This window comes from Tenrec ecaudatus, chromosome 4 (assembly GCF_050624435.1).
Source record: "Tenrec ecaudatus isolate mTenEca1 chromosome 4, mTenEca1.hap1, whole genome shotgun sequence".
NCBI lineage: Eukaryota > Metazoa > Chordata > Mammalia > Afrosoricida > Tenrecidae > Tenrec > Tenrec ecaudatus.
Genome location: NC_134533.1, coordinates 72,228,825 through 72,369,889, shown reverse-complemented (window position 1 = coordinate 72,369,889; position 141,065 = coordinate 72,228,825). Strand labels below are relative to the sequence as shown.

Genomic DNA, 141,065 nt, shown 5'->3' with positions numbered 1-141,065 from the left:
GCCCCCAGCCTCGATCTTACTGCCATCCCGGCGGGTATCACACGGCATGGTCATGTGCTGGGAGAAGATCCTGCTCCTCATCCCAAGACCCAGGACCAGGCTGCGGTGCCCTGCACGCTCACGCCTGGCTCCCGGCTCTGCCTGTGTCTGCCTGCCTGGAAGGGCCGGCCTCGTGGACTGGGTCTCAGAGATGGCATGCATATTGAGGCAATAGGTGGAAAGTTTTGGACACAGAGTAGTTGCTCTTAAAAGATGCTTCTATTGGCAGAGGCAATGACTGCTATTTTTAATTTTCTCTGCATAATGTATTTTTTAAAGAAGCTTGTTAACATCTGACCTCCTATGACATAGTAAATGAACACAGCAGGCCTTTGGGCAATAACCTAAAACATTTCAAAAGCATTTGCCCTCTGACCCAGCAATTCTGCTTCCAGGAAACTACCCTACAAATATATATTCCCCCATGTGAATACTTACATCTGTGTGGGACGTCCATTACGGCAAAAGGTTTGGAAATCACCGGCATTCCGGCGGTAGGGAACAACGTCTGTGATTTGTAATCCTTTTATCTGATGGGACACTGTGGAATTATTAAAGAGAGTGAGATGGCTCTATATGTCCTGATAGAAAACAATTCTGAAGCTACAGTTAGGGTTGAGTTAAGGTGGATGGGGGAGGTGCAGGGCGCCTTGTGTAAAAGATGGACGTACATCCGCACACTGACTCTCAGGAGGGAAAGCCCCGAACTGCCATTTAGCCGCGGTCCCTGGGCAGGGGGCTGCAGGGGTGGGGGGCTTGGAGGCTGGAAAGAGACTCGCTTTTCACTGACTGCCCAGCTTGAAGATGAGGTGAGTCCAGAAGTATTGCTACAAGGTCCCAGTCACCTTCATTAAGCAGAGATATCGCACGGGAAGCTGCTGGGTCTCCACATGGCCTCCATCGAGGTCTGAACAGATCCCGTCCCTTAACGCTTCTCCGAAGAGCTCCGTGCCCTGTCATCTGTGAGGGGCAGTCAGAAGGCCCTGCCCCTCTGGTCCGATGGCAATCGGCACACGTTTATCCCGTCCTCAGCATGTTCGAACACGTGTGTGCAATCCGTGGGCGATGGCACACCAGTTCGCCCTGTCACACACTCGCCTCAGCCTCCTGCCGGTGCCTTCGTAAAAAGGTTCAGTCCAAACCATGGCTTTCTAGAAGACCTGCTGAGAGGTCAGTTCACTGCTCTGTGAGAGCCCAGTGGGGCATCCGGATCGATTTCTCTTTCAGAGGATACAGGATAACGACCTAGGCTTGTGAGGAGGAAATTTCAAGGAAATGGAAAATTGTGCTGGCAAGGAGAAAGCCAGAAAAGGGGGCCCCCGTGTTTCCTTCTTCCTCCTGAAGACGATGCACTTGCTCGTTCTTCTGAGACCTCAGGGCTGTCCTACAACCCGGTCTTTGGGAAGCCTCACCCCCTCTACCCGAACCCCTGATCTGGCCCCTCAGGCTTCTTTCGCTTCCCCAAACACAAAGGACAGCCGAAAGGGCTATAATTGGAGTCTCTGGAGAATGCCAGCACCCTCCTTTTCCACTGGTCTAAATCAAAGAGCGCAGAATTCTCCTGGGAAGGGGGGGTGGGGACCCCGCTCTCCGACTAGAGGACATGCCCAGAGCAGTAGCTTCACATGTTGATGCTTCTGTTTAAGAAAAGGGCCATGGTTTGGCAGCAGTACTTTCGGACTCCCCCCCCCCAACCCTCACCCCTCTCACATCGTGGACCACAGCGGGAGCCCAGAGGCACTCCGGTGAAGTGCCCAGCTTTCCCCCCAATGCTGGAGGTTTGAGCCCCTGTCTCGCTGCAGGAGAGAGAAGTGGTGGCCTGCTTCCATGAAGGTGACAGCCTGGGACACCCTGTGGGGCAGTTCTCCCGTGTCCAGCAGGGTGGCTCTGAGCCCGTGTGGGGTGCATTTCTGCTTTGCTGTTGGCAGCGGCTGCTGCGGCCACAAGGACTCATGGAGACCCAAGGGTGCAAGGCCAGCCGCGGCCCTTCCAGGTTCTAAGGCGACATCTTTTTGGAAGCAGGTCTTCAGGCCTGTCTTCTGAGGTGTCCTTGTGGGGACTCAAACCACCCTGCTTCCAGGCCGATAGTGGGGAGCTGAAACAATTGAGCCAGCCAGGGGCTCCTGGTGGCACGAGTCTTCATTTAGCTAATTCGTTTACACATAAAGATGGTCGCCTTGCTTATCTTAAGGGAAACACAGATTAGGATGAGATTCCACTCTTCGCCCAGCAGCCGGGCCAGTACTTGTGGTCTGATATCAAGCATTGCTCATGCTGGTCTTGTGACCCCTTGCTGGTGGCAGGATAAGATGCCCCAGGTCGTTTAAGAACGAGCTGGCAGTATGGAGGGGAGAGCACTGGTCCGAGGTGGAACTATCCCTTCGTTCAGTGTCAGTTCAAAGCCAGAGTGGGCACCACGCCCACACCCATCCCTCCACAGCTTCCTGCAACTGCATCTCTTGGTGGGGATGGGGCCAGAGGGGAGGACGGGAGTGTAATTGAAGGAGACCCACTTTTGTGTGCTCTTTCCAAAATCAAGCAAGAAAGAACTTAATGTGCATTGTTTGCATAATTACAAGTTAGTTGTGAAGTACTCTACACACATCCTCACCCGTTACCAGTCAATTCCTGCTCTTAATGGCCCCAGGGGACATAGTAGAAACCCATAAGGTTTCCCAGGCCATAGTCTCTCAGAGCCCCATGGTTGGCAGTTCAAAACCAGCCGCAGCAGCAGCAGCTTGGGAGAAAGACTGGGCTTTCTGAGTCCGTAAACAACTGCCATCGTGGAAGGCCGCAGGGGTCACTCTGAATCAGCACTAACGTGATGGCAGTGGGTTTGGTCCTTTGGTTGCAATCTTCATGGGAGCAGCGGCCTCATCTTTCTCCGGAAGAGTGGCTGCTGGCTTTGAACCACTGATCTTGAACCTGTCTAACCTCAAGCCCTAGCTACGAGGAACCTTGGCCAAGTTGGAGTCACGCTTAAGCCTTCTGCCCAAGACCCCTTGTGCAAGGTAAAAGGCTAAAGACTCGGGTTCTAATCGCGAAGCCAACTTTTCAGCTGTAACTTTGAGCCTGGGGATTACAGATGGACGCTGTGAGATCTTATTTGTGTGCCTTGCCGTGGCCACCTTGTCAATACACTAAACGAGTTTCTACAGGTCAACACCTCAGTAGCTCTCTCTTCATTTTCTGAGATAAAATCCTACACAACGTCTAGATAGAAAAAAATGGTATTGTTTGGCTATCCTTAATCCCTTCTGGAATTCAAGTATCTATACAGCATATATAACAAGGGGCGCTTTCAATAAACTTGGGGAAACAGAAAAGTTCAGTAGATTGCTCGTCATCTGGTGGAGTAGTGGTTACGCATTGGGCTGCGATCTGCAAGGTCAGCAGTTTGGAACCACCAGCCCGCTCTGAGGGAGGAAGATGGGCTTTCCTCTCCTGTAAATAGTTTCCATCTCGGAAACTCACAGGGGGCATCTCTGTGCTGTCCTGAAGGGTCCTTGTGAGTTGTCATCCTCTTGATGGCAGTGAGGGACACCTGCCTCCGAGTCTGGGGATCCCAGATGTCTACACTGTCTGGAGCCATGAAAAGGTTCTTTGAGACCTGAAGAAACTGAGCATGTATCTGGCTATTAAAGAAGGGGGAATTTGAGAAAGCCATCAAGTCAATGCCGACACGCAGCAGCGCTGTGACTTTGCTGGCGTTTCTCTGCCCTCCTCTTCTTTCCTAAGGAAAGCTCATGTGCCTTGCTTACCTCGTGAGTAAGAGGTTCGACTCTTCATTGTAATGTATTCTGACTGGAATGAATTTTATTCTGTAAATAAAGTTTTCATTGTGAATGAGATGGGGCTGACATTTCAGATGATGATTTTTGTATTAAACAGCTTACTGATTTTCTCAAGAGCTTGCCCTGCCCCCACGTCTCCCCTCTTCTGGCCGTTGTAGGAGAGTCTTTTCCCTTCTTCCAAGTTAGCAGCGGTCTGTGCTCTAGGCCTGCGGGCGGAGCTGCACATTGTGCTGCTCCCCCCAAGATCAGCAGTTCGAACCCACTTGCTGCTCCAGAGAGGAGAGTGGCGGGGTGGGTGTCTTTCAGTTCTCCTAAAGATGTACGGCCTCAGAAACCCAACGGGGCAGTTCTACTCGGTCCGTCAGCTCACTGGGAGGCAGAATCCTCTGGACAGCAGTGGGTTTGCGTTTCTGAAGCCTTGAGCCTATTGCTTCCCCTTCCTGCCCTTCCCCTACCCCCTTCGAACTATTCTTGACAATGTTTTTAAAGCGAGGATATCAGCCCCTTCTGTTTTCCTGAAATCAAACACCTCCAGGGAAGCAGTCACCACCCTGGGGGGTTCTCCCCTGCATGGCTGTCCCTCCTATTGCTTCCGGGTACCCTGTGCTTTCAATCAGGTTCTCTAGGAGGAGGGCTGAGACTGGGATTCTTGGGAGAGTAATTACCAGAGGGTGGGAGAGGTGAGGGGAGCTAAGCCAGGAGGTATTCTTGGCTGGCAGCTAGCTCAACCTGGTCCCTGAGACAAGAGGGAATTGCTGTTCAGCCAGAGCTCAGAGCAGATGGACCATGGGCTCACCAGGCTAGCAAGAGGAATTTGAGTCTGCCACCAGCCACTCCTGTAAGAAGCTCTGGTGGCAGAGTGGGTTACGAATTGAACTGCCAACCACAAGGCCAGAAGTTCAAAATCACCAGCCACCCAGTGGGAGAAACGTGAGGCTTTTGAGGGGGCAGGCCGATGCTGGGAGTTGGAATCCAGTGAGTGAGCGAAACCCGGGCACTGCTCTCACCATCATGGAGCAGATGCCGACTCGCCTTGCAGCAGCCCTGTAGGACAGGGTGGAACTACCCACCCAGTGGGTTCTGAGACTAAGAGTCTGGACAGCAATAGAAAGCCCCGTCTTGCTCCCTCAGATCTGGCTGGTGGTCTGGAACTGCCGACCTTGCGATCAGCGGTCTAATGTATCATCACTATGCCACCTGGGCCCCTAGACTGCCTACTTCAGTGGCTCTCAAACTTGAACTCAAACCAGCTTTACCTAGAGGGGTTAGTAAAGCACAGATTGCCGATCCCCACCTTGAACCTGGCCCCAGAGCCGGAACGCTTGAAGCCGCAGAGCGAACAGTGTGGGGCCGGGTTGTAAACCCCGGCATACGATGAACACACAGGCCGCATGACCACGTGGACAGAGACACGGGAAAGGATGGTTGGAATCAAAGCATTGGTGTCCTCCTTTTTGGTTGTTCTACAGTACAATGTCAAGCAATTTTTTTCCAAGTAAAAATGTAGGAGAAGTAAACTTTATTAGTCTTTAGAACTCCTTATTTTATTTTTATACTTGTTTGATAAGTTTAGCTCTTCCAAAGTTTAGCTCAGAACTTTGTAAAAGGGCCTTACCTCCCAGGTTCTAGTTTCAGAGAGGTCCGATGCCAGTTTGTCCTTCATCCCTCGCTCTCTTGTTAGTCCTTATACAGTTCTTATCACCATCCAGCCACCCATTGTGTCCTGCACATCTGAACCTATGTCGCCATCATCATTCTCAAAGATTGTCTTTCTCCTTGAGCCCTTGGTATCAGCTCATTTTCCCCCCTCCCCCACTCTCCCTCCCTGATGAACCCTTGATAATTTATAAATTATTTTTCTCATGTGTTCTTTATCTCTTTGTAGAGACCTGTTTGGTGTGTGTATGTGGTGTGTGTGTGTGTATGCGAGGGGTGTGTGTATGTGTGTGTGTGCTGTATGTGTGAGTGGTGTGTATCTGGTGAGTGTGTGTGGTGTGTATATGTGCGTGGTGTGTGTGTGGTGTGTGTATGTGTGTGCTGTGTGTGTGGCATGTATGTGTGTGGTGTGTGTGTGGTGTGTGTATGTGTGTGATGTGTGTATGCTTGTGGTATGTGTGTGTGGTGTGTGTGGTGTGTGTATGTTTGTGGTGTGTATGTGTGTGGTGTGTGTATGAGTGGGTGTAGCTTTCAGCTTATACAATAGTTTAGGTTCTCATACAACAATTTCTGCACAGATTATTTGGTGACTGGTTACATTTTTCATAACCCGTGAGCATTCACACTATTTCCGTTCTGATGGTTCCGGTTTCCTGAGCCCAGTTTCCCTGCCCCTCATATTGGTGTGTGACTGTGAGAGGTCCAAAACGGAGGGGCTTGACTCCGACCCGAGAGACAGGCCCAGGTCTTCAGTCAAACTCCATCTCAGCTTTCCCCTATTTCTCTTCTTGAAACCTCACCACCCTTAGACAGAGTCAAGTACATGACAAAGGATCTCCCCTTCAACAGTCAAACCCTTGGGCAGACTTACCCACCCCGCCTTCTGGAACAGATGGGAACTCTAGCTGCTCCAGGGCCAGAGTAGACTGCCCTGTAGCTCTTTGTACTAAGGGGCACTTAACACGTTAACAAAGAAAACTAGAGAAAGTCCTTGAGGAAGGGTTTTGACACAAGTCTTTTTAAAAATTTTATTAAAAGATCATTTTGTTGGGGCTCTTACAGTTCTTATCCACACATCAATTGTATCAAGTATATTTGTACATACATTGCCATCCTTATTTTCTAAATATTTACTTTCTATTGAGTCCTTGGTATCAGTTGCTCTCCCCACCACCCTCATGACCCGTTGATAAATTATACATTATTGTTATTTTCATATCTTACACTGACCACTGTCTCCCTTCTCTCACAGTTTCTGTTGTTCGTTCCCCTGTGTGTGTGTGTGTGTGTGTGTGTGTGTGGTTATCTGTTGATTATTTCGACTGGTTCCCCCTAACTCCCCTTCTCTCCCCACCTTCCCCATACCCTCCTGGTATCGATACTCCCATTCCTATTGCTGGATTCCATGTGTTAGCTGTACCTGTGTACATGCTCCAGTCTCATGATAGTTATGGGGTGAGGAAGCCTCAAGGAACCAGAGGAATATTGTGTGTTTCATCAATGCTATACTGCATCCTGGTTGACTCATCCCTTCCCTGTGACCCTTCTGTGAGGGGATGTCCTATTGTCTACAGATGGGTTTTGGGTCTCTGCTCCGACCCAACAATATGGTTTTTCAACAATATGTTTTTTTGTTTTGTTTTGTGTCTTCTGATGCCTGTTATCCGATTCCGTCAACACCTCATGATCACATGGGCTGGTGTGCTTCGTCAGTGTGGGCTTATTGCTTCTCTGCTAGATGGCCACTTGTTTAACTTCAAGCCTTTAAGATCCCAGATGCTGTATCTTTTGATAGCCCAGGCACCATCCGCTTTCTTTGCCACATTTGCTTGTGTACCCATCTTGTCTTCAGCGAAGTGACACAAGTCTTAATCAGGAAATGTTTATGAAATCCCCTCCTTAGTCATAGTATTTAAGCTAACCAATCCAAATAGCCCATCTTCTTGTTCCAGTCAATCATTGTAAAGCCCCACACCCCCAATTGCCCTGCCTCTGGAATGCTGTACCTTTATTTCTTAATTTCACCTCATGAATATGTTTCTGTTACTCCATCTTGATGCTGTGGACTAGGCATTTTGGCTGCTAACCTCAAGGTCGGTGGTTCAAACTCACCAGCTGCTTCTTGGGAGACATATGAGGTCATTTTCTCTTGGAAAGATTTACTGTCTGAAATCTCCTAGAAGCAGCTCTGCTCTGTCTGACAGGTGTCATCTGACACAGGATGGGTTTAGTGGCCATGAGGTTGGTTTTGATTACTCCAGCATTTGGAATGGTTGATTTCCCTTGGTGAGATTGGACACATCCCAAATTTGAACTTGAAGGTTTTGGACCTTCAATAAATCTCTTTGTTGGGGGATGGAGGGGAGAAAGGGGAGCATATATTCAATAGTTGAAGAAGTAAGAAAATATTTGGAAATGGATGGTGGCAGCAGTGGCACAATTTTGCTTGATCAAGTTGAATTATGGATTGTTATAATGTCTGTAAGAGCTTCCAATAAAGTGATTAATAAAAATAAAATAAATTAAAAACAGAAATCTCTGTCTTCATTTGAACAGTGTGCCTTGATAACGCTTCACCATTTGCTTTAAAGCCGCTGTTGATGAGAGATTGTTATAATATCTGTAAGAGCTCCCCAATAAAATTAATTTTTAAAAAAGAAAAGAGATAAAGTTGCCGTTGACTGTGTCTGTTTACTATTTCTAATTTCCACAGTAACCTCTGGGGAATTCTGAAACCTCAGGCATGGCCCTCCCTTTTCTGGCAGGGTGCCCAGCAGTTCATGGACACGGGCAGGCAGGCTTCTTTGGCGGCTCTGGGACGTTTCCCCTGTGATTGCTGCTCATGTCCTACGTTTGCTCTCTGGAATTCTCATTAGACAGACACCGGGCCTTTTCAACTTGTCTTTTATGACTGATTTTTCCCCCTTTATAATTAAAAAAAATCTGTCTGTTTCTAGATTCTTAGTGAATTCTGTGACTTTTTGGCTTCTGTACTTGACGTTGCCTTTGCAATTTTAGAATAATGTTGGATTTATAGAGAAGTTGCAAATAGTAAGAGCGTTCCCATAGACCCTTTGCCCAGTTTCTCTAACGCAGACTTCTTACATAACCATGGTACAGCAAAACCTAGACATTGATACAGCAAAACCTAGACATTGCATGGGGTCTACACGAGACAGAATTGACTTCACAGGAACTAGCAACATGATCACATTGTCATGAACAAAACTCCAGACCTTATCAGCATCTGGGCAGCTTTCTCACTAAGCATGTTTCACTGTTGCCGAGGGCAATCTAGGACTCCACATTGCACTTAGTAGGTGTGCCTGCCCCCTGGGTTTTCGCTGGTTGGTCACAGTTCCTTGACCGTTCCTTAATTTTGAGCATCTTGCCAGCTTTGAAGAATTCCAGGTGGCAGAGGAGGTTACGTGTTGAGCTGCTATCGACAAGGTAAGCAGTTCGAACCCACCACCTGCTGCACGGGAGAAAGATGAAGCTTTCTGCTCGAGTGAAGAGTGACAGTCTCAGAAACCCAGAGGGGCAGGTCTACCCTGCCCGACAGGCTCGCTATGAGTCGGAACTGACTCAGTAGCAGTGGGTTTGGTTCTGATGGGCTGAGTGGATGCATTCATCAGCTGAGGAGCACTTGGGTCCTTCCAACCTTGAAGCGATTCCAGGTCCCTGGTCAGCTTGAGTCTCTCCCCTAGGGTCGTTGGTGTCTACACTTCGGAGTGGGCTTGCTGGGCGAGATGGGAGTTCTAGGTGGAACTTTTTGCGGAACAACCAAGCTGTTTCCCACAGCGACCACGTTTCCTCATGCCTACCCTAAATGGAGGAAGATTCCGATTTCTGCACAACCTCACCAACGTGTTATTTTCTGGTTTTGATAACAGCCATCCGCCGTTGGGAGGGTGAAGAGGTATCTCCTTGTGGTTTTGACTTGCATGTCCCTGGTGACTCATGGAACGGAAGCCCAGCCGACTCTGTGGGGGAGGGGGGGCAGTTGACTGCTAACTACAAGGTTGGGAGTTTACATCCCTCGGCCCGCGGCAGCTCCATAAAGATTTGCTATGAGTCAGGACTGACTCGAGGGCAGTGGGTTTGGCTGTCGGTTTGGTGAATGACAATGATGTTGAGTATCTCTGGGTGTATTTACTAGGCATCGCTGTATCTTTATTTGAGAGATGTCTATTGAGTTAATTAAAGTTTATTGTGTCAACCTGACCAATAAACACATGTGGGGTTGATTGAAGGGCGGAGAGAGAAATGGCTCAGTGAGCCTCTGCTTTCTAGTTCTCGGGTCTCTTGTTTTGTGATGGTCGGACCAAGGTGCAGCTGCGTTAGCCAGTTCCCTGCTTCAGCTGGCAAGGCTCACTTCCTGTAAGATATTCCCGAGGAGAAGCCTCATGGACCTACCCTGATGCAGCCCTGGGTGCTGGAGCAGCCGTGTGGAGACCCCTGCCAGTGCTGAGATGCTTACACATTCACTGACTCGGCTTTCCTCCTGCAGTCGGCATCATTGCGTCTGTTTTGTGAGATGGAGGAGGACTTTGTGGATTGGTGTCAGACATATGGGTTAATGTTGGACGTGAGGGCTTGGGCAGCACTGGGTTGGGATGCTTTCTTGATGTGCACTTAACCTTTATCTAAAACTCTCTCTTATACATGAGTTTCTGTGGATTTGCTTCTCTAACATACCCAGACTAACACAGCTGTTCAAGTCCAAAGGAAATGGTGTGAGAGCCACGTCTGCCCACCTCTGGCTACAAAAGGGGAGAGGAGAATCCACACCAGCCGAAGACTCATTTCTGGGCAGAGGCCAGCTTACGTCCACTCTCGGTGGTAATGTGAAAGACACTCTCCTTAAGGTGTTTCTCTGCATAGATGTGTACCTCCCACCCATTGACGTTGCCCGTGAACGGTGTGAAACACCCACAGAGGGGCTTGGTCAGCGCTGTCATTTTGTTGTGCATATCTAAGAATGAGTCATCTCGGAAGCAGGGGGAGAGCTTCTCCCATGACTGCCAAGAGAGAAAAGCCCCCAGGGGAACACATGCAGGATCCCTGCTGGAAGTGGCCGAGCCTCCGGAGGCATTGGCACAGAGGCCATGAGACTGCACGGCGGAGCAGGGGCTTATGGCCCGTGGAACCAGGCAGAGGAGAGGGGCCCCGTGGCTGAGAGGCTGAGGCCAGAGACAGATGTGGTGCTGACTGAGAAGGGGCATGCTGTGGACTCAAAACTGTATCCTTAATGTTCTCTGATCCAGGCCTGTCGTCAGTCGTTAGTTTCTCAAGCAAACCCTCCTACTTGGGACTCTTGTCCCTGAATTCGGGGTGCCCATTTCCAGTGGGTTATCAAACCCCGCAGGGAGGCAGCGTGCCATGGGAGGCACTGTGGGTGTCAGAATGAGGTCGAAGGAGGATGGAGGGTAGAGGTATGTCTGACCTCTGCCTGTTGGCAATTACTCTTGGGCAGACATGGCATTGCATGTGGCCGCCCCCTGCCACATCTTCATCCTCGCACCCTGCTTATTTGGATACCAACTGTCCCTCCCACACAACTCTCCTTCTCTGTTGGGGTCAATAACCCACTGAAATGGCCCCAAACCATACTGGGTTCACATGGCCTCTCCGGGCAGTTCATAGGTTACCCACAAGTCAGGATCAGACAATGTGAATGATACAGTTCTTTGGTCTGCAGCACCTCTTGGCAGCCGGACTGGCAGGCACATCTCTGGCCCTTGACCTCTCAACCACCCAGCCTTGGGTCTCTGAACTTGCTCAGGCCAGTGTCACAAAGCTTCTTTTGTGTTGATAAATGCGGAAAGGCAACTCACTCTGCAGGGTGGCCTACTGCCTGACTGCCTCCCCTTTCCCAGTTCTGTGGGCTAGGAAGCCCGTGGGCCCTTGGGACTGCTGCCTCTTTGCTCAGGGCTTTCAGACCCCCTCTGCTCTCAGCTCCTGTTCCGATAGTCATGGGGTCTTTGTTCTTGCTTCTGACATGGCTTACTTATTCACACCCAGCGAAATGGCAAGGCTGACCAACCCCCAGGGTAGAGTCCTGTGTATGTAATTGGCATGTTCCCACCAGTCATTTGGTGGGAGTCAGAAGGACGACGGACAGAAGAGCCATACCAAGCCATTTCACTTCCCTGTAAGTCCTCTGTCCATTTGCAAAGTAGCTCTTTGTCTTTTTCTTGTTGGGTTGTAGGAGTTCTTCATATAACCTAGAGATGAAACGCCAATCAGATATGCTTCCCCCATTCTATATTGTCTTGGTTTCATGATGGTCTTTTCATGCACATTCTGAAATTTTGATATGATCTCCCTGCTCTCCCCGTTGTGTTTAGCCATCATAGCTAAGAATCCACTGTGAAAAGCAAGATCCCATCCTCCCCTCCTTTCTTGTGTGTGTGTGTTTTGATTGGGATTAATACATATATCAAATCATTCCCTAGTTTATCACGTCCAGCAGAATTGTACATTTGCTACCACAATAAGTTTCCAGACAATTATTTTTCTGTATGGATCCCCTGATGTCACCCGTCTGTCCGCATGCCCCTCCCCCCACCCCCATTCCGCTCCCTGACTCTGTGAGTTCATCTGTCCTGGTTTCCTCCTAAGTCCGTGGGTCTCCACCTTCCTAAGGCCCGACCCTGCATGCAGTGCCTCATGCGGTGACCTTCCCCTTCCCACATAAAATGATCTTCGTTGCTACTTCTTAACTGTCATTGTGCTACTGTGATGAATCAGAGGACCCCTGTGAAAGGGACCCACAGGTTGAGAACCGCCGTGCTCCGTGTTTCCTGGTTTTCATCCTCACATTTAGGCCGCTGATGCAGTTTGAGCCCATTTCCTCCCGTGGTGTAAGGCAGCGGTCCACCTTCAGTCTGTCGCGTGTGGAAAACCACTGGTCCCAGCAGCACATGTTAGAGAACAGTCTCTTCCCATTCCTGGAGCTGGCGCACCAGCCACACGGGCTTACTTCTGGGCTTTTAATTTGATTTCGTTGATGTCTCTGTGGGTCTAACCTTATATCACGCCACATTGGTTTGGTACCTGCAGCTTTAGAGGACACTCCGAAATTAAGAAGTATAAATCCTCCTACTTGGTTCTTTTCAAGATTGTTTTGACATCTGGGGCTCCTTGCAATTCCACATGAATTTGAGGATCGATTTGCTATTTCTGAAAACTCCATATATTATTTCCTTTTCCACAGCTGCTTGTATTCAATGTGTTCCTTTTTTAAAGGTAGAAACTTCAATGATTGATTTTCAGTTCTTCTTCCTTTTTTAATATAAGCATTTATCTGTACATTTTAAAGAAGCATTATTTTAATTGCAAATTAAAATAGTTCTTGCAAATTCTGATATGTTGTATCTATTCTATTCAAAATAATTTCTAATTTTCTTTGTGACTTCTTTGGTCCAGGAGCTATTTAGAAGTATATTACTTAATTTCCAAATATCTGATGCCCTAGATATCTTTAATTTTATTGTTTTCTAATTTGATTCTGTTGTACTGAGAGATTATTCTCTGTAAGATTTCAACCCTTTGAAATTTATTTTTTTATGTCCTCATATATGGTTTACCTGGCGAGTGTTCTACGTGTATTGGAGAAGAGCGTATAGTGTATGATTGTGGTAGTGTCCTATAAACATCAGTTAGGTCAAGGTGATAGAGCAAATCCAAACACCAAACACACTGTCATCCTATATAGGGTCTCAGGGGCTGTAAATCTGTACAGGAGCAGATGGCCTCAACTGTCTCCTGCGAAGTGGCTAGTGGGTTAGAACCACTGACCTTTGAATCCAACACCCAACAGCATCACCAGGCCTCCTTAAGATGATTGAGATTGTTGTTCACATCTTTTGTAATTGTAGTTATGTTTGCCCAGAATGATGTTCTTACTGGAAGCGGCCTTTAGACTCTCCAATACAATGATGCATGTGTCTATTTCTCCCTTAAGTTCTGTCAGTTTCCCCCCAGGGATTTTGAAGCTCTATCGACAGGTGCATACCTATGTATGGCTTTTATGTCTTTCTGATAAATTGTCCCTCTTTACCTCAGGTAGTAATGCTAGTCTTTCTAGTCTACTTTCATCGACATTCATGTAATGACACCGACTCTCTTGTGCTCACATCTTTCATGGTATATGTTTTTTTATTCTATTTATGTCTTCATATTTAAAGTGCATCTCTTGGAGGTAGCATAATGTTGAGGCTTACGTTTTTATTCTTTTAATGAGAATGATCTACACATATATGTATACGAGTATGCATATATATGCTAACTTCAATCAATGAAAATATGCATCCAGACAGGGAAATGCGGATCTAAGTAACTCTAGTAATAGTGATGAGAGGGGACAGTCACAGAGCTGCCCTACACATGGAAGACCCGGAGAGACTTACAAATGTGAGTGAGCCACTGCACCTAGTCTTTCCTGCTAAGATACGGCACTCCTGAGTCTTGTGCGCGGGAAGGCTGAGATAGTTACCACGTTCCTATAATTTAGAGAGCCCCAAGCATCACAGTCTCCTCTGTGTGGGCAGCCTCAGAAACATCTGCTCAGTCACTGCCTTTCTGATCACTGCTCCCCCCTTTGGCTCTGTCCCTTGGCGTGCACACAAACGGGCCTATGCAGATGTGCCACGGCCTCCTCTGTGACTGCTCCTGCCTCCCCTTGCCTTGTCTAGCTATGCTGGCAGGCCCCCAATTTGATCTTCTAATACCTCAAGCTAGAAGAGCCCTGGTGGTGCCGTGGTTATGCGTTGGGCTGTGATCCGTACGGTCGGCAGTTTGAAACCACCAGCAACTCCGAGGGAGAACGGCAGGGCTTTCTACTCCCATCAACAGTTGCAGTCTTGGAAACCCATAGGGGGTCACTATGAGTCAGCCATGACTAAGAGGCAGTGAGCTTTTGAGTAAGGAGACAGCTTCTATTTGAGTTATAGCTTCCCTGTCAGTAAGCATTGGATTGTTCACAGCAAGATTGGCAGTTCAAACCCACCCGCTGCTCCTTGGGCCAAAATGAGACCACCTGCCTCTGTAAAGGAACCCTGCAGGGGGGCAGGGCCGCTGTGGCCTGGAACCCACTTCAGAGCACCTGATGGTAGGAAGCAGATGAAGTGAAATTTCAACCTGTAAGGTCCCATCTTTCAAAGGTCGAGTTCCCCACCCCACCCCAGCTCTGTGGAGTTTCGTTGTTGTCGTTCTCTCTCCAATGGCTTCATTTATCTCTGAAATATTCTCTCCAAAGTCGATGTTGTTCTCCTTAGTCTGATCAAGCGACTCCATGGCTACAGGAACCGGATGTATCATCTCCCTGTTTTCAAAAGTCACTAGTTACTAAGGCAACCTGAGCAGGAGTACCCAGCCCTTAACCAGAGGTGCAGGAGCTCTGGCGTGTAGTGGGTTATGGGTGGGGCTGCTAGCTACAAGGTCAGCAGTTCGAACCCACCAGCTGCTCCACAGGAGAGTTGGAGCTGTCTGCTCCTGTAAAGATTTGCAGTCTTGGAAAGTCACAGGGACAGTTCTACCCTGCCCTATAGGTCACGGTGAGTTCCGAATCAGCCTGGGAGCAGGGGATTTGGTTTTGGTTTGGTTAACCAGAGGTGCATCTGAGGCCGGTAGGGCACAGACCCTGGGTGCCACTTGAATGGTGGCGCCACTGAGCAGTGTCTGTTACCCGGGCACCTTCCATCCATTGCCAGCTGCGAGAGAGATCATTTGCTTGGCAAGTTAAACCAGTCATTTCGTGTTTGCGAGCCTCCATGGGTCATGGCAGACTGTGTGATCTTGCTCTGTGGAGTGTAGAAAGAGAAGGCACTGGGAGTGGGGGTGGGGGGAGCACATCATAGACCAATTTTCAGCCGTGGGAGCAAGTGAGCTGCAGATATGATTTTCCTGGGGTGCCCCATGTGTTAAGGAAAAGATTAACGAGCTGGATGTATAACTTGGGGGTGCTCTGCTGCCAGGATTGGTGTCAGATGTTTGGACAGGGGCGCCCACTGCCATTGCCACAGACACTCCTCTCTGTACAGCATCGCTGCCCTGGTCCTGTGCTGTTGCTGTAACAACCGGAATCCACCCAGCTGCGTTTCCCAGGGAAGCGCACATCTGGGCTTTTGTCTGCTGCTCATTCTCTAACGTCCTTCTGATGTTCCCAGAATGCTCCGGCGCAGGAGTCGTGCAGCGGCTCAGAGCCCACCGCCTAGGATGGATGCCTCCAATGCCAGCCACAGTGCCTCTGTGCCTCCAACAGCCAGGGAAGGGTCACGGCCACATGACTGAGGACACGAGCACATGACCTAGGCTGAGCCAATCCCATGCGCTGGGGACACTGAATCTAAAGATGTGGGGCCTGCACAACCAAATCACGAACACGGAATTGATTCTGACTCATAGCGAGGGACCCCACAGGACAGAGTAGAACTGCCTCTGTGGGTTTCTGAGACTAACATTTCATGGGTTGAAAGCCTCATCTTTCTCCCTCAGAGTGGGTGGTGGTTTTGAACTGCTGCTCTCTCTGTTAGCAGCCCAACTCTGTAATCCTCTCCGCCACCAAGGATCCTTGTTGGGGTGGCAGAGGCCACCTTTAGCAGCAGTGGGGATGCGTGGTGCGGGCAGTACTGCTGGCGTGAGCTGCTTGTCCATTGTTCAACAGTGGAAGTTGCCTCAATATCTTGCCAGTAAATTCTCTTGTATATGTTAGCAGGTAGCGGTCTGGGGTAATTACAAGTAAGGACTTTGAATTGTCCAGCTAGTGATAAATATCCCTCTAGCACAAAGAAACGGGGGCTGAAAGGCTCTTATGAGACAAACGTAATTAAAAGAACCCCTGTCATGATGGGAAACTGCACCGCCTCAGAGCTGGCTTCCTTTGGGTCTAATTGCCATCTTCCTTCCCAGCTCCTCCCCACCCCCTCTGAGCTTTAGCCACAAGGGGGTCTAAATTCCCCGACAGGGTCCTGCCCTTTCCTTCTGCCCTGGCTTTGCAGCTGTCCTGTGTCCTCTCCCCAGAATGCAGTGACCACCCCTCCCTTAATCTTCTGACCGTGTCTCCTCATTCTCTCCCCTTTTGCATCCACGCTGGCTCAGGTCCGGTTCTGTCCATACACAAACAGCCAGACGGATCATCTCAAAGCACGTGTCTGATGACGTCACTGCTCTGCCTTGTGTCTCTCAAAGCTTCTTCATCGATCTTTGGTAAAGATCAACTTCTCGTGCTTGATCGTCTAGGCCCAGCACAGTCTGGCTCTTGCCTGCTGCTCTGGTGTTACTGGGGGATATTCAGGAGGGAGGATTCGGGGACCTGGTTGCAACGGAGTGAGGGAAGAGTCCAGAGTCACATCTGGACTCGTGGTTGGGACAGAGGTGGTGAAGCTCCTTCGCTTCTTAGCCTCCAACGTCGTAAATGGATGTATAAATCAACCTCAAATCCTTTGTGGAACAGGGAACTGAAGGCTCATCCACACAGCCACCCACCCACCTCCCATGTGTCCATCTGACAGTCAACTACCTGGCCAGATAAGAGGCCACTTTGGGTGTGAGCCCAATCTCTACGTTTTATTTGCTCTATCGCTGGACCTGTCCCTTTCCTTCTTCATGTGGCTGTTTTCCCACGTAGGAAGCAGAGGAATAAATACTTCTCTTTCTTTCTGTTTTGGTAAGGGTTGATTATTAGGTGGTACATTTCAGGCCAGTGACTGTGCTCTAGCGATCCCAAGGCCGACAGGTGGAAATCACGGCTGTTCCTTGGGAGAAAGATGGGTCTTTCTACTCCCATACAGAGTCATAGTCTTGGAAACTCACCGGGGAAGTTGTACCCTGTCCTATGGGGCTGCTACGAGGTGCCATTGACAAGATGGTTCTGAGGCTTTCCCCAGGGGAGACATAGTTGGAAATGACTACCCAAGAGCCTCGGCGGTAGAATTCAGAGGCACCACTCTGGAGGCCGCATGAGAAATGGGTGGAGGCAGGGAACAAGGGGTTCTCCATCCTCACGACCATCACTTCCTTTGGGGGAGGAGTTGGTCTGCATGGCGGCTGGAGTAAACAGACCCTGAGTCACTGGGACTCTGCTTCATCCGCTGAGCCTCACCAAATCCTGCCCCCCCCCCCCCCGTCTCGAGCTGGACCCTGTCCTGCTTTTCCTTTCTGCTGGTCCCATGCTGGTCCAGCCCACCCTCCACTCCCTCTCGGCCACGGCGGGAACAGGCTGTCCTGCTTTGACTCTTCTCATTCCAGGTTGTTCTGTGCGCACCAGCAGGGACCTGTACAACAACGCAGATACTGTGACTCCTTTGCCAGGCTCCAGGGGCTCCCCGACCTCTGATGCCCCCAATAAGGCGTGGCCCGAGCCTACCCTGCCTGCCACTCAGCAGCTCACCGAAATCCAACCCCACTGTGCTCACTTCCTGTGCGTCTGTCCGAAAGGCCCGCTCTTGTACTTGTGGCTGCTTCTTCCCGGGAAGCTCTTCTCCAGACTCTTCACAGGGCAGGCTCTGTGTCTACAGGTCTTGGCCCAAATGGCACCTGCTTGAAGGGCCTGTTTGGAGCACACATGTCCCCTCTGTTAGTCTGGGTGGATTAGAGAAACAACTTCATCGACACTCTGTGTATAAGAGAGAACTTTATACCAAAGAGCAATTGTACATTAAGAAAACATCCAGCCCAGTCCAGATCAAGTCCATAAGCCCGACACTAGCCCATATATGTCCAGTACCGGTCTGTAAATTCCTCTTCAGAATCACAGAACACACGCAATGACGCCGAGTGCAGGAAGACAGCAGCCCAGTGGGTGGAAAGCCTTGTGGATTCAGTGGCGGTGGAAGCATCTCAGCACTGGTGTGGGTCTCCACGTGGCTCCTCCAGCTCCAAGGCTCTGGCTGCCATCAGCATAGCTTGTCAACAGGCATGGCTTGAAGAGAGTGAGCCTGTCCTGCCTCCAGTGAGCTGTTTATCACCTTAGTGCCTCCAAATGAGGTCATCAAACTGCCACCTGATGCAGGCCAGACTCCATCCCTTCCTCAAGTCAACAGACTATGTCACTGCCACATCCCCAGACACTCCCTTTCACAACCGACCGTTTGCTGTGCTATTCTTCATCACCTCTGTCAGTGTCATGAATCTGGAACGCAAGCATGACTACTGCTTGTGAATTTCGATTGTATGGGTAAGACCTGACTGCATTCTCCACAGAGCCTGGCAGGTTAAGCAAAGTCTTCTTTCCCCATCCTCTTCCTCCCTCCTGGATCCCTCACCGAAATGAATGCTCAGGTGTGGTCCAATTGGCTACTGATCCTCACGTTCCCAGAGCCAGACTTGGCCCATAGTGAGTCTTGAAGAAGCAGTTGTTGAAGGAAGAATCAGTTGAGGGTCAAATTCTGGGGCTTCTGTGTATTCGCTTCCCATTGTGGAGAGCATGGGGGAGGGACCCTAAGAAGGCTATGGACTTGGACCAGCTACTTAACATCTCTGCATGTCAATATGTTCATTTATAAAACAGAGGAACGACTGTTTATCTCACAGAACTGCGGGCCTTGAGCGGTGTCAGACATGTCACACCCTCTTATGGAGTTTATAGGCTTAGAGGGGAGGCACTTGAAACCTGGGCTCTTGATGTCATAGTTGACCCATCTGTCCAGGGTTCCTAAGAGGTTGGAACCATGCTTCCTAACCTGGCTGGGAAGAGCTGGCCGGGACAGAGCATGGGCTTGGGAGAATGGGAACCATCTGATGGGTCTTCCTGAAATGTTCTACTTGAAAGTAACTAAAACACACTTTTTATGATAAAGCGAACATAAATACTGACTGCGTGAAATTAAGAACTTGTCTGAAAAATGTTATATTCTATGTATTTTTCCAAAAGTAGCGGGGGTGTGTGTGGCAGGGGGCGGAAGGAGGGGGGTGGTTGTTAAAAAGGAATGTGTGCTTGGATTTGTAAGTTATGTTCAATGGTGCCCTGGGCATCAGAGTGAGGGAGCCGCTGGGGATTGTGTAGTTTGCTGGAGCCCATGTTGAGTAGGCTGGGGGGCCTGTTAGGGTCATTTTGTCATCCCAGAGGCCCCTGGTCTGTTTTTCCAGACAGACCCCTTGTCCTGGCACACACAGCAGGGGGTGCCTCTCCTTTCCCTTTGGAGGGGAGGATGATGCCACTTGGCCCAGTCCTGGAGGAGGGTGCTGGGTCCTAATATGCAGTTTCCTCATTCCTGGAATTACTCTGCCCCTAGAACACCCTGCTGGCCCATGGCTGCCCTCCCCTCACCATCTGGATATGATTAAAGTAATTATCCTGGGATATCATTACCCAACTTTATTAAAAACTAGCATAGGTAACTGCTTCTGAACATAATTATAGGAGATGCTTACAGAGCCACGATGGCATCGCAGTAAATGCTAGCTTCCTTACCTGGCAATAATCCTCCAATATTAGGGACCCATCAGGGCCAATTAGCCAAATCCCAGCAGAGCAGGGGCGGGGAAAGGCCTCCCACTCTCCCACTACCTGCAATCCTAGGGTCATGGCCACCACTGCCCTGGCCAAGAAGCCTGGGGAGGGTTGAACTAATGTTTACTGGGTGCTGCTATATGCCAGGCGTTCAGGGGGTCCCAGCAAGCTCCTGTCATCTATGAACAATTCTGTGGGCCGGTATTAGCATTCCCATTTCACAGATTTGGAAATTGGGTCTGAGAGACCTGGTACCCAGGGTCACCCATAGCCTGCTGCTTTCTAAAATGCTAGTCGGCCAGGCCAGCCTCCAGGCACGCAGCCAGGCTGCTCTACACCCTGCTTCCCATGCGTCCTATCTCTTCTTCTCACAGCTTCCTCTTCCCCGCCACCCTGCGCGCCTCCCGCCCCCTCCCATCCCCAGCAGCTCCCCACATCCGTGCTGTCTTCCCCGTCCGCCACCCCCCTCTTCCTGTGTCTGCTGGGTGGTCCGGTGTTCCTGTTCTCTCTCTCTCTCTCTCTCTCTCTCTCTCTCTCTCTCTCTCTCTCTCTCTCTCTCTCTCTCTCCCTCTCTCTCCCCCCCCCCCCAGGCTGGTGGAGTCTCCCACTGACTCCCCTCCACCTCCCCCACCCAGGGCGTCACCAGCGGCTGGGCCACGGGGTGCGCCAACCTTGGGCTTCACCCACCGGCACGCACGGAGGCTGTCCCCGGGGTGCGCGGGAGAGCGCGCTCGCACCCACGCACAACTGCAGAGAGACGTGCACACCCTTCCAGCCACCCAGATACACTCCCCACCGGGCCCGCGCGCCTGCCGCGAGGCGGCACCGCACCAGCGTCGACTCGCGCGCGCCCATCCCGCGCGTGTACCCGAGCCGGCGGGCACACCCACGCTCACAGCTGGGCACGCACCCGTAGACACCCGCAAAGGCAGAGCTCAGGGTCCTGACGCGCACCTCTGCCCTGCCCTGCCCTCCCTGCGCGCGCGCGCGCGCGCACACATACACGCGCGCGCGCGCACACACACAACACCCCCCCCCTCCCCGCCCGCCCCCGCACCTCTCCACGCCCCTGGCCGCGGCGCTGCTGGGCGGCAGGCAGGCACTGGGACGGGACGCGGTGGGGGTGGCGGCCTGGAGCCCGGAGGAGGCGGAGCAGGGGGCCGGAGCGGGCTGGCCCGCGCTCCTCCTGCCGGCCGGGGATTTTCCAGCCAGGACGCTGACGCCGCGGACCTCCCTGCGGCCACCGCAGACCATGGGCGACAAAGGGACGCGGTGAGTGTGGCCGGCGGCCTGGGCCAGCGCGCGTTGGGGCGGTCTGGTTGACGATCCGGGTGGAGGGTGTAGTCTGAGGCTTGACGCTCTGTTCACAGACACCCCCTCCAGGGCTGCTGCCTCCTGCCCCCCATGGGACCCTACCTCTGCAAGCGGTCTCCCCTGTGGTCATGGACAGCAGAGACAAACCCTGGGGGCGGTGGGTGTACCAGAGGGTGACATCGGCAGCCCCAGTTGCTCCACAGCACCGTGGCCAGACACTCTCACTCCTGCGCTGACACCAGCGCAGTGGGCGATGCAGAGATGGATGTACGGGGCAGGTGGACATAGGATGGTACAACATACTATGACACACACTCATGTGACCACTCACTCTTGGGATCATGCAAGCCAGCACATACAGGGGCACTCACTGCCACACATGCGTCCCAGACAATGACACCCGGCCACACTCCCTCCCTGGGACACAGAACACACCCATTAACACCTTCATGCTGACGGCCCTGCTGGCAAATGTGGGCACACACTTAACCGCTGGAACACTAGCACACCTTCCTGCTGGCACATGCACATTGGTACTCCCTGACACACGTGCACAGATGCACTCGATTGTGGTCACCTTCACTGACTACAAACACATTTGTACTGGCACGTATCTCGCCAACACAGTGGAACACTAGACCACACCAGTGCTGACCCACACAGACACACAGTGGCCCGATGGCACCCCACAGCCCCAGCAGGCGACCACGGGGCTGCTGACACATTCCCTCCAGTCCCCACATGGTGAGACATGAATGTACACACGCATCACACGAGGTGGCAGGCCTCGCCTGGAGCCCAGAAAAGCAGGTTCTACAGACACTTTTCCTTTCCATCTGACCTGAGGCTGGGAGGGACTGACTGAGAGCTCCTCTTCCTGAGAGGTGGGGAGAGGGATGCCTGTTTTCTTAGGAGCCTGCTCTAGAAGATTCGGCCAGATAAAGGAGAAGCTATGCCTCTGGTCAGGGAAACCTGGGCCAAAGAGCTCGGAGATGCCGGGGCTAGGGGCTCCAGACTCAGCCAGACCATGGTGGGGTGTTCAGCCCGTCATCCGCTCCAACTCCCTTCACCCTTCCCACTGCCTTGGGTCGGGTAGAAGCCACTCGGTGTCTCCTCCTCTCCTCCTTTTGCAACTCCATCTGTTTCGATTTTTCTTCCTTTATCCTCCCTATGCTGCGTGCCCCCTCTTCCCTCCTCCTCGCCCTCCCTGTACTCTCCTTCCTTCAGCCCTTCCTCCCTCTCTCTCCTTGCTCACAACCAGTATTTATTGAGAGCCTACTGTGTGCTGGGGACAGTGTGAGGTCATTAACATGCAGGATGCCTTCCTTCCTGCCCACATCCCGAGACCACTCCTGGCTTGTGAGACTCCTAACAGTGTGGGAAAAGGTCCTTCAGAAATGATTTCCAAGTTTTCGGAGGAAATTGAGTTTGAAACTACCAGCTAGCTGCTCCTTGGGAGAAAGTGGAGGCTTTCTACTCCCATGAAAGAGTTACCATAAAAAAATATTTAAAAAAAGAGAAAGAGTTACCATCTCGGAAACCTACTGGGGCAGTTCTACCCTGTCCTATAGGGTCGCTGTGAGTTGGAATCCACTTGGTGGCAGTGAGTTTGGGTTTTCTGTTAGAGAAAACCCTGCCTTGCTTAAGATCGAGGTGTCAGAAGCCACCAGCAGAGGCTGGAACCCACCTGTGCAATTTCTCCGAGGCTCACTTGGGGGCACTGCCAAGCTCCTTCCAGGCCTGGCTTAGGGAGCCAGGGTGGGGTACCATGCTGGGGGCGGGGGCAGGCTGTGGGGAAGGTTGCAAAAGATTGCGAAACCTCTGCGTTCATCTTCATGGCTCCCCTGGGCAGCCTGCCCTACCATTGAAGAGGGCCTGGCCAGCCCCGGGAGGCTCTCCTCCCTTCTGCCGGTGCGGCTTCATGACCAGGGTGACTCAGCCCCTCTTGAGCCTTGGTTTGCCTTTTGGTGGCCTGGGGACAAGTGTCATTCTTCCCCTGCTGGAATGAGCTGTCAGCAGGATAGGGCCACCAGGCACAGCCAGGCCCCAATGGTCACCTGCTGGAGACTCGTGAACACCCCCTGCACTGCCTCTCATTCAAAACCTTCCCAGACCTTGGGCTCTTGTCTTCGCCTTTCCAAATCTTAGTGTTTCCATCTGTAAATTGGAGTGTTCCGTTGCACGTACTGAATTCACTGGGCCGGAAAGGACCTTGCCGAACACCTGATGGTGCCTGCACCCTGGGAGGTGTACCTCCCCTTCCCAGACAGGCTCACAGAGTCCTGTGGAAGAGAAGGGCAGAGTCAGTCATGGGCTCCTCCCTGCCTTGTTTTATAAGCCATGGGATTCTCTCTTATCTATCCCCTAGATGAGGCAACTGCCAATATGGGGGACTCAAGGGTCCAGTCATCACATGTACCCCTCTGTCCTGGATTGTACCCCCGGTGTGATTAATCAGAAGCTGTCACTGTCCTTCAGAATCCTCAGGGTCAAAGTAGAAAGAAGGGATAAGGCAAATACCTGGGCGGGAGGGACATAGGCAGGCAGTGTGACAGCTGCTGTAACAGAGGCGCAGGAAACGATCATACGCTCACTCAGCAAATGCTGCCTGAGAGCATTCCGAGTGCCAGGGCCTGGGGGCTCGGAGATGACTCACTCCACTGGCCCCAAGCAACTGATGAGAACACATGGTGACTTGTGCTATGGGAGACACCGCAAGGGGACATGGTGAGGAAGAGGCCCTGGGAAGCAGATGACGTGGAAGTGACTGAGTTCATCAAGGAGGGTGGGTGGCCAAACAGGTGGGGTGGGGATTGGCCAATGCAGGCGGATATGCAGACGTTGGGAGGCGACCCACATGACCTGGGGGCTGGTCTGGGGGTGACAGATGAGCTTTGGGAGGTAAGCACAGACGCATCACCCATCACCTGGACTGCCAAACAGAGGAGAGAGGGTTATCATCTGCAGTCCAAGGTGACTGAGAGAAGGGCGTGAGGCAGGAGAGGGGCGGAGCTAATTATAGGTCAGAGCGTTATGCCTTTTGCTGCAGCAAAGAGGGCGGACTGGGTGGGAACTGAGATGAGCGCTGAACTAAGGCTTCGGGAAGGGTGGGCTTGAGAAGGCACGTTAAGGAGGTAGACTCCTTCAGCCCCGTGTCAGGAGCTCATGCATCAGCTTATCTGATTCTCCTAATGACCCAGTAAACTAGGAATTGTTTCCATTTCACAGCTGGCCGACAGACTAGGAGAGGTGAGCTAACTTGCCCAGTGTCATCCAGTCAGCTAGGGTTGAACTCAGGCCTGTCTGCCCACAAGGCTCCCCGGGCAGCTCCACACTTGCATCCAAAAGGAGGGGGACTTGTCTGGCTCCCAGCTGGCCTCTCACCTCATCTCGAGTTGGGCATCTCTGATGGGATGCTTCCACCGGCCCGATTGGCAGCACGAAGGATCAGGTTTAGACAACGGGAGTTGCTGCCCGAGAGGCAATAGGGATGGAGTGGAATTTCCTTTCCAGCACATGTTTATGAATTCTTCTCTTTTTTTTTTCTGAGAGGGAGGGAAAGGGGGTGGATGTGATGGGGACATGCATTTGCCAGCTCTCTGTGAACCTTGGCTGGCATTTCTGTCCTGTGTGACCCAGCGTGCCTGGAACATGGGAAGTCCTGAGGCTTTGGCTCTGGCAGCTCCTGGGACTGCAGGAGTAGAGACCTTGAGTTTGGGCCACCATCTCTGAACCCCTGCTCCAGGCTGGCCACCGTACTTCAGACTTCTCCCCAGCTCTCTGCCTCCCAAGTTCGGAGCGCCTTGCCAAAGCCTTCCCACGACATAGGCTTCCGATCCTGAATCTTGGACTTGCCACTTCCAGTGCTGGTCACAGTCCACCTCAGAGCTGTAGTAATGGAGGAACAACCGGCTGGGACTCAGGGTCTGCTGGCCTTTGCCAGAGCCCTCTCCGCTGATGCCAGGATCACCGTGCTGACCACCTCACTAGGGCCTACCAGGAGGGGCAGGCTGGTGAGAGAGCCCAGCAGCCCACCTGGACTATTGGGGAAGATACAGGAGGCAGCTGAATAGGCATAGGCGGGTCTGGATCTCGGGGTGGGAGGCAGGCATTTGAGCCTTGAGAGTCTAGACGGTCATTGACTTGGGAGCGTGGATGACATGTTGCAGGGGGTGAGTATAGACTCTGAACAGAGCAGGCTGGGGCCAGCACGGGTCCTGGAGAGCGCCACGCCTGAGACTGGAGCAGATACAAAGGAGTCTCAGAGGAGGTGGAGAAGGATTCGAGGCCCTTGGTTGGGAGGCTGTGTCCCCGGAGCCAAAGAAGCAGGGAAGGACCAACGGAGGACAAGCTTGAAATAGGTCCTTGGCATTTAGCCCGAAGGCGGTCACTGGTGAAAGGGGTTTTGGTGGAATGAGGAGGGCAGAGCTGACTGCAACAGGCAGATGGGAGGGAGGACCCTGTTTTTCTGCATGCCTGGATCTTGGGGTAGGCCTCTTGGAGAAAGGGTGTTGAGGCCCTGGGCTAGGGCTGGATCTAGGAGGGGCCATTCCACCCATACCTGCTTCTGCCTTGGGCCTGGAGCAGAAGACCGCCTCTTGTATTCCTCCTCCTCGCTGGGCCCGAGCCCTGGTGGTATGATGAGCTATGCATTGGGCTCCTAATAGCAAGGCCAGCAGTTTGAAACCACCAGCTACTCCCCAAACCACTAGCAGAAAGCTTCTACTCCCATAAAGAGGTACCATCTCAGAAGTCGCGCCCGTCCTAGACTTGCTCTGAGTCAGACTTGACATGATGGCAGTGAATGAGTGGGTGCGTGTGGGTGTGAGGCTGAGCATGAAAGACCCTGACGGGTGGGGGACGCTATACTGGGAGTTGTCCGAGCTGGTCCCAGGACAAGGCATCTATGGTGCTGGCTTCTGGTTTGAGGGGCATTGAACTCTGACTGGGGGCCTTGAGGCAGGAGAAGGGGGTTGTTCTGGACAGAAGGTGCAGACACTGGGTGCAAGGGCAGGAGCCTGAGGGGAGAGGCTGCAGAGCATTTGGGAGCAGGCCTTGGGGGCTCCCCTGACCTTTTCTTACTCAGGCATTCATTCCAAGCGTTGTCAGTGCCCAATCGGTGAACTCCTTGTGGTTCCGGGCTACTTTCATTTCCTGTGGGTGCTCCATGAACATCTTCCGGGTCAGGTTCGTCAGAGATGCTTTGTTGGGGCTTAGATAGACGGAACTCTTCCCTCCCTGGGGGTTAGACTTCCTTCGGTCTTTCCATTCCATTGGAGGCATTCTGAGGAGGGGGTGCTTGGGGAGGGGTCGATTGGACCGGCTGAGGGAGCTGTACCACACTATCAGAACAGGGCTCTTGACGGAGGGGCCCGTCTCTCCCATCAGCCGGGGGACTTCCTGCTAAAGGAGGAGCTGTCACCCTCCTCTGATTGGAAGCTGATGAATGAGGCAGTTCATCTACCCTCAGATGGGTTTGTGACAGTGGGGGCCATGTCTCCCCCACATCAAGCTAGGGGCTTTGAGGGTGAGGTCCCTGTTGTCCCCACCAGGCAAGAGGCTGGTTTTCTCTCGAGTTGGCATGGGGGCTCCAGAAGGTGGGTCTGTGTCTCCTGAGATTAGAACAGGTGCATCTTGGATGTTTTCCGGGCACCCCCCTTCTCTCCTTGAGTCCAGGATGAGCCTGCCCCAGGATGGCTGGAGTCACAGTGTTGGGTGGGGGTAGGGGTGCAGAACGGAGAGTGGGCAGGACAGGGTAGCTGCTTTTGAGAGGGAACAAAGACCTCTGTTGTCCCACTGCCCTCTCTCCCTTTCCAAAGGGGCCTGACCGGGTCATCTCTCGGGAAACGGGCCTCCTGCCTGGGACTGGTCCCATCTTTCGTCCCACTTCAGAAGGACTGCTTGTTCCTTCCCAGACACGGCCCCCAGGAGGCCAGGCCTTGGGAATGGGAGCAGACAGGTCCCAGGCATTCTGTGTGACGCGTTTCGGCTGGTTGGGGTTCCTCCGGGTCCTGGGGGTGGGGGTGATGTGGGGGATGGGGTGTGGCGCAGCTATGTCTGCTGGTGTCGGGAGTCCTGAGGAAGGCCGGGCCGATGCCAGTCAGTTGAGGGCCGGCTTCTCCTCTGGGCTGTTCAGTTAACTGGGTGGTCAGGGTGGTGGGACAAGTGTGGTTTGGATGGAGAAGACCCTCTCCCTGCTGGCCCCCTACAGTCTTTCCCCCTCCCCCAGCCTGTGGAGAGAGGAGACAAGGGTTGACAAAGGGCCAGGGGAGGGGGCAGAGCTGGACTGCTAGAATCCACGGTCTCAGGAGGGTCCCAGAGGTTTCCTCCTTGCTGTGTGACCTGCACCACGGGATTGCCCTCTCTGTGGGTCCCGGTGTCTCTGGAAGACAGATGGGTCACCTTGTCTGAGTCATCCATTCCCTGTATTCTCTTAGTGGGTTGGAGAAAGACCTTTCTTCTGGGCTTTGGCAGCCCAGGTACCTCTCATAGACCTGTGGGACCGAGGGACCTTGCCAGGCTCTGAGTGGGGGTGTGAAGGTCAGGACGGGGTCAACTCCTACTTGAAAGAATGGCCCAGGCCTGCTGCGCTCTCCTCCTGGGGGGCTATTCTCCTCTCCTGCCTCCTGCCCCACTGGAAAATCCAAGCATCCTAATAACCCGAAGTTTGGTTTGATTCAGCTCAGACTATTCCCTCTCCGAGGGCCCCCTCCCCTTCTTCCCTTCAGCATTCAGCTCAGGGATCCTGTCTCTGCTTTGCCAGGCCTCCCCTGGGCTCCTACACCCCCCTGGTGAGCATGGGGGTGAGGCTGATGAGCCTAGTGGTAAAGATCCAGGAGGACCTAGATTTCCAGCTTTCACACCTGAGTGTGGCCACTCTCTAGCTGGGTGACTGATGGTCCAGTCCTTTCTCTGCTGCAGTGCCCTCATCTGTCAGGAGCCAGGCGCTGATGGTGCCGGTGACCAGGTTGTTGTTTGTTAAACTATGTAAAGCACGTAGACCAGACCTCGGCTCAGGGCCAGTGTTGAGCGAGTGTCAGCTGTCAGGGTGACCTTCTCACCAGGCTCGTTTCCCTCCCCAGACTGAGAGGGACTGTGTCACCAAGAGGGACCCCATTTGATGTGCGTGGGAGACCCCACCGGGCTCACATAGCCTGCCTTGCTGTCGTAGGCCCTCAGGCTCCAGTCGGCTCCCTGGCCCTGCACAAGGCTTTTTCTGTTCTCCAAGGCCTGGAACACCCATGGTCTCCTCCTCCGGGAAGCCCTCCTGCACCTGTGAGCTTTCAGCCATCTTCTCACCCACCTGCGGCATTTGCCCTTCCTTCTCTGCCCGAGTCCTGCTTATTTGTACAATTCCGGTGTTCTCTGTGTGACACCTGGCCTTGGGCCGCTTGTCCCCAGCACCTGTCCAGACCTGGCACGGTGCTAAGCTCCATAAATATTTGCTAAGTGAAAGAAAGTGAATGGAGGTGTTTCCCTGGGAGAAGATATACTTGGGGGGTGAGTGGAGGAGGTAGCCGTGTGTGGCTGCTGAGGACGATGGAGATGGGGCATCCTTGCTGATTTCCAAAGATCACAAAGTTGGCCAGAGCCCCTGGCCCGAGGGAGGGGGAAGGGGTTCCTGGACCATCGATTTGACCTTGCCAGGAGCTTCCCTTTTCTGACAGCCACAACAGCTGGCGAGTGGATAGGTGCAGCCTTGGTGGCATAGTGGTTATATGTTGGACTGCTTAACCTCAAGGTCAGTGGCTTGAAACCACCAGCCACTCCGAGGGAGAAAGATGAGGCTTTCTACTCCCATGAAGAGTGACAGTCTCAGAAACCCAAAGGGGCAGTTCTGCCCTGTCCTGTAGGGTCACTGTGAGTCAGCATGGACTGACTGGTGATGAGTTTTGTGTGTTTATTTTCCCACCTGGTGCCCCTCTTCCTGCCACCGCCTCACTCCCCATTTTCCAGGTTGCCATCCTGGCTTCTCTCTGTGTCCAAATCCTCTACAGAGCTGAGCCTGGGCTTGACCCTGGGGAATCTGGTTTTTCCTGGATCCTCCTCACCAGGTTGATCAGCCTCTAATCTGCACTAATCAGATGAAGGCAGGAAGTGGGGTAGCCCAGAGGAGGGGTCCCATGCAGCCTGGAGACTCAGAGAAATGATCCTTCAGCAGAATCTTGAAAGAGTTAAGAACAAGTGACCCTGGCATGGGGTATCCCCTCCCTGACCCCCAAGGGTGGTCTCTGCTCATCACCTCCAGCCCCAAAGGTCCACAGAGGCTTTCTGGGCTTGGCTACTATTTGTCCACTGTGGTCTGATCTGGCCTGAGGAGGGGACCGTGGCTTCCGATGACCTGGTGATGAAAGAGCTCTTTATGCGGCCAGCAAGCCCTCCCGTGGCCAGCAGAGCACAGAACTCCCTGTTGGTTTCCCACTGGGCAAGGACTCAGAACCCACCTAATTACTGGGGACGGAGTTCTGGGCACTGGATCCAGCAGGCTGCGGTCATCATCAGCTAATTAAACCACCGAAGAATTGCTCCTTGCTCCAGAGGAGCGGAGGCTTGAAGGAGGAGAGAAAGGGCGAGGGAGAGCGTTTGCAGACAGACACAGCCTGTGGAGCAGAGCTGGGAAGGAGAAGCGGGAAGTGGGGGCGCTGGGGGGCAGGGAGGCAGACAGCAGGTGCAGAGAGAGGGCTCTCAGGGGTCAGCACCCAAGTGAAATGAGTTGCGGGCAGGGGCTCTGGCCTGGGATGCAGGGGCCGACATTCCTCCATGGCGGCTTTTTAGCCCTCCGTTTCCCCACGCATCAAGCACGGTCCTTCCTGTCTGTCCTGCAGCGGGAAGGGGCCAGGGTGGAAAACAGGCAGACAGGTGGAGCCAGGCAGCGGGCCTCTAGTGGAAGCAGAGGGGCGTGGGTTGAACTAGCCAGAGGCCGCTTTGAGCTGCGGTCAGTTAATCACAGGAGGACTATTGGTAGCTGGGGCAAGCTGTCCTCCTGGAGGACAAGTAGCCTTTGGACCTCAGTTCAGTCCCCGACCCTGTCCTCGCTTCATGACTGTTCTGCAGTTCCCCAACCAGTGGCAGTTTGGGTTTTTTTTCCCCCCATCTGTCTAGAAATTCCCCAAGTCACATCCTCAGGGGTAGGGGATGGGGTCCCGGAGAGGAGGCTGAGGTTTAAAGATGGCTTCGACAGTCCTGTCTGGGGTGCGCCACTGCCCCCCAGCTCAGTGGCCTTGGGCAAGGGTTTTTTAAAGCCCGTCAGGTGTTGATTTTCTCATTGCGGACGGCGGAATAGTAGTCGTGTGGTAATGGTGACATGTTGGGCTGTGATCCATGTGGTTTAGAGTTCAAAACCACCAGCAGAAAGACTGGGCTTTCTACTCCTGTGAGCAATTTCAGTCTCGGGTTGCTGTGAGTCAGCATCGCCTTGATGGCAGAGTGAGATAGATAGATAGATAGATAGATAGATAGATAGATAGATAGATAGATATAGCAACTCCCACACATGGAGTTGATGTGAATTTTTAACGAGCTGAGTACAGCGCTGGTCATACTATTGACAAAGGTAGTTATTATTCGAGACTAGGAGCAGATCTAACGTTTTGTCTCCGCCCCTCCCCCCCTCAGCACCCCTTCCCCATTTGTCCAGGACTGCACACACAGCTGGGTACCCAGGCCGGAAGAGGAGCTGGGATGTTGGCAGGAAGAGGAAGTGAGATTGCCCAAGGCCAGCAGGGCGGGAGCAGCGTGGGGCCAGCAGCCTTTGCCTCCCTGAGGGCAGATTATCTAGGAGGAAGTGGGGAGAACTTGGGGAACAGGAAGCCCCTGGGTGGGGGTGGGGGTTATGAAGGGCCTTGGCATCTTGGCCAGGCCTCTGCCCCTTAGCCCCCGGCCCCCGGGTGTGGAGCCCAGAGCCTGGTTTGCTGCCAGGGACGCCCGAGGCCCACTGAGTCGCACGCTCCGGAGACAACAGCCCTGTGGTTCCCAGTGCCAAGCTGGGGGTGCCTGTGTGGGCCAGGCACTTGGAAAGCAGTGGCTGCCCCCAGAGGCCTGGGCTGGGGCGGGGGGGGGGGGGCGCGGGGGGGGGGAAGGCGGCTCAGAAGGAGAGGATGCCTCCGCCCCAGCTCCCCTGCTGAGCACTGGGCTGGGGCTCCCTGGGCCTCTGACTTGAAGAAAGCTAGTTACATAACACAGAATGACTCCAGGCTCCACTGTGTTCCGTGTTCCGTGCCTCCATTCCTCCCCAGAGTGGTCTGAGAGGGAGGAGGAGGAGGAGGAGGAGGAGGAGGAGGAGGAGGAGGAGGAGGAGGAGGAGGAGGAGGCTGTGGCAGCAAGGCTTTGCTCAGAGTTTCCCCAGACCAAAAGGTCATGGTGACCATCCTTGGCCCTAAAGGTGACCAGCCCCCTGCCGGGGAAGAGAGGGTAGTATGTGCCGCCCACTCCATTTCCAGGCGAGCTGTGTGCTCCCTTAGGTTGGGCCACTGGGGTTGACTCTGAGCGCTGCCTCCTCCCCACTTCCCACACTTCTGGGAGCTGAGCTTTGAAGGGGAGATGCCTGCCTCAGTAGGGGACGCAGGCTTGATTGGAGATCATTTGCCTACAAAGGGCCCCAGTTGGTGATGGCCTCTGCAGCTGGAGGAGTAACTAGCCAGCATTCTGCAGTGGGTTCCACTCAGTTCTAGGATGTTTCTTTTTTAATAAATCATTTTGTTGGGGGCTCTTGCAGCTCCTAATAATCCATGCATCAGTTGTATCATTATTTCCAAAACATTTTCTTTCTACTTAAGCCCTTGGTATCAGCCTCTCTTTTTTACCCTCCCCACCCCACTCTTATGAACCCTTGATAATTTATAAATTATTATTATTTTCATGTTTTATACCATCCACTGTCTCCCTTCACCCACGTTTCTGTTGTTCATCCCCCTGGGGTGGGGTTGTACCATGATCATTGTGATCGGTTCCCCCTTCTCCCCAGCCCCAGGGGCAGCCGCCTCTCTCCTGGTGCAAAGGTGACTGCAGGCATCACTTGGCTCCTGTCTGCCCTCTAACTATACCCTTTCCCAGGCCCCCCCCCGCCCCCTGTCTTCCTACCCAGCCCTTCCCACACCCCCCCCCCCACAGGAGGGTCCCCAGCCTGGCACTGGAGAGATGAAGGAGGAGGAGGAGGGCAGTCCCTACCCTCATGCTACTCCCTGGAGTTAGGGGGTGAGACAGATGAAGGGACAGATCCTCACATGGCAGCACAGGAAACTGTGTATGCTGGGGACAGGGGAAGCCCAGTAGGGAAGGGTCAGCGGCAACAGACACCCCAGAAGAGGGGGCACCTGAACTGGTGAAGGTGAATGGGCATGAGCCGGGGGTGTCATTGGTTTTGTCACATGTCATCTGAGACAGATGTTTTCACTGCCTTCATTGGATCCTTGAGAGCCACCATGTGTGAGCACGGGCTCAGGGACTGGCGTCCCCTGAGGTCAGCCTGGGGTGTCCTGGGGTGCAGGGCTGGACGGACAGTAGGGTCATGGACAAGTAAGTTGTGTGTGTTGTGGGCCGGATGGAGGGGATGGGGCAGGTGTCTTGGAAACCCGGGGTCTGCAGGGAGTGCCTCCCTCCCACAAGGGAGACCCCACAAACCCCCAGCCCTCTCAACATGGCTGGCAGTTACCAGGGAGCTGGTGGGCATGACATAGGCAGGAAACCATGCCTTCTGAAAATCAGCTCTGGGTTTGGCGCTGCGGGCAGGCAGGCAGCCAGCATCCAGCAGGGACTCCGCAGCCTTGGGACGTTTGTCATTGGGCACACCGAGGCTGTGTGGCTGGTGGAACAGGCTGGGCTTCTCCCGTCTACCTGTAGCTGTGGGCAGCTTTCCAGTCTTCGGGACTGCCGTTCCAGCCCCCGACCCTCCCCTCCCCCACCCCAACCTCTCTGTGCTGATTAGAAGTGCCCGGCATAGTAGCGCGCTCACCAAATGGCTGATTTTCCTATTGGTCTGGGCAGCCCCACAGCTGCAGAAGAAACCTGCAGGTATGTATTTTCAGAGTCAGTGAGAACATTTTATTTTCTTTTTGGCAAGAAAAAAAATGGTTTTAATCTCTAAAAATGACGGGGCCGCTTACTCATCCTGATCAAGTGGTTAACGTGTGACCTCTTTGAGTGCTGCAGCTGCAGCGGCAGTGACGGGGGATGTGCCCTTGAGATGGTCCAACACACGTTGATGGGCACTGTTTTCGCAGGAGTCACTGCATCTGGGTAAACTCTAGAGTTGGAAGGACTGTCAGACAAAGACCCATGTCTGGGCCCCAGGCTACAGCCTGGCCTACTCCCTCTAGCCTCAGCCCCTTCCCTCGGCAGGTAGAGTTGGGCACTCACCGGGCATGGTGCGGGGTACTCTCCTCCCGCCCTCCTGCCCTTGACTCAGTTCATTTCCCATTTCCGGCTTGGACCCTGAAGAACACGCTCACTGACATCCAGTCCGTGTAGACTCATCGCGGCCCTCCAGGACAGGGTAGAACACCCCCCTGGGAGTGTTGGAGACGAACTCCTTTACTGGAATAGAAACCTCATCATCCCCACCCCCTGAGCCGGTGGCCCCTTGGCTGCGTGGAAATCCGCTATGTGACCTCTGTAATTGCCTGAATAACCTTTCTGAAATCCACATCTGACCAGACCCTTCTCCAACCCCAAAGCTCCCCTTCTCCTGTGGGAAAGTCCCCGTGCTTGAGTGGCATTGGAAGCCCACCACCACCTTCCCTGGCTGGCTTCCCAACTCTCCCACCTCTGAGCCACAGACTCTTGGATGCCCCTCCCCAGGGGCTTTCCACCCTGCTGCTGCTCAAGTTGGTCTCATGACCTGAAGGCCCTTCCTTCTCTGACTGGTGCCATCTCCCTTAGATTGTAGGGTTGAACTTGAAGTCACCTGCAGGCTGTGCCACTGAATCCCAGGCATGCGGGGATTGTTTGATGTGCACCCAGCACCTGCCTCCTTTGTGGCACTTTTGCTTGCTGGCTCGCTCACTCGCTCTTGCTCCCTGCTCAGGCTGATGAAGCCCCTCTGCCTTGGCTCCCACCACCATGCCTGCCTGGCCCCACGATGGCGCATCAGGTTGGACTGAGTGCCGCCACCTGTCTGCTAGAGGACAGGGATGTGTCCAGACCTCTTGGATCCGCAGTTCCTCAGAGGGGCCGGCACGCAGTCATCACAGGCCAGGCTTGCAGAAGTGCTCTGCGGGAGTACAGGCATGCACGCGCACGGGGTGGGGAAGTGAACCCTGAGTTGCTGAGCCAAAGGAGAAGCACCCTTTCCCCATCTCACTTCTTTCCTAGCTCCGGTGTTCAAAGAAAACACCTGAACCTGGCAGAAAAGGAAAGGAAAATATACGTCTTTAAAAAGCACATGCCGTAAAAACAACAACAGCAGCAGCAGCAGCAAAAAAAAAAATGTGCACACCGTATGTTATTTATCCCTTAACGTTTGACGGGTCCTTGGGCCATCATGAATAGCGCTGCAGGGGACATGGGTGGACAGGTTTTGCTGGGCCCCTGCTCTCGGTTCTTTGAGGCATATGCACCTGTGCGGATGAGTGGAAGGGCTGGCGCTTCATTGGGTAGCTTTACGCTTCACTTAACGCGGGACCACCAAACGCTTTCTAGTGGCTGTACCAGTCTGGATCCCCATCAGCAAGAGGAGATCCTTTTGAACTGAGATGCGATCTTCGAACCTAAAGATAATGAAGTAAGGCAGAGACGCTGTTTGTCCCTGCCTTCCTCTGAGACATCCTCCCCGGCTGAAGGAGGCATGGGTTTATCTTTCTCCAGCTTCTTCATCTTTTACCTCTCCTTTGTCGGCCTTAGTGGATCGGGGCTCACATTTCGGAATGCCACCTAGAGTTCTGTGACTCCGGGCAGGTGGGGCCACCTTTCCGGGTTTCTCCTGTGTGTTGCAGAGGTGAGCAGATCCCTCGAGGCGGCTGCGTTCGTTCGATGGTGTCTATGAAGTGCTCAGCAGGGGTTTCTCCTGTGTGGTGATAGCAACTCAACCGGAAGCCTCTTCTTCTTCTTCTTTTAAAAACAATGTGATTGGCATATAATTCGCACATGATACATCTCTTTTTTTATTCTATTTATTTATTTATTTATTTGAACAATTTATCACATTTCAATAGTTAATTGTATTAAGAGTTGCTCAGTGCTCGCTACAACCAATTTTGCATTGTCTTCTTTCAGGTGCTCTTTGTTATTAGCTCCCCATTTCCTCCCAACCTCCCCTGCTCTATCCCCAAGAAACCATTAATCCAGTTATACTCTCTAGAATCTAGAGACTTACCTCTCTTGGGCCTTACATGCAGAAATTCAACAATAGCAACAACAGCAAAAGACCAATAACAACCACAAAGTAAAACAGAAGGAAAACCTCAATGAGAGAGAAAGAAGAAAATATTTAAAAAGTGGAACCGATTTAAAATGCGTCGACTGAACCCAAACCGAAGCCACTGCCGTCAAGTCCATGCTAACGCATAAGGACCCTGGAGAGCAGGACAGAGCTGCCCCTGCGGGTTCCCGAGACTGTAACTCTCAGGAGATCAAGTGATAAGCTGTTACATTTTAACCCAACTGCATGTGCAGTCATCCTCTGGGGAGCTTCCTGAAGGCAGTGACCATGTGCAGTTCCCCAGTGTGTCCCCAGTGCCCACTCTCCTACTGCAGGGCACTGCCTCTGCCCTGCATCTGGGGAAACACCTTAGTCCTGGGTAAATGGGGACAGTTTGGTCAATCTCCAGTAAAGGTGGGTTAAGTGGATGTGGACATGAGTTGTTGATGAGTGAAGGTCAGAGGAGGGACTTGGAGAAGCAAGTGCAGGTGCTGGGTGGGGGTGGGGTGGGGGCTGACTTTGGGCGATGTGGCTTTATGAGACGAGGCCAATGAAGGCCAGGCAGGGCCTGCAGGTACAGAGAGAGCTGGGGATGGAGACATCCGTTGCTTAGGAGATGACGGAGAGGACATGAGGCCCTAAGTGAGTGAGGCTCTTGCTGGGAAGGAGGTCTCGGCCTTCCGGGCCAGCACTCTCTCTCTGACTCACCCAGGCAGAGGACAGCGGTTGAGTTCCACATTTTGCAGGAAGACTAAAGTCAACCCTCTGCCTTGGGAGCTCGGGGTGAGCGATCCCATTTCTTGGCCTACCGTGTTCCTGCGTGTCTGCGGGGTCCCCTACAGTTGGAGACAAGACTGGAAAGGGCAACTGCAGCACCAGGTGCCGAGACCCGTACCTGGACACGGACCCGGGCCTCCCTTTCACCAGCCCCACAGGGTCTCTTTGAGGCAGCATCTGTGGAAAGCCCTGTCACACCTGCCTCATGCATAAAAGGTGTGCAGGGAGCGTTACCTATTGCCCCCTCCCTGAAAATAGGGGATAGTGGCACTTAGAGTCAAGTGTCGGGGTAGACTTGCGCTTCAAAGCCACCAGCTGTTTCTTGAGAGAACGATGGAGGAGGCTGTCAGTCCCTTTGACGACGTACAGTCCTGGACTCACATATGGTCGCTGAGTCAGACTCACCAGCATGGCAGTGGGTTCTGGAGCGCATACCTCCTTGGGCTGTTGTGGGAACCAAGTGGGCTTCGGGGGCACTGGGAAAACTGTGCTGTGCCCTGCAGATGGGAGGGCAAGGGTTTCTGGGCACCTGGCTGCCCCTGCCTGTGGAGAGGCGGTGGGAGGGCAGGGGTAGGATCCTTCTTGGAATGGTCTGTGAGTCTCAGCACAGACTGATGGTACTGTGCGTATGAGCTTGAAGACCCTGGGCCCAGGCGGTTTGTGCTTTTGAAACTGTAGCAAGAGAGACAGACAGACGGAGCTGGACCGGCTACAGAGAAGGGTTTAGTAGCGACAGGAATGGAGCAGAAGAAGGACCGTCCTGGGGAGCCTCGTCCCTCCCGTCTGTTGGGCTGGAGGCAGGGCCTTTGTGAAGGCGGGTGGTGCTGGATCGCCTCTGGGCCCTTCCTCCAGCCCAGAGGCGGAGTCACCTCGAGGGAGGCAGAGGGAGCTTCAGCTTCAGCGCTTCATGCTCCGTGGGGGGCCTCATCCAAACCGTGCATATGTCCCTGAGCTCAGGTGAATGTGCCCAAGGAAGATATTTCTGTGCTCTGGTTCTCTGAAGAGAAGGCGCCCAGGCTGTGGCCCACAGGCCCAGGTATACCCTCAGCTCTGCACAGGTGGTTCGTGAAAGGCCCTGGGGGAGATAGTTTTAGTGTACTCTGGGAAGGCTCATCCTCAAACGGAGGTGAGATCGACCTGAAAAGTGTGTGGTCAGCTGAGCTTCCAGGTGAAGCTGCCCCGGACACGTAGATGCACAGTGAAAGCTGGTGGAGCCTCTATGGCGATGGCCGGGGGAGCAGAGCGGCCCATGGGGATCTAATCACTTCTGCTGCTTTCTGGTTCACTTGCTGTAGACCCTGCGGAGGGCCAGGCCCTCCCTGCTCGGGGTGAGCCGGTCAGATGAACAAAGAGAGTGACAGCATTTATAAACGGTCAAGTGCAGATCGCTGGGGTAGGAGCTCTTGTAAATGGAATGAAGCCTTCCTGGGACCCAGGACACAGGGTGCATTCTGGGCTGGCGTTTCTTGCCTTGGGAGGGAGGGCGGAGGGCTTGGTTTTGTGCCTGAGGGGAGTTGGCTGAGCTGAGCTTTCCTGCCCCGTATACCTGCAAACTCAGGGAGGGTGACTTAGTGGCTACACTCCGTGGCCTCTCACCTCTCTCCCACCTTAGTGTGCCCGCCCGTCCAGGAGGGAAGAGGAGATTGGCATGGGGGCTGTGAGAAAGAACTCTGACTTTGACCTCAGGTGGGTCCAAGGCCACCGCCTCCTGCTTGTCAAGTCGGTGACCTTGGGGCAGTTAATTACAATATATCCCAACTCGGTTCTCTCATCTTGTAAATGGGGAGAATGATATCTTTCCTCTCCCCATAAAGGCTTACATGAGATCATGTAGGGCTTAGCACAGTGCCTGGTGCATGTACACACACACACACACACACACACACAGCCAGTTACCAGAGCCTGGGTTCTGCCTCATGGTGAACCTCCTGCCCTGTTTCAGGGCTGTGGCCATTCAGAAGCAAACTGCCAAGCCTCTGTGCGGTACCCATGAGTGGGTTTGAACTGCCAATCTTTGGGTTAGTTCTCAAATGCTTGGCCATTTGCACTGCCCAGGATCCAGTCTGGTACCACATAGTCGGCACTGCTTAAATGCTGATTGCTTCTCCCCTTCCAACTCCATGGCCTTGAACCCGCTCCGCCATGCACTCTGCCCCTTCACCACTGGTCTTTGCCCTAGATGCCCATGGGCTGTGTGGGCAAAGCAGCGGCAGGGCCCTGGGCACAGTGACTGAGGGTCGCCTTGAAATGGCTAGTGAGAAGCTGCCATGGTTCAGAGAAAAGGGCCCCATGTCAGCTGGAAACTGGTTTACTCTGCTTTTGCCCTGTGTGCCTGCTGGACGACTGCCCAGTGTGGGGTGGGGGATGTGGAAGGTCACTTCCAACTGTGGCTGTGACCCTGGGGGCAGGCAAACATGTGACACTCCCCGGAGCTCTGGTGGCATGGTGGTTCTGAATTGGACTGGGATCTGCAAGGTCAGCCATTCAAAATGGCCAGCCGCTCCTTGGGAGCAAGATGGCCTACTTTTCTAGAGGGTTACAGTCTTGGAAACCCACTGGGGCAGTTCCACCCTGACTGCATAAAGCGTATTTCTGATGGTCTTCGGAACCGAGACACCGATGCTTCGCTATCCGTCTCCAGGCAGGTCTGCCCACATGCAGATGCGCCCACATATGAGTACCTGAGTGATGACATCATCTCACCAACCCTATCACATCCACCCCGCACAAATACAGGTGTATGTGACAGGGTTGGCACCATAATGTACTTATGCAGGCTAGTCACACGTGTAGAGAGCAGCTGCTATGTTGAAAGCAGCTACTGTGTTGAAAGCAGCAGTATTGGAGACAAAATGACACTTCATGACTTATAATTACTGGGTAAATGTAAAATCATCAACTACTGCAAAAGAAAACTATCTGTGCCATGGGAACTTAATCTGGAAGCTGATCTGTCTTTTTATATTCAGCTGTGGTTGTGTTCAATCTGTAACCATGAAAATACATCCTGCATATCAGATATTTACAGGACGATTCATAACAGTAGCAAAATGACACTGATGAAGCAGCTAGAAAAATACTTTCATGGTTGGGGGCCACCACCACCTGAGGAGCTGTATGAAAGGGGCGTGGCACTAGGAAGGCTGAGAAACGGTGGCGTAAAGGTTCCCTGCGAGTTGGCATTGACGGCGATGGCAGTGAGCGAGGATTCCAACCATTATGTGGCCAGCTTGGATTGTCTGCTTCTCCCCACTGGGATGTGGGTGTCACAGGGGGCTGTGTCCCCAGGACCCCGTGAACAGCTGGCCTTTACCTTGTTGGCAGTCAGGCCCTGTCCAGCCCCTAACTGGTTGAGACAAGACACCATACTTCTTCTGGCTGCAGTGTCCTCATCTTTAAAGTGGGGACAAAATCGTGCCAGAGAAAGCCGCAAGCAGCCGGGCCTGGAACAAGGTGAGCGCCCAAACTGTGCCCGTCTTTCCTTTTTTTCCCCAAAGGCTCTCCAGGGGCCCCCGGCAGTTCTGACTGCCCATCCCCTGGGGTTGCGACTGGGAAGCACGTCCCTGTCTTCGTGGACCCTCCCCTGAGGCCTCACAATGGACGTGGAGTCTCTCTGTGCAAATTCTGTTTATGTTTCCCCAGCAGAGTTTATTACCCAGCCTGGCGGCTGCAATTAATTAGGAGCAAAGCAAATAACTTGTCCCTGGGAGGCTGGGCTTGACATAAATATTTATATACAGTTTGGGGCCAGCCCAGGGGCTGGGCCCTTTCCTCTTGCCCTGGGAACTGGAAGGGATTAGAGGACTAGTGCACGTGGGGTGGGTGGGTGTCAAAGAGGAACCTCAGAGCCTTGTGCTCTCTCAGTCCTTGAGGTGCTGTGCATCGGAGGAGCCTTCACACAGTTCTGCACGGAATTCCATCACCTTTTCATTCCCCATTCCAGGAATTTTTTTGGAGCCTCCTCCTAGGTTTTTTTAGAGCTCTCTGGAGATAGAGTTATACCTCGGTCCTTGGCTTCGCGGGAGAATTCACTCCGAAGCCTGGCTCGTGCTCCAAGTGAGTTTAATGAGAGTCAGAAGAAGTTTCAGGTTTACACGGCACCCACAGGACTCCTCCCGACCATGCAGCCTGGCGGAAGCTGCTCAGCGTCACGCAGACGAAAGTGTGTCTGAGTCTGAGCTCCTGCCTTTTCAAGGATTCCACGGGGAGGCGTGGTGGACGACGCCTGATCGACCCCATTGGCTGAATTGAATTCACCTGGCCTAGGTGGGCCAATCCAGGTGGCCTAGGTGGGCCAATCCAGGTTCTGCGCCCACCCATGCCGACCGGCGGGAAACCTGAACCTCTGAGCATGTGCTGTGCGCCACTCCTTTGTTCCCCGCTTGGCTCTCTGGGCATGCGTTAATGGACCTTTTTTAGCCCTGTGCTAGCCTGCCTAATAGTTTTCCTCTCTTAACCATCTAATTATCCAAGATAGGCGTTGTGCTGTGAATCACAAGGTCAGCAGTGTGAAACCCCCAGCCCCATCCACAGGAGAAAGATGGGGCTTTCTGTTCCTGTAAAGAGTTACCGTTTCGGAAACCCACAGGGGCCCCCTCCTACCAGTGCCTTTTAGGGTTGCTATGAGCCGGCATTGACTTGAGGACCATGAGTTAAAAAAATTTTTTTTTGAATTCCCCGAGAAGAGAAGTAGAGGCCCTATTTGCAGATGAGGACGCTGAGGCTGAGGAGGTTAAGCGATGTATCCAATCCCATTCCATTGCAGGGGAGTGCCAGGGTCTAGAAGTAGAGGCTCCTAGTGAGGGGCAGTCTCTAGTGCAGCATGCTTGAAAGATGAAGTGTTGTTCCTCAGGGAAGCCCCTCATGGTGCGTCCGCCTCCCACACGCCCTCTGGCCCTTAGGGTGTGAGTGTGCAATATGTATGTGATGCCCCTTCCAGTCCAGCTCTGGCCCTTACACCGGACAGCCTTGCTGTGTGGTTCTCCCACTGCTGCAGGTGGGCAATGAAGCTGGGGCTTCTGCACCTGCCTTGGTCACGGCGTGCCCAGGTCTTGGCCACTTACTTACCCTAGGATCACATCCCACTGGCTGGGACTCTAGCCTCCAGGCCTCTGTGACTTTGGGCCAGAGTCGAGCCAGCCCGAGCCCACCACAGGGCATCAGTGCCCACAGCTCAGAGGCCTGCATGTGGTAACATGTGGTAACAGATGGACAGGAAAGGTGGGAGCCACAGGATGAGTGAGTGGCTGGTGGGGGCAAGATTGTCGGGAAGGACACCGGGACTTGGGTGTAAGCCTCCTCCACCACAGAGGAACCTCAGAGTGTCCTTCAGCAAACGGAGGCAGGCACAGCCCCCACTTGGAGATGGTGGTGAGAATCCAAGGCAGCAGAGCCGTTCCTCACAATAGCCAAAAGGTGGCTGCAGCCCAGATGCCCATCAACAGATAGAGTCCAACACGCTGTGGTCTGTCCATTGCGAGGCCATAGGAGTTGGCCCTAGAAATGAATGCGTACTGAGGCAGGCTGCAGCGCAGATGAGCCTCCAAAGCGTTCTTCTAAGAGGAGCCGGTGCAAGGGGCCACCTCTGAGTCCATGTCTAGGTGACAGCCACAACAGGCAAAGCCGTAGAGACGGAAGGCTGGGAGAGGGAGCAATTGATGGAATGGGAAGGCAGGCCCATCTGTGGAGTGACAGAATTGTTTTGGAATTAGATCCGGGTGGTGCTTGCCCAGCTGGGTGACTGTGCTCCATGCCCCTGAACTATTTAAAAATGACTCATTTTATGTGGTGCGAATCTCACCTTGATCAATGATCCTTTAATTTGCTGCTGGTGTTAGGCTTGGGTGTCTAGAAGAGACACACATCCGGTGACACCCACATAGGTGCTCGAAAGAGCTTTGTATCAGGAAGTCATCTGCTATCAAGAAGGCATCCCCACCTAGTCCAGCTTAAGGCCCTGGGCCCTCTTCAGACCTGAGCCACAGATCGGTGGAGAGGGGTGCAGGGAGGTCGCCGCTCATTGAGTGCAGTCATGTCCATCCAAGGTCAGTGGAAACATGGCGGGTCACCTATAGCCTTCAGGGTTGGGTGACCCACGTGAGGTTGTCCCTGGAGGCAGGCACGGGGTCCCAAGCCAGGATGAAGGAGCAGGGCAAGAGAAGAAGCGGAAGTTTGCTCTCTCTCTCTCTCTCTCTGTCTCATGAAAGCCCAAGATGTCATCAGGCCGTGACCTGGGTGATCGGTTGGACCCCGTCCCTGCACTCTCATACAAATCCACATCAGCATAAAATCTAGCCACCACACTGAACGAAAAAGCAGACCATCTCTGTGAAGAAAGGACACGGTTGAGAGGAGATGTGGGTGTTTGGCTGGCGAGGAGACTGTGGGTGCGGGAGGCTCTGTGACAGAGCACGTGGGCCACCCCTGGGCAGTGTGGGCAGCCCCTGACTGAATGGGTAAGACCCAGGGCTCTAGAGCGAGCCTGGCAGGGCTCAGGGCCCTCTGGTTGCAAGCAGCCTGCTAACCAACCCCTGGGCTTCAGTCTTCCCACCTGCCAAAGTGGACTCAGAGCATCCCCTATTCCCTCCTGCTCCCCATTTTCATGAGGATGAAGAGAGCTAATATTGTGAAATGCTTTCAAGAGTGCTTGGCCCCAAGTAAATGGGACCCGAGCGTCAGCTACTGTGGCCATCAGCCATTCACATTTTAATGTACGTGTTCTCTCACTCGCCCAGCACCCACGCTGGGCCGGCTTCTGGGCACCTGGTTGCCGGAATGACTCAGGACTGCTCTCAGGAGCTCCCCACAGGCGGCAGAGACCCCGCGGCACCCTCCCCACACCCCACCGGGGCCTTCAGCTATTCATGAAAATGGTTCATCACCCGCTGCTCCCCTGAGCTGTCTGAACAGACACCCACTCCCTGGGACCCAGCAGGGCCCCTTCATAGGGTCTGGATCCATCGGGTGTTGGCATGGTTGGGGGACTTTAAGTGAGACCCTGGACCTTAGTCTCCCTACCTATCCTGTGAGAGGCCAGGTTGGCTGGCCTCTGAGGGGTCTCTTCGGCATTTCCTGATCTCCCGGCTCTGACCTCCGCAGGCCCAACTTGAGCCTGGCCCCTTTGGTGCGCAGGTAGGGCTGACAGGGGCAGACTGGGCAGCCCTGGTGGGGTGGGGCGTGGGGGGTCTGGAGAGACACTCTGTTGAACATGGGGGACACCTTGGTCTAGAGAAGGGCATGGTGATGGGCCAAGGAGGCTACCAGCTCAGGACTAGTAGGCTCGGAATGGCGGCTCCTGAGATGGGGATCCTTCTTACATGTAGAAAGATTGCGTCGACATCTGACTTGTTCCGTATATTTTCACTTCAATAATCATAGTGGAAAGACTAAATGAGTCCTCTCCGCAGACGGGATTTGGAATTGACCTGATGGCCCCGAGTTTGGCTTTTTGGAGATGCACATACGTGAACACCAACAGTCCCTATGGGCTGGTATTCTGGGCAGCTAAGAGTGGGGGGGTCTGTGGAAGTCAGGGGTTCCTGCCACTCTCAAGGCATGGCCACCTCCTGCTGGCTGGCCCCACGCCTCCAGCAGTCCCCTGAGCTCAGTCTGACCGCTGCTCTCCTGAGCAAAACCACTCCGACTCTAGCTATGGCCCTCCTCCCACTACCAACCTCTCCGTGTCTGCACCTCCCCCTGCCATCTTCAGTCCTTCACTCCACGAGGGCCCTGCCCCTGCCCCTCCAGATACCGCACCCTTCGCTGTGTGTCTCTCTCTCTCTCTCTCTCTCTCTCTCTCTCTCTCTCTGCCACACAGGTTCGCACTCAGTCATTCCTCAGCTCTGTTATCTGATGGGTGAGCTCACACCCCTGGTCCTCCACCCCCTTCACATTCCACTCCTCCCTACACCCTGAGCTCTGCTCTCCTGCCTGCCCTCCTCCTGCGGCTGCCTCCCGGTGCACGGGGCTGCCCCCAGGCGAGGACGGCATTTCAGGGTAGAGAGTGCCCTGTCTCCTCTTTTCTAAACAAAGCCACTTCTTGAGCGAATCCGCAGCCATCAAAGCCTTGCAGGACAGTCCTGTTGTCTAAAACTCAGAACCAAGTTCATTGACCGGGAGTCTGCTAGCCCTCACCGACCCTACGGGACAGGGTAGACTGCCCCTGCAGGGGTGTTCTGAGATCGTGATTCTTAATGGGAGCAGGAAGCCCCATCCTTCTCCTGGGGAGCAGGGCAGCTGGTGGTTCCATGGCTGGCCTTGAGCTTGGCAGCCTACCTCGTGACCACGATGCCACCAGGGGACCAAAGGGGAGGGGCCAGACCAGGCAGAGCTCTTTGGATTCTCCGAAAACCCAGAGATAGTTCCTTTTCTCTGTCATCCCTCCAGCTCTCCATCTCTCTCTCACAGACGCAGGACCCCACACTCCCACATGTGGACCCCAGCCCTCGAGACCTGGGCACACTGGGGTCACGGAGCGCCTCTGAGCGGTGGGCCTCGTTCGCTCAGCCCTCAGTTTACCCAAAGGCCTTCACTCTCACCCGTGGTTGCCTGTTGGGCCCTGCAGACATTCTCCTCGCCTGAGGGCGGGGAAGAGGGGCTGCCCTGAGCGGAGACAGTGGCAGCACAGTCATGGCTTCATTCCGTAACTGCACACTGTGCACCAGGCTCTGTCTTAACCCTGGGCCACGGGCAGTGAACTCAGCAGGCAAGAGCCCCTGCCTGCACGGAGCTAATGGTTCTGGTGCCAGCAACAGTGGGGACATGGGTGTCACCTTAGGAGACACACACACGCCCACACACACACTTCCTTCCACAGGTTCACACCCAGCAGCGTCAGTCCTGAATATATATATTCACTGCCAACGCGCCAATGCTGACTCATAGCAACCTTACAGGACGAGTTAGAATTCCCCCTGCAAGTTTCTAAGACTGTAGCTGTCTTAGGGAATAGAAAGCCTCCTCTCTCTCTCTCTCTTTCTCTCTCTCTCTTTCTCTCTCTCTCTCTCTCTCTCTCTCTCTCTCTCTCTCTCTCTCTCTCTCTCTCTCTCTCACACACACACACACACACACACACACACGTTCAATCCCATCTGTAAGATAATGATAACTGTCCTTCTTGCTGTGTCTGTGTCCGTGAGCACATTTGCCGGTGTGTCAGCCCCATGGTGATGAAAACTGTCTGTGGTGTTGAACACGGTGTGGTTTGTTTCACTCGGCAGTTTTCATGCCATTGACTTAACAGACGGTGCACATGAAGTTTCTCGAGTGGGTGGTCGTCGTTTATTTGTCTCCCGCTTTGGCGGCATTACGTATCGACCTATAGTTGAACAGGCCTGGTGGCACCACGGTGCAGCACTATGCTGCGGAGCAGCACGGTCGCAGTTCCAGCCTTGCAGCCAGACCCAGTGATCTGCCTGCTCCAGGCAAAGCTCCAACCCAGGAAGCCCGTGGGGCAGTCTTGGCGCACCCACAGGGCTGGATCCTTGGGCTTTGCATGCGACTCGGTGCCACACACCGCCACGACCGTCCGTAGTCTCCCTCCTTATTTGGCATTTACACGACTGACAGTTTCCTTGTTTGGCTTTCATTTATCTATCTATTTATTTATTGCAATGGTTGACAATCCTGAAACGATTCGATTGGGAACTATTTCACAACTTCCAGAGGCCAGGATCCTGGAGCCCGGAGGCTTGGCCTTTGCCCTTCTCCATCTGCTCTGCACACCTCCCCACTGCCTTCCGCTCGCCGGCTTCTCCCCTTGCTCCTAAATCGTCGCTCCTTGGCCGCCTGGCAGTTCTATCCAGGTAAATCGCAATAGGGGTCGTTCCAGTGACCTTTAGCTATGTAACTAATCGCCCAACACCTTGTGGCTCAAACCAGCCCTGCCTTGCTTACCTCTCTGGTTTCTGTAGCCAGGTGTGTAGGCAGCAGGTAGCTGGGCAGTCCTGGTGCAGCATCGTTCCTGCGCTTATGGTTGGTGCAGGGGGCTTTGACAGCTGAATAACCACTGGGGCCTCTGTCTTGAGGTAGCCTCATGGTGTCACCCGGCAGTCTCTACACATGGACTAGTTGGGCTCCGTCCAGCGTGGCAGCTGGACTTTTTATCTGGTGGCGTGGGGTCAAGCCTCAGAGTTCCAGCCGGCAAGTTGGATACTTACTGCAAGGTCTTTTATGAATGACACGGTATCATTCACGTCTGACGGAAGCGGTCACCAAAGAGCTGCCCGGTTCCAAGAGGAAGGGCCTTCGGTAGGGCGAGAGAGTGTCAAAGCCATTGGACATCTGTGGACCTGACCCCGTTCAGGCCCAGAGTCCGAGGAAGGTCTCACCCAGGGAGAGATCCTGTGCTCTGTGCTCTGGAACGGCACCAACCAGGGTCCGCTCTCTGAGGATGGGGTGGACCCCGGCTGGGCCCGTTTCCTCACCTGACACCCGGAGAGCTATATGATGCCTCAAGGTGCTCTGTATGGAAGCAACCTGCACATGCCACTTGGCTTCCTTCTGGCCATGGTCTTGGGTGCTTCTTCTTGAACCCTCCTCTGCTGCCCCAGAGCTGCTGTAGACCTGACCTTGCCCCATACACACACCTCGTGTCCAGGGGGACCCAGTTCAGAGCCTGCTGACTCTGACTGTAGTTCTCTTCCCCTTAGCTTTTGTTACAAAAACGTCCAAACGTGGTGAAACTATTTTTACGAAACGTTCAAACAGTTGAGAGAACGCTTGCCCACCGGCTCACTCCATTCAGTGGTGATTAGTAATTTGCTTTGGATCTGGATATTAGCTCTCTGTGTCTCGTTGAACCCTCCGAATGAACGCCGCAGACATTTGGAGACGTCTCTAAAGACACTTGAGTCTACGCGCACCTTAGAACTAGGGACAGCGCTGCTTTAAGTGGGCCCCTGCCGTCCTGAGGTCTATGCACAGCCATTTCCATCTTCAGCTATGACTCAGGCAATACTCAGGTGTCCCAGTTGTCCTCAGAAGGCCTTACATTAGCTGCTAACTTTGGACCAGCATCCAGTCTATCCACACTGCCCTTCCACCCAGGTGCTCCTACATCTGGCTTCTCCACCTGGGTGCCCCCCTCAGGGTAGGACCCTGCCTACCCCTATGCTGAGTCCCAGCTGCCAGCAGGCTTGGCCCCGCGGAAGACCCAGGAGAGGTTCTGTGGCTGGAGCGGTACCCAGGAGGCACTCGCTGCTCTGTGGGCGCGTGGAAAGAGGCAGGCCTAGGCTAGCCCTGCGGGGTCAGAGTAGAGCTGAGCTCTCTGCGGCTTTCAGAGGCTGAATCCTCAGGCCTTTCTTTGAAGGCGCTTCTGGGTGGGTTTGAACCATCAACCTTTTAGTTAGTAGAAGAGCAGATACTCCACTTAAGTGCTCCAAACAGAACTAGTTCTTGTCATTCCTCCTGCTGACCCCCTCCACTGTCTTACCAGGCAGCAGAGCGAAGTCCAGACTCCTCATAAGGCCCGACGAGCTCTGCAGTATGGTTGTGGACAAATTCCACAACCTCCCCGAGACTCATTTCCCTTATTTATAACACGTCGGCTCTCACGGACCGCTCCAACTAATTCTGATTTAGGCCAACCCCATAGTGCAGAGTAAAACTGCCCCATATGCGTTTCCAAAACTGCAGATCTGGACGGGAGCAAGACCGTGCCCAGGTTTCTTCCACAAAGCTGACATTGAGTTCCAACTAGCCAGTAATCGAGCACGTCACCACCGCACTACTGGGGATCAGAGGAAGGCCTCCCAGTGCGCCCTGTAGACTGGGAGTCTCAGGCTGCACTCCCCAACACTGCCGTGGTTTTCTGAGCCCCTCGAGTTCGGGCCTGTGCCACGGTGCAGCCTTACCTCTCTCCTATTGATCCTTGTCAGTGGAAAACATGGCAGTTTTCCTTCTTTGCTCGGCTTTCCCCTCACGCAGGTTCGCGCTCTTGTGGGTTCGACTATCGCAAATGTCAGGTCTGGGCACTGAACGCAGAGCAGGTGTGTTGCTGAGTCTGCCCCCAGCTGGTCACTCTGTTCCCACTCTGCCCTTCCCTTCCCTACCCAACAGTTAAGTGAACCCATTAAAGTAGAACTGAGAGAGAGAGAGAGAGAGAGAGAGAGAGAGAGAGAGAGAGAGAGAGAGAGAGAGAGGCTGCTGAGCAGAGTCGGACTCTTGGCAAGTCCCTGTGCGTCTGAGCAGAACTTTGCTCTGTAAGGTTTTCATTGGCTGTGACCTTTCAGAAGGTCATAGCCTTTCTTCTAAGACATCACAGGGTGGTTTGAACTGCCCACCCTTTGGTTAGTCATGAAGCATTTGTGCCAATCTAGAGAATTTAAGGTATGACTAGACCGTGTCCAACATGTTAGCTGACAGGGAACGTCCACACTCCGGGCCCAGGCCTAGGAGCCTTGGGGATGCGTCTGGCTGCCAGCAGCCCAGCCAGCGGTCACTCTGGGGAGCAAGGTGAGGTGTTCTGCTCCTGCAGAGTCACAGTCCCTGCAGCCCTCAGGGCACTTCCACCCTGTCCTGCGGGGTGGCTGTGAGTTCACATTGACTCCCTGGCAGTGAGTTTGGTTGGATGCGGGCCTACTGGTGACCCAGGAGTGTGTGTTCTACCCACTGGCTCCTGCAGGACACTCCTGCCCACTGCAGGTTCTGCTGTGTGTTGCTTCAGCACCAGCTCCCGGCCCCTCTTTCTCTGAGCTGTGATGGCTTCTTCCTCAGCTCAACTCCGAAGTCCCTTCCTCAGGGAAGCCTTGCCTGGCTCCCCAGCCTTGTCTGACCACCCATTCCATGCCCTTGACACTTGTTTACTGGGGCTCCCTGAGCATGGTGGGGCTGCTCCCCACAAGGCTGCTGGCTCAAAACCACCAGGAGCTGCTCAGGAGATAGGTGGGATCCCACAAAGACAGACAGTCAGAAGCCCAGAGGGGCACTGGGAGTTTGAATCAGCTCGAAGGCAGTGGGGGTCTGGCAGAGTGATGGCACATTGGACTGCTGACCACAAGGTCCGCAGTTTGAAGTCACCACCCGCTCCAAGGGACAGAAGGTGAGACTTTCTATTCCTAAAGAGTGACATTCTCAGAAAGGCCCAGGTACAGTTCCACCCTGTCGTTCAGGGTCACTCTGTGTCAGCATTGGCTCAGTAAGCAGGTGTGGCAGGTAGTGCCCACGGAGATGACAACCTAGGAAACCTCTGAGCGGTTCCCCTCTGTCCTATCGGGTCCTGGCAGCTTCAGGTTGGTTTTAGCTTCCCCCTGTTGATGGACTTGTTAGGTGTCTGCGGTGTGGGGCAGGGATGCTGTCCATTCACATTGTGGCCGGTGCCACAGCTCCCCCTGGAGGCCGGCAGTGCAGGGCCCGGCTGTCCGCCAGGCTAGAAGGCCAGCTCCTGGGGCCAGGGCCTTCCCTGGCGGGGGCGGGGGGAGTGAGGGGAGGGATCTTCCCTGTACATCCCACTGAATGGTGGCCCACAGTGTCTAGCAGGCAATAGGACTGTCAATAGTAATAGTAGCCGACCTATATAATGAGGCACGGTGGTCTTGTGATCCTCAGAACATCAGGGTACACCCTTCCTTCTGTTCCCCCCACTGCATTTTACAGCTGAGGACGCTGACTGGACAAGGGGGGACGTAACTTGGCCAGCATCCTCCAGCGAGGGAAGGTTTCAACCAAAGCTGCCTGGCTCACTATGATTAATATCTCTCTCTATGTGAGCGGACAGGTCGGCGGCTACAGAGCTCACAGAGAAGTCAGCACAGCAGCGAGGAAGGCTTGGAAAGGTTGGCTTTCCTCAGGTGGAGAGAGAGGGAGGAGCTAACAGGCCCCCCTGTCAGGACTTGGGTTTGCCTTAAGGTCTTTCTCTCCCTAGGGCCCCTTGTCTGGCCACCCAGCTCTCCTGACCAAGCTCTTGTCTCCCTATCACCCCCCTCCTCCCCTCCCATGTGGGGGTCTGAGGAAGTGGGGTTCACTGGAGAGCAGGAGCCATACCTGAGACTTACTAGCATCTTGGAGGTCTGTTCTGTACCGTGTACCTCTCTGAGAGGAAGTTGACATGTGAGGGACAAAGAGACCCAAGATCTGAGCCAGGACTAGAACTGACGTCCTCAGAAGCCCTTAAAGCCCCAGAGAAGAAACCAAAGACAAGCATCCTGCCTCCTCAATGCATCAGGGCCCTTCCTGCCTCCTTGTCCTCTGGCTCCGCATCCTGCCCTACCCTAGGAGACACCCATGAAGTCCCCCTTTGTGGGTGGATTGGTGTACATTGGTGTACCCCCTCTGTGGGTGGATCGGTGTACTGCGTGGTAGTGCCCTGCTGGCTGGGCACCCAGAGCTACCCCAGGGCCCGCATGCCCTCCTGTGCAGACCTTGGACCTCGTACCTAACAGTGGGCTTCCCAAAGGCGAGGCCTTGGTGCCCCCACCCCACTGAGGGCTAGGTTTAGTCCACCCTCATCAGAGAAGTTTGGTTCCACAACATTCTGGGTCTGCGTTCACTACTCCCAGTGCCCAGCCCAGAGGGAGTGTCGGGGGCTTTAGGAGGAATTGGGCCCAAGCAAGTTTTTGAAGGAGGCACCGGAGTGGAGCCCATTTCCCTGTCCTTCCTGAGCTCCAGCACCTCAGGGTCCAAGCTGGGCAGTCCCCAAAGACAGATGTGTCTTCCCCTCCTTTCCCCTCCCCGGCGGGGCTACCCAGCCCTGAAGGTTTCCAAAGATTACTCACCCGGGCTGCCCCCACCCCCACCCCCCATCTGTCCTCAGAGGCCCCCTCTCTGCTTCCCCACTGGTCTCAGTTGGCTGGGAAGCCTGTTTTGGTTGGAAAGAAGAGGCGGAGGTGTTTGCGTGTCTGGCTCTTTCCGCCTTTCTCAGATTCCTCCTCCCGTCCTCCCTCCTGCCCCAAGATTTTCCTGTGCCAGCCTGGCACTACTCCAGCCCTGGCACCTACTCGGGCAGGCGGCAGGATCCCACTCGCTCGTGCCTGGGGCTTCTGTGGGCTGGCTCTCCAGCATGCCTCCTCCTTGCCCTCTGTGCCAGTGGAAGTGCCGCAGGACAAGTCCTTCGGGGAGGGCCCCTTGTCTTCTCTTCCTGCATGGTTTAGAACTCAGGTTTCCTTGGAGGGGGGCTGCAGGCCCATGCCAGAGCCACCTCTTGTTTCTGAGTGGCACTTGGGGTTCATCCTTTCCCTGAACTGAACTGGGGTGTTTTTAAAATCATTTTATTGGGGGCTCGTACAACTCTTATCACAATCCGTACATCCATCCATTGTGTCAAGCACATTTGTACATCTGTTGCCATCATCATTTTCAAAATATTTGCTTTCTACTTGAGCCCTTGATATCAGCTCCTCATTTGCCCCCTCCCTCTCTGTTCCGCCCTCCCTCATGAACCCTTGATAATTTATAAAATATTATTATTTTGTCATGTCTTACACTGTCCAAAGTCTCCCTTCACCCACTTTTCTGTTGTCCACCCCCCAGGTAGGAGGTTAGATGTAGATCCTTGTAATCGGTTCCCCCTTTCTACCCCACCTTCCCTCCACCCTCCCAGTATCGCCAGGGTGGCTAAGAGTGGGTCAGAGAGTCAGGTGGGAAGGGTATTCAGGTGGAAGGAACAGCCTCTGGGGACTCTGAAACGTCAAGGTGTGATCTGAGAGGGAGGGTGGAAAGAAGAGGTTCAGTGTGGGCAGAAGCCTCCACAGGAGGGTGACCACTCTGGCCTGCTGGCAGGGTGCCAGCAAGAAGTCCCTGGACTGGGTCCCAGGTCTTTGAGCTGCAGGCCAGGGCTTGGGGGACTGAGGAAGAGGAGGCAGAGGAAGTCTGGGCTGGCCAGGGCTCTGGGCTCTGGCCCTCCCCCCTGGGGAAGCAGGTCCTGGGAAGTGTGTGTGTCAGGGCCAGTTGTGGTGGAAGCTGCCTCTTTGATGATTCACCTCTGGTCTCCGCCATTTCCTGACTCCTGTGTCCTGGGGCGAATGATTGACCTCCTAGTGCTGCAGTTTTCTCTACGTTGGGGTCACAGAATGTTCCTCTCAAGATTGCTCTGATTACCGGACAGGTAACTGGCAACGTTTTCTTCCCCCCATCTCCCTCCTCTCCTCAGCAAGCCCTGCCCTCCCAGTTAGGCTCGAGGAGTACTGGACTGGAAGGAAGCTGGGCATCTCCTGGCCCTGACAGCTCACGCCCAGATCTCTTCCTCAAGGGGGCCTCATACCCTCTTCCCCCATCACGTATTCATTCCCGAGCTCAGTGGTTCCGTGTCTGGCCCAGCACTGCCAACATTCTCCCTCTTTGCCGTTGCCGGCGAATCCAAGCCGACCTATCGGGACCCTGCACGGCAGCTCTTCACAGGAGTGGGAAGAGCCTGTGAAGTCTTTCTCCTGAGGGGCGGTGGGTGGTTTCGAACTGTGGACCTAGCAGTTAGCAGCCCAGTGTATAATCACCACACCACCACGCCTCCCAGAGGCCAACACTGAGAATACATGTCCCAGGCCCACCTCGCAACCGCTGAAAGGGGGTTTTGACAAGTCCTCCAGGTGCATCTGACAGCAAGTCAAGTGTGGGACCTCAGCCTGAGGGGCCCAGTGGCCCCAGAGAGCAGGAATGGTGGACACAGGAGTGCCAGTAGGCCCCACAGGGCCCCGACTTACAGGGCCTTCGCAGTGGCTCTGAGGCTCCTCTGTCCCCGTCTTGGGCGCCGAATAAGAGGCCCCACCATTTGTATTTGGCACCAGGCTCAGAGATTACAGAAGCAGTCCCCAGTATGTCATTAGCCCCGGGTCAGGTCCCAGCTGGACTCTAGGCTAGCCATAAGGGGAAAGTCCCTTTCTCTGACCAAGTCTCACCACGGACCTCAGCTGGGCAGGGAGGTGACGAGCCCGCCTCGAGGGTCCGGGCTGGGGACAGAACGTGGCACATTCGTGTGCAGAGTGCCTTTTGCCCTAGTGCCCTAGGGAGACCGTGGCGGCCAAACAGACGTCATCCTTGGCTTCATGGGGGCTGCGGTCTGGAGCGGGGGCGGAGGGGGGGGGCGACAAGGGGTAGAGGTGCTGTAAAGGGAAAGAGCAGGCCCCTGGGGGGGGGGTCACTAAGGAGGGCATCCCACCTGGGGTGGGGGGAGGCCGTGGCCCTAGAGGACAATCTGAGAGCAGAGGGGTGCAAACTGGGTGTCGGGGGGAAGCATGCGGCCAGGTAGGGGCTGTAGCGTTCTGTGTCATGTCCAGTGACCAAGGACAAGTCTCTGAGAAGGCCAAGGTATGCTGAGAGGACCTCGGCAGGGGAGAGGGCTGGGCTGGGGAGGCTGAAGCCCATCCTGAGGCACCCTGGGGACCCCTCTGCTTTAGGCTCCTTCCTGCCCAAGACTGCCCCGCTATGTAGGAGCAGGCCGTCCCCAGGGGACCTCCGGAGCAGACAAGTCTCCATTTCAGCATCAGCACGGTGGGAATGCTTCCCGTCCTTGGACTTGGGGAGCCGTAAGCGCTGTGACTACACCGCACACTGCCGGCCAGCGCACGGCCTGCAAGCCACACGCACTCAGTAAATGCATGCAGCCACCCTCCCCGGGGTTCTCTGCACATGGGAGCCCCCTTTGGGTTCCGGAGTCCCTGGACGCAGCCCCAGCTTGCTTCCTTGAGGGGAGTCTGGCCCCTCTATTTGACTGTGTGTGATGACCCAACAAGAGAAAGGACTGACAGCCTTTGGGCCTCAGCTGTGGGTCACACAAAGAACTTGATGGTGCAGTTTCGTTAAACTCAGCTCTCGGGACATCGTCCCCGACCCCCTGGGCAGTCGGCCTGGCAGTCAGCCTACCAATGGGTTACATTAAATCCTCCCAGCTCTGGGCCACAGAAGGATCCTAGTTAAACTCTCCGCTGCCAGCTCGAAGGTAGGCAGTTGAACCTGCCCAGCATGTTGACATACATTCTGCTCCTGTGCACATGACAGCCTGTGTACAGAATGCTCTGGGGCAGTTCTGCTCCGTCTAAGGGGCCACGGCGAGTCAGAATCCACTTGCTGGCTCTCAGAGTCACCGGCTGCAAAAAAGGCTCTTATTGGAATTTGGGCTTGGCGGTTCAGGCCCAGGCCCGTGGTAAGAGCCGCTGTCATTTATGGAGGGCTGACCTCACCAGGCAGGAGATGAAGCTGCTCACTCCGGTGGCGAGTGACCGTCTGGGAAACTCACGGACTCCGGGGCATGAGTCTGCTCTGAGTGTTATTGCACCAGGCCCTGCACATACACTAACCAAGTCCCATTTGAAAGGTGAAGGTCAGGGAGATTTGGTCCTTGCTCATGGTTACCCAGTTGGCAAAGTGGCAGCTCTCAGCTTAGGCCATTTCACCTCTGACCTCACAGACTGCCTTGAGAAGCAACTTTGGCTCCTGATCCTTCCCGGTCAGCAAGAGGGTGAGTGTAGGCGGCCAGGACCTGTGGCTTCTCCACTCTGTGTGCCTAGGGTTGGGGTTGGGGCCTGTGGGAGACCTCCAACTGGGCGGGGGGTTGGTGACTCCCGGGTCAGTATGGCTGGAGGGCGTATAGTAGATGAGGAGGCTGAAGGGCTGGAATGAGTCAGATCTCTAAGGGATTGTGGGGCACTGTATAGGGTTTTAGGATGGGCTTGATTGTGGGGGACCAGCTTCCCCACAATCGAATGGGCCCAAGGGGCGGTTGTGTAATTGAGGGGTAAATTAAAGAGACATCAGGCAAGATAAAGCATGCAGATATTGACTCACAAACTTACATCATCTTGGGCAAATAAGCCACAGTAAGCACATACGTTGTAACAGGAAAGGGTTGTACAAGAGGCACACACGTGACAGGAAGGCACATACGTGACAAGATGAGCAGGCTTTAGAATCAAAATGGCGGCCTAACCTTGGTCATCTCTCAGTTGGCTTGGCCTTAGGTGTCTTTGAGCTCTCCTCCAGGGAACAATCTATGATTCTTATCAGAAGGGAGTGGGCCCTACTTAGGGTGGGACAAACATAGGGTCTGATTGCCTTAGATGGCAGACCACCTTCAGGCAGATAACCTTCAAGCAGTTGACCTTCAAGTGTATAGTGAGCCACCATGTGTTTTCAAGCAGCACCTTAAAGTTGACATGATTATGTGGGGGACATCATGGGGAATAACTTTTACTTAGGAGAATGTGAGTGGGATGCATCTCCAGCCCATGAACGTGAAGGTTCCCTTCCCAGGAGTCCTAGTCTCCCAGACTCCTTAACGTCTGAGTGTCATGAGTTTGTCTGCAGACAGTCTTTTCCCGGTTCTGTTTCCTACACTTGATCAGGTTCACATCTAGGATGATGGAAGACAAGCCTACAGCAATCTATACCTGGGAGCCCTGACATAGGGGCTTCCATACTGGCTGCTCCCTTCAAGGCCAGCGGTTGGGGTCCACCAGCCACTCCTAGGGAGAAAGATGAGGCTTTCTACTCCTGTGAAGACTTGCAACCTGGGAACCCCACAGGGCGGCTCCTCCTGTCCGATGGGGCCACTCTGCGTTGGAATGGGCTCTGTGGGTGTGCAGTTTTTGGAGGCACGTAGCAAGAATGCCATAAGCCTTCATTGTGACCATCAAGACAATTATTTTTAAAAACAGTTTTATTGGTACACAGTCCACCTATCATAAATTTCAATAGTTCAATCACATCAAGGAGAATAGTGCAGTCATTACCACAATCAATATTAGAACATTTTCTTCTTTGTATGTATTATTAGCTCCTCCCTATTTCCCCCTAACCTCCCCGGCCTTACCCACAAGAGATCATGAATCCAGTTACTGTCTCTATAGATTCACCCATCCTGGGTTTCATCTACACACACACACACACACACACACACACACACACACACACACACACACAAAACAAAGTAAACCAGAGAAAAGCCTCAACTGAAAAGAAAGCAGAAAATATTAAAAATGAAAACTAGATCAAAAGGGAGATCCAATGATAAGGTGTTAAATTTTACCCCAACTGCACCTGCAATAATCCATTTTCCAATGCCCTCTGCATGATCCCCAGGCTATCCTCTGGTCTATGGTCAGAGGGGGTCCGTCCACTGCAGGCTTAATCTATGTGTGGATCCTGCAAACAGATTCTGGGTCCCCACTGCCATACATCACCTCCCGCAAACCAGGTGTTCACATTTTTATGATGATTTTCATTATATGAATTATTATAAAGACCCAGTCTCACTATTGACTAGATGTGAGAACTCAGGCCAGTCGCTGACTAGCTGGGCCTCTTTCCCCCCCATACCAGTAATAGGGGGGTAAGAGAGCCCTGTGGGTGCAAATGGTTAAGCACTTGGCTGCAGTTGAGTCAGGTTTGAAAGCCAAACTCACTGCCACCGGGTCAATTCTGACTCATGGCGACTCCATCTCTCCTGTAGAGTGGCAGGTGGTTTCAAACTCTTGACCTCAAGGTTAGCAGCCCAACGCTAGCCTTAAAGAATACAGCCTAGCAAACCCTGCCACAGAGGCACTCTGCATGCCTACCTGGGCCTGTGGCGCCCAAGCACAGCAACCAGGCAGAAAGACAAGGATTGTATCAGATCACAGCGAGGTCATGAGTACTTTCATCCATTCTCTGTGGACCCTGCAAAACCCCCGTCGGGCCACTCTGCCTCTGCTTCACAGGCCCCCTGGCTTGGTGGGTGTGTTAGAACTTTCTGGAGCTAGAGTTACACCTCAGTCCTTGGTCCCTCATGAGAAAGAATTCACGCCAAAGCCTGGCTCGTGATCCAAGTGAGTTTAATGAGAGTTAGAAGTTACAGGTTTACACGGCACCCACAGGACTCCTCCCAACCATACAGCCTGGCGGAAGCTGCTCAGCATCATGCAGAAAAGGTGTGTCTTGACTCTGGGCTCCTGCCTTTTCAAGGAATTCACGGGGAGGCGTGGTAGACGACCCCTGATCGACCCCATTGGCTGAATTGAATTCACCTGGCCTAGGTGGGCCAATCTAGGTTAGCCTAGGTGGGCCAATCCAGGTGGCCTAGGTGGGCCAATCCAGGTTCAGCGCCCACCCATGCCGACTGGAGGGAAACCTGAACCTCTGAGCATGTGCAGTGTGCCACTCCTTTGTTTCTGTAGCTTGGCCCTCTGGGCATTCCCCAGCCCTACGCTAGCCTACCTAACAGGTGGGGGCAAGGCAGGGCTCCAGCAGGACCTGGCCATAATGACAACCCCTTGCTGGCACAGAGCTCTAGCTTCCCCATGCCTGACCTTGGCCTTGGCCTGACAGCGGCAGACGGCCTCCTGCTCCTCAGACTCATTTCCAGCCTCTCCCTGGCCTTGGTGCTGAGGGGCTCTGAGCCCATGGAATCTCCCTAGAAGCCAATGGGAGTAAGAAGGCTCTGGAAAAAGGTATGTGGCTTCTCTGAGCCTGTTTCCCCACCTGCAAAATGGTGCTGGAAATCCCTTCTGAATTCGGCTCCTCTTGCACTCTCAGCACCCCACAAGGGAATCAAACCGGCCAGGCCATTCTCTTACAGTCCTGGGGTCAGGCAGTGAGTCAACAAAGCGGCATTTCTTCTGCAGGCCCGAGGGCGGAGCCGTTGGCTTGCATTTTGGGGTTCTGAGGAGCCCTGGTGGCATCGTGGGCACAGTCGGACTGCTCACTGTACCGGTGGCAGTTGGAAACCAGTGCAGCAGCTCCTCGGGAGAAAGACAGGTTCCGCGCCCATAAAGAATGGCAGTCACAGGGGCAGTTCTACCCTGCCCTGCAGGTTCAGGAGGAGTCGGCACGGGCTCGATGGCAGTTGAGCTTGGACTTTGGAGATCACCTGCATTCTTTGGCTCTTGGGTGGCTCTGTCTTCCATCTGCAACGCGCAGCATCTCCCGGTCTCCCTCTCACTGCTTCTGTGGTCATGTGTTCTTTGCTCTCTCTCACCCCACAACTTCCCTGTAGGACCCTTGTGGTTGAAGGCATCGCCCCACGTCAAGACCCTTAGTCACTTTCACACCTGTTGTTGTGTTAGGCTAGGACCAGGAGGCCGTTCAGCCTTCCGCACCTCCCTTCAGGGTGGTCGTGAGGATCAAGTGAGAGGGAGTGTACGTACGAGAGGCTGGAACAGGGCCTGAGATGTGGGGGCTAGCCTCTTCCCATGGCTTCCTGTCCTCTCTGTGGGCCTCTGAGTCCCCATCTGTAAAACGAGGTTCTTCCAGATCCAGCCGTCTAACCCAGGTTCCGTGCAGCACGCAGCCTCCTGGGCTGCTGTGCCTGTGGCCTGGCCTGGGGCTCACAGGCACCAGTAGATTGGGTCTGCCCTGGAAGCCTCTGCGGCTCTCAGAAGGACCTCCCTGCTCCCTCACTGGGGCAGGCTCCTCTCAGTTCCTGGCCCAGCCATCCATTTCCCATCATTTCCAGGGATGGCTGATGGGAAAGGCTGAGCTCACTGCTCCCTGGGGGCAGGGGGTGGGTGGAGAGAGGAGAGGGAGAGGCTGCCGGCAGCCACTGGGAGAGCTGGGAGTGCAGAGGCCAGGAGAGATTTATAGCGGTAGAGGTGAAGGTTATCAGTGCTCAGAATGAGTGGGGAGCAGGCGGGGCTGGGCTGCCCAGCTCTTCCCCTGGCCCCTGACCTGGCCATACTGTTCAGTTCTCCCCGCTGCCCTGGCTGGGCCAGACCCTTCCGGAGGCCCTCGGGGCCAGAGGAATGTGTGTATGTGCGCTGGGGTGGAACTGGCCATTACAGACCAGCCAGGGTAGGAAGCTGGAGGTTGCCCTCTGGTTTCCTCAGTGGGAATAGGGCCTTCTGAGCCAGTGTCCATGTCCCCTCCTCCCTCTGCCCAGAGAACAGTCACCGTGTACCCTGCGACTCATCATCGATGCTCACTGCACCCCCCTTTTCTTGTTTGCTGGGAATTAATAACACCGAGACAGGGTTTGAGAGCATTAAGTCAGACCAGGTTCTGGAGTGATGTGCTCATCCTTCAAACCCCAGAGCAGATGTCACCCAGTTCTCTGCTGATCTCTCAACAGCTCCCTGTCCAAGCTGCACCGAGCTGGGCCACCCTCCCCACCCACTGACCGTGGCCACCTTCTGCTTTCCCGAGTGGGGAACTTTTGTGGGCAGCCACCCCCCTGCCCAACCATATGTGTAGTGACATCAGTGTTCTATCGGGTCACTGTGGCTGTGGGGAGAGAGGGAAAGTGTGACAAAGGCCTTGTGGACTCTGTGGCTCCCAGGGTCGGCCAGGGAGGGCTCACCACAAGGCCAGCAGACCCCGCGACCACCTCCCATCACTTAGCCTCTCCTGCGGGCGTATAAAAGTAGGGCCCGAGCGACTTGGTGTACAAAAATCTCTCCCTTTCCATCACTTGAGTGTGTCCACTTGATGTCCAGCGCCTGTGGGAATCAGGGCACAGCGGAGAACAGAGAAGCCACGGTGGTGGTGGTGGTGGTGGTGGTGGTGGTGGTGGTGGTGGTGGTGGTGGTAGTGTGTGTGTGCCTCCAGGGAGTGGCTGTCTAGACGTTCAGGAAGCACATCCCGTAAGTCCACTCAGCATCCACCCAGCCCTCCCAGGGGACCCGTATCCCAGTGTCTCGGGATTGCTAGGTACACGGGCGTACCAAATGCATGTCAGGACAGTGTGGCAAGGTGGTCAAGGCTTCTATGACCTCCTGTGTGACAGTTTAAATCTCCCCCCGCCCACTCGATTGTAAGCCCCGTGTAGGCAGGGCCCCATTAGCCTTGCACATCTGGGAGCTGCAGGTGCTTCTTCATGCACGAATGCTGTCACCTACTGAACTTGGTTGACGTACCAGGAATGCGCAGACAGGAGTGGTGTCCTGTTATCTAGGTGAGAAGCGCCCCCGGCGCCCCCTCCACGTCCTGTCCAAACAGACTCAGCCATTAGTGCCCAGGCAGATGGAAGGCAGAGCCCGAGTCTACTTGTCCTTCCCCACATCCACCACCTTCGCTGGGCTCTTTCTGAGGTTCAGGTGAGGTGGCCTGGGCATCGGACAGGTAGAGCTGGTGCTGGAGATTTAGTTCCAGACAGGTTGGTGATTGAGGGAGGGGCTTCCCACAAGCCCCTCCCTGGACAATGGGCAGGAGTTGATTTGAGGATCAGGTGGAGGATTTGGGGGTGGGCTCAGGGGTACTTAGAGCCAAGTCCCAGGGTGTGGTCTGGGGAAAGGCTCAGAGATGCCCTGAATGTTCCTTCTGGGCTCGCTACCTTGCTGAGGCACGGGAATTCTTGGCTGGCTGAGCCTCATTCGCAAGCCTGTGTTCTTGGAAGTAATGGAAATGCATTTCTTAAAAATGCTCGATAATTCAGCCGTGTCCTAATAACAGGCCCTGTCTTTGCCCAGTACTCTCGTCTCCCCATTAAACTCCTCTCAGCTGCCGTAGCTCTAACAGCCAGTGAGTCAGCTGAGGCCATGATGGACAGAAACCTGCCCACAACCCACCCCCACCCCCGGGCCCTGAGAGCTGTTGATTGTGGTGTTAGTTACTAGACCTTTCAGCCCTCACATGGTCCTGACTACAACAGGCAGCCTTGGTGGTGCCGTGATTAGATGCTCAGCTGCTTGCTGAGAGGTTGGCAATTCGAACCCCCCAGCCACTCTGTGGGAGGAAGATGAGACAGTCTGCTCCGGTACAGGTGTGCAGCCTTAGGAGCCCTGTGGGGCAGCCTTACTCCACCTACAGAGTTGGAATTGGACTTGACACCAGCGGATTGACGATGCGCCAGGGTCTCAGCTAACCCTGCAGAGAACTGTAGCGCAGAGCCTTGAAGCCACAGGCCCGGATGACCTGAGCCTGTGCCCTTAGCTACATTGGAAAGCACTCTTTCTGTGCCCAGTAGGTCCCCTGTCCTGGAGGAGCCCCAGTCTCTGAGGTAAAAACACCCAATTGTGTCCTGCCCACCTGGGAAGGTGTCTGAATCGATGCCCACAGCCTGGAACATGAGGAACCTGCCCAGGAGGCAGAACTCCAGCGCCCGGCGCCCGGTGGGTCTCTCCTGCCGGGGCCTGTGCCACCTGGAGCAGGATGCCTGAGCACGGGGCTCAACCCTAGCCTCCACAGCCATCCTCCGAGATGACAGGGCAAGGCATGGGGCCGCCAGGACACAGACAGACAGACAGCATATTGTTTCCTGTGAGCCCTCTTGTTGTCATTTTGCCTCCCTGGGCCCCCGTTTCCATTTCTGTAAAACAGGCATCATGCGTCACCTCCCCCTTGGGTTCTCCTGAAGAGGAAACATAGGTAAAGTGCACAGCACATAATAAATAAACAAATGCTCATTCGGAAAACAATCGCTATTATGTTTTGTTTCCTAAACCACAAGTCCTGAATTACTGGAACGCCTTCATCAAGCGTTTCCAAAGAGAGGAAAGCATGCCAGGTGACGGATAAGCCTGGGTGACTGCTGCAATCCTGCCCTGTCCAGGCAGAAGCCCTAGCGCTGCACTAGATACCACGAGATGCCCCGCCATCAAGGCACTGGGCTCGGAGCTCAGGAAGCGGCAGCGCGTCTTTCAGAAGGGTCTGCTGGTAAAATTCAGAGGCATTGTGAATATCCCTCTTCTGAATTTCTCCAGCATGTGGTTTGAGCTGTTGGCGTCTTCTTTCCTGTTCTTCGGCTTTGGGAAAGTTCCTCCACCTTACCTGGGTCTCGGTTTCCTCAGGTATGTGGTTGAGAGAGCAGGAGGTTCCACTGCACAGGTTTCTTGTGAGGATGGAAGGGAGCCCCAGGTTGGCAGTTCAAACCCAGCAGGCCCTCCCTGGGAAGAGGCTGTCTGTCCATACCGATTGACAGTCGCTGAATCCCTCTGTAGAATCGTGATGCTTCAGAATGGACTTGGTGGCAGGGAACTGGCTGGTTTCGTGAGGTTCAAAGGATTCCATGTTGAATTTGAACAGTGCCTGGCTTGTGCTAGCCCTCTGCAAGCATTGACAGTGCTGTTTCTGTGTCACTCTAAGGCCACTTGGAGTTGTGATGAATATGTAGATACCAAAGGATTGACCACTTCAGTGGTCTTCACAGCCCCACCCCAGGGACCTGAAACATGCCCATCAGACCTTCAGCCATCGCCAAGAAGGTCCCATCACCCTTGACCGAACCTCATGGTTAGCATTCTTTTTTAATCGGAAAACAAGCCCAGAGAAGGTTGGCGAAGTCGCCCGAGGGTCCCGCTGATGTGTACTGGGTGCCAGCCCTGGGCTGGTTTGGACATTGGTCTTACTGCCTGCTTACAAATGCTGGCTCAGCTGTCCAGTGGTCTTGGCCCCCCTCCTCAGGTTCTGCCTCTTGCTCCTAGTCCCCCGGGGCCCTGGGTGAGGCTGGACTCATAAAAGGTGTCAGCAAGCACTTGGCAGATCGATATTAACTAATAGCAGCTCCCTGGAGCTGTCGCAGAGGCAAGTGGTAAAAGCTGTTTGGACAGGCTTAGGGTCGGCGCCCAGAGCAGACCAGTGAGATCCTCCAGGCAGGACCAAGGGGGCCCTGCCTTGCCCAATCCCGGATGCCTCCTGCCACCTCAGCCTGGGCGCATGCTGACCGAGATTTGGAGCTGGGGAGCTGTTCACATGCATGGATTGTGGGAGCAGCTGACTTAGTGGCAGAGCCAGCAGTGGAGACCCTTATCCTGGGCACCCCCCCCACCAGCTGTGCCTATTGCTGTCTGTGCCTTGGTAGGCAGGGACAGACAGCTGCTGGCACGTGACACATCACCAGTAGCTTCAGTGCAGTGGAGGGTGTGAATGGGAAGCTGGTATGGCTCTTGGTGCCAGGGGCAGATGTAGGAGCGGCTGCCCTCAGCTCTGCTCCAGCGGCAGCCCGTCTCTGTGTCCTAGAGGGAGTGGTCTGTCCGGGGCCCGCTGTGGGATTAGCAGACCGATCATGAACCCTCTGGGGACTCCCAGTCTGATGGCAGCGCACGGGCCCTGCCGGGGGTGGGGGGTGGAGGGGGAGACGCCTGTCTGATGGAGCAGACTGGCTCCTTTTGTCTGAGACTGTGAAATGGAGGGGACGTAGCCCCCAGCTCTGCCCTCAGCAACACCCCCCCCCCACCGCCCCCAAGCAGCTCCTCGTCTGAGGAAGCAGGCAGGACCTTTATGTTCCAGAAGCCTCCTGTTTAGTGGAGGAGACCTGGTCAATCCTTTCAGACCGACATCCATTTGAAGAGAGGAGACCTGACCTCTGGCCTCAGGACAGCCCATTTGGTGGGGGAGGCGCAGCTTGTCCTCTCAAAGGTGCTCCATTGGGTATCCTCTGCCTTTGGGGACCCTCCTGCCCTGGGGAGTCCCACAGGAAACAGCCCCTAAGAGAGCCCGGCCGAGCTCTGGACTTGGCTGTCGGAGGTTGGGAGTGGGCGAGCTGCGGAGGGTCCCTATGGAAAGGGATGGGGGGCAGGAAGGCTTCCTGGTAGAGGTGATCTGGGGGCTCTCTGATGCACAAACGGTGCCTGGCTTGATGTGTGTCAGCTAGGGGAAAATGGTAGAGGTGCCACCGGCTAGGAGGGTGAGCCCCTGCCCCCCTGCAGACCAGACTGTTGGGGTGGTAAGGGTCCAGGGAGACCATCCCCGTCTGTCTACTTGTGCTTGCTCAGACAGAGTGCTGCCAGCCCCAGAACATCCCCCCACCCCACCCCAAGGCCAAGAAGCCGTAGGAGGAGAGGAAACAGGACGTCTATCAGCAACGCCTTTTCCTCTTCTTTGTCACTGACCCTCACTTCAGGCAGGGAGGGCTGATCCTGCGGGCTTGAGCCTCACCCGGAGGGCTGACCCTCCAACCTGGCTGCTGCAGCCTGCGGCCACCCACTCCAGACCTAGCAGGCTCCCCAACCCAGACACTGCCTCCGTCGCCGCTGATGCTCCCGGGCAGAACCCTGACCTTGGCCAGACCTCAGGGCTCAGGGGTGTGAAATGGGGTAAGACTTCTCTCTGCCTCGCAGGGAAGGGCTCCCTGTGATTTGCTGCCTTTTCATTTCTCCTCATTCCTCCGTCTCGTGCGCAGTGAGTCGTTCGTGTGCCCTGGTGGCTTTGGGCAGAACCAAAGAGTGCAGGTGTCGGGGGAGAGGAGTCTGTCCCGAGGCGGGTGGCTGTCGGGGTCAGAGAGGAGGCGGGGGTCTAGGTGCAACTGAAGGTCCAGGTGGGTGGAGTTCTCCTGGGGACCACTGTCTCTGCGTGAAGCAGAGGACACACCAGCTTTAGACAATGTGGAGCGCTGAGTGCAGGGCAGGGGTCGGACGCCCACAGTCAGGACCTCCAGTGGCCAAGAAGGATGGCACTGAGATGGGCCCACTGGATCCGGTGCTCCTGGAGGGTGCTGAAAGGAACGCTGGTTCCCAGAAGGCTCAGAGTTGGGGAGCTGGCCAGAAGGTTGACATTGAGAGTCACTAGCTTCTCTGCGGGAGGTGAGGCTGTTTGCTCCCGGGAAGACTTCCAGCCCCTGAACCCGGGAGCCAGTTCTCCTCTGCCCTGAAGGTGCCGCTGTGAGCTGACCTCGACGTGAGGACAGTGGGATTGGTTTGGGGTTTGAGATGCTTGAGACCCTCCCCCTAGCAGCCTGGACGGGCAGGGGGACATGTGGACCCCTGAGAGTGAGGGGGTACTAAGGTGAAGGTACTCAGCTATCAAGGCGTGTGGTTGGGCAGATGGCAATTTGGGGGTTATGGTTCTTAGTCAAGTCAGTCAGTCCTCCGCCGGCATGCACATGTATGTCTGGACACGGTGTGTATGGAAGGTTGGATGGGACATGTCTGTGGGCTGTGTGATGCATATGTGCGTGTACCTGTGGCCTCTGTGTACGTGTAGCACACGGACGTGTCTTAAGTGGTGCCAATGCGTGTGAGGCTACATGGTGCACGTGTGGCATACATGTATAGTATGTATGGTGTGATGTGTGTGCTAGGTGGAGTGTGTGTGGTGTGAGTACATGAATACTGAGTGTGTGTGTGTGTGTGTGTGTCACGTGCTTGGTATCTCTGGGTCTATGAGTGGTGCATGCTTTGCCTGTTGGTATGCATGTGGTGTCTGCTGGCATGTATGGTGTACTGTGTGTGTGGCATTCATGTGTGTGTCTGTGTGTAAATGGTGTGCAGAGAGTCTGTGGGTGTCAGTGGTGGTCTGTTGTAGCAACTCTTTGTGTTTAAAAGCACGTGTCCTTGCACGTCTAGATCAGGATTCCCCAGCCTCAGCACAATTGACCTTTGGGCTGGCTGATTCTTTGTTGTGTGGGCTGACCTGTGTGTTGTGCAGGCAACCCCGCTATCCTCTGCTCACTGGGTGCTAATGGTAAGCTGGCACCACCCCAAATAACTCCAGGTCTTGGCCATGTCCTCTGGGGGGCGGGGGTCAACTCATTGCTGGTTGAGAATCGCTGGTCCTGCCTGGGTCTGACACTTAGCTCCGAACCTGCTGGATCATGTGGTAACAGGTGCTCCTACGCCGTACGCATCACATCTGGTTCAGTATAAGGCATGTTTCTGTTTCCCGCCCCACCCTCCCAACTCCCCCCACCCTTCTTCCATTTTCCCCCTCAGGAAAGAGCCAGCTACCTTCTGCCTTAGTTATCACACAGACCGACCCCCTCCCACAGAGGTTTCTCTCGGCCCCCGACTTTGATCCAAACTGGCTGACACAGACCCAGCAGGTGTGCTGCCCAATTGGATTTGTTCTGCTATTTCACGTATTGTGAAAAGGGGGAGGGAGGAAGGTTTCAGAGTTAATAGCTTATTTTAATATGCTGTTCCATAGCCCTGAACATTTGTGTGTTCAGTTGACGTACAGCCTAACATCTTTACAAGTTCCCATTGGGAAGATAAGGGAGGGTCTTCTGTCTGGGGTTGCTGTTTCCATGCACTCGTGCTGAGGTTGTGTTAGCTATCTTTCAGCTGGCTGTGGGCTACTGGTCGCTGCCTTGCTGTGGGACCCTTTGCCCTAACTTTGAGCTCAGGCCGTAGCTCCTGTTGGTTTGGTTATATGGACCTCAGCCTATGGGGTAATATCCAGAGTATTTATTAATCGCCTATGATGTACCCAGGCTGGGGCAATGGTCGCTCACTGGTAGAATTCTCACCGTCCAAAGGGGAGGCACCTGGGTGCATCTCAGTAGAGACTTGAGTATTGCTACAATGCCAAACAGGTTTCAGGGAGAGCTTCCAGACTAAGATGGACTAGGGAAACAAAAACAAAACAAACTGCTTGGAGATCTACTTCCAAAAATCAGCCACTGAAACCCCGTGGATGACGAGAGTCCAATTTGCAAGTAGCCCCAGGGTTGGGGCAGGACAGGGCAGCCCTTGCTCGGCGCCATTGTGCAGGGGCTGCATGATTTGGGGGTAAGCCGGCAGCAGATAACAGCAGCAGCACCTTGTTAGGGAAAGGGCTGGCTGGAGAGTTACCACTGCTGTTCTCTGGGGCTGCTCCCCCTTTCAGCTCCCTGACCATCCTGTGGGGGGCGGTCGTGTGGATGCGGGGTGGGCAGAGGGGCATGGTGCAGGAGAGGAAGGGGTGGTCCCTGCAGGGGGCACACGGCCTTGGACTGTCCGTGCCATCGGGTTCCCCTCCCACTGTGCTTTTGAGTGCGGGTCCGTGCATGTGCGGAGTATTTGTCCCCCACACTCCAGAGTGTTGTGCCCTGGAGAGGGCAGGAAAGAGCCGGGTCCTGTGGTTTGTAAAAGAAAGGAAAGTCAGACCGAGAGGTGGGGTGGGTAGCAAAAAGGGAGAGAGGGTGGAATAAAGACTGGCAAGAAGGAAATACAGACGTGGGCGGGGGGGGGGGGGCTGTGATGAAGGGAGGGAGGGCGCTGGAGCAAGCCAAGGCCCATGAGAATTGACAAGAGTCCTGGTCAAGAGCGATTTAAGCTGCTTGGTCAGGAAAGGCTTCTTGGAGGAAGGGGTGACCTCCCAAAGGTGTGCCGGCTGGGGAGGATAAAGGGAGAAACTTGTTTAACACTTGAAAGAAGGAGGGAGGCAGAGACACCTTTCCAAACTCCCCTGTCTCTTCCTGCCCTCACTCAGGCCTTGTCAGCTGAGGGTGCTGGAGGGGAACTGCCCCCTGGGACCAAGGTGGGGAGAGGCAGGGCACTGGCCACGGTAATGGGAATGGCATTCCTAGTAATATCGGCGACAGCGTCAGCTTCCTGTCCTTGAGCCCAGCCCAGGCATGGGGCTTTTATATGGACCGCAGCCAGCGGGGTAATAGCACCCTCATTTTCCAGAGGAGGGAAACAGCCTCAGTGAGCACAACCTGCACCCTTTCTTCTGCCGGTGCCCCCCCGCCCCCAAGCCTCTTGAACATTCAGGTGTGGTTTGTGGGCTCTGGGATCCAGCCACCAACCCAGTCGGTGAAAGTTGTTACGAGCCTCTGATTCTCAGCTCTCCCTTTCCATAGGTTACCAGGAAATGTGGGGAGCTCCTTTAAGGACCTTCCCTTCTACCCCAAAATAGGTAGCTATTCTTCATTCCCCCCCCCCCCCGGGAATCTTCACAAATGTGGATGGGGGCCAGAAACATGAAGATGTAAACACAGACAGGAGGCTGCTGGTTTAGATGCCTATGGTGAAGCCCAGCGCCACCAGACCCCCTCCACCACCATCCCTCACCTCCCTTACCTCCCACGTGCCACCTGTGCCCAGGGGGCCGTGGCAGCACCTGAGGGAGCCCTGTAGGGCTGCACGAGGAAGCAGAGCTGTGGGACTCTTGGGACACCAGCGGCCAGGGCTGCACGAAGAAGCATATGGGGTCCCTAAACGGTGGTCATCTGGGTGTCCCTCCACCCCACTTAGCAGGAATTCTCATATAGATACGTAGTTATTTATACATATATGCACATATAATATATAGAGAGATGCGCAAGTCTGTGCTCAGACACCTAAATATAAATACAAGAGGCTTTCAAAAAGCTCATGGACAAATGTGCTGAAAGGATAATGGAATTTTTCCATCACGTGAATGTATGTGTGTCTGAGCCAGGCATGGATACAACTTTTTTTTTTCCTTAATGATATTATAGTCTTATCGGTGGAACTCAAAATTGACAAGGGGCATTTTGGCAGAATGCGAGGAGCTGATGATAAAATTTTTATTGGGTGCTGGGTACAAAGATATTTCCTCTCTCCTACATTTTCTATGAAAAAGGATGTCGTGCACACTCTACAACTGAGAAAGCGAGTCAGTGACTGAAGCTGTCTCACCAATCAATGCAAAATCCCGTTGATCTCCTACCGGAAAGCAGGATGCTCGCTGGCATTGCTTCATGGGTTTGGTGCTTGCTTCGGAGTAAGTGCTCTCATGATAACTGGACAAGGGAACAGGTGTCCCGAGAGAACATGTAATGGCCAGAAAACAGTTCTCACAGCCGATGACGACATTTATGTTTAGATAGGCCTTTTCATCTCTTCACGTGCGATTGTTTGGAAGCATATCTTTCAATGCTTTGCTCTTACAAATTCTTCAATGATTCTGTCACACTTACGCTGCCAAACAATATCTACTCCCTATATGTAATCAAAATAATAAATTGGACATTTTTCTTAAAAAAAAATCCTTGTTCCCCACCCCACCCCCCCAAAAACTGTATTTTTCCGCTGTTGTTGTGAGCATGCCAATGTAAGTCTTCACGGGTGTGGTGGCATGGCCCGGGCGATAGTCTCTCAGTTGTACAAGCACTTCACCCACCTTTTCTGAGGTGCTCGGCTCCATAGCCAGAAACGCACTGCCCCCACGGTTCCTAGCTCCCCTTTCCAGCTGCTGTTGTCGGTGTGATTGTGTGCAGCTAGTTCTTCCAGGCAGACCTTCTGCTGGGGAAGCTAGACTACTGTGCAGCGTTAATATGAATCCCAGGTTTGAGGCTTGTGTCAGGGCAGTAGTTTCAGGGCCAACTGAGTATTTCTTGAATCATTCTTGTACACTGAGGGATTTTGTGATCACTAGAATTCGGAATATGCATAAGGCAATTTCAACATCGAAAAACACCCACTGTGGGTTTTTTTTCTGTTATGGAATCATACATGCCTACATGAGTAAAACAGGGCTTTCCTGAATCTGCATACTTAGTTCTCACATAAAAATGATATCGTCACACTCTGCGGAAAGGTTTGTATTTGAGTCACGGGTATAAGCCTACACCAGTTTCTTGGATGCCTTCGTGAATTATTCATCAGGCACAATCATATTGTTTAAGAAAGAAAATCGGCTTGAAAGGATTTGGAATTCCTTCCCCTTTCTTGTTATGAGAGCTGTCCTGATGGTGTGGTATGTGGTTATGCGAAGCTGATCACTGGCACCCAGTCCTTCTGGAGCATCTCAGTCGCTCACTTCTTTCTAACGCTGCGGTGACGGGGAGCCACTCGGGAACAAAAATCAACACTTGGCCGTATTTCTTTTGTTGTGTTTTCCAAATTCTCAGTCTTCTCTTCGGTGATGCAAATACCCCGGTAAAGACTGGTAGAGGAACGGAGTAGCAAACGGTCGGTCGAGCAACATGCCTAAGTTTTATTGTGACTACTGCGATACATACCTCACCCATGACTCGCCATCTGTGAGAAAGACACATGGCGGTGGTAGGAAACACACAGAGAGTGTGAAAGACTACTATCAGAAATGGATGGACGAGCAGGCTCAGAGCCTGATTGACAAAACAACGGCTGCATTCCAACAAGGAAAGATACCTCCTTCTCCATTCTCTGCTCCTCCTCCAGCAGGGCCATGATCCCGCCTCCCCCCAGTCTCCCGGGTCCTCCCCGCCCTGGGATGATGCCGGCTCCCCACATGGGGGGGCCCCCCATGATGCCAATGATGGGCCCTCCTCCTCCTGGGATGATGCCAGTGGGATCCGCTCCTGGAAGGAGGCCACCCGTGTGTGGGGGGCACATGCCAATGATGCCTGGGCCCCCACTGATGCGGCCCCCAGCCCGTCCTAGGATGGTGCCCACTCGGCCAGGAAAGACCCGACCAGACAGATAAAGGCAGTGCACAGCCTCCTTGTATTAATTTTCTCTTCCTCGTACCCCTTCGCCCGGAGAGCTGGTGCTGCGACTCTGGATGTTTTCTAACAGCACAACATGGAAGACCTGCTCCCCCTTTCTCTCAAAAAGAAAATCGTTTTTGGAGTGGAGTAGTGGACAAAAAGCAGAACAAAACGATTTTTGTTTGTATTGTGACACGTGAAAATAAAATTAACTTTTAGTTAAACAACAACAAAAAATAAAGACTGGTAGAGGCCTCTGCATGCCTTTCCGTTTATTTCCAGTGGGAACGCTGCGCTATATTGTTCCGCTCAACTGATATAAATATGCACTCTGCTGCATTTGCATTTCGTTGGTGATGTTTCAGCTTCCCTTTGGTGTCTGGTTTTCAGCAGTGGTTTCTGGGGCATCGAGAGGCTAACGGAACGATTCCAGCAGTGCGTTCAGGATTGCGGCAGGAGCGTTGCAGTGTGTATTGGAAAGGCGTGTTGATGCTTGATGATCGCCCAAGGATGTTTTAAGAGGGGTTCATCAGTGAGGAGAAGCAGCCAAAAAATGAAAGGTGGAATAGCTGAGCAGTAAGAAAGGAGACATCAGTGGAGAACATCCCAGTGGACACTCTTCAGCACTCCACTCTATAAGAGTGCGTGACTGTCCAGGGCAGGGTCTGAAACCGACAGATTCATTACATCCTCCAGTTTCCTGCGGCATGCCTTTGGCACACACTGGCCTCTCGGCAGCATCGCCACAGGACCGGCTTGTGCATGTAGGAAATCCATTTTGCACAATGAGCCGTCTCTTCACCCGTGTGCTTTGTTAAGGTAGTAAATGTGATAAATTGCTCAGCAAGTTTTCCATCTGCGAGAGAAAAGTTTTAAGAAACAAGGCTTAGCTGATCTCTGAGAGAATGATGAGACCTGGAGTCCACAGAGAAACTGAAAACAGTTCAAACTTTATCACGTATGAAGCCGATTCATTTAGGTATATACGATGGGTTGCCCTTTCCTGCATTTCCTTATTTTGAGATGTGACCTGCTGAAACTGGATCAAACTGAGCAACAAATTCAAGGAAACAAATGCAAGCAATACAAATGCAAGCAATTCCTAACTTCCTCTAAAAGACAGTCCACATCGAGGGATGTATGTTTCCAGCAGCAATGTGCTGCGAGATGGCTTTCCAATAGTGACATTCCTCACTAATTGATGTTTCCAGTTCATTCATTAAGTCAGAATCGTGTCTTCAGTTTAAATATGACAAGGTACAATCTCTGTGAGTTGAATTTATTCCATGCTTGTCAATCATTTTCAACTTGTACCAATGACTAAACCTATCCATAGCAAATAGAGAATTAAATGATTTAGGATAGAATAGCTTGCAAACAAAATATAGAGAATCAAAGGATGAAGAATACAGCAGCTACTCCCTCCGGGAATTTTCACCATTAGTTTTACACCCTAGAAATAGGTTCTAGCTAGAGAAGCAGACATTTTTGACACATTTTTTTCAAATGGTCCACTGTGCTGTTAATAATCACTTAGCCCTATTCTTAGATTGAGGGCTCGTACAACTCTTATCACAATCCATACATCGTCCATCCAGTGTGTCAAGCACATTTGTGCCGTCATCATTCTCAAAACATTTGCTTTCTACTTGAGCCCTTGGTATCCGCTCCTCGTTTTCCCCCTCTCTCCCCCCTCAAGAAACCTTGATAATTTATAAATTATTGTTATTTGTCCTATTCTTTTTTGTTTTCACTCAGCCATATCCTGATCCAGCAATTTACATCACTCCACCCAAACTTAAAGCCATCGTGTCCATCCTGAATCATAGAACCCTCCGGTCAGAGCAGAACGTCCCCGGTGGGCTTCTGAAGCTGTGGCTCTTTGCGGCAGTCCGTCTTTCTTGTGAGCAGCGGTGGGGGTGGGGGCAGGGCTCAAACTGCTGACCTTACAGTTGGCAGTCTGACGCTTAAGCCACGAGGCCACCAGGGCTCTTCTGATTGACATCATTAGAAGAAAAATTATTCCACGAGGCAGGATCTGTATTTCTGGTACATATGGGTATATATGGGTATTTCAGAAGTGGAAATATCTCTTCTTTCTCCACCATTATTAATTCCCTTCACTCCATTTAAGAGTGGATGCAGAAACGAGTGGGCTCCACTCATCTTGCTCTTTGTCCTGTATGCTCTGGTGGCATTAGTCCCCACAGCGCTTGAGCACCCAATGGGCATTCTTCTGGTTCACCATGGTTTTCAAAGGAAATTCATTTTGTCATCGTCTTTAGGGATTCACAAATCCTTTTTATTGCCGTGTGCTTTCATTCTTGTGTTCCACCTTGCTGTCACCGTCTCATTTTTCCTGGATATAATATGATATCACGCTTAAAACTTGGCTCTACCAAATATACCCAATCCATTTGAATCATTGAGACTAAACGGAATGTCTAAAGCAAGGAAAATTCCTCAAGTAAAGTTTACATTTGAATTTGGTTGTTAAGACTGAAACGTTGTAGTTGAAACTGAGTCAGTGAAAAAACCGGTAGATTTGGAACATGTCATGCTGTTCTCCGGGCCTGAGATGACCAAAATAAATGATACTCACAGGGCAGTAGGAGGTAATGCCATTTGTGTGGTGTATAGTGTTTCCTGGAGAGCCCTTTGCAGCCCCCCATGAGTGGTTTTTGTCTTGAAAGCGTGCTCCAAAAAAACATATGCACGCACTTTCTGTCCTGTGTTGTAGCGTTTTCACAGTTCATCAGGCTACTGCTGATGCCCACAAGTCACCCAAAGCAGGCTGCAGATGCAAGGTATTCTCGCTCTGAAGACACCTGTTGGCTTGCTGTCCGCAGGACAGAGCCAGTTGATCCATGCCAAGTCACATAGATACAGTGCTGCTGGCACATTCTCTCCTAGTGGAAATAAAAATGTATCAAGTTTCTAGATGACAGCAACTATGTTTTCTTTTTAATTTCTGACCTATCAGGTATAACTTCACATTCAGTTCTTTCTGCCGTCTAGAAACTTGATACATACATTTTTATTTCTTGGTGAAATCACTCAATTCTCTTATTTGGAGATATGCATAAAACGGATGTAACTGATGCACCACTCCTTGACAATCAATTTTGTTTCGTGAGTCATAACTTATGATCATTCGATTTCTTAAGAGAACATCAGTCTGAGGGGAAATGGAAAATCAAATGCAGTGGTATAACTTTTATGTCTCGATATTCATTTAATTTATCTCCTTGAGGACTTGTTCAATTTCCTTACATAGAGATACATAAATATTCCCATGAAAATTTGCAGCCACCCAAAGCCCTGGAGATCCCCTTGCAGAGGGGTCTAGGGGAGGAGATGAGCCAGTCAAGGTGCGATGTAGCAACGACGGAAAATACAACTTTCCTCTAGTTCCTAAATGCTCCCTCCCCCCTCCCCACTATTATGATCCAAATTCTACCTTGCAAGTCTGACTAGACCAGAGGATGTACACTGGTACACATAGGAACTGGAAACACAGGGAATCCAGGGCGGATGATCCCTTCAGGACCAGGGGTGTGAGTGGTGATACTGGAAGGGTAGAGGGAGAGTGGGTTGGAAAAAGGGAATCGATTACAAGGATCTACATGTGACCTCCTCCCTGGGGGACGGACAACAGAAAAGTGGGTGAAGGGAGATGTCAGACAGGGCAAGATATGACAAAATAATAATTTAAAAATTATTAAGGGTTCATGAGGGAGTGGGAAGCAGGGAGGGAGGGGAAAAATGAGGACCTGATGCCAGGGGTTTAAGTGGAGAGCAAATGTTTTGAGAATGATAAGGGCAATGAATGTACAGATGTGCTTTACACAATTGATGTATGTATGGATTGTGATAAGAGTTGTATGAGCCCCTAATAAAACGATAAAAAAAAAGAGAAAATTTTCAGCCATGTTCTTTCTGATCAACACCTGTTGTTTCTTGGTAGATGAATTTAGAAACACATACACTCATTGTAGCTAAACAGAAACATATTATGCATAAATTATTCTGGAATTTGCATTCTCTTGTGTGCCTAACACATTGCTTATTAGCATAAAAATAAAAAATTAAAACTCACTACCACCGAGTTGATTCCAACTCATAGTCACCTTACAAGGGTAAATCACTAGAGCAGAACTGCCCCTGGCGGTTTCTGAGACTGTAACTCTTTACAGGAGTAGAAAGCCTCACCTTTCTCCCTCAGAGCAGCTGGTGGATTCACACTGCTGACCTTGTGGTTAGCAGACCAGTGTGTCACCATGACACCTCCAGGGCATAGATATTAGCAGATAGTGAGTAATATCAAGCACTGTATCCCAGCTAACAGCCAATTAAAAACTAAAAACTCACTTGATACTTTTCATGATAGCTAAATATTCGTATTTCTAGTATTTTAGATGCTTGCTATGTTAGTATTACATTATCACCCAGGTTAATTTGTATAAGATATATGTTACATTGAAACCACATGTGTCCAAACATAAAATGATGAATATACTTGCTTACAAACCCGAGCTACAACCCTGTACATAAATGCTACATTCAGTTATAAAGTAACTTGTTAGGATTCATTGCAATGGTCAGCCCAGTTCCCTTGACTTTGTGTGTCCTCTGGGCCTGGTGTTCTCATTGGTTGCTTACTGGATTGTGCGCAAGAGCCTGCCCTTATCTTTGTCTCCTGGCAAAGAGCATTTGGGCCCTCCTGCCTGGAGCTACTGCACCAGCGGACTTTGATGTACAAGACGGTCTGTCACAAAGGACCAGAGATCTGTTAGCCAGCAATACACGCTGCCCTGGTCCCGTAACTGCTCAGGTTGGATCCAGTTGCCTATTGGGTGAATGTAGCAAGACTTGGACCACTGGATCACCCACCCCCACCTCCTGTTCATTAGAAAGCAAGAGCATGCTCCCTAGAAATGAAGAGTTCCAACTCCACAGGAGGGAGCCTTCAGAGGTAGATGTCAGTGAAGGTGTTAAGATGGTAGGGGCCCCACAGCCCACAGAACTTTGTGTGTGGGAGCCCTGGTGACCCGCATGAACATTTTTCTGCCCGGCACTATGGAACTAGCTTCTGTTGTCTCTAGTGCCCTGCCGGTTCTCTTCCACCATAGCTCTAGATTTTCCTGCGTCCCATTTGCCTGGGATCCGTGGGCCTTCGCTTTGGACCACTGGCGCCCCGATGTCATGTGCTTACCTTACTTACTGGATAACCCAATCCTGCGGGCTTCTTTGAATTTCCTGGCTCCAGGAAAGTCTCCTCTCTCCCTTGGGCTTTAAGTTCTCCCTCTAGGAAGTGAAGGAAATTGCACTCTGATCCCCCAATCTGTGAAATAGGGCCGACATTTCCTGTGTTCCTGCCTCCTTTCCTCCCCTTGGGCTGTCCTGAGAGCCAGGTGCAATAAGGGCTGGTAAACAGGCAGGCATTGTTCTGACCCAGGACACGGCTGCTCAATTCTGGCAGCGCTGAAGAGATCCTGTACGCAAATAACTGCTACCAGGGAGAACGTGATAAGGGCCCTAGAAACCTCTTTGCTGCCCCAGCCACCTGCTCCTCGTGGAGGTGTCGCTGGGGCATGACAGGTGTGGTAAGCGCTCAGTGGGCAACAATGTGCAGGTTCTAATCGCCATCCCCCGATTCCGGCACCAGCCGCCAGCTGTGAGAGGCCGCTCAGCAGTAAAACAAATTGCCACCTGAGCCATTTCCTTAGACAAGCCCTTGCGCTCACACCTCCCTGCTCCCTGACGCCTGTTATCACACCCTGGAAAGTGGGTCAGAATGTAGGGCGGCAGGAGCTGAGAATGGATGCCCCGCCTCTGTGGTCCCACACCCCACCCAGCCCAGACAGGGCCGTCAGCAGCAGCAAGGCTGGGGGGAAGTGACTGGGTTGGGACCCATCTCTGCGTCCTCCTTTCTGCAAGCGCTCATGGCTTCCCATCGCCTGGGGAATGTGGTCCAAGCTCCCTGGCTTGGCATTCAAGGTCCTTCCCAACTTCCTCTTGGCAAGTGGCCCAGGGCTCAGCATATAGAGGTCCTCAGATACTTGTGTGTGTGTGTGTGTGTGCACACACACCATTCTCTAGAGCAGCGGTTCTCAACCTGTGGGTCTCGACCCCAACCCTTTCACAGGGGTCGCCTGATTCCGAACAGTAGCAAAATGACAGTGATGAAGTAGCAACAAAAATAATTTTATGGTTTGGGGGGTTCACCACCACATGAGGAACTGCAGAAAGGGTGGCAGCATTAGGAAGGTTGAGAACCACTGCTCTGAGGGTCCAGCCCCCTCTCCTGGGATCTTCCTCAGGACACACTCCAGCCCCACCTGCTGTCCACCAGGCACCCGTAAACTCAGTGACCCTCTCCAGGTGTCTTCATGTTGTCACCTGTTTGACACACCTGTGCTTCCTTAATAAGGTGCCCTGGTGGCGCCGAGGCTTGCTTATCGGGCAGCTAACCACGGGGTCTGAAATTCAAACCCACTGCTGCTCTGCTGGAGAAAGATGAGGCTGTCTGCTTAAAAGACTCACAGCCTCGGTATTTCCTGGGGCCCTTGCTAGTCTAGTCTACAGAACAGACTTGAAGGCAGTGAGTTTGGCTTAGTTTGGTATTTTTCACAAGGCCCTTCTCTGTAGCTCTCTTCCCATGCAGCTTTAAAAACAAAAACACCCTTTTATTTTATTTTTTGGTAAATTGTGATATAGGTTGGGGTTTACATTTCAGATCATCAATATTGTATTGAACAGTGAAAGTTTACAGCTTCGCTGGCTCTCCAGACAGGATTATATAATCCTCCCTCTTGCAGTGTTGGGAGTGGCTCAAAGCATGCTTCCTGGAGCTCTGCCCTTTACTAGCTATGTGGCCCCGGGAAAATGACTTCAGCCCTTTGTGCACCCACTCCCTCCACGGTGAAAGGGGTGAGGGGAGTAGGCCTGCCGGGCGAGCGAAAAAGCTCCTCTTGGTGCCGCGTTGACAGCAGCGACTGGCACCGGTTTCCCTCTGTGGTGGGTTCTGCTGTGGCCTGAAGGTGAGGACCATCTGAAGGTCCTCCGCACTCACTGCGTCCAGCGCGCTTGCCTCGACCGTGACTTCTCCAATGCGCACCGCGGGCAGAATCCTTCCCCAGGCTCCCGCGGTCCACGCACGGTGGCCACTCCTCCATGGGTAGTGCCCCTGGGGTTCTTTCCAAGATGCTGAGCAGGATTGGTTTCATCTCCGTGACTTCCCATAGGCGGCACAGGCATGGGGTATCTCTCAATGAGCTTTCTTCTCCTGGGAGGGGGACTTAGGGTCTCCCAATCCCCTATTCCTCCTCTGAAAGGTGAGACTTTGCATGGAATCCTGTAAAGACCCAACATGCACCCAAGGCTTGTACCACGCTGGCCCCTGCTGTTGGTGCTGCTGACTCACTCCCGACCCTTAGCGACCCTGTGTACAAAACACTTCTGCGCCTGCGCCGTCCTCATAAATTTTGTCTTGTTTGAGCCCATTGTTGTGGCCACTGTGTCGGCCCAGCTCACGGTGCCCCTGGACGTGACCACGCCTGACGGACGTCCTTCTCCAGGGCTGGTCTCTCCCGAGAGCGCGTGCACAGGCTGAGATGCTCCGTTACCTCTCAGGAGCCCAATGACTGCACGTCTTTCCAGACAGATTGGTTTCTTCTTTCCCATAGATGTCTCATGAGTGTGTCTGATTCCTTCCCACCCTTTATTGTGGCCCTGCCAGCCTCTTTCCTCTAGGGCAGGCCTTTGGGAAGATAACGTCCCCTCACCCCCCCACCCCCTGTTGGTCCCTAAGCCAGTGACCTGCCAATTCCACTGTAGTTCTTCTGGCCCAAGGCCTTGTCCTTGGTGAGCTTCTCCGCCTTGGCTTTATCAGTTAGCGGAGACCGTGGATTATTGCTCTTGGTGTCCCCAGTGCCTGCCACTGGTAGGCAGTGTGTGGACATTAGGTGGGTAATGACTGGATCAATGGGCTAGCTATTGATCAAAGCTGAGCAGACCCTGGATGATGTTTGCTGCCTTCTCCAGGCTCGGCTGACTGTGTCTGGGGCACTTCCCCTCTGTAACCGTCTCTAGGCCCTATACCCATTACTCTTGATAGGGAAGGGCGGCCTAGACAGAAGAAATCTATAGCCCAGTTATCCAGGAAAAAAGGGGCGTCACTACTGTGGTAGTTACATCATCTTTTGCGAAGTAGACGATTAAGAGCGAAGGGGTGGAGTCTAGCCTGTCAATCAGGAGATAGCCAATGAGGCTTCTGTGTTGGCATGGCCTTCTCCTGAGGATTCTGGGAACTCTGTCTTCTTCCCTGGAGTTGGGAGATGTTCTCTCTGGGCTCATTCCCTGTGAGATATCTCTGACTAGAAGCCACATGAAGCTACCCTGATGCAGCCAGAGCCCTGGGAGCTGGAGGAGCCATGGGGAGACCCCTGCCAGTGCTGACATGCTTACAACTGGATCCACAAGGCTTCCCACCCACTGGCCTGTGATCTTCTTGTATTTGGCTGACATTGCATGTGTTGCCTAAGTCTGAAGAGGACTTTATAGATTGGTATGGGACATGTGGACTAATATTGGACTTATGGACTTGATCTGGACTGGGCTGGAATGTTTTCTCAGTGTTCAATTGCTCTTTCTTATACATGTATGAGTCTCCCTGGATTTGTTTCTCTAGTCTACCCGGAGACTAACACAGCCACTCTCTCCCCTCGCTCTTGGTTCATTCTGTCAGTTACCTAGGGCTGCTAGACCAGAAACCCCACAGGCGGGTGGCTTTCACAAACAGAACTGGATCTTTTCACCATGCAGTAGGGCAGAAACCTGAGGTCAAAGGAAGTATAGCAGGATGCATAATAGACCCAGAGAGACGAGGAGGAATCACAGGGTGACTGTATTGTACGGGGCACAGACCAAGCACTTCAGTGCACTTTGTTGGCCCAGAGTCCCCTTTCACCAAAATGCTTGAGGTTTATCTCATTCGGGAACTGCCAGCCCCTTTGTAAAGCAAGCCAGGCTTGGTGTCCAGCAGGGAAAAACACTAGCGATCGAGAAATGGGGGCGGAAGTCATCTTCAACCTCTGTTACTATTTAGGCACGTTTCCTTCCCTGACACCCATCCTGTCCTTTTTAAAGATGCGACTTTGCTTTTACATTCGTGATCTACCTGTAAGATCCTCCCCGTTCAAGTGTAGACCCTAATGACATTCCTTAAAGTCACCAAGTTGTGCAGCCACCATCCCTGGCTACTGTGCTTCTTAGACAAATAGCAAATTCCCTTTATGGTTTTGCAAACCAGGCAAGCCCCTCCTGCACACGTTTCCTCTAATGAACGCCTTACCCATCTCGGCCTGTTACTTCCGAGGAGCCTGGGAGTGCAGTGGCTATGAGCGGGCCTGCTGACTGTGAGGTTGGCTGTTCCACGCCACTAACCACCCTTCAGGAGATACACAGAGCTTTTTACTCCCATAAAGAGTTACCGTCTGGGAAGCTCACAGGGGACAGTTCCACCCTGTCCTCCTGGGTTGCTGAAAGTCAGCATTGACTCGATGGCAGTGAGTTTGGTTTGGCTTGGGAGTTTTGTTATTTCCGTAGCAAGCTATATGCAAAAAAGACAGCAATTTGAGGGCGAGTGTCCCCCCTTCCAAAGGAATTCCATAACTGTTTTGCAGTCACTCTCCACCCAGCTCCTGGCAGCAAGTCTGCTTTCGGTTTCTAGAGATTTGCTTATTTTGGGCACTTCCCATCAATAGAATCTTCTCTTCTGTGGCCGTGGTGTCTGGCTTCTTTCACGTAGCATAATGTTTTCAAGATTCGTTCCTACTACAGGCGCAGTGTTTCATTCTTTTTTAATAGCTGAATGACATTCCGTTGTCTGCATATGCCAGTTTTTAAATACATCTCTCAGTTGGTGGACCTTTGAGTTGCTTTCACTTGTTTAGTCAAGAGGGCCTTTCATGAATCATGTCTCTATGAGCAGAGATTTTTGGGGCAGATGTTTTTGTTCTGATGTGTGTTTTCGATCGTCCGGGTCTGGACCAGTCACTGGAACCGTAAGGCGCAAGAAGGAAGCTGGCAATTCCGTGGGCGTGACTAGTATTATTGAGGACGTACCGACCAAGGCTGTGCCCTTGGCAGTGGCAGGCTCACTGGGGTCTCCGTGCCCATTGGAAAGCAACCTAGGTTTTCATAATTCTTGGGAACAAAGGTGGCCTGGACCCAAGGCCACCCGGCAAGTGTGACACAGCGTGACAGCAGAGGGATTTGAGTGACGCCGAGCATCTTTTCCAGTGCTTTGGGGCATTTGGATATCTTCTTTGGAGAAATGTGTCCTCAAGTCCTTTGCCTTTTTTTAAGTTGAGGTTTGTTTTCGTTTTTGTTTTGCTGTCGTTGAACTACAGCAGGTATTCATTTAGTCTGAATTGTAGGCTCTTCTCAGAGACACGAGTTGAAAATGTTTCCTCCATTTCGCGAATTTTCGTTTTGCTTTCTTATTAGTGACCTTAGGAGCACAAAGGTCTTTAATTCTAATGAAGTCCAATTGATCATTTTTTCCTTTGGCTGCCTATTCTTTATGTGTCATATCTAAGGAGCCATTGCCTAGCTCAAGGTCATACGGATTGACGTCTATGCTTTCTCCTATGATTTGGCCCTTAAATCCAGGTCTGTGATCCATGTTTGAATTGCTTTCTGTACATGGTGTGAGGTAGGGATCCAGCTCATTCTTTTCCATGTGTATATGGCCCCAAATTGAAACCCCAGTTTTTCTAGCCTCGTTCTGACCCTAGGCTCCAAGCCAGGCTGAAGTAGGATATTCAGTTTGGCCCTCCAGCTACTGGAGGACCATGTTTCCCCTCCATGAGCCATGGTCTCACTGTCTTTGCCTGCTGACTCCCTCGCCACCGTAACTCATACATTAGTACATTCACAAAGTCTGTGACACTTTGCTAGAGTAATCAAAGGAAACTCATACTAATAACACGGAGAATTGTGCACCAGGCCTTACAGGTTGCTCGTGTTGTATTGGCCAGAGCAAGCCACATGGACAGCCAAACATCACAGCATGGGGGAAGATGGGGCCTCCCATATGGCAGACCTTAAAGGAAAACTGCATGTTGAGGTTACAATAGCATCTATCATATTGTTGCTACCTAGAGGGTGCCTTCTATTTCCTATTCTATTCAATTTCAAAGAAACATTGCTCACCCATTGGCCATGACCCCTGGTTTAAAAAACACTGCTTCAGGGCCCCTCTTTGCCCATGCCTCATGGACCACGTGACACACCCTAGGCACAGCTGATTGGCTCATTGGGATGGGTCACCTGACCCGAGCTACCCAATCAAATGCCTCTCCTGGGAATTTGGAAGTGGGCCATTCAGCCCGTTAACAGTGGGAAGTTGAGGGAGAGGCAGAGTAGAAGCAGGGCTGCAGTGACAGCCACATGCAAACCGAAACGATGGAGACGCAGAAAGGACCCTGAGTAAGCAGAGCAGTTGGTCCACAGAGGCAATGGAGCAACCGCGCAGGGAGCAGTGCAGTCCGGAGAACATGCAGCCCCGGAGGGAGAGCTGGAGGGAGAGCGCAGCCTCCTGAGAAGCTGATGGCTTCCCCATTCCTGGCTCCAGCCCCCGTGCGTCCTGCCTGCGCATCCTTCCCGTGAGATTTTTGCCTCCTTACAGTCCCCGACCCCTTGTCTTGAGCTCCTGGGTTTCCTTTTTGCCTGCTGGGGAGCCTCAGCCTGCAGTTTCTTTTCCCGGGAGCCAGCCTGGGCGTTGAGGATCAGGTTCGTGGGGTGCAGAGTGGGGGAAGAAGGCAAACCTAGCCCTCCCCATAGGCAGCACATCTGGATCTGACTACGGGTCTTGCACGTTTGTTCTTGCTCTTTGGTGTGGACAGGCCCCCTGGGAGGTGCTGTGCATGAGAGGTCCCCGAACACAGGAACCCCTCTATGGGGGCCTTTTGGGGACAGTGCTGGAGTTGGAGTGGGGGCTCGCAGGATGACAGAGTGGAAAGGAGACACCTTCACTTTCCTGAGCCTCAGTTCTGTCGTCTCTGAAATGGGATTGCTTCAGGGATCTGACTGTGTTCAGGAAAAAATACACAGAGACATGGCTAGGCTGTACCATACCCAGGAAGAATGCAGCAGGGAACCCAGTGGTCTCCTTGACTTCCCTCAGAAGGTGCTTCCTTTCAGAGGCTGGTGGAGCCAGGGGGAAAGCACACCCCCCCCCCACGCAGCCTGCTGTCCCCCATCCTCTCTTTCACCCACTCAGCTTCCACACTCAGTCTCCTCTCCTCTCCTGCCCTCACTTCTTTCATCATACCTGCTGCTGACTTTTAAAAATGCCTTCTTTAGGAAGACAGCGGTCGATGGAGAGCAGGCAGGATAGGATGCGATTCCTAACTCTGGTTTCTTGATTGCTGTGTGTTCTTGGGCAAACCACTGCCTCTCTCTGGGCCTTGGGTCAGTGATCAGTAAGATGGGGGTTATAATGCCCACCTGCCAGTGTAGATTTTTCTTCCTTCCTCCTGTCTTGACCGCCCCCCCTCTTCCTTATTCTGCATCCCATCTCACCCTGCCCTAAGCTTGATCGTATGGTGAGGGACCTGGGATCGGCCTTCCCTGACTCTGTTACCTGTGGCCCCAGACATGCCCATGGGCACCCTGTTCTCTCCTTCCTCAGTCCCAGGGCTCCTGGGGAGGTGGGGGACTGCAGCTTCTGGAAGCAGCTGGGCTCCTGGTGGTCAGTGCCACATCTGTCTCCTCTGTGGCCCAGCCCCAGTGGCTCAGACCGTGTGATCTCCATCTCTTCTCATTTTAGCACTTATCACACACCAGCTGACTGTGGCATCTTCACACTCCAAACACTGATAAATATTCATGAGCCGAGCCCAGGGCGCCTGGGGGAGTGGGGGAGGGATGGGCCAGTCTAGGCCCATCAGTGGTCCCTTGTGGCCTCTGAAGGAGGAGTAGAGGTGGGCAGCAGGGGGCTGGGGAGGCGGTGCAGAGCCTCCATCCTGCTCCCCTTTGCCGAGGAGCTGCTGGCGAAGGAACCCTGCCAGGCCACCTGGGTCCGCGCTCCTGGCGGAAGGGTCCGCAGGAGCCCTAGGCAGCCATCCCAGCTTTAGGTGTGGCTCCGTTACCTGGGAGGCTTCTGCTGCCTCTCTGAGCCCGCAGTTTCCATTTAAAACTCTCAGGGTCAAGCCTCGGGGTCTGGATTCCTGCCGGTCCCTCTCCCTCTCTCCCCTGGAGATAGGAACCCTGGTGGACCAGCGGCTGCTACCCAAGGGGTCAGCGGTGTGAGCTTACCGGCTACCTAGCGAGCGAAAGACTGGGCAGCCGGCTTCTCTGGAAGCTGGGTGGGTGGGGGGGAGTGGGGGTGCAGGGGACATGGGGGGGAGGGGGGCAAGGGAAAGCCGCTGGGGCCAACCCTAAGCCAGACCCACCCTGGGTGCCTAAGGGACTGAGAGAGGGGAATAAGCTAGGGGGGTGTCCTCGGAGGAATAGCCCTCCCCCCTGCCCACACTGGAGGGACAGGCGCTCCAGCTGCCCCCTGAGAGTGAAGGTCAGCAGAGCGCCGTCACTAACTCAGGGTGCCTGGGCCGGTGGAGGTGGGCAGAATGGCTGGCTGCCTGACGGTGCCCGTGCCCAGGCTCACCCGGGCCTTCCCTCTCTCCCTCTCTCTCCAGAGTGTTCAAGAAGGCCAGCCCGAATGGGAAGGTGAGTGTGGACAAGCCAAAGCACGGCTGCTGGCCCTGCCTGACCCCAGCTGAATGCCCTCTGGTGGGACAACTAAGGAAATGACCTCTCCACCGACCTCCAGCGTCGGAAGGAGACCTAGCTGCCTGCCCGGATGAGAGGGAGATGTGGCCCTGGACTTGGGAGCCCCCAGTCACAGAACGCAGGGCGCTTCCCTCGGGAAATTCCCATCTGAGGGGAGGTACAGCTCCTACGGACCTGAAGGAGGCCCTGCTGAGGTCGGGAAGATGGTCAACCCCCAGTCTCCTAGAGAGACTTCAGTGGAGTGTGGTGATTCCAGTACAAGTCGGGGGGCCTCAGGGGAACCCCTGTCCCTGGTGTGAGTCGCCCCATGAGCCTCTGGGGCCCTAGCTATCCAGGGCAGCTCCCAGAGTCTGCTCCTCCTTTCTTATTTTCCACAGCCTCCAGGCTAACCCCTGCTCTGCTCTCTGTTGAACAAATAGGCCTTCCTGACATCATTCCATGCAGGCCTGGGTCCAGTGGGCTGGGGTGGGGGTGGGGAGCTGGGGGTGGGTGGGTAAGGTGTCCTGAGAGCGTAAGGCACTGCCCTGTCACTGGTGTCAAGTAGGGCACAGACATGGACCTTTTCAAAATAAGGCCTCGGGGTGAACAAAGGGAGGACACTGGCCCAGCCTGTTTATTTCCCAGCGTCTGGGACCCCTGCTATGAGTCTGTTCTGACGCATATAAGATACTGCATAGGATTTCTGAGGCTGCACATCTTTACAAGCGCGCATAGTACTATCTTCTTCCCATAGAGTCGCTGGGGGATTTGAACCTCCATGCCCGTGGTTAGTAGTCCAACACTTACCTGGCAGTGCCAGGGAGAAAGAACAGCAAGGAGCCCTGGGCACAGTGCTTAAATACTGGATGACTAACCAGAAGGCTGCTGGTTCGAGCCCCCACCCCACCTGCTCCGTGGTAGAAAGGCCCACACCGATGGGGGGCATTCTCCTGTGTCACACAGGGACAGAATGAGTCTAAAGCAACTCGATGTCACCCATCATCCACCACCGTAAGGCATGAGCTCCAATCACAGGCAGTGTTGGTACACACAGGCAGTTCCTTTGTCTTTGAGAGCCCACAGGGAGGTGGGAGCTGAGCTAGGGAGTTTGTTGCAGGGCTGGGTCTACCAGGTGGAGGAGCATGGCTGCCTGATCTGGGTGGGCAAATAGTACGGCACGTGCTTCCGCAGCACTCCTGTATGCCCACCGGGGCTAGTACCACGTCAGCCTCATCAGCAGACATCACCAATCAGCCACGTCATATTCCTTGCTGAGCTGGATTCTAAGCTTCCTTCTCAAGGCCGGGCTGCAGACAGCCCACACCCACTGATCAGAGATGGCACTTGGAATGAAACCCACTTGTCATCCTACTCTCTGGGCACGGAGGAACCACTCTGGAGTGAGCAGAGGGGGCGCAGTGGCGGGAGATGTATGTGCATGTTCAGGGATGACCAGTCTGCTCAGAGGAGAGACTGGGCTAGCGTGGGTGAGGGTACAGACTGCTGACCATGGAGGGGGTGGGGCAGTAGTGCAGGCAGCAGTGGCAGTAGGGACAGGGTGGTGTGATGGAGTTGGAAATAGGATGGAGGAAGAGCCAGCAGGATTTTGGGATTGTTGAGGGGGCAGGAAGCAACTGATCCTCTGCTTTAGAATTTGAAACGCACTGTGTTTCTAGTTTGGGAGGTCTTCCCTGAAGTCTTCCTCCAGAAACGAGTCCTCAGGACCTTCCCCTATAAGTGACAGGCCCCATAGGGCACCAGGAACCACCAAGCACAGAACCCAGTGCTCAGAACACCCGTAGTTCCGGGGTCTCTGACCTAGTCTGTGCGTCCCTCTGCCCTGTGCTCTCTTAGGCCTTCCTGCCCAGCCTGCGAGGCAGCTGCTGCTCCACCCGCAGTGATGCTCGGTACGAGAGCTGGTGCTTCAGCACCCCCACCCTCAGTGTCCTCACCTGTAAAACGGGAGCAGCACCAGCTCGATGCTTTAGACACTTCTCAAGGCTTTATGGTCCTTGGTGTATGGGCTGCATCGAGGCCAGGTCAGGATTTCCGTGAGGGTTTTGGCGGGGTCCAGCTGGGGTCTGGGTGTGTCAGGGACACAGGAGGGCCTGTGGCTCTGCAGGGCTGTGCCTCCCAGGCATCCGTCCAGGTGCTGACACCTCGTATGTCTCTCCTTCCCAGCTCACCGTCTATCTGGGGAAGCGGGACTTTGTGGACCATGTTGAACTCGTGGACCCAGTGGGTGAGTCTCTGCCAGGGGGTCGGGGGAGACGGGCGGGCAGGGAGACAGACTTGGCCAGGCCCCTGGCACAGAAAGACGTGTGGTGTTGCCCGGGAATGGCCCTCTGGTCTCCAGAGGGACCCAAGGACGGAGCGTGGATGGCTTCCGGTTTCATTCAGCAAGGGTTCATGGAGCCACTACGTTCCGGCTCCACCGAGATGGTGGGAGAGGACGCTGTAGGAAGGACTGTGGCTAGAACAGAGAAGGCCCCTGGATGTGGTGACCCTGACGCTGAGGATGGTAATGATAGTGGCCACCACTGATTGTAAGGCTTACTGTGCTCCAAGGAATCCCCAGGTGTCCCCTAAGACTAGCAAAGAGTTGGGGGTTCAAACTCACTTGGGGACACCTCGGAGACCCCATGCTGCAGTCTGCTCTGCCCCATGGGGCGTGAGTCAACATCAGCTCCGTGGTGCCCCCTGTAGGAGTTGGGCCCCTGCAGAGGAACAAAGCCAGTGAGCTTCCAAAGTTCGTGGGACTGCCACAATCTTTCCATTCTATTTCCCCATAGCCTTTTGAAGACTCTCCGTGTGTGTGTGTGTGTATGTGTGTGTGTGTATGTGTGTGTGTGTGTGTGTGTGTGTGTATGTGTGTGTGTATGTGTGTGTGTGTGTGTGTGTGTGTGTGTAGAGAGAGAGAGCAGTGGTTCTCAACCTGTGGGTCTCCACAGCCCTTTTGAGGGTCAAACGACCCTTTCACAGGGGTCGCCTGATTCATCACAGTAGCAAAATGACAGTTATGAAGTAGCAACAAAGATAATTTTATGGTTGGGGGTCACCACAACAGGAGGAACTGTATTAAAGGGTTGCAGCGTTAGGAAGGTTGAGAACCACTGCTCTAGAGAGAGAAATTTACTTCAAGGGAGCAGGTCACGGAGTTGTGGGGTCCTCGGGTCAGGCTCTGACTGGAGGCCCCTGCAGGCTCACATCCAGGAAGCTGAGGGCTGGGGATGAAAGAAGAGGGAGGCATCTCTGCCAGACTTTCCATTCCTGTGCTGACCACACCCCCACGGAAACGCCCCCTTCAACTGATTAGTTGATCACATCAGTTCATATCAGGAACCCCCATTGCCTCGCATTACATTATCTCTCAGTCAGGGGCCTTGAGTCAATTCCAACTCACAGATGCCCTGTAGGGCAGGTATTGCTGCTCCTGTGGGTTTCCAAGACGGTAAATCTTTACAGGAACAGAAGCCTCATCTTTCTTAAGTAGAGCGGCTGGTGGGTTTGAACTGGGGACCTTGCTAATAGCAACCCAACTCTTATGCCACCAGGTGGCATTCCATTTTAGTACATTCATCACCAAATAGGAACTCATTTAGGAGCTGGTCAAGCGCTGACCATCTAGCCAAGGTGACACATACTTAGCCACCATAGCAACTAACAACACAGGATGCAGCGGCCCCGGAGGCAGCTGCTACATTGTCTGTTTACCAACAGAAATGAGGCCAAGGGCTTACTCAGCCTGCTCCTGTTACAGAACTGCTAGACAGGAGCCAGCATTCAAAGGAGGCTCCACGGTCCCTTGCTGTGCTGCCTCCTTGCGGCAGTGGATGGGAGCTACAATCGTGGGAGAGAAGGCAAAACCTTGGGAATGTAATCTGGGAGCTGTCTGCTAGGTGGTGGTCCTGCCAGAGACTGGGTCGTGACTGAAGATACCCTCAAGGCCTATTTCTAGTTCAAGGTTTACACCCCACAGTCTCCACAGGGCTTGCACCTTGTAAGCACGTCACACATGCTGACTCATTTACTCCTGTGACACTATCTTAATCCCCCATCAGCAAATCCCAAATCCAGAAGAGCACTGAACACCTGACCTTGTTCCTAAGTCTGCTGCAGAATGTATTTCGTGACAAACCTGACCTGGACTGAGGCGAGGCTAAGGAGTCCCCGGGCCAGGCCAACCGGAAGCCTGCCTGTCCGATAATTGAAGGGTGGTGCTTCAAGCCTACCCAGAAGCCCCTCAGAAGAAAGGCCTGGCAGCCTGTCCCTGGGAAGGCAGCCCCTGAAAAGCCTGCAGAGCACAGTGCTGCACACACACACACACACACACACACACACACACACACACACACGGGGTGACCAGGGGTCTGAGCTGATGCCATAGCAACAGGATGTGGTGTGTGTTTATACACCCACCGGTAAGTGTGTATGTGTGTGTGTGTGTGTGTGTGTGTTACTCTCTTGCTGAGACCATTCACATCTCCCCACACTGAATTTGTGGGTTTGACCATGGGCACTACCCTAGACCCTGCAGAGGTCATTACAGAACTTTTGGAAGGCGCCTCCCGTTATCTGTCTGCAATTCAGAAAGACACTAGATTTCTAAGTATGCCTTGTCCCAGGGGTGTCTGGGGTTTTAGACCCTTGCTTTCATTCCTGTCCATAGATAGTTCAGTAGCCCGCCTAGGGTCACCGTTGGGCAGAAGGAGAGGCAGGACTTGAAGCCAGGCTGTCTGGTTCCCGTTGCTGTCCACTGTGCCCTGAAGGCCCGTGGCACAGTTGCCGTGGTCCACAAGGCCAGTGGGAGTGGGGGTGGGTGGAGATGAAGCTGGCAGTGTGTGGCACTGTACGCCTTCCTCTCAGGATGATGGGCCGTTGAGTTTGGGCTGGTGTTCCGGTCCAGTTGGGAGGGTCTGCTCACTCTCTGTCCTTCTCCCAGACGGCGTGGTCCTGGTGGATCCTGAGTATCTTAAGGAGAGGAGAGGTGAGGCCATGCCCACCCGGGGACTTCAGCTGCACCCTGTGCCCCATAGTCTATAGGATGCCCCATCCTTCCCCCTCACTGGCTCCTAGCCCAGGGCCCCAGCTAATCTCATTGCCCCACCCTGTTATTTCCTCAGGTCCTTTGCCTCAGACAATCCCAACTAACCACTCTGTGGCAGGTGCCCTAGCCTCCTCCAGCCAGGACAGCCCTGCTCCACCCCACAGTGGAGGGATGGAGCAGGTTAGGGTGGGGGGGGGGCACAACTGCTAATGCCCTGAGCCCTTTCTCATCCGCACACCACAATTGTCCAGGGCGGGAGGTGCTACTGGGCAAGAGGAAGTGTCTCATTGTCCAGAAGTAAAGAGTGACCCCAGCCAAGTGGTGGGATTGTCCACGGTCAGCAGGAAGATGGGCTGGGCCAGGATCCCAGGATTTCCATGACACCCAAGGCTGCTCCCCTCCCTCAGCTCTCCCAGCTCTGCTTCTCATCCAGCCCCCACCTCCCAGCCTGTTGGCTAGGTCAGCCCCTCCTATTTCCTAGAGGGACCCAGCAGTCAGCCCCTCCAAGCCCCTGCCCCACAGGCAGCTCCTCCAACTTGGGGACAGACCCCTGGCCACAGTGGTTGCCTCTGGTGCCTGGAAGAGGGGCTTGTCTGCTGCTCTCCAGCACCTTCCTTAGTGTGCCCTCCTCCCCACAGTCTACGTGACCCTGACCTGCGCCTTCCGCTACGGCCGGGAGGACCTGGATGTCCTGGGCTTGACCTTTCGCAAGGACCTGTTTGTGGCCAATGTGCAGTCCTTCCCACCGGCCCCCAAGGACAAGAAGCCCCTGACGCGTCTGCAGGAACGCCTCATCAAGAAGCTGGGCGAGCACGCCTACCCTTTCACCTTTGAGGTCGGTCTCACTGCCATACATCTGGGAGGGGAATGGGGGCTTCCAGGAGCTCCACCTCCGAGCTGGCACATGAGTTGAGGTGGCTTTGTGCCATCCGGTTTCCCGGTGGGACACTTACTTCACCCATGGTCAGTGTCTCTGCCCTGGCCACTGCCTGGGGTGTCACTCTTACTGCTGGAGTACAGAAGTGACATGTGACATGTTCCTTGCCTGTCCTTTACAGATCCCTCCCAACCTGCCATGCTCTGTGACGCTCCAGCCGGGCCCAGAAGACACAGGGAAGGTGGGTCAGAGCCCAGGACCCCCTGTGGCCCTAGGACTGTCCTGCCTTTCTCCCTGGGAGGGGTTGCACACACAGGCCACATGCCCCTTGCTGAGACCTCCTGGAAGCCTGACTGATCCCTGCCTGGTGGGGCTGGGATCCAGACACAGCCTCACTCCCCTCTAGAGGCACTGCCCCAGGGCCTGGTGTTGCAAGGCCCAGGTCTCCCCTAGCCCCCGAGCAGCCTTGTTTAGAGGGGTTGCACGGCTGGGTTGCTGGGGCTCAGAGTGGCAGTGCTGTGCACGGCCCAGGTCCTTGCCTGCAAAACTAAGCCTGTCATGCAGGCTGTACCCAAGGCAGCGGCTGCTGGGGCCACTGCTGTCACGGCTTGGCTGGATCCTTCCCTCCTTTATGGCCACCCACCCAGACTGAGTCACAGTATGCTGGGCAGAGCCCATGGGAGGTGGGGGGGGGGCTGGGATATCCTGTGTTGGGGAAGAGTCCATCGGGTAGGGGGCACCAAGGAGAGGCAGGACCAGGGAGTCTGGGGCTCCTTGTCAACACCCTCAATTGTAGAAGGAGAAGCAGGGCCTCGGGGCTCTGGGCTCAGGGACACCCCCCCATCCCCCCACAGGCCTGTGGCGTGGACTATGAGGTGAAAGCATTCTGCGCCGAGAACCTGGAGGAGAAGATCCATAAGCGGTAAGCAGCCCCTTCCCGCCTGCCGCCGAGGGCGGCCCAGCCAAGTGGGGAGAAGAGTAACAAGGCTGGAAGTGGGCGAGGAACCCCAGGCCTCCCAGCCCCGGGGGCTCTGAGAGGGCCACTCTGGACAGTTGGCAGGCCATGGAGGGCTTCTTGGAGGGGGTGGCCTGAACTTGCCTCAGCATCTTCGACCGTGCCCTGTGGGCCAGCTTCCTCCTTCCTGACCTTAGCTCCCTCCCTCCAGACAGCATGTCTTTTTATTTTGTTTTATAAAAGAGAACACGAACACTACCACCACCCGCCCAAATTGAAGTCCAAATTGTTCACATGGGTATACAGCAAGGCAGGTTTTCTCCTGGCTCTCTGTACCCCTCCCCCTGGCCCATCTCCTGGTGACCAGCAGGAGGGGAGTGAAGAAGGTGAGTCCACAGGGAGAAGGAAGGTGGTCAGGCCCAATCTCAAAGCTAGAAGCTGCCCGCAGAGGCACAGTCCCCGGGGCGGAGGAGCAGGGGAGCGACCGAGTGACCAAGACGCCTAGCTTGGCAGCCAGAAACAGCTGGTCCTGATTTCTGGGGCAAGCTACCCAGCTCCACCCTCCTCTGTGGTTTGGCTGGCAGGCCTCCAGCTCTGATGCACCCAGTACCCCAGGCACAGTTCCTACACCCCCTCTTTGGGCACTGGACTGAGCCTTCCACCTGGTGGCCACAGACCGTATTGCACGCATCCCCAGCCCACGTCTGTTCCCCAGCTCCTCTCTTTTATTTTCCACTGTGGAATTTGTTGTCATTTTATTGGGGGCTCGTACAACTCTTATCACAATCCATCCATCCATTCATGGTCTTAAGTATATTTGCACATATGTTGCCATCATCATTTTCTTTTTTTTTGCCATCATCATTTTCAAAGGATTTTCTTTCTACTTGAGCCCTTGGTATCAGCTCTTCATTTTCCCCTCTCCCTACTGCTTCCTCCCTCATGAACCCTTGGTAATTTACAAATTATTATTTTTCATGTCTTGCACTGCCCGATGTCTCCCCCACCCCCTTGTCTGTTGTCTAGCCTCCCGGGAGGGGGTTATAGGTAGGTCGTTGTCATTGGTTCTGCCTTTAAGGCTTGAGACTAGGACAAGCGAAGGGGGTTATGGGTTGTGGGAGAGGGTCTGACCAGAGCAAATATGAGGAGACGATTATTTTTAAAGTGACACCGTTGCTTCCATACCAGTGTGGCAGTTTAAGTCTGCTCCAGAGAAGTTCTCAGAGCAGTGAGCCGGTAGTCCGCCCCTCTCCAGCCTCCAGGCCCTGCTCCCAGTGAGAGGTATACTTAAATTCACTGAATCTTCACCCAGCCCTACAGGGCAGGTCCTGCCACCGCCAGCACTTCACAATAAGGACCCAAAGGCCCCCAAGATCAACTTGTTCACAGTTACCTAAGAGGAGGCTAGAACATCGGCCCAGGCTAGCTGGCTCCAGAGAAGGGGAGGGGGCTTGTCTGAGCCACAGACTCAGCACGTCACGCCATGGACACGCCTCTCCCAGTCCCTGTGCCGCTTCCTCCCCGGGCCCCTGATACCTCCCCGGACCCCACCCTCGCTCTGGGCCTGCTTCCCTTTACTCAGTCATACCCCTCACTGAGCCCCGCCCTCTCAGAGTTCAGGAAATCTTTTCTGGGTCCCTCTTCCTGCTGCTTGTTTTTATTTACTGGGCTTATAACTGACTCACAGAGACCCCTAGGACTGCCCCTGTGGTTTTCTGAGACGGAGCCATGGAGATTTCAGACCACTGACCTTGCACTTAACAACCCAATGTATAATCCATTAGAGGCTGAAATTGTCCCCATGGCGGTGAGTTGAGATATGTCAGCAGGAGCCCCGGTGGCATGGTTGGATATGCGTTGGGCTGCTTCAAGGTCAATGGTTCAAACCCACCAGCCACTCCTCGGGAGAAAGATGAGGCTTTCTACTCCCATAAACAGTTACAGTCTCAGAAACCCACAGGGGCAGTTCTACCCTGTCCTGTTGGGTCGCTCTGAGTCAGTGTTGACTCCATGGAGGTGAGTGAGTGGGGTCAGGTGGTAACAGGACCCTTAGGGGCTGGATTCTGAGGCAGTGGGGAGCCAGGGCCATCTCTTGAGCAAGGTAGGGGTCTAAGGGTTCAAGGAAAGGGGACAAAGGCAGGCACCTCTGGTCATCTCTCACTCCCGTAGGAATTCCGTGCGCCTGGTCATCAGGAAGGTGCAGTATGCCCCAGAGAGGCCCGGCCCCCAGCCCACAGCAGAGACCACCCGCCAGTTCCTCATGTCCGACAAGCCCTTGCACCTGGAGGCCTCACTGGATAAGGAGGTGGGAGCTGAGCCTGAGCAGGGGGGTGCGTTGTTCAGGCTGAGCTCAGGTCCCCAGCCTGATGACCATGGGGCTTCAGCCAGCTGGGGGAACTCTGGGAGCCTAAAGCGGTGGCAGGAGGGGGCAGAGTTTGGCGTGGTGGTGGTGGTATTGCCTTCTGAAGGGGACAGTCGACTCTCCCAGCGAGCCGGGAAGTCTGTCCTCCTCGCTGCTCTGCTGGCCGCAGGCTGAGTATGGCGAGAGCACCCACCTGCCCTCCAAAAGCCTGCGCTGACAGGCAGCAGCCCTGCTGAAGGCAGCACCAGTCTGTTCCCCGCAAGCAGGGAGGCAAAACCAGCTGACCGACCCCGCTGTGAGCCGAGGCTGACCCCTGGCCAAGCTGGGGGGTCCCCCAGGCCCTTTGGGGAAAGCAGCTGAAGGCCTGGGGCAGAATACAAGTGAGACCCTTTGAGAGAGACCCTGAGCTGTGAACTGGCCTGGCCTTCTCACTGCTCCCTCCAGCTCCACAGGGGGCCTGAGAGGGAGGGGCTGGCAGGGGCTGAGCTGGCAGGGGCTCAGGGCGTCACCCAGCCCAACCCCTTCTTTGTTCAAGGGCAAACGGAGGCTTAGAGCACCTGGTCCAAGCTCATGCCACCATAGCCCCTGTTGTGGCATTTCTGCTGTGGACACAAGGTCCCCTTACTAGCACCATTGCCCTCAGGCCCACTGCTGCTGTTGTCAGTGACTGAACCCCAGAATCCAGGAAGGTCTCCTTCTCATTCAGTTATCTCTTGAGGGTCCCACCCAGAGACTAGAGTCTCATGTGCTCGGTGGCCTCAGTCACCTTAGCAGGGTTGACTGGGGGCCCTTGGTGGCGGAGTGGTGACCCACCAGGCTGCTAGCCGTAAGCTCAGCAGTTTGAAACTGCCAGCCGCTCTGAGGAAAGAAGCCGAGGCTTTTCGCTCCCGTAAAGAGTCACAGCCTGGGGAACCCGCAGGGGCAGTTCTTCCTTGCCCCGTGGGTCGCTGTGCCCACGTCGGCACAGGCTCCTGGCAGTGAGTTGTGGCTGGAAGTAGCTGGTGGATGTGGAGTGCCTGGCAGAAGAACCAAGGTTTGGGGGGTACCCAGGAGATTTGTGTGGGGCCTGTTCCCTCCCCGTCTCCGTATCTGGAACATGGGTCTCCTGCCACTACCACCCCACATTCTCCATCCTCCCCACTCCCAGATCTATTACCACGGAGAGCCCATCAGCGTCAACGTGCACGTCACCAACAACACCAACAAAACCGTGAAGAAGATCAAGATTTCAGGTACAGGGGGAGGCTCAACTCGGGGGCAGGCAAGAGGACGTCCTCCCTTGGGCGGGGGTGGGTGGGCGACGGGTCGAGGGACTCTCTCTTTAACAGCCTTATAATTGGCCACTGACCTAAGGGGGAAGCCTTCTCTGAGCCCAGGGGTCAGGCTTTTGAGGTAGCAACCACAGGTAAGCCGCTTCTGCGCTCAGGTGCCCTGGGCTGCCCTCTGAGTAGGGCATAGTGGCGAGGGTGGGCTCCTTCCGCAGCCCCCCATGATGCTTGGCCAGCACCTGGGCCTGAACCTCTCTACCTGGGGGAGCCCAGGCCACTCCGGGAGAGGTGCCCAGTCTCATGCTGGGCCCCTGTCTCACCCCAGTTCGCCAGTACGCAGACATCTGCCTGTTCAACACAGCCCAGTACAAGTGCCCGGTGGCCATGGAGGAGGCTGAGTAAGTGAGATGGAGCGGGAGCCTGGCCCTGGGCCCCTGGGTAGTGTCTGAGGCTGGTGGGGACGGAGTGGAGGAAAGGTGTGGGTGGGGGGAGACTGTGGACCTCAGTCTACCTCCCTGCTCGTCACAGATGCTCTGAGACAGCCTCTCGGAAAGCACCCACCTGATTTAGCTGTCAGGAAATGCAGGCTACCATCGAGGGTTGGGGAACCCATTAAAACTAGCCAGACAGAACCAGAACGAAGCCATTGAACCTGTTGTCAGGACAGAGAGCAGTGCTTGCTAAAGTGGAGGGACAGCGAGAAAGAGCAAGGCCTTCAAGGAGAGGGTCGGCACAGTGGCCGCAACACATGGGCACAGTGGGAGGATGGCAGGACTGGGCAGTGTGCCGTTCTACTGTGCGGAGGGTCACCAAGAGCCCCTCACAGCAGCATGGCATGGAGGAGGAAGAGGATGAGGATGGAGAGAAGGACATGGTACCTGAAACTAGGCTGATGTAGACTCTATTCTGCCTCTCCTCGCAAGCCCCTGGCAGGGATGGAGAGTCAGCACATAGCCTTGCTCTTCTGATAGAGGAGTCGCTGAGTAACTGACTCCCCAATAACGGAGGGGGGAGAGGAGAGAAGAAGGACACGAACAATGTTGCCGTTCAAGGAAAGCTGCTACCATTGAACCCCAAGTCTTACCTCCAGCTCTTCAGCACTGAGAGCAACTGGAAAGATGTGGAGGGAAGCCGCTTTCCTTCTCAAGGAAGGAGATAGACACATTTTGGGGAGGGGGGCATAGTGTGAGGTCTGGCCCTGTGAACAATTCGGGGAGAGGGCAGCTGCATTTCAGGCCTGTGCATGTGCTGCTTTGTGCGGCCGCAGTCAGTGTCTTTGTCGCCTACAGGCATTCTCTAAAGGTGTCTGCCTAGCCTGGACAACGGTCCTCACTTGTCCGAGAGATGAACATGAGGGGTCCTGGGGGGCACCACGAGGGAAGCCCCAGACAGCTAAACACCGAGTCAGTGGGCCAGATGTCTTGCTGGGCTGCTGGTGGCTGTGGGGAAGGCAGAGTCACACCTGTCTCCCTTCTTCCCCAGCGACACCGTGGCCCCCAGCTCGACATTCTGCAAAGTCTACACGCTGACCCCCTTCCTGGCCAACAACCGGGAGAAGCGGGGCCTTGCTCTGGACGGGAAGCTGAAACACGAGGACACCAACCTGGCCTCCAGCACCCTGTGAGGACCTGTCCACACCGCTGCCCGGCACTCAGGGCTGCCAGTCCCAGCTTTCCCACCTGTGGGCGACTCTCTCTGGTCCCCCAAGTGCAGGGACATGACTTCAGCCAGGTCATGCCCCATTGCAGTCTAAGACCTGTCTTTAGAGGCTTCAACTTACAGGGGGCGATGCCCCTACTCCCACCCCAGGGTGACCCAGAGGACAAGGAGGACTACAAGGGTACTGCTGGTTTGCCCCAGGGCAGGAACCCAGAAAGCCTGCTGCTCCCTAGTGCCTTCAATCAGATGGATGGTCGGAGAGACAGACTGGCCAGGGGGCTGTGGCTTCCTTCTTGGAGGGTCCTGGGAAAGAGGCATCAGGAAGGGGGTGGACATATGGAGAGACGAGGGTTGTGAGCCAGGGATCCTGGTCATCTGGTCACCCTGCCCCACCCCTCACTGACTCTCTCTGAGGCCACCTGCTCATGCCACCACCAGTTGGGGGAATGCGTCTTACTGTAGCCCTGAGCTATGGCCCTTCAGCAGGGCTTCGGCCTGTCTCTGCTGTGGCTTCCTTTGCCCATACTCCCGACAGCCGCCCCTGTTGTGGCCACACAGGTTCCAGCCACCTGCTCACTTACCTCCAAGCCTTATTGTCCTCCCCCCGGCCCACACCCCCTATGTGTCTTCAGGACCTAGCTTAAGCACCACCTCCAGAGAGAAGTCTTTCCTGAGCATCTCACCCTCCACCCTGCATGCCTGCTCTGACTCTGAGTTCCTTTGGCCCTTGGTGCCTGACTACTACGCAGCCACTTCAAGAGAAGCAGGAGCCAGAGAAGGAAGGGGCAGGGTTTCCCAAGACCACACAGTGAGGGGATGCCATAGCCAGGGTTGGCAGCCAGTCTCCTGGAGGGCAGAGCCACTTTGGTCACCTCCGCTGAGCTGGGGCAGGCCACAGCCCGGGCTCTTCCTGGGCCCTGTGGCTGAGTGGCCCAGGAGGAGGAGCTGGGGAGGCTGCAGCCTCACTTCTGCCAGGTCTCACCACTGTGGAGACCCCATTAACCAGCTTCCCGACTGACTGTTACTTTGCAGGCTGAGGGAAGGGGCCAACCGGGAGATCCTGGGCATCATCGTCTCCTACAAGGTGAAAGTGAAGCTGGTAGTGTCTCGAGGCGGGTGAGTATGAAGCCCAGTCCAGCCCCTGCCTGGTCCCACTCTGCCTGTTTGTGGGACCTCTGAGCTGCATCCGCCTTGGAGATGAATGGTCTCCTCCTCCTCCCCTCCTGCTCTAATACCCTCTTTGGCGCTCATTCAGAGAGCCCCCCACCCCTGTTTCCCCTCCACCCTGCCCTCACTGGGTCCTTGCTTTGCAGACTGGGCATGGGAGTGGGTTTCCTTAGGGTGCCCCTCAGACACAGCACCCACCCACTGCTAGGGCAGGACAGGGCCCGTGTGGGGAGTGCAAAGGAGCTCAGAACCCCAGAATTAGATGGGGTCCCATTCTAGTCTGACTCTCCCATTTTGAAGATTGGGGAATAGAGACCCAAACAGTTCCCACAATCATTTCCCAATTTCTCCTCCCCTAACGACGGGCTTTTTCCTCCAGTAAAGAGCTACAGTCCTGGAAACCCACAGAGGTGATTCTACTCTGACCTATAGGGTTGCTATGGGTCGGAACCGACCCGACAGCAGTGATTATGTGTAATCCTGGCCATGGGCTGGGGGCAGAGAGAATACAGAAATGTGCCAGATATAACAGTTGGGACCACAGGCGCCTGCCTTCAAGATCTGCAGCCTTGGGAGCCCTGGGGGCAGTTCTACCCTGTCCTAGGGGGTCACTAAGAGTTTGAATGGACTCACTGGCAGTGGGTTTTGTTTGTTTGGAACCATGGTCTAGAAGGGGCTCAGAAAAAGCTCCATATTTCCCCCTAAACCTCCCAAACCCAAACTCATGGCTATGAGCCACTTCTGCTCCTAGCGACCGCAGGGGGCCAAGGAGGCCTGCTCCTCTGGGTGTTCAACAATGTCAGTGGTTTTTGTTTCTTTTTAAAAAAATCATTTTATTGGGGGCTCGTACAACTCTTATCACAATCCAGCCATCCATCCATTGTGTCAAGCACATGTGTACATTTGCTGCCATCGTCATTTTCAAAACATTTTCTTTCTACTTGAGCCCTTGCTATCAGCTCTTCATTTTTTCCCCTCCATCCCCGCCTCCCCCTCCCTCATGAACCCTTGATAATTTGTAAATTATTTTGTCATATCTTCCACTGTCTGACATCTCCCTTCACGCACTTTTCTGTTGTCCGTCCCCCAGGAAGGGGGTTATATATTCTCCCCCACTTCAACAATGTCAATCTTGATGGGAGCAGAACGCTTCATCGTTCACTCACAGAGCAGCTGGGGGGTGGGGTGGCATTTGAGCCGCTGGTCTTGGGGCGGGCAGGCCCAGGCCTAAGCTACTCTGCCACCACCTGGGGGCTTCTCACTTCCCATAGGCTGGGCCTCTGTGAAGCTATCCATGTAGAACTGGGCTTTCCAACTTGTCAGCGATTTTGTTTCCCAATGCAGTTCTAATTTCTAGGACAAGATTGAACAGTTCAGTAACAATAGGCGTGGCGTCCCTTTGATCTTCCTCATGCAGGAGGCCGTCTGGAATGAGCCCTGGTGCAGTGCCACCTAAGTGCTCGGCTGTTTATCCAAAGGCCAATAGGGGGAGCCCACCAGCTGCCCCCTGGGCAGAAGCCATGGCAGTCTGCCTCACGCACACAGCATTGGAGACCCCACAGGCCGTTCTACTCTGTCCTCTAGGTCCTTAGCAGCGGGAGTCGACGGGTGGCAACAAGTTTGGTTTTTATTTTAGGATGTCTCCACGTGGCAGATCCCAGTCCCGGGTACTGTGGTTCTTACAAACCCACACTCTGCTTGACAGGCTCCACTGAAGCCCCACGGGCAGCCAGCAGGGGCTTCGTGTTTGTGCCTCTTTTTGGCACTAAGGACTGTTAACTATAAAGCTGGTGTTTCAAACCCACCAGCCATTCCTAGAGAGTAAGTTGAGGCCGTCTGCTCGCAGAACGATCTATAGCCTCAGAAACCCTCAGTAGGAGTGAGAATCGACTTAGTGGCAGGGGTTCCTTTTCGGGTTTGCAGATGAGGACCCTGAGGCTCAGGCAGGCCTCCCGGGTGACGGGTGAGGGAGGTGTTGGTCCCAGGGTCCTGCAGACCACTGGGTGAGCAGGTGGCGCTGCATGGGTGGTGGAGGCGGAGATGTCCTGTGTGTCCCCTCTCTCCCCGCCCGGTGGCAGAGGCGGAAAATGAACATGCTTTCTGTTTTCTTCTGTCTGAACTCCCTCCTGGCTACTTCTCACGCCTGCTCTGATCCACCCAGCCTGTTGGGAGATCTAGCATCCAGGTAAAGCCCCTCCTTCCCACCCCGTTGGGCCACATTCCTGGAGGAGGGTCCAGAAACCTTGGCCAGGCCCACGAGAGCCAGAGGGCCTTGGTGGTGGGGGGAACCTTAGCAGTCATTCCAGGCTGCTGGGCACAGGCCTGTGCTGGGACCAGAACCCTCTCCGGAGCAAACTGGGATAGAGAGCTCCTTAACGTTTCACTCTGCCCATCCATGCCACCAAGGGACAGGGGACTTAAAGTCCAAGTTCTTTGATCTGGGGGGTGGCCTCCAAGGGCACTGTTGAGACCGCTAACTGTCTGAATGGTGGGGGTGTTTTGGAGAAATGCAAGCCTTGTGGCTGGCAGCACTGATTGCTGATGAAGTGTTGCTAAGGCCAAGTCTCTAGGAGAGCCGTTTCCGAAGGCAGGATTCCCAGAGTAGCCAGCTGTCTCCACTTGCGTGCCAAACATGCCTGTGCCCCAAAGGCGAGATGTTGCCTCCTCCCGGCCACAAGATGACAATGTCGCTTTCCGAAAAGCAAGACAAAACAAAACAAAAACCCCAAACTTAAACCCCGTGAGAGGTGACGTTGATTTAGTTCATTTCTGCTCAATGTGAATCAGAAAGGATTTCCTGACATCAGACTTGTGTCCAGCCTGGTGCTGGCTGCTGAGGCCCCAGGAAAGCATCAGAAGGACCCCCGCCAGTGACCACTCATGGCCTGGTGGCCGGGGAAAGTCTGCAGTCCAGCCCCCTGCCCCTGTAGGGAAGAGCCGACACCTGACCCTTCCTTAAACTTGCAGCTGCAAACTAAACTCACCCTTCCAGGGGAACCTGGCTAAGGGGTCTTTTCCGGAAGTTAAACTAAGGGCAGACCACTTAGTTCCAGCAGCCTTATAACTAACAGAACACCCGGGTTCCCACCAAGAGGAGCAGGGAGGCTCTGGTTAAACACTGGGCGGTCTGGCCTGGTGATCTGTGGAAAGTCCCAGCCGTGGAAAGGGCCCCCAGCAGTTCACTGGTGCGTGGGGCCGCCGGGCGTTGGAACCGACTCAATGGGATGACTGCCCACCGAGGCCCACAGGCATGCGCACGACAGCTGAACCAGACCTTGACCCACATTGTGCCACCGAGGTCCCAGGGCTTCAGGAGGGCCGGCGCTGGTACCCCCTGTGCCCCATGAGTTCAGGGAGAGGAAATATACAACATGCTCCCGGGTTGCACAGCTGGGCCTCGGGGCCTCCACACCTGCTGGGCTCCTTCCACGGCCTCCCTCCCCTTTGCACCTGGAGGGTTGAGATCAGGGATCTGAGCTGGTGCCTTTGGGGCATCTCAGCTGGGGGCTGGGGGTGAGGGTGAGGCTCCTCCAGTGACACCTGCCCTAGCCTCGGGGTCGTCTGGTGTGAGCAGGGTGGACTCTGGAGGTGGGAAGCTCCTTCATTCGGAGTTGAATCAGGGGACCAGGCTGTGGATGGCGGTGCCGGGCTATCTCCCTGTGCCTCCATTTCCCTATCTGCATACACATGAGGGATATTGTGAGGATTAAAAGAGTTACTTTATGGAAGAAACCGCTGACCTCAAAGTCAGCAGATGGAGACCACCATAATGCTCCACAGAAGAAAGACAAGGCTTTCTGCCCTGTTAAAGCCTAACAGTTCAAAGAAACCCACAGGGGCATTTCTGCCCTGCCCGGCAGGGTCGCTATGAGTCGGCATCAATTCAGCAGCAGTGACTGTGGTTTTGACTTTTATGAAAGGGCTTGGGTGCAGTTAGTACTGTGTGAATGCCCACCCTTATTTATCTGTCCTTCGGGCCAACGGAGAGAGGACAGCATGCCCCTGTTTTCCCTGGCCCCTGTGAAGTTTGTGTGCTCAATGTAGACAGCGGGGCCCATCCGACTGGGATCTGATTGAGCTGACCTGACAGTGCTTCATTGGCATGGCAGGGGCTGGAGTCATCTGAACTCTTTCTGGGGCCCTCCAGGAAATGGCATCCCTGCACTGGGACTGGAAGATAGGCTGGAGTGAGGGCGCGGGGAGGAGTGGGTGTTCCTATCAGGATATTGGGAAAGGCAGTGTCAGGGTGACAGTAGCAATGGAAAGTAAGCAGGGTCCTAGGACTGCTTAGGAGCCAGTGCACCCCACCTCGGCACCTCCTCTCAGCCCATGGAATTCAGAGATGGCCCTGAGGACTGGTGAGCTTTCCAAGGGACTCAGATTCAGCAGAGAGAGAGAGGGAGAGAGAAAAGCAGGACCAGAGATTCTCCTGATTCTCTGCCCCGAGGGCCCTCCCCTGATTGGGAAACATGCCCTGGCCTCACACAAACAGGTTGGGTCTCAGCTGAAGGTCTGGCTCAGGCTCACTGGATCCTGGGTCTTTGTTTCAGTGACGTGGCTGTGGAACTGCCCTTCACCCTGATGCACCCCAAGCCCAAAGAGGAACCCCCGCATCGGGAAGGTGAGCTGGCCCCAAGGCCACTGGGCTAGGGTTTTCAGATAGCAGACCCCCTTCCTATCCATTACCCATCTCCCTCTGCCTTAGCCTTCACCAGAGAGCCCTGGGAGTGCAGTGGTCATGAGTTGGACCATTAACTGCAAGGCTAGCAGTTCAAAACCACCAGTCTCTTGCGCGGGAGAAAGATGAGGCTTTCTACTCCAGTTAGAGTTAGGGTCTGGGAAACCCACAGGGTCAGTTCTCCCCTGTCCTATAGGGCCGCCATGAGTTGGAATCAACTCGATGACAGTGAGTGAGTTTGAGTCTGTCACTCGTTTTCCTTAGCTCCCTGGGGGAGGGGGTCTTTGATAGGACCCACAATTCCTATTTGCCTATCATTCTACCAGAAGACAGAGAAGCCATGGGAGACGGAGGCTGGGTGAGGGAGCTGGCTGGCTTGGCTTTGAGCTCCAGTCCTGCCCCCGGGCATGGGGCTAGGCACTTTGTGGGCAGAAGAAGGGGCAGCAAGCACAGGTGGTCCCTGGATAGCCCCTCCCCACCATGCACCCCTCTGTTTGGACTGACCACATTTCATTGAATCTGAGACCCTTACAACTGAGAGAGACAACATGAAATTATGGACCACCAGAAAAACACCCCCCCCATACACAAATACAACCCTACGAAACACCATTGATCGTATACCACACCCTAAGTTCAGAGAGGTTACATGTGAAAAACCACTATGAGAGTCATTGATTAAAACAAAATTAGTCTTAGGTAAGTTGGTAGCAGGAATCACAAGGTTTCTCTCTTTGGGGGCTTCTCTGGGAAATTCCAGTATCAACTTTTTGAGTCTCCTTCTACTGAGGGAGGGGTGGCGGGGGTTGGGGGATAGGGAGGTGATCCGGTGGACATCCTCCCAGGTCTTCCCTGCCTGTAGGGTGGTGTGATGGGCGTTGGAGACCAGGGAGAAGCACCCCTTACCCATCTCCCTTGGTCCTCCCTGTGGTCCCCTGCTTGTCCTGGGGTGGGGGCCCACACCGACCCTCTCGCTAACCCCTGGGCGTCTCTGTGCCCTGTGCTTTGTCTAGTTCCAGAGAACGAGGCGCCGGTAGATACCAATCTCATAGAACTTGATGCCAAGTAAGCCAACCCCACTGCCTGCTAGTCTGCCTGCCTGACGTCTGGGGGGCGGGGCCACGAGTGGGAGGGTTGGGTGGAGGGGTCATTTGCATATATGCTTATTAACTGAGGAGCAGCTGGTCTAACCCACCTGCTGAGAACCGCCTCTGCCCGCCTCTTCAGCAACCCGCTTGCCTGCATGTGACTGAAGGACCCTCGTGCCTGTTCCTCTTCCTCCTGCCTTGGTTGGGTCTGTCTTCCTTCCTCGTCCTTGCACGTCCATCCGTCCACCGCGCCTCCCCAGCCCACACCCGGCTGGCTAGAGGCCCTGGGCTCCGACTCTCCTGCTCCACCCACCTCTACTGCTGGACTCAGGCTGTGGGGTGGGGGAAGATTGGGGGTACGCTTCGCAGATTTCCCGGTGGCCAAAGGACCCCCCACATGGAGACAGCGGCCCGAGTGGAGGTTCCACCCTTGGCTTCAGGAGCCACCTGCAGGGCCACGTGGGTTTCTCCCTCTAGTGCCAAAGTCCCCAGTACCCCAAGAGAGATCTGAGGTGTGACGATGCCCTGTGGGGTTGGCTGAATTCCATGGGGTGGATTGACTGGGGGTGTCTGGGGGGGCGGGGTCCAAGTGGACGTTTTATGGCACTGAGACCCCACCCAGGAACCCCTTCCCCTACCCCACCCCACCCCCTCAACATCCCTATCAGATAGCTCTCCCATCCAGGATGCCACTGGGCAGACTAGGAGCTCACCCTTCCTGGGAGAAAGGACCTCATGGTTCACCCTTCCATTAGCTATCTGTTCCTTCTTGTCCGGGATAATGAGTGCTTCCCACGGGCAGTGCTTGGCGGGTTGGGGAGCTTGGGCCGGAGCTGTGAAGGTGCTGATAGCTGGCCTCTCAGTGGGGACAACTTCTTCTCTGGCCCTCAGCCATGCATGCGCTCAGACCCATGCTGCTGCGCCCCTCTGCCGCCAGCCCCAGCTCCCCAGAATCCCTTCCCTTCCCAGCCCTCAAGCTCAAAGTCAGTTCAAGCACACCACTATTCCTCCCACCACTGGTGTGCAGGCCCCGCAGGCCTTCCTGTCCAAGGCCAGCCCTATGGGCCACAGGCCTGGGAGAGGGTGGCTCCCTCCTAGGCTGAGAGCTGGTCAGCTGGGCTCAACCACGCTGGCCCCGGCCAGCCCCCACCCCTGCCAACATACCAACCCTCCCTGCCCCTGCAAACAGCCTCCCCACCGTTTCCCTTCTCTTCCCCCAGCGATGACGACTTTGTGTTTGAGGACTTCGCCCGGCAGAGGCTGAAAGGCATGAAAGACGACAAGGAGGAGGAGGAGGATGGGACCAGCTCTCCGCAGCTCAACGATAGATAGATAGATAGGCTGGAGCCAGGCCCTGTGTGCTGGCAGCTCCGGGTCCAATCTGCACTAGAATACTTCTTCGTCTTCTTCCTGCTCTGGTCCCCCCACCCCCACCCCCCTTTGTTCTTCCAGTTTCTACCAGAGGCCTCAGTGGTCTTCCAGATCCCCATGGTGAACCTCTGGTCTCAGGACTGGCCCCACAGCGCCATGCCACCAGAGCTACAGTGTGCCCGCTTCATCCCCTACCTCCTCATATCACTGCCCCCCACCTTTATCACACCCCGAAAAGGCCACCCTGCAAGCCCAGGCCCTGGAATTTGAGTTGAGATGAGGCGCTGAAAGAGGGGGAAGGGTGGGGGGTAGGGGAGGCGGATGATGAAGGGCAGAGGGCGTTGGAGGGGCGTGAGGGATACTGACACGAGGAGGATGCCCACCTTCCCAGGTGCTCAGCACAGTGTGGCAACTACAAGAGCACAGAAGGCCGCTGCTTCCAGAATGGTTCTCTGATGGAGCCGGGCGTGTGGTTCTGCCTGGGATAGATTCCCAAGACCCTTTTCTAGCCTGGACCCGGCTAAAGACCCTGCAGTCTCAGCCCCCGTTCCTGCTTCCGTGTCCCCCTGGGTCTGACAGTGGCATTAGCAAAGTCCCATGGGCTCCGGGAACGGAGAAAAGCTACCCGGTGGGACTTTCTCACCAGCAACCATCGCGGACGTCTAGGGCAGGCTGGGGGAAGGAGCCCCAGAGTGTGACTGTGTTGTCAGGATGTCATCTTAGCCACCTTGTTCCATATGTGCATGGACAGAGAGAAAAAGAGAGTGGTGGAGGTAGGGGCAGGGCTTCGCCAAGTTCACAGAAAATGGAATGCAGAGAGGAGATGTCCATGTGAACTTTGGAAGCCCATCTCTAGGTCCCCCACAGAGGTGGAGAAATTCCATGCCAACACATGGCACGAGGAGCCCTCCTGCGGGAGGACAGATCTGAGATGGATACGGGGCCCCTGGGAGATGGAAGCTCAGCTTTTCTTCCCTGTGGACCTGAAGCACCATCACCATGGAGGCTGGAAGTTCCCAAGGGGGGGGCCAGGACCCCCGTGTCCTCGTGCTTCCCCCATGGTGCTCCAGATTGAGGAGAGAGGGTCTTGGCACCCATGCCTCAGTCTGGCAGGGCTCAAGTCTGCCGAGATGCCTCGTGGGAAGGGAAGGGGCTGCTGGGTAGCGATTGGGAGCTAGACCGTTTCTGGGGTACTGGGGCAGGCTGGTGATGGGGCAGGAGGTGTTAGAAAGGCATCTCTTTGGCTTTTGATGCAAACTGACTGTGACCTTGAGCAAGTTCCTTTTCTTCTCTGGGTCTTGTTCCTCATCGGAAACACCAACAGGCTTGACTCTGACCAGTCAAGAGGCCTCTCCAGCGCCAGGTCCTGGTCTGTCTGTCTGCCTCCTGTGGGGGTTGCTAGAATCCTTGCATGGGACCCCTCCCTCAAGCCAGAAAGCACCCTCCGTGGGTCTTCAGCTGTGGTCACAGCTGGTGTGAACTGTGCCGCCCAGCAAATTACAGGAGGGACAGAACTTGAGTTTGCTGGAGGTTGGAGGGGCCCCTGTGGAGTGGACATCCTGAGCTGGATGGCCCCGGCAAACACTGCTCATCAGGGCCAGAGATCTCCCATCTCAATGCCCGCCCCCTTCCACCTGTCTCCTGCATGCTTGAAAAGACAGTACAATGGTATCACCCAAACCGGCTCTCTGTCCTTCCTGGATGGGCCATGCCACCAGTCTCCAAGGAGAAATGACCCAGCCCGCGTGCTGGCCTTGCATGCCAGCCTTTCCTCTGAAATCCCATCGAGGTTCAACCCAAGGGACACCTACTCCATGTCAGAATCAAGCCAGCTCAGGGCAGCCTCACAACCCCCGCTGGTCCTGGGGTCCTAGGTACAGGAGCCCCAGGCATTGAGCCCCTAATAGACCTTGCTAGCCAGGTTTCCCCTCATCTGGGCAGCTGCAGTTGGTGAACTGTCAAACCACCTCATGGAATCCATGTGCGCTCTCGTATCAGTCTCTAAGACTTCTGGGGAGAGCACAAGACCCCTTAGGATTTGGGGTGTTCACTCCCTACAAACCTCTTCCCTTAGTTCCCAACACACACACGCATGCACACACGTGATTTTGCCCGGCTGGCTTCTGAGCTCCCGCCACCTCACTCGGACACTCGTCCTTTGGGACCTTTCCCTGTGTTTTTGAAGTGCACTTTCTCCAGCAGAAGGGAAGCACCATGGCTCTAGTTGCCCTCTCACGCTTTGGATCCAAGACCCCACCAGGGCAGTGGTCAAGTTCAGTTGAACCCACCACAACCACCTTTTGCAGATGTCTCTGTGCCATGCTGGCTCTGGAGAACGTGTTGTGGGCAGGGAGATGTTGTAGGTGCCCTCTGGGTGCTGGTGCCATGGCTGCTACCCATCCAGACAGTGCCTTGATGTGAATGAACACACGGCCCTTCCAGGTGGGTTCTGCCCCATCACTAGACCGCCCGCCCTTCGGCCGGCCCCGTTCAGCACAACTGTAGGCCACAGCTCGTAGAAACACAGGCCTAGGCATTTCCTTTGGCTTGTTCCTGAAGAGGGAGGCCCTGATGATCTTACTCATTTTCTGGTCAGTTCTCAGCAACCACTCCCTCCACCCCCCAACATAACTTGAATGCTTCCCCATTCTGAAGTCCGCCTTTCCAGATGAGAGCTTGGAGGGAGACAAGGGGTGAGGGAGGCCTGCTAGACCCCAGGCACAGCCCACACCCCAGTGTTAGCTGTTAAGCTGCCCAGTTCATGGCTCTGTACTGTGACATCCACGTGGGCCAGGCGCCTGGCTTGTAGACAGCCAGTCTGGGCCCGCAGGGCAAGTATGTTCCTGGGTAGGGATCTGCCAGGCCGAGGACCAGCTAGAGTTCCTCAGCAGTCCAACCATGAGAGGCATTTGGTCCCTGGCAGATTTTGCTAGAATGCAGGGACTTCCTAAGCCTCAAAACCCAGACAGGCCGCAGTGGCCTCCCTGGCTTGTGAGATCCACAGAAACAGTTGCCTCCCCACCCCCCACCGTGGTTCCCACCCAGCAGAATGGAAGAAGGCTGGTCTATGAGTCTACTATGTCCTTGCTTGGCCTTGGCTGCCACCGAGCAGCTCACTCAGCTCCTTGGACTCAGTGTCCCCATCTCTGAAAGGAGACAGTAACCCCTTCTGGGCCTGACTCCAGGCATTGGGTGCCCCAGTGGGCAGTGTGCTGTGCTGAAGGTTGCCCATGCTGTGCAGGCCTGATCCTCAAGTTTTTTGGGTTTTTTTGTTGGGGGGAAGCATTGCCTAAGGTCACACAGGAAGTTTGCTGGGCGCCGTGACCTCCCCGAACCAGCCGGTGCATCTCTTGTCACCCCTTTCTCACTTAGGCGGATGTCAGCCACCCTGACTCAGCGAGAGGGAAACTGGGTCTTCAGAACACCATGTGTATGGGGCGCGGGCCCGGCATTCAGGAGACATGGATGGGAGAGGTGTCCTGAACCCTCCCTGCCAGGCCTGGTGTCTCCTGCACCACCCACCCCCCTGGCTCGGCTGAGCCCATGAAGCCTTGAATCTGACATCCGGCTAGAGAGAGGCACCAGCTCCCGGGGCAGGGAGGACAGAACCCACCACAGCGCCATCCAAGAACTCCCAGTGAGGTGGATTCTAAAAGCCTGCTGCTTCCCTTCAGAGAGAACCTCTCACCCCACCCCAATCCGGGGAGCAGGAGGTGCTAAAGCTTCCTGGTGACTCTGGGATGCCATTTCAGCCCAGGAGAACCGGCTGGGCAGTCCTCGGACAGGCAGCTCCTCTCCTCCCAGGGACTGGAAACCCCTCCTGTCCACCCCATCGAGGAGAATGTGGTTAGACCCCCATCTCGAGCTCTCACAGGGTCTCTCGACAAATGTCTGTGCCCATTTCTGATGTTTTTAATCTGAACGAGGACCAAACACATACACACACACACACACACCACCACCCCCCCTCCCCGTCGCCTGTGTCCCTCCAGCCTGCGTTGGCTCCGCTGGCAGTTCGGCCCTGGTTGCTCTTGCTCTGACTGGCACTGAACGGCTTCCCAGTGGGGCAAGAGCCCTGCCTTCTACCACCCTGCTGTCTGGTCACGTCGCTTTCTCTCGCCATCCCCAAAGGGAAGTCAAAGCACAGGTCCTCAGGACCCACGATCTATAAACTCTTAACACCCGGGTTGTGGAAGGTGGGAGTGGGGGCCGAGGGCAGCTCTCTGGCCCTCCCCCTGCTCCCACTTCTGCGCCAGCACTTCGTGTTCATCTGTCTTGCCTGCTGAGGGTTTGCCTTCTTACTTTCTTTTGGAGCGAGGCGGGATCAGACCGCCCTTGGGAGGTTTGAGCTCAGACCAGCCAGCACAGCCTCCGCTCCGAGGTGGTCCTCTTGGTTTTCCTGTTGGAATAACTCCAGCCTTCTGAGACCAAGAGCCTTTGTCTTGGAACTTGGGCCACCGACCCAGGCCCAAGCATTGGCTTGCACACACCTGCCTGTGCACACACACACACATCTGTCATGGCCTGGCTTTGATTTGGGCCTGGTGCTCAGTGAGAAGGTGTCTTGGCCTGATCACTGTAGGAACCACTGAGCAAGGGAGTGCCCGCCCGGGACTTGGGCCTGGGTCTTGCATGAGAGCCTGGGGAAGTGCCCTTTGAGGGCAGGATTCCCCTAGGGGTACTTGAGGCAACACGTTGCCCTCAAGTCATTCTAGTGGGATCCTCCTCCCGCCTTGGTGGGCAACAGAGTGTGTCCAAAGAGACGCTGGCCTCCCAGTCCGCCCAAGGCCCTCCAGATTCTGGGCCTGCCCGCCTGCTCTTGACCTGACTATGGCCTGGACACTTTGGTGACACCTGGACTAGCCCTCGGCCACAGTGCTGCCTGGGTCCCTGTGGTTAGAGCTTTCTAGGTCACAGTTGAGGCTCGCCCTCATGGCCTGGGAGGAAGAGGGCCAACCCGTGTTCTATCATCAGTCTGAGGGTGAGGCTGGATACCTGGCCGGGCCTGCTCAGTGTTTCCACATGTAAAACGGGATTTGTCTCAGGCTCTGGCCACTCATAGGGACAACTTCAAGGGCCAAGAGAGGGATGGGTGCGGGCAGTCCTGGTGCTTTATCCTGGCCTGCAAGGCAGATCAGGAGGGCTGGGTAGCGCATGCATTACCTTTGTGGGATTGTCTGTGCTCAGGGCGTAGGTCTGGCCACTGATGCTATATGGAGTCCACCCCTTCTGCCAAATGGGAGCGGAGAGCTACCTAGCACAGTGACTGTGTGTATATGCTGGGCCTGGGGCGGGCTGGGGGTGGGGGGTCAGGTGTCTGGCCAACCAAGGATCCCCTGCACCAGGCCTGGACCCCTTCTCTTAAAATGATGATTTTGTGACATCTTCATACCTGGACCACCTGCCGGGTTTCTCTGTTGTACCTGTGGCATTCTTTATTATGTCAAATAAGTTATTACCATTTACTTCGTTCTAACAGGATAAAGGAACAAAAGAACCGTAACTAGGAGGCCATTAAAGGTCTTTTGTGACAGAGACTGCTGGTGGTGCTTTGATTTCTGTCTCATAAACCCAGGCAGGAGATGTTGCCCCCGCGGCCTTGACTTGGTGAATGGGGCCCGTGACCGAGTCAGGTGTCTTCTTCCCTTCTCTGGGGTCCCGACTGCAAGCTGGCTCTGGCACCCCTTTCTGAAGACAGCGGAGAACACCTATCCTTGCCCCCTCCTTCCACTCATCAGCCACACAAGCCCAGGGAGCTTGCCACAGGCCCGGCACCTCTCAGACAGCACTTTGGTTGGCTCCTGGGGCGAAGCCATCATACCTAGTTTCAGCACCAACAACCACGCTCACTGGAGTTCCCACTCAGGCCCTAGCTCTGGTTCTTGCTCAGTTCTCTTCTGCTCTGTTGGGGGTCCCTAAAACCAACCAGATGTTCCCACACTTGCCTCCTGACTCATGCAAAGGGTCTCACTGTAAGGACAAGAACACAGGTGAGAAAGATTGAAGTTCTAATACAAGAATGTGCTGTGTTCACCCAAAAGGAAGTCACCCACACATCTAACATGAATGTCAAAGGAAATGGGCTATGTATATAAATAAGTCTGTACAATAATGTCCAACTTGGATCCAAGCATAGCCCTTCTGGTTGACCAGAGGGCATGTGTTGCTTCTGACTCCTTGCCAGCCAGGGCAGGAAGAGTCGGGGCTTCCAGGCTGCTGCACCTGCACTTCGACTGTATCAGAGTCCAGATAAGCGGGACCCAGGCCAGTCTCTCCACAGCAGGAATTTAATCTGGGTGCTTGGCTAGCAACGGGTTTGAAGGACGAAAGAACAGATGAGATGTGACCCAAGGAGAACGTGCAGCCACAAACACTGCCGTCCGAGGAGGGAAGGGGAACCAGGTCCACCCAGCGGGAACACAGAGTGGGGGGGGGGGTCGGGGGGTGGTCCAAGAAAATCAGAGGACCCCCAGGAGAATTACAGTCCATCTTGGGGTGTACTCAGCTGCTCCTCTTCCCGCCGTCCAACGTCACACGGCCTCACACTCAGACAACCGGATGACAATTTAGGTTTTTCAAAGGACCTTGGGGAATGTACAGTAGCCTGCACTGTACAGTGGTCAGCACCTTGCACTAAGGCCCCAAGGGAGCCCAATGGTTTAGACTAGAGCCTGGGTGCGGATGGAAAGACTGGCTGTTCAAACCCACCCAGGGGCTCCATCAGAGAAAGAGCCAACACCCACCACCACCACCAAAGGTTACAGCCGAGGAAACCCTACAAGCAGCGCCACTCTGCCCGCAGGCTCGCTGCCATCCACCCGCTCTGACTCCTGCTGACCCCCACAGGGCTTGTGAGACGATATGCTTTTTAAAAAATTAATCATCTTACTGGGGGGGGGGCTCTTACAAATCTTGTAACAGTCCATCATTCAATGGTACAAAGCATGAAGCACATTTTGTACGTATGTTGCCGTCAACATTTCCAAAACGTTTTCTTTCTTTCTTGAACCCTTGGTCTCGGCTGCTCTTTTTTTTTTTAGTTCAAGGACCGTTTGTTGGCCCTTAGGAGTGTTTTCCAGTCCAGTCTGTTGGGGCACCACGCCCTGGCCCCAAAGTCCACTTTCAGCATTCCCTGGGGACCTTGCCGCTCCATTCCCTTGCTGTTCTGCTGCACGCCCCCAGTGCTTTGCCTCGGTGTGGTGGGATCAGGTTGGGCGCAATTCCCACACTGTCTCTGGTGCTGTCCCCTGCAGGGCCATGGGTCAGTGAGGGGCTTCATGTCTCATAGTGGGGCTGGCCATGTGGTGCTCTCTGTGGACTGGCTGCTCTAATTGGGGTCATCATCCTCAGGGCCTGGTGGGCCATTGGCTGCTCTTTTTACTCCTCCCTCCCCCCTTGTGAATCCTTGATCAATTATGTATTGTCATTTTGTGTCTTATACTGTCCATTGCCTCCCTTCACCCACCTTTCTGTTATTTGTCCCCCCGGGGGTGGGCTATGTATCCAACCTTGTGGTGGGCTCCCCCTTTCTCCCCCTTGACTCCCACCCCTACCATACCCCTACCTTCATGATATCGCTACTCCCACTACTGTTCCTGAGGAGTTTATCTGTCCTGAATTCCACGTGTTGAGAGCTCTTATCTGTACCAATGTGTGTACTCCAATCTAGCGGGATTTGTAAGGTAGAACTGGGCCATGGTATTGGGTGCGGGGAGGAAGCATTCAGGAACTACAGGAATGATGTGTGTTTCATTGATACTACACTGCACCCTGGGTGAATTTCTCTTCCTTGTAACCCGTCTGTAGTGGGGATGTCCAATTGTCTACAGATGGGCTTTGGGTCTCCACTCCAACCCCCTCTTTCACATGGATATAATTGTTTGTTTGAGATCTTCTGATCCCTGCTCCCATCGACACCTGTGATCACAGAGGCTGTGTGCTTCTTCCATGTGGGCTTATTTGTGAGACTGTACATCTTTACAGGAGAGGACAGCCTCCTCTCTCTCTCTCTCTTTCTCTCTCTCTCTCTCTCTCTCTCTCTCTCTCTCTCTCTCTCTCTCTCTCAGAGCAGTTGCATCCCATGCAATTCAGAGCAGGAAAAGGGCAGAGAAGGGACATGGGAATGAATTGACCATCGATTAGCCTCCTCTTAATCTTCTCAATTTGAAAATGAAACTCATCAGATTGGAACTATAGCTGATCTCTCCCAGCGATTACACCTAAAGACGCTAGACAAAAATACCCAAAACGCCCAACAAAAACCACGCAGTGACTGCAAAACACATCAAACCTTGGAGAAGCAATCTACACGAGAGCGAATTTCTTTGTCTCTCCCCCACCCCACCTTCTCTCCAGTGGCACTGTCCGGCCATTAGAACCTTTGCCCACAGAAGATGAAATCCGAGTACAGCGCATGTCGGGGTTAAACCTGAATTTATTGGTTGCCTTCAGAAACAGCAAGCACCCGGCGGAACCAGCATTCTGTAGGGGATTACATCATGGCCTAGATGCTGCCCACCACCACACTCACCACGTCTGGTAAGCTAAGCAGACCCAAGAGTCCCAACACACAAAGACTCAGAAGCACCAGGCTCCTTCTCACGGGAAAATGTAACCAGCAGACGACAACTCCTGGGACCACATAGAACTGAAAACACTGTGGGATATCTAGTGGAACCTGGAGTGCATGGGACGATAGAGATGTTCAACTCAGATACAAAAATTATTTAAAAGAATGAAAGACAAAAATTAAAACTGGTGAATGAGGGGGAGTGCCGATTGGGGACCCAAAGCTCATCTGTGGGCAACTGGACATCCCCTTATAGAAAGGTGGCAGGGAGGAGAAGAGCCAGTCAGGGTGCAGTGTGGCAACGATGAAACAACTTTCCTCTAGTTCTTTAATGTTTCCTGCCCCCCACCCCCACCCACACTATCATGATGGCAATTCTACCTTACAAATCCAGCTAGACCAGAGGATGTACACTGGTACAGACAGGAACTAGAAACACAGGGAATCCAGGATGGATGATCCCTAGTAGGACCAGTGGTGAGAGTGATGATACAGGGAGGGTGGAGGATAGGTGGGGTAGAGAGGGGAACCGATGACAAGGATCTACATATAACCCTCTCCCTGGGGGGATGGACAACAGAAAGTGGGTGAAGGGAGATGTCGGAAAGTGTAATATATGACAAAATAATAATTTATAAATTATCAAAGGTTCATGAGGGAGGGAGGAGCTGGAAGGGAGAGGAAAACATGAGGAGCTGATACCAAGGGCTTAAGTAGAAAACAAAAGTTGAGAATGATGATGGCAACCAATGTACAAATATTCTTGATACAATGGATGGATGGATGGGTTGTGATAAGCATACAAGCTCCCAATAAAATGATTAAAAAATAAATTCTCTAAGTGGTTTATAAAAATTAAACTGAAAAATATAACATCTGAAATTAAAAATTCACTGGAGAGGCTCAATAACAGAATCCCAGTGAAGACCCAAGCTCCCAGGACAATGCCATCCACGCGGTTCTGACTGCAAGCAACCCTACTGGACAGGGTGGAACTACCCCTGCGGCCCTCTGGGCAGGGTGGAACTTCCCCTGTGGCTTTCCAGCCTGTCAGTCTTTCTGGGGACAGGAAGCCTCATCTTGCTCCTGAAGAGCAGCCAGTGGATTCAAACTGCCAACTGTGGCTAGTAGCCCTGTTCATAACCCATTAGACCACCAGGGCACTGAAGCTAGATCAATAAAAGTGATTTAATCTGAAAAAGAGGTGGGGAAACATTAAAATAATTAACCCACAGGACAGTATCATGTCACTGGACTCCCAGAAGAGAGAAGAAACAGATGGGTGGGGTGGGGGTGGGGATGGTGGGAGGGCGGGGAGGAAGAAATGAAGAAGTCCCAGCTCCATACTTCCTTCCTAAATTTGGTGAAAGATACACGTGTAATGGTTTTCAAAAACTTCATCAGACCTCCACCCCCACCCCCAAGCAGGATAAACTAAAAGCAAAATAAAAGCCTCAATCAAAGCATATGTAATTATTCTAAAAGCAGCTAGAAGCCAAAGATAAACATTTAGAAACCTCAAAAGCAACTGCAGAAAGTGACACTGCAGATAAAGAACGATGATTCGAAAGCAGATTTCTCACCAGGAACTATGAAGACCTGAAGGGGGCGGGGTGGGGAGCAGCATCCTTAAAGTTCTCAGAGGAAAGAATAGTCCACCCTGAATTCTAAAACCAGTGAGAATGGCCTTCAAGAAGGAAGGCAAACTGAAGAGCATCGGGCTATCGGAAAGGAACGACCAAGTGAACTTGTCAGCAGAAGACCTGCTCTCAATGACGGAACTGCGAAGGGAGGTTATTCAGGCTGAAGGGAAATTACGCTGAGCAGAAATCTGGGTATTAAAAATTGAGAGTGGTAGACATAATAAATATCTACATAAACATAAAACATTATATTTACCCCTGGTAAGTTCTTTAAAATATGTATGACTGCTGAAAGAACAACTTGGACCACTAGTGGATGTGGTTATGGATGTGAAATTGATGAAATTCCTCTGAACACTCTAACACAGAGCTCCGTGGGAGACGGCCAAGGCGCCTGTTGGCTTCTCAGGCTTCTGTGTGGCAGTGTTAACCTCAGAGATACACTGTGCTCATGGATCAGAAGGTTTGATGTTAAGTTGCTAATTCTCCTCTAACTGGTTATAGATCCAGTGCAACCCGGAATGGATCAAGATCTCTACAGCATCATTGCTGTGTAAACCGCAAGCTGATGTTCACATCTGGGTGGGAAGGTAAAGGAAGACGTTGGAAAGCAGGAAACACAGGGAGGAAGTAGGACAGGCGATGGTGGAGACTGCAATCAGTGAGGCAAAGCACCTGTGTGTGATTGTTGTATGGAAAGCTGATGTTCTGCCTGATCACCCGCAGCTAACTCAGAACAAAAGGTTAAAAGAAGAAGGTATTAGAGGTCATCTCCCCCCCCCCCCCACCCCACTCCCGGATCTGAAGACTTACTATCAAGCTACAGCAGCAGTGGTGAAAAGACAGAAATGCTCGCCTCCACGGACTGGGAGGGGGACGCCAGAAAGAGATCTGCACGTTGATTTTCAGCCCAGGCTTGGAAACATTTTCAGCAAAGGTAAAAATCAATTGTTGTCTTTGCAACAGACGGCTGTGGAAGAACCGCGTGCACGTACGCGCACGCACGCGCACGCACACACCATCCACAGCCGGAGGGGGTGCAAGATGGACCGGCACCGAGGGGCACTGGTAGTTTGTTACTGATTTAAACCCGCTTATGCACAGGACTTAAGAGATTCCGCTCCCCGCAGAAATGAAACGCTACATTCCCACGAAACCCCTGCGGCTCTATTCATAACCGTCAAACATCAAAAGCAACCCATTACTCTTCAGCTGGTGAATGGAGAAGAAACAGCCACCGTGGAATGCTACTCGACAGTAAAAATGAATGAACGACAGACACACGCGATAATGCACCGAAGACGCTAGACTCAAAAGGACCAGTGGGTACGGGTCTATTTACATGGCGTCCTGGGGGGCGGAAAACAGGTCCGATCCTTGCTTGCAGCAGGACCCCTGGGTGGGTTTGAACTGCCTACCTTTTGGTTAGTAGCCAAACTTTGAACTGTTTACATACCAGGGCTCCCTGCTTGACAAACCCACTGCCAACCAGTCTGACTTAAAGCGATCCTCTCTGGGACTTCCAAGGCTGTAGATCTTTCCAGGGGCAGACAGTCTCTTCTTCCTCCTCCCACGGATCTGCTGGCGGGTCTGAATCCCAACCCCAGGGTGAGCAGTCCAATACTTAACTTTAAAAAGCCAACAGCACTGTTGATTTGTTGACAGAAGGAAAGAAAGAAGGACTTCCCCATGGTCGTCAGCAGGTGGCGCAGACACGCACAAGAAAGGTGGAACCGGCTTTGCTCCATTGGCCCGCAGACACTCTCCCGCGCCCCGCGCCCCGCCCCGCAGAAACTAAGGTGGGTGAGAGGCAGGACCAGGGGCAGGGGTTGTCAGGGACAGATCCCTCGATGCATATTTCAAATAAATTCTAAAAACCAAACTCACTGCCATTGGGTCCAATTTGACTCCCAGCCACCCTGCAGGACAGAGTCGAACTGTCCTTGTGGGTTTCTGAGGCTGTGAGTCTTGGTTAGGTACCAGTTAGTCGGCTCAGACCCATATCGGCCCTGTGAACAAAACGCTGCCGGGTCCTGCACACCCTCACCATTGTTCCCATGCCACCGTGTCGGGCCATCTCATCAAGGGCCTTCTTGGTTTTTTCGCTGCCCCTCCACTTTGCCACGCACGATGCCCTTCTGCAAGGTCTGGTGTGTCCTGACAATATGTCCAAACTAGGTAAGATGAAATCTCTCCATCCTTGCCTTTAAGGAAGCAGAAAGCCTCGCACTCACCTCCCCTCCTCCCCCCACCGCCCACGCTTCCAAGCCTCCAAGCACAGCTGCTGGGAGCTTTCAAACTGCTGAGCATGCGCCTAGCAGCCTGATGCTTTATCAGGGACGCCACCAGGGATTCTTCTATTTCAAACAGAGGGCCAGACAGCCAACGTCTAGAGTATAAAACTACACTTGATCCACTCATTGCTGTCGTGTTGAATCCAACTCATTGAAACCCGATCAGACCGTTCCATACGATTTCCATGTGGGGCTGCTAACCACAAGGTCAAGCGTTCGAAACCACCAGCCACTCCTCAGGAGAAAAATAAGGTTTTCTATACGTGTAAAGAGTTACAGTCTTGGAAACTCACAGGGACAGTCAACCCTGCCCTATAGGGTTGCTATGAGTGGGAGTTGACTCCGTGGCAGTGAGTCTGAAGAGCGGCAGTCACATAAACCCACAAGGGCAGTCTGCCCAGTCCTCTAAGGTTGCTGTGAGTCAGAATCTACTTGATGGAGTACAAATCCTTACAGAGGAGCCCTGGTGGCAGAGTTGCTTCCATGGCAGCCCATGATCCAAGATGTTGCAGTTCAAACCCACCAGTCCCCCCCCACACCCACCCACCGGGAGAGAGACAATGCTGTCTGCTCCCGCAAAGAGCTCCAGCCTCAGAAACCTCAGGCAGCGGTCCTACTCTGCTCCATCACACGGAATCACCACGAATAGGAAGCAATTGAATGGCTGTGGGCGTAGAGTTTTAAACTCCTTACAGAAGCAGACTGCCACATCTTTCTCCCACAGAGCAGTGGCTGGGTTTGAATCCCTGGGAGCCCTTAACTTCTGTGCCACAAACAAACAAATAAACAAACAAAACAACTTATTGCCACTGGGTCAGTGCAGACTCAGCCACGAAATAGGTTAGATTTGAACGGTCTCCTTTGAGTTTCTGAACCTGTAACTGTGTACGGGAGTAGAAAGCCCCGTCTTGCCTCCCTTGGAGCAGCTGGCGAGTTTGAACTGCCATCTTTATGGATTACGGCCTAATGCATAAGCACCAGGGCTCCTTCAATGGTTTCCTTTGATCCAGTTTTCGAAACAGCATTTTCTTTGTATTCACTTTCCAGAACAGTCACAAGGGCAGGGCATCAGGCGTGGCCTGGGGCTGTAGTCTCAGTCTGATGAAGTGGGAGGCGGTGGGAGCCAGAGGACAGGACATCTGCTGTGCAGCCCCAGGAGGCCAGAGTCCTGGTGGACGCCTCCTACCCGGCGGCCTTTGGTACCTCCGTGGGAGCAGGGCAGAGGGGGTGCTCAGTCTCTGTGCACCAGGCCTGGAGACTGAACCATGAACCTGACCCAGCCTCTGTCCTGCAGGGCACTTCTGGTCAAGAGTGGGCAATGGGTAAGAAAACAAAATATGCAAATGCAGGTCTGGGGCGGTTAGCAGTGGAGGAAGAGGGGGAAGTCTGGGAATTGCAGACAAGCCTTACGCTGTTGGGAAGACTCTGTCTGTGTGTGTGTGTGTGTGGGGGGGATCCTCCAGGCAGAGGGTAATGTGTGAGCAAGGGCTCCGGAGTGTGGACTGGCTGGGGCACAGTGAGTGTCAGTGAGCATTCTGATGTGGCTGGAGGTTCAAAACCAAACCAAGCCCACAGCCACTAAGTCAATACGGACTCAGTGACCCTACAGGACAGGGTAGAACAGCCCTGTGGGTTTCAAAGGCTGTATCCAAGGAGTAGAAAGTCTTGTCTTTCTCCCCTGTGGTGGCTGGTGGTTTTGAACTGCTGACTTTGAGGTGAGCAGCTCACCTTGTAACTGACTCTGCCTTCAGAGTTCCTAGTTGGAGTACAGGACTCAATAGATAGTTTATCCAGAGGAGGCAGTTCAGGAAAGGGGAGTGCCTGAGCTCTTGGGTGCCAGTGGACTAGTTAGTGTAGCAGTCTAGTGTTTCCTTGTCCTGCTCGAATGTGTCTACCTCGCTGGCTTGACTGTGTGGCATCTAGGGCCTCCTAGCCTGGTACAGCCCCAGTTAGCCCTTGTTCCCGTGTAGGTGTTCAAGGTGCCCTTGTTGGGATGACAAGTGGCCATAGTTAGGGGTCTCTCGGTCCTCTGTGACTCCCATGGTCCTAGTGACAGCAAGGACAGGAGTAGGAGCTAGTTCACCACGTCTCTCCAGTCTAGCAACAGTTTGGAAGAGGAAGAATAGATGTTATTCTGTGGATCTCAGAGTCGAGGGGCTCCTCTCCGAGTGTGGAAGCCCCTTCCCAGGAGAAGGAATGTAGGGCAGAGTAGGAGTCCGGAGCCCTGCTGGAAGAGCCCTCTGTCTGGGGGCCCCACTCATGACATTGTTCACTTTCTCTTGTTCAACTCCAGGGTAAAGCTGGGCTTCTTCAGGCTTGGCTCTGGCTGCAAGAGGCAGTGCCCAAGGAGTGGAGGCACATTAGCAGCATGGACAGCCTGGCCACCTTCCCGGGCTCTGGGAGCAGTTCAGTGAAGGGCTGGCTGAGGTGGTCTCCAGAGGGGTGGCCAGCCCCTGACTTGTTACCCTAAAGTAGCTCTGAGAACAGAGCGTGGAGGGTGTGAGGGAGCAGTGAGTGGTAGAGGAGCTCAATGCATGCCACAGGAATATTATTACCCCACCCCCATCACGTCTCCCAGTCTGGGAAAGGCCAGGCCCATAAATTAGGGGCTCGAGTCTGCCAGGCAGAGACTTTGTAAAGAAGCCGATGGACTTTAGTCAGAGCAGGCGGTGCCCCTGGAGGTCACTAGCCCAGCCCTCATCCAGAACAGAAGAGGAACGTGAAGCCAGATAGGGGCAACAATTTTCCCAAGGTCACAGCCTTGGACAGGGGCTACAGAGGCAGGTGCTTGCTTGGTCATGTCCATTGGCTGGAAATCCCTCCACGGAAAAATGCTGATCTCTCTTAACAAAAGCTCACCTCCCCAGTTCCAAAGACATTCCCTCTAGTAATACAGCCAAAGTCCAAAATAGGTCTTGGCAAATACAACATGCTATTAGTTGTGGGCTCATTGTCAGCAAAATGCTTTGAGGTTTTTCTATGTGAGCTTCTCTTCTAAGCATTACATCAATAGTTGTCAACAATCAACTAATTGAGTGCCTACTGTATGCCACTTGGTGTTTAACCTTGGTGCCACTCACAGATGCCCATTCAATGCCCCTCTTGGCTGCTGTCTCACAGCTTGCCAGTGGCCTTTGGCCTTGCGGGACTATCCACGGGTTCCAGGGGCCCCTTAGCCTCACCTGCTCTGCAGATCCAGCCATTCAATCAGCCTATACTGAACATAACTCTGCCACTCATGGAAGGGTCAATAACCCCTTTAGCCGATGCCCAGAAAAAGGAAACCTCAGGACTGTGAGGCCCTGACCTGGTCTTGGTAGACTTCGTAGATGAAGGTGCATTTGAACTGGGTTTTGAAGGATGAGTAGGAGTTTGCTGGGAAACTCGAGGATCAGTTCTAGGAAAGGTTCGAGGGATCAGTTTAATGTCTTGTAAATCTAAGGATTGGTAGAGACATGATGGTAGCATGATGTCAGACGGGTCTGTGTTCTCCACTTCTGCCTTCATCCATGAGGGGCAACAGAGACCTCTGCCCTCTGCAGAAGTCCCAGACTCCCTGAGATGGAGTCCATGTCCATTCACAGCGACCCCAAAGGACAGGCTAGAACTGCTCCTGTGAGTCAGGGACATGCGGAGGCGGGGTAGGCTAGGTAGGGGTGCTGCTTACCTGCAGAGCCTGGTCGTTCCTCCCTGCCACCCATCTTCTTTGTGCCAGCCTTGTGCTGGCCACTGGAGTCATAGAGACACTGCCACTAACCTGAGCCGTGCCCACAGACCAGACCAGCAAAGGGCTAAGGCCCCACTGGATGGCCAGCCTCGCCCTGTGATATGAGGGGCTTTTTCAGTTTGTGGAGAAATGGAATTTTTTTTTTTTGGTCATTGGTATGTTTCCCCCAGTAGATAAAGCACAGAATGGTGTGTGTGTGTGTGTGTGTGTGTGTGTGTGTGTGTGTGTGTAGTGACAATTGATGCAATGGCTTATGGATACAGGTGGCGGGGGATGAGGAGTTTGAAGGGAACCGGGGAGCAAATGGTGCATTGTAGAGGAGGGAGGGGGGCTGGAGCTGACTGTGGGGATTGCATACAACTCTGCAGATACGGCTGAATGACGGAAGGGTACGTATGGCACATGAATTTTATCTCGATCAAACTATGGGGGGCGGGGCATATAACTTAAAAAAGAGAGGTGTGGAATAAGATCATGGAATTTTTCTATGAGCTTTTGGAAACCCTCTCAGACATGCTGGAGCTAGTGCTGGAAGTCTAGGGTGGGCAGAGGCCTGGGGGCTGCAGGGGCAAAGGCTGGGGATGGGGGGCACTTACCCTGAAGAGAGGAAAGGAAGATAAAAGGCGTGTGACTGGGAGGGGTGTGACAGACATGAAAACACTACACACGGACAGAAGCGGGTCAGACTGCAGGGCTTCTAGGAGCCTGTGAACACGGTGACACTTCCTTTCAAGTCAAGCCATGTTGTCCTCTCCTGAGACGCGTCTACCCTACCCTGAGCCAGGTGGAACCGGGTGGAAGGTAGGAGAGGCCCAGCAGGAGTCCAAAAGACTGGATGGTCAGTCTGAACTGGGCACCCAGCTTGCCTGTGACAGCCTCGGACAGGGGTGCTAGCTCCTTCCCCTTAGGGATGGCTGGGAGAATGGCATGGTTTGCTGGGAGATCAGCCAGCCCCAGCGTTGTCCCCCTTTACTGTGAAGGTCTGTCCTGGGGGTCATGGACCCGCTCCTGCCCCCAAGGCAAGGCTGGACCTGTAGGGGGCGCCGAATGCTCTGTCAATGAAGTAGGAGCTGTGTGTTGAGGCGGCGGCGGAGGAGATGGCCAACATGGCTTCTGAGGTCCCATCCATTACCATCCAGCCAATTCCGATGCGTAGCGACCCTACATTGGGGTTTCTGCAGCTGTTAGTCTTTACTGGGAGCAGACAGCCTCCTCTTTCTCCCACCCAGTGGCTGGTGGGTTTGAACCATAGACCATTGGGTTACCTGAGAGCAGACTTCTAGAAGGCACACATTCTCAGATAATGAATGCTATACTTCTGTTTTATGGTCCTTGTGATTTGGAATGTGAAGTCATCCTGCCTGGGACTTTAAAGCAATAAATAAGCCCCTTAGCCAGGCTCCCCTGGCCTGGAACCCACCGGTCTCTTCCTTCTGCATCTGTGCAGGGCTCATTTGATCTAGGCAGCCGCTTCTCTCTGCTTCCCCAGCCAGGGTAGTAAGGACTCCACAGGACACGAGGGAGTATCAGGTCATTCATCAGAGGGACAATCCCAAAGCAGCAAATGAGCCCTGCTTTTGCCTGCAGGGGGAATTAATTGCATGATTCCCAGTGGCTAAAGCCCCCCCCCCACCATAGCTTTGTCTAGTGTTTGTTAGTCTAACTACTCCCCACCCCCCTCTGCCCCTCCCTCACCCCTCACATACACATACACAGGACAGGAAGGTTAAGATGCCATCCTGCTGCGGATAGCCCCATCTCAGGAAACAAGACGCAGAATGACTTTGGAGAACCATGCCAACCCAGTGCGAAGTCCCTCCCTGTGTCAAACCACAACCCTACTATGCAGTCAGGGCCCACGTGCTTCCTGAGAGGACAACCAGGGTCCCCGCCCCACCTCTGAGTGGATCGATGAACCCTCCCTCCCACCAGATCCCAGCCCGTCAATCAATGGCCCCAGGGTGGCAGGAATGATGCGGCACCTCGGAGAAGCACAAGTGCTGGAGGTTATTGCAGACTTTATAGAAAATCGCCCAAGGGAGACCCAGCTTTGAGGGGTGTGGGGAAGGGAAGACAGGCCGCAGGGCAGTATCGGGGGTGGGGGCTTCCTGTGCGCAGACGCTGCACAGGTCAGCCATTCTGCTTGACCTAGGGGTGGGAAGTCAGGGAGAGGCAGTCCTCTCCCTACTTACCAATTGTGCTTTGGGATCATGCAGAAGGCAGAGCTCTGACCCTGGACAGGAGCACTTGTGCCTGAGTCAGGAGATGAGACTCCATTCTCTTCCAGAAAGCATAGGGTGTGTGTGTGGGGATGGGGTGGGAAAGGCACCCCAAGAGATGGAGAAATCAAGAGGCAGCAGCTCCCTATCCCGCAGCCACCCCCAACTCCTGAGGCATGGGTGGATGAGGCACCCTGGGACTGAGGTCTGACCATTCCTGCTGTACCCCTAGGACTCTCTCCCTCCCCCTAATCTGCCAGTAGGTGGTAGGAGTGTTAGGCACCCACCCTGAAGAACTAGTGAGCTCATCCTGAGAAGGAGGGGAATGGGCATATCCCAGAGGAGGGATGCTTCTCTGGCCATGGCCCAGTGTGTGGCGGGGTGGCTGGCACTGAGAATAAGTGATGGGGTGAGGGGGATGGAGACCCTAAGTCTCAGGCAGGTGGATGACGCTGGGGACAGGCAGAGTGTTGAGGGCCCCAGTGGGGAATGGCAAGGGTTGGTGCTAGCCTATCGCTAGAATGGGGTGTGCCGGTCTCAACTGGGAGCTGTGCCCCAAGCCCAGAGCTGGGGTGGTGGGAGACAGGAGGTATGAAACACATCTTCAGACTGGGGGTGGGCCCCCTCTGAGCCCGGGGATGTGGATGTCCATGCAGAGTGGAGGGCTCAGAGCTCTGGAACTGGGCTACAATGCTCACAGACTCCTTTTCACGGGGGTGCTCTGGCTGAAAAAGACAAAATAAAACAATGCCACCCAGAGCACGATGCCACCCAGGACCCCTGAGCCCTGGAAGGGGAGCGCGAGCTCCCGAGGAGAGCAGCAGTCGGGGCTCGATATTTCCAGTTGGAGCAGCCCCGGGCTCAGCGTGGAGGCGGGTTCAGAGCTTCCCATTTGAAGGGCAGAGCCTGTGAGTGAGTCTAAGAGGGTGAGGGGACTCTCGGTGGTCCAGGCGGGATGTGTTAAGAGCTTGTATGGAAGGGTCAGGTCTCTGGAATCCACAGAGGCGTCTCAGGGTCTATGATGGTAGAAGCTCTGGGGGGTGGGGGGTGTAGGAAGACAGGGGTGCGGCTTGGAGTCTCTGGGTGGGGCAACGCCATGATCCGAAGTTCTAAGGTCGGTCCAAGGCTGGTCTCAGAGCCCCTGGGCCACGACATTTCATACCAACCACTTCAGATGCGGCAGGGGCAGGCCACAGTGCCCCAAAAGGGGCAATCGCCGGCACGAGCAGTCCCCGCTGCCCACCAGGCAAGGTTCAGAGGCCTGAGCCCGGGGAGGTGGCTCGGGAGCTGGCGGGGGCTGCTGGGGCAGGAGCGCGGCGAGGGTCTGCGTCCTGTTCGTAGCGGTAGTGGTAGCCCTCCATCTGGTCCCTGCAGGCCTCGCGCAGGTTGCGCATCCAGCGCTGGATGCCGCGGCGGTTCAGGTAGAGCACCATGAGGAAGATGAGGCCGATAAGCGCCAGCACTAGCCCGAAGAAGACGTAGGAGGCCTCCAGCTCGGGGCCGGCCAGTTCCGCGTTGTCCCCGCGGCCGTCGGCGTTGCCCTCGGCAGCGCACCGCAGCTCCGCCTCCTCCAGGTCCAGGAAGGAGCGATTGAGCAGCGGCCTCGGGGCGGCGCAGCGGAGGCGCCGCGCGTCCGGGATGCGCTCCGTGGCGTTGCGCAGCCAGGTCAGCAGAGGGCGCGCGGTGCAGCCGCAGCGCAGAGGGTTGTTGGCCAGCAGCAGGCGAGGCCCCGCGAGGTCGCCATCGCGCTCCAGCGCACGAAGCTCGTCTGCGCCCAAGACGGTGAGCGCGTTCCGGCGCGCGTCCAGCTGCTCGAGGCGCGGCAGGCGCAGCGCGGCGGGCGGCAGGTGGCCGAGCGCGTTGCCCGCCAGGCCCAGGAAGCGCAGGCCGGCCAGCTGGGCCAGCGCGGCGTCCAGCGCGTCCAGCAGCGCGGGGCCGCGCTGAAGCAGCGCGTGGTTGAGCTGCAGCGAGCGCAGCGCGGGCAGCCCGCGGAAGGCGGCGCCGCCCAGGGCGCGCAGCGGGTTCTGGCTCAGGTCGAGCGCCGCCAGGCTGGGCAGTCCGTCGAAGGCGCCGTCCTCCACCACCTCGATGTTGTTTTGCGTGAGGCGCAGCGCGGCCAGCAGCGGCAGGCGCACGCCCGCCCCCTCCTCGTCCCCGGCCGCGTCCCCGCCGGCGAAGGCGGCAGCGCGCAGCACGGTCAGGTTGGCGCCCACGATGGTGAGGTTGCGCGCGTCGGGCGGCACGTCCCGCGGCGGCTGCCGGAGCTCGGCGCCCGACGCGCAGCGGAGGAGCAGCTTGGGGCCGGCGAAACAGTAGCACTGGAAGGGACAGGGCGCGGCGCGAGGGCTCAGCGCCGCTGCCACCAGCAGCAACCCCGGCAGCAGCGGGCCCCCGGCCCCCGCCTGTCCCGCGCGCGGGGCCATCGCCGCCGCTCCCGCATTCAGCGCCCGGGCCGCCGCGCTCACCCGTGAGTGGGGAAACCTCGCGCGGGGACGAGTGGGACGAGCCCTGGAAGCGCAGAGGCTGGCAGTCTCCGCGGTCCGTCCGCGCGACTCCAAAGTCCGAGGAGCGTTCGGTGTTCTGGCTGGGGGGGGTGGGGTGGGGTGGGGTGGGGTGCGGGGCTGGAGCGCGAGCGATCGGGCGGGGAGCGGGATCCCCCGCCCTCAGTGCCCTGCTCGCCCTGAGCGCCCGGCCTCCGACTTCCGCGACCGTTCCGGGCTCGGAGCCGAGTGGGAGGGTTTGCCTCCCTCCTGCCCGCCGCCCCCCCCCCTCCCCGCCTCCTGGTTTCCTCCTCCGCCCCCAGCGGAGTCTCCGCGCCCTCCTCGCCGGGGGAGGCGGGGTGGGCGGCTCCTGAGAATCAGGGCTTCTGGCTTTTGCGCGATCTCTCCCTGCTCCGACTCTGGGCCTGCAGAGAAGTTTGGCCCCCCAAAGCTTTGACTGGCATCCTCTTCTTCAGCCCCCCTTCTCGGGCATGTAAGCGAGTGCCTCCCTCCTCTGTCTGGCACAGCGGGCGGGTCGGGCGGCCCCAGGGAGTGAGACCCTCCTCCCCTTCTCCTTTTAACAAGTGCTAGGGGTGAAGGTGGGCTGGAAAAGTCGCTTCCTTTTTAGCCACACCTTGCCCTCTGGGCTGCGCCTGCAGAGTGAGTGGAAATATCCCAGACGGGGCCCCTCCTTCGAGACCCCGTCCCGTTAGGCCCACGTGTGTCACCACCCTTGTGGGTTTGGTGAGATCAGCCAGCTCTCGGCCCTGTTCTGTGCTGAGGGGGCATGGAGGGGAATCTTCTCCAGCCCTGCCCCCAACTCAGGGCCTTGGGGGTTCTGGTTCCTCCACCTGGCTGTATGCCTCCCTCAAGCACCCCTGGGTGCAGGAACCTGGTTGGAGCAGTGATTCAGTCTTTTGTTGACCCCTCCCTGTCCCAGCGCCTGGACACCTCTACTAGGTTCTCCTACAGGGTCCCCTAGACACCCTCAGCCTTCCTTCCTCTCTAAGCTACTGCACCTAAATCGGATGCTAGGATTTGGGGCTCTAGAGGCTGTTTATAGGTTTGTTTTATTCCAGCTATTTCCCCACCCCACCCCGCCCCCCAGAATTAGGCAGCTCCGGACCTGATTTAAAGAGACAGACTCCTGAGAAGGGAGCACTCCTGGTCCTGCCATGAATTATTCAGGCTGGAGAGGGTGACACTGGATCCCCCGGTCATCCAGATCCCTGCCGAGCTGGCCAGGATAGAAGCTCCCCGGCCCCTCCCTGCCTCTGAGGCTCTGAATCGGGGCTGGTTGTGGAGTTGCCTCCTTCCCAAGGTTATATTTAACTGCTCGACCGAGGAATCAATACCACTGAAGGAGAAGAGGCAGACCCTGCGCTGCTGGCCCGGGTCTCAGGCAAGGACCGACAGCTGATGGCTGTGGATTCGAGGGGGTCCTCGCCCTCCCCCTCCCCCTTATCCCCATTACAATCCTTTGGCTAGTGGCCGATAGGGACAGTAACTTGCGCACACAAAGTTGGGCGTTTGCATACACATGCACATCCAAGGCCTGCTTGACAGATCCAGGTGTTCCCACGCACGGGCAATCACAGACTCTTGCACATGTACATATATGCACATGCATATACATACATGTTCATATGCACGGGCAGGCTTGCATAAGCATGTGCGTGGTTCCAGGCAGGTTCCAGCATGCCTCATGCAAGTACAAATGAATCCAGTCATACATGTGCACATATGAACACAGGTTTGGTGTGTTCTGGTAAGTGTCCCTAGACTCACATGCACATAAATACTTGAACATGCACCCTTCTGCATCTATGTAGGCTCCTGGGGACATTTTCAGAGGGACCAGCATGTGCATCCAGACACTAGGCAACACTGCGCCTGCTCCCTCCTGCCCTCCACCGTGCCCTTTGTCTGTGGGGGTGACAAGCAAGTGGTGGCTCTTCTTACTAGATTCAAGTACTCACATTGATGCCCTTGGGCCTGGGCCCTCAGCTGGTGTGGTCCCCGAACCAGGGTCCATGTCAGCTACAAGCCTTCCTCTGAGGTCTCCTCTTTCATGATTGCTTACCGCTCAGGGACCACCAGCACCCAGTAAACATTTATAGGTGAATAAATGGGTGGATAGGGGACCTCTATGGTAGTCTCCCTGAGGAGGGGCTGCCATCTCCCTGAATGGGGGTTAGTGGAGCCCTCCTTTGGGGAAAAGAGACCCAGAAAGGACTTAGAGTCAGCAGACGCTTGAGAAAAAGGCCATGGCTGTGCCACACACTCCTATGTTTTATTGATTCTGCAACGACATTCGACTGTGGGAGCATTGTCAACTATGGAGAGCAAGGGGAGAAGGGAGATCCCAGAGCACTGCACTGCACTCTTGTGGAACCTTTACATGGACCAAGAGACAGTTGTTTGAATAGCACAGGGAATACTGCATGGTTTAAAATCAAGGCAAGAGGCGCATCATGGTTGTATCCTTACACCATTGTTCAGTCTGTATGCTGAGCAAATAACCGGCTGTCTGATGAAGACCGTGGCACTTGGAGTGGAGGAAGAAGACTCGTTAGCAACCTGTGATATGCAGAGGCCACCATCTTGCCTGCTGGAAGGGAAGAGGACTCGAAGCACATGCTGATGAAGATAGAAAGCAAATCTACAGCCTTCCCTATGGATTACATCATCACAAAACAAAAATCCTCACAACTGGACCAATAAAAAAGTATCAGGATAAAGATTGAAAATGCTGAAGTTGTCTCCGTTTTCATTTGACATGGATCCACAGTCAACAAACGTAAAAAGAGCCGACAAGAAATCAAGTCATGCATTGGGCAGATCTGATGAGAAAGACCTCTTTCAAGTGGGTTACAAAACGAAGGTGCCCCTTTGAGGACTCAGGTATGCCCGGCCCAAGCCAGGGTGTTGTCAGCCACCCCAGGTGCATGCAGCAGGTGGACAATGAATAAGGAAGGCCAGAGCAGAATCGATGCCTTTGAATTCTTTGCTGAGTGTACCATGGTCTTCCCGAGAATAAACAAATATGCTGAAGAAATCCAGCCAGCATGCTCCTTAGAAGCGAGGAGGGCAAGCTGTTTGTCTCGGATACTTTGGACCTGGGACTAGGTGGAGCCAGTCCCTGGAAAAGGACATCATACTTTAAAAAAATTATCTTATTGGGGGCTCGTACCAACTCTATCGCAACCCATACCTGCATCCATTGTGTCAGGTACACTTGTACAATTGTTGCCCTCATCATTCTCAAGACCTTTTCTTTCTACTTGAGCCCTTGGTAATCAGCTCCTCATTTTCCCCCTGTCTCCCACCCTCCCTCATGAACCCTTGATAATTTATAAATTATTATTTTTTGTGTCTTACACTGTCCCTTTACCCACTTTTCTGTTGTCTGTCCCCCTGGGAGGGGGTTATAGGTAGATCTTTGGGATTGGTTCCCCCATTTCTTCCCCCACCTTCCCCTTCCCCTCCTGGTATCGCTACTCTCAATATTGGTCCTGAGGGGTTTATCTGAAGGACATCATGCTTGATAAGGAGATGGCCAATAGAAAAAAGGAAAGCAAATGGAATGGATTGATCCAGTGGCTGAAACAGTAGGCCGAAACATAATTGTGAGGACGGTGCAGGACCAGGCAGTGTTTCATTCTGTTGTACGTAAGGTCACTCTGAGTGAGAGCTGATTGACACCTGACAACCCATTCGCAATTGAGGGGATTGAGGTCAGTGAACCCAGGAACTTGCCCCAAAGCCAGTGGTTGGTCCTAGGCTCCCAGTCCTGGGATCCGTCCAGCTGGTGGGCTGCTTCTGAGAGGGCCCTGTACCATGAGGGGATGTCATCCTGACCCAGAAGCTGGGGCCAGACAAGGATGATTTTTAGGCCTCTGTGTGCCTTTTGGCCAAAGGGGGATGGAGCCCTCTGTGAAGTGAGTAGATCTCTACGTTCTTATTCTGTGGGCCTCTCGTGTTTGGAAAACAAGAAAAGCCCTGTCACTTCTGTGGGAGCCCCGCCTTTGGCTTGCCAAGCGCTCACACAAAGCCCTACCCTTTCTGTGAGGCCTCAGCTCCGAGCAGTTCCACCCTGTGGTCAGGTTGAGCCGTGTGAGCAGTTCCACCCTGTGGTCAGGTTGAGCCGTGCACTAGCAGTGAGCCCATGTGCAACAGAACAGAACACTGTGCCGGCCTCCCAGTGGTCACCACCCAAGCTCCAAACTCTGCCATTGAGTCCATGCTGACTTGCAGAGTCACTCCCACCCCACCCCCTGGGTTTCCAAGACTGTAACTGTTGACGGGAGCAGAAAGCCCAGTCTTTCTCCTGCCGAACTGCTGCTGGTCTCGAACTACAGAACGGGTGGATCGCAGCCCAAGGCATGGTGGCTATTAAGAAAACAAGTCTCTTATTTACTTGCCTCTGCATGTGGTCTCTCCCAAGTCTTCCCTCCTCTGTGCAAGTTCCCCAGATCCACACCAGTGAGTCCTTTGGACCTTTCCGTTCTTTGCAGGACCAGCCCTGCCCATCTGGGATGTGGGGTGTGCACTGAGCAGTAGATGTTGGATAAACCTATATCCACTTGCGTCTGGGGCTGTGTCTGTTCTCTGGTGCACTCGTGGAAGCGTCTGGCTTGGTTCCTTGCCTTCTCGGGGGCACTTTGTCCTTGGACAGTTTCTCCAATCCAGCCCACCCTCCCTCAGCTCAGCTTGAGCTTCTTCGCCACCTCCCAGAAGCCCGCCCAGCTTCCTCCTCCTGTTGAATGTCTCCACTTCTTGAGGAGGAGAGGGCGTGGGCTGCCCTGACCTCTTGGCTGTCCACAGGCCCCGTCTGACTCTGTGTTGTCAGCACACAGCTCAGCGTGTAGCATGAAGAAGGTACCAGGGACCATTTCTTGGCTGCAATCATGATTTTAAAACCTCTTGCTTCTACCTTCCTGTCTCTGTGAGGGTCCCGGGTCTCCACACCAGGAGACATCCACCCAGAAGGTGGAGCGCTTTCCCCCAAGGTGGCACAGGTGACTGAGACCCGAGCCTGACAGGAGCTCAGGTTTCCAGGTTCCCTCCTGCCTGCCCTGCAGCCCTCCCTGCCTTGGCTCCCTCTCTTCCAAGAGTGGCTGGGTCAGCTCCCAGGGGAACCTGTGGGCAAGGAGCCCAGGCTCTCAGGGTTTCCGAAGGAGCAAGGAGGCTCTTGGAGATGATAGTCCCCCACCCTCCACACACACCTAACCAGGGGACTGTCCCATATTCAGAGGAGAATTATTCCCATGTCAGCCACACTGGACCCCAATTCCTGACGTATTCCTACCCCACCGTGTGCCCCAAAGCCCCTCACTGCCCTGCCAAGGCTCAGTCCCTTCCCTGAGCCTCTAGATCCTACCCCACCAAGACTCTGTCCCCATGCAGGCCCCCCTGAGCTGCGAGGGTTCCCAGAGAAGTGTGGTGACATTCCTGGGGTCACCAGCAGATATCCCTTCCCTCACCAGCCTCTCCTCAGAGGTGTCTGCCTTCCGGGACCTGAAAACTAAAGGTGTGGGTGGCCGGGGTGATCTGGGGGCTGTGAGCCCTGGGACCATTGGATTTGAGGGATGGGGCGGGGCAGGGCAATCTGCACTTTGCCTAGTTTAGACCCCTCTGCCCCTTCTCAATCTATGACCTTGCATTTGTTCCTCCTAAGACCGTCTTTCCTTTGCCCAAGGAGGAAGTGGTGGCGGGTGTTCAGGGGGGGCCTTGCAGCAGGCTCCTGCGAGTCTGGCTCCTTCCCTCCTCCTGCCACCCACCCTCGTGCCTACCCTGCTCCCCCTTTCTGGGGGGGGGCGGGTGACGGAGGAGCAGCCGGGTATCCTGTGAGGATGAAGGTCCATCAGTCCATCAGTAGACAGTGGGGGAGGCCCCAGGCTCTCTCCTCTGACGTAGTTTCTGCACTGCGGGAGGGGAAGTTCTCCACGGGCCTGACTGTTCCTGTTTGCCCCCCCCCCCTCGCCATAAGACACAGGAAAATCCATAAGCTCAAGATTCATTCTCTCCGTTGAGTCAGCAGAGCCTGCACTCAACTTCAGAGGGGCGGGCAATTGGCTTTTAAATAACTCCGATATTTAATACTCTCCTCCTCCATTCCGTGGCTACGTCTGGTTGGGTGGGGGCGGGAGGAGGCTAGAATAAATGAGCTGCATGAGCCCTCTGGAAACCTTCAACCTCGCTCAGCCCTCACCTCAACCCAGACTCACGCCCAGCCAGAGGAGAGCAAAAGGCCGGCGGCCACTCCTCACTGCCCCCAGTGGCAGCGGGCATTGTCAGCCACAGTTGAGAGCTGGGACCTCAAGTTCAGGAGCTGGGAGGGACTCCCCTGACTGTGCTTTGGGCCAGCTGCTGGCTGTGTGACGGTCAGCAGGTCCCAGTGCCTCTCTGTGTTGCTATTTGCTGGCCGGACAGCCAGGTGATTCAGCCAGTGCGCTGCGTCTGATTCTTCGAGCTGGGAAACGCTATGACTCACTGCCCAGGCTAGGGGCTTCTTTCCCCACGGACCTGTTTCTTCCATGAGCCCGAGGGGACGCTAAGGAGCAGGCAGAGTCTCAAAGCCAGGCAGGGTCTGGCTCTAGGAAGTCAGTGCCAGCCTCGTCGCTTTGGATGAGAGGGGAGGGAGGGAGAGAGAAGGAGTAGGGAGTGGGGCTTTTAATTGTTTCTGTGCAGGACAAGACCAAATCTCTGTTAGGATCTTGGTCTTAACCTCAGCTCTCTCCAGTGGCAAGCAGTTGGAAGGAATGGGAGGAAGACCCCAGGCTGTGACAGTGAAAGCCGGTGGGCCTAGCACCCCGGACCACCCCTCTCTGTCTCAGCACCGTGGAGGGGCAGCTGGCAGCCCGGGGCTGAGATCTCAGTTGGCTGTGTGAGAACACTGGGAGGGATTAGTGATGAGACAGGGCCTATAACCTAGGCTTTCTGATGCCCAGCTCAGCGGGCATGCCACTTTCCCCTCCCGACCGGAAGTCTGAGGGTGAGGGGTGGGGTGGGGAGTGGCAGGTGGATGCCTGCTCCAGTCTGGGGTGTCTAACTCTCTTAGCGGCTTCTTGGGTACTCAGGCTTCGCTTCAGCGATGCCTAGCTCTCCACCTCTAGGTTGTAGACTCTTGGAATCAAAGCACTTAGTTCTAAGAACCACAGACTCAGCAGAGACCCACAGTCTCTTGAAGCAGAGCTTAGACTCCTAAGGAGCTGCTGCCTGAGAAGCACTTAGGGCCTGTGCTGGCTTGTTCTACGAATGGCCTCCATCAGTCCCACCCAATGTATACCCACACTCCAGTGCTGTCTCTTCCCACACGGACTGGCTGGACCCACTTGAGATGTCAGGCAATTTGGTGCAAACAGGGACTTAGCACGTACTGGTGCCTCAGGGCTCCCCCTTCTTGCTACCCCAAGATGGTCATGTGCAGAGACCTAAATGATGAGACCAGGCAGGAATCATTGCGGCAGGAGTTCTGCAGACCAACCAGACCCCAGATGGTCTTCCAGTGGCTGAGTGACCCTCAGAGAGACAAGCAGAGCTGCCTCATGGACCACAGCCCAGTGGTGAGCAGTGAAACGGTGGCAGTCTCAGGCAACCGAGTCTGTGGGGTGATTTGTTACACCGCAGCCACTCACTGATGCAGAACCTTAGACTAGAGTCGGAGACCCCAGACATCGCTGTCATGACAGCATCACAGTCTTGGGCTCGGAAATGGGTGCTTTTGATGCAGAGTGCAAGGGCCAGATGGGTCCCCACAACTCACCGTGCCTAACTCCCAGCTAGTCGACACTCTTCTTTAATCCGCTCACCCTTCTCTAACACTGCGCTCTCTCCAGCACCCAGGGGCCCCTCATTCTCCGGCATTCTGTCGCACAGTCCGCCTTGGTTCACTCTTCCTTCTGCTCTAGGAAAACTTCCCGCGCTGGCCTGCTTCCTCTGGTCCTTGTGGTTAGAGATGGACTTGGTGAAAGTATCCTGATATAGAAGAGAGATCCTAGCAGTGCCTGCAGGGAGAGGACGTGAATGGGCCTATGTCAAAGCAAAGACCCATCCCCACCGGGACGACGACCACCGCTGTGAACCGCCCTCACCTCTTCCTGCCTGTCCACTCACCACCATGCCCCTGGATCTGTCCGCGGTGCTGAACCTCCCGAAGAGAGACTGCCCAAGGGTGGGGCTCATGCTCCTATCCTGGTAGCTTACACACACCCTTTCTCTCTCTTTCTCTCACAGGCAGAGCACTGACTTGGGCTACTCACTGCAAAGAAACACAGACCAACCTGCCTGCATCCGACTGCCCCAACAACACTGTCCTTCCTGTGTGAGATAAAAAGACTGTCAGAGCAGTCCGGCATCTGAATGGTCTCTCCACTGTCAGGAGGGTCCCACCCTCCTTCAGACCTCACACGCTCCCTTTCCTAGGCACAATCTTCTCCTCGTGGTCCCAAATGGCTGCTGGGCACCTGCCATCACATCGTGCATCAGATGAAGGAAGGAGCTAAGTGAGGGTGCCCCCTCTGTAAGCACACTGAGGTAGTTTATTGTGCCAACCTGGCTGATAAACACACGTGGGGTTAACTGAAGGGCCGAGGGATAAATGGCTTAGTGAGCCTCCCTTTTCTAGTTCTCGGGTCTCTTGCTTTCTGAGGGTCGGACCAGGGTGCAGCTGCCTTAGCCAGTTCCCTGCTTTAGCTGGCAAGGCTCACTTACTGCAAGACATCCCTGAGGAGAAGCCACATGGACCTATCCTGATGCAGTCTGGACCATTTGTGTGGAGACCCCTGCCAGCACTGAGATGCTTACACATTCACTGACTTGGCTTTCCTCCTGCAGTTGGCATCATTGCGTCTGTTTTGTGAGATGGAGGAGGACTTTGTGGATTGGTGTTGGACATATGGGTTAATGGTTTAATGTTGGACTTGTGGGCTTGGGCAGCACTGGGGTGGGATGTTTTCTTGATGCACACTTAACCTTTATATAAAACTCTCTCTTATACATGAGTTTCTGTGGATTTGTTTCTCTAAAGCACCCAGACTAATACATTATGGTACCTTAGGAGTGGCGTACTAGAGAAACAAATTATAAGATTGAGAGTAGATATTTGTTTGACCTCTCCCTCATGGTAGTTTTTCTTCTTTGTCTACCCAGAGGTCAGATAAAGCCACAATTTACTCGGTTGTTTCTGGGGAAAATATGGGAAGTATGAAAATAGAAAGTTTGCAAACCCACTTCAGCTATTAAAATTTGATCTTTTTAAAAATCATTTTTATTATGGGGGCATACAACTCTTATCACAATCAATACATACTTCAATTGTGTAAAGCACATTTGTATATTCATTGCCCTAATCATTCTCAAAACATTTGCTCTCCACCTAAGCACCTGGCATCAACTCCTCACTTTTCCCCTCCCTCCCGGTTACCCCTTCCCTCATGAACCCTTGATAATTTATAAATTATTATTTTGTTATATCTTGCCCTGCCTCACGTCTCCCTTCACTCACTTTTCTGGTGTCCTTCCCCCAGGGAGGAGGTCACATGTAGATCCTTGTAATCAGTTCCCCCTTTCCAACCCACCCTCCCTCAACCCTCCCAGTATCGCCACTCACACCACTGGTCATGAAAGGATCATCTGTCATGGATTTCCTGTGTTTCCAGTTCCTATCTGTACCAGTGTACATCCTCTGATCTAACCAGATTTGTACAGTACAATTGGGATCATGATAGTAGGTGGGGGGAGGAAGCATTTAGGAACTCAAGGAAAGTTGTATGTTTCATTGTTGCTACATTGCACACTGACTGGTCCATTTCCTCCCTGAGACCCTTCTGTAAGGGGATGTCCAGTGGCTTACAAATGGGCTTTGGGTCTCCACTCCTTTCCCCCAACCCCTCATTCACCATGATATGATTTTTTGTTCTGATAATGCCTGATACCTGGTCCCTTCAACACCTCGTGATTGCATAGGCTGGTGTGCTTCTTCCATGTGGGCTTTGTTGCTTCTGAGCTAGATGGCTGCTTGTTTACCTTCAAGCCTTTAAGACCCCAGACATGATATTTTTTTTGATCGCTGGGCACTATCAGCTTTCTTCACCGCATTTACTTATTCACCCACTTTGTCTTCAGCAATTGTGTTAGGAAAGTGAGCATCATGGAATGGCAGTTCAATAGAACAGAGTATTCTTGCATTGAGGGAGCACTTGAGTGGAGGCCAAATGTCCATCTGCTACCTTAATACTAACCTATAAATATATGCACATAGATCTATTTCTCCATCCTCATGTATAAATATATTTACATATGTACATGCCTTTATTTAGACCTCTATAAATGCCCTTTGCCTAGCTCTTTCCTCTATTTCCTTTGACTTTCCTCTTGTCCCACTATCATGCTCAGTCTTCATTTGGGTTTCAGTAATTCCTTTTGGTTACATTGCCCTTGATCATGCCCTACCAGGCTTCCTACACTCTCCTCACCACCGATTTGGGTCACTTGTGTTTCCCTTGTCCCTGGGTTTGTTAACACCACTATTTTTCCCCCCACCCACCCCTCTCCCATGTCCCCTGGAACTGTTGGTCCTGTTGTTTTCTCCTCAGGATTGTTCATCCAGCCTATCTTATTTAGAGAGGCCTGTAAAATTTGATCTTTAGATGGGTTTAGGCCCTCCTGCAAAGAAACCTTTGAAAAGAAATGCCCCACCCAGTGCTTTGGAGTACTCAGGAACCAATGGTCTTTATCAGAAACTGGAAAAACTGCAACCATGAAGAAAACTCCCCTCCAGGACTGAATGTTAAAGGAAGCCTGAGAGCAGGCTAAAATGCTAGCTAGGTGACCACCTGGATCTACTTGTTGAGTAGAAGTGGGAGAAATGAAGCAATGAAGAGACAGGTTGAGTTTGGCCACTGACACCTGTGGACTTGGTTACAGGAAAAAGAGAAGACGAGAGTGGGTTGACTGGTCTAAAGTTCATGACCTAGCACGAGGGGCTAGGCTTGTTGAGTATTGGTGAGAGCCCATCTTCTAAAGGCAAGGCGACCAATGGGCACCCTGTGGAGGCTGAGTGAGGCAGCCCACATTGAGTTGACCAGAATCCGACCAGATGGAGATTTTTTGAGCCTGTGAACTGGTGCATATTGTGCTGACTTTATGAATGGCTTTTCTGGATTTGACTTTGCTTGTGGATGCAGACTTCACAAGGTTCCAACTGGAATGAAGATTTCTTCATGTTGAAAAATGACTGTCTCCTCATTGCACTGGGTTGATGTAAGTGGGCAGTAGATAAATTGGATACCCAAAACTGGGGAATAAAGGCATGAAGTTGTTGGCTTGCAAACTTTCATAGGTAGGGGAAAATTCACAGGATTATAGGGTTAAGGTGTAGGTGTTACTTAATTGCAATTTTGAGGCTAAAGAATAATGTACAGGTGCCGAGTTGGCAAGGGGTAGATTGAGTTAGTTTATTGTGCCAACCTGGCCAATAAACACACGTGGGGTTAATTGAAGGGCCGAGGGATAAATGGCTCAGTGAGCCTCCTTTTTCTACTTCTGGGGTCTCTTGCTTTCTGATGGTTGGACCAGGGTGCAGCTGTCTTAGCCAGTTCCCTGCTTTAGCTGGCAAGGCTCACTTCCTGTGAGATCCCAGAGGAGAAGCCACATGGACCTACCCCAATGCAGCCCTGGGTGCTGGAGCACCCGTGTGGAGACCCCTGCCATCACTGAGATGCTTACACAGTCACTGACTTTGCTTTCCTCCTGCAGTTGGCATCATTGCATCTGTTTTGTGAGATGGAGGAGGACTTTGTGGATTGGTGTTGGACATAGGGTTTAATGGGTTAATGTTGGCCTTGTGGGCTTGGGCAGCACTGGGTTGGAATGTTTTCTTGATGTGCATTTAACCTTTATATAAAATTCTCTCTCATACATGAGTTTCTGTGGATTTGTTTCTTTAAAGTACCCAGACTAACACAAACACCTTCTAAAATTCCACTCCACACTTTCACGTCAATGGCCACACTGAACTGGCGTCAAGGAACCCGGGGAATGCAGTCATCTAACTGGGCGGCTGTGTGTTCAACATCTGGTCGGTCCTTATGGGTGAAGATTAAGGAGAAACTAACTGCGGAGAAGCCACCACTGTCTGTCATGTTAGTAATGGGGCCGTTAGTGGTGGTCTTGATGGGGATGGTGAGGGCGGTTTGTTTATTTTTATTTTGAGGGCGGTTTATTAATAGCAGTGATAGCACCAATGGCGGGGGTGAAGTTGATGGTGGAGGTCGGGATGGATGATGAGATGGCAGGAGGAGGTGATGGTGGTGGCTGATAGAGGCTGTGCCCAGAAGCAGGGACTCACTGAAGCACCAATTTAGCCCAGAACAACTCAGAGGGGCTCAGTGGTCACAAGGTGACGCAGGAGTGATTTCTGGCACCCCGGTTGTGTAGCCTTTACCACACGCACCCCCTGCCTGCCTTGTCGCAGCCCGGGCAGTCTCAGCAGAGCATGGATCAGGCTGCTCCATTTAAGCTGGCGGCAGCTCGGGAAGGAAAACGTAAGGCCTTAGGGAGGTGAAGCAGGAAGGGAAATATTGGACTCCCACATATTGGACAATAAAACAGCGACGGCAATTGTTGGGATGGTAGAGGGAAGCTGCCCAGAGAGAGGCTCAGAGGAACACGTGTTCACACAGCCTCGGAAACAGGGTCCCGAGCCAGACTCCCAGTGAGAAGTAGAGCCGTGCGAAGAGACAGGACCCTGGGCATGGAGACCAGCTGGTACAGACACACTTCCTCCCACAGGACAGACCAGGCCAAGCCCTCTCCAAAACCAGCTGCAGCCTGGCCAGTCATCTCCGTGCAAAGAAAACGTGCATGTGGCCATGGGTCTTCGTGCTCCAGCTGCCGGGTGACGGTGAGGAGAGAACCCAGAGCTCAGATGCCCCACCCACTTCGAGGGCACCACAACTCCTGTGGCTGAAGGTGACCAGAGGATGGTGTGTGGGCAGGAGAAGGCGCCTCCTCCAGGATGCCTCCCCCCAGGGGATCAAGGACACACCTGGAAGCCATTAGCAGAGGAGGCATCCGGCAGCAGGCGCTGCCTCCGGGTGGGAAGGCGTGACAAGAGCATGCGGCAGCTCCTGTGTGCCCGGGCGGAAGCATGGAGGACACTTGGGTAACAAGTTCTAGCACGGCTCTCCTGGGGCCCCTGCTGTGCAGGGCCCAGAACCTCCAGACCAGCCTCCTGCAGCATCGAGGGGTCCCAGATCCAGTATCCTGCAGGTTTGAGAGCTCAACACGGTGCATGCGCCCACCCCCCTCGCCTCTGGAGTTATTGGCATCAGCCCTTGACCCCCAGCCCAGGCCTGGCTGTGTTGGAGTCTTAGCTCTGTACTGTCACTCTGTCCCCAGTGCTGTCCCAGGGAAATGGGGGGTGGGGGTGGGGCAGGGGTGGAAGCCAGTCGGAAGTTCGGAAAAGGAAAGGCTAAAAAGGAGCCCACAATGAGCCCCAATTAGCCACTGGGAGAGAGAAAAGAGGTCAGAAGCGGAGTTGGCTTCAGAAAACAGGCACCCAGCAGGCAGCGAGGGGCCGCCCTGGCCCCCACAGTGCCCTGCTTTTAGGGACTCCCAGACAGGAGCAGACTCCACGTGGACTCAGTCCCAGCCAGGGCCTCTCTGGCAGCGGCAGCTGACCATAGGAAAGGAGGGAGGGAAGACAGGTGGGAAGGCTGACTTAGGAGCACCCACTGAGCTGAGCGTTTCCCGTAAAATCTCTACTGTGTTCGGTCTCTCCTGTGGCCCGAGTCTTCATTAAATAAAGATGTGGACGCTGGCTCGGTGGTTGAGTCGGTATCTCACAGCTTAAACAAGCCTGGGCAGAGAGCTCAGCCCCAGCCTGTGTTCTCTGCAGCCCTGGTCTTGGTGCTGCAGAGAGCCCTCAACATTGCCTCTGTGTCCCAAGAGGGGCAGGCACATGACCTGCACCTGAAGAGCTATTGAATTCAATGGGCAAGAGGGGCTGAGCCGCGGAAGGGCAGGAAGAGATGGACACATGGGGGCACTGCCATGCCCTTGGACACCAGGGCTCTGGGCTTCTGGGGGAGTTTTCCTGTAGCCAAAGGCAATACCCAGCCGAACACAGCCTTGCACCTGAAGAAGGAAGGGTGGGGGTGGGGAATCATTGTGCATCCTCGCCCCTTTACTGCCCCGACCCCCAGATGGTTAGGCTGTAGCCGTGAGGAAAGGGGAGAACCTTTAGCCCTTGGAGGAGGTCAAACCATCTCTGCTTGTCGTCTGGGTGGGTCACCAGCAGGTCAACTGAAGGGGCAGGGCTTATGAGCATGGGCTTTCACCCTAACAAGGAAGAGGTCCATCTGGGTGGGTCGAAGGACGGGACCCCTCATTTAGTCCTGCCAACGAGCATCCCAGTAGTAGCCGGGGCCTTGAGGGTGCAGTGTGGGTTGGCACTGCACCTCTCAGCTTCATGTCAGCTGGCCCAGCCCTCCCCACCACCGCCATGAAAGGTTGATTCACAGCCCTGTTAATGGCGAGGAAACGGAGGCCCAGGCAAATTCAATAACTTGTGTAGGCTCACCCAGTCGGGAAGAGGGAGCTTGGGATGCCACCCCTCGTTGCTGGGTCCCAGGTCCCACGCTTAATCACTGTGATCTCCTGAAATGGCCAGCAGGAAGATTGCCTGGCACCCCCCACCCCCCAGCAGCAATTAGGGGGCACTTGCATGATTAAAAATGCCAGTCGAGGGTGGCTGTTTCGGCTTCTCAGTGCCCAACATGGGCCACACGTGATTTTGTCGTGGCTCAAGAATTGTGTGGGGTGTTCTAATTACAAATGATTCCTGGTGGGCTGTATTATGCTTCCTCTTGTCCTAGCTTTTTGTACCTCAATCCCTCACAACGTTATAAAATGATAGTTGCCATCTATCTCATTTCCTGGGTCTTAAAACACCTTATTAAGACACCATATAAATGTTTGACTCACTATATCAAGAAGTGCTTAAAAAGATGCTTTTTCATTGCTTCACCCATCCACATTCAGAATGAGTCAGAAGAGCAGGACCAGCATCTACCCTCCCATAGGAAACCTCCCAGAGCCCTGGTGGTGTAGTGGGTTATGCACCGGTCTGGTAACTCCATGGTCAGCAGTTCAAACCCACCAGCCACTTCACGGGAGAAAGATGAGGCTTTCTACTCCCTTAAAGAGTGGGTGTTGGAAATCCACAGGGGCAACGCTACCATGTCCTGTAAGGGTTATGGTGAGTCAGAATTGACTGGCAGGCAGAGACATTCACACGGCACAATGGGAAATCTTCATTCAGAAAGCAAGCTGCATGTGCTGAAGGCAGGTTCTCGCTATGCTTTAAAGAATGTTTTCAGCCAGCAGCCACTGCTTCTACCAATAGTCCCTCCACTGGCAAGCAAGCAGTCTGCCCGCCTGTGCTCGTGTCTACAGGAGCCTTCTCACTGATCCCTGAAAACGCTCCCAGTTACCAACACTGACGGAGGGAGCAGCTAGAAGAGGACCCGGAGCACGTCAACAAGACTGAAATGTAGTGAGCTGACTTGAAAGAAGTC

The 141,065-nt window shown here is 54.2% G+C and overlaps 2 protein-coding genes and 1 pseudogene across 3 annotated transcripts; 2 read left to right on the top strand and 1 right to left on the bottom strand.

The window, feature by feature from the left end:
* The first annotated feature begins 21,022 nt into the window (after positions 1–21,022).
* Positions 21,023–110,080, top strand: ARRB1 (arrestin beta 1). 2 transcript variants are annotated; one of them, XM_075546283.1, is made up of 16 exons: positions 21,023–21,216; positions 84,005–84,035; positions 86,259–86,319; positions 89,020–89,064; positions 89,763–89,959; positions 90,183–90,242; positions 90,856–90,923; positions 93,126–93,261; positions 94,466–94,550; positions 94,912–94,984; positions 96,069–96,206; positions 97,278–97,361; positions 99,574–99,597; positions 101,963–102,033; positions 103,104–103,155; positions 104,399–110,080. In XM_075546283.1, the coding sequence occupies exons 1-16, from the start codon at positions 21,197–21,199 to the stop codon at positions 104,508–104,510; spliced, it is 1,257 nt and encodes a 418-aa protein (XP_075402398.1). In that variant the 5' UTR covers positions 21,023–21,196; the 3' UTR covers positions 104,511–110,080. The 2 variants fall into 2 exon arrangements, with proteins under 2 accessions (XP_075402398.1, XP_075402399.1); XM_075546284.1 differs by lacking the exon at positions 99,574–99,597 and having other exon boundaries at positions 21,025–21,216.
* On the top strand, positions 69,788–70,294 carry LOC142446948 (U1 small nuclear ribonucleoprotein C-like; annotated as a pseudogene).
* A 12,751-nt stretch (positions 110,081–122,831) lies between the features above and the next one.
* On the bottom strand, positions 122,832–125,424 carry TPBGL (trophoblast glycoprotein like). Its single transcript, XM_075548669.1, has one exon. The coding sequence runs from the start codon at positions 125,422–125,424 to the stop codon at positions 124,255–124,257; it is 1,170 nt and encodes a 389-aa protein (XP_075404784.1). The 3' UTR covers positions 122,832–124,254.
* Positions 125,425–141,065: the final 15,641 nt, after the last annotated feature.

Bases quoted from the DNA above. Each gene is read 5' to 3' on its own strand.
- ARRB1 (XM_075546283.1), top strand. From the start codon at position 21,197: ATGGGCGACAAAGGGACGCG. The intron at 96,207-97,277 runs GTGAGGACCTGT...GTTACTTTGCAG, and splicing joins AACCTGGCCTCCAGCACCCT to GCTGAGGGAAGGGGCCAACC. The intron at 102,034-103,103 runs GTGAGCTGGCCC...TGCTTTGTCTAG, and splicing joins GGAACCCCCGCATCGGGAAG to TTCCAGAGAACGAGGCGCCG.
- TPBGL (XM_075548669.1), bottom strand. From the start codon at position 125,424: ATGGCCCCGCGCGCGGGACAGGCGGGGGCCGGGGGCCCGCTGCTGCCG.